This window comes from Leopardus geoffroyi, chromosome A1, assembly GCF_018350155.1.
Source record: "Leopardus geoffroyi isolate Oge1 chromosome A1, O.geoffroyi_Oge1_pat1.0, whole genome shotgun sequence".
NCBI classification, from domain to species: Eukaryota; Metazoa; Chordata; class Mammalia; order Carnivora; family Felidae; genus Leopardus; species Leopardus geoffroyi.
This window is the reverse complement of record NC_059326.1, coordinates 174212552-174316746: the sequence shown is the minus strand read 5'-3', so window position 1 is coordinate 174316746 and position 104195 is coordinate 174212552. Positions and strand designations below refer to the sequence as shown.

Sequence of the window (104195 nt, the reverse complement as noted above, 5' to 3'; positions counted from 1 at the left end):
TCTCGCTCTCCCTCTCTCTCTCTTCCACTGTCCTCCAAAACTGCTTTATTTTCATATAAATCTTCCTTTGAAGCAGTCTTGGGCTTATATTCGACCTCAGCAGAAAGGGAGTGTTTCTTTACCAGCGGTCTGCCTCTAAGACTGCCTCTAACTGGGTTTTGCTTGGCCCTCTTTAGGTTAAAGTCCACCCCTCAACCAGTCACTGTGGCCAGGGAGATACCCTATTCCCACTGGCCAGCTTGGACCATTCGCCCATGTTTAGAATGCTGGATTCCAGGTTGGCTCACCTCCACCCAGATAACAAGGACTGACTGTGGAGGAAGAAGCATCCAAAGGAAAATCCAGATGCTGTCCCAGATAAAAAGGGCAATGGATACTGCATGGATATGGCACGCCAAAACAACATCCTGAGCATGATCAACACCACAGTCACCACCGTCACAGGGTCACAGTGTCTCACCTGTGTGCTCCTGTGACCCACTCCTCCCCGCGTGGCTTCTTCCACGATCATTCTGTGCCTAGAAGACGCTTGGCACTCAGGCAGGTCCTCTGGGAGCCTGAGGCTCTTCTGCTTGCCTGCCCCCCAGAAATTGTTCAGTCCCTGCCTTCATCCTTTCTCTGCATCCTGAGATGGATCTGCCCCAGTCTTGGGCTCTGCTCTCACCCGCACCAGACCCCAGCCTTTACTCTCCTCATCTCCTCACAGCTGAGACCCCCTGACGACCACTCTATGGACCCAGTTCTGCTCCAAACGGGGACAAAATCAGGAAGTTTGAAAGAACCCCAGACCCCATCACACAGAGTACCACACTTCTGCCCCTGACATTAGGACCTGTTTTCATCGCTGGAATCTGTCCTTGGCCCTATATTCCTGAGTTCCTATCTGGCTATCTTCACTGGATGAGTATATCAGCAAACTTTTGGTCTGCAAAAACAGAGACGCTCACTCAAACTGACTTTTTAAAACCACGTAAATGTGTTGGCTGAGGGGCCAGTACAAAAAATCCAGAAGTAGCTCAAGCTTCAGGCAAAGCAAGATCTAGCAGCTCAACGACATCTCCAAGGATCTGGTTTCTTCCCCCTGTTAACTCTGTGGTCTCAATGTTGACCTCATCCCAAGGCTGTTTCCCTAGTGGTCCCAAGATAGATTCAAGTAGCTCCCAGGCTCTATGTTTCCACTTTTATAGCCAGAAGGAAAGAATAGTTCTTTGTCCCAGAATTCCTAGCATAATTCTAACAGATTAATTTTGATTGAACCAGCTTAAGTTTTGGAGTGCTTTATTATGTAGCAAAAGTAGCTGGAACACCATGCAAATGGGTGCACAGGCACTTCAAAAGAGAATAATTTTGATATCAAAGTATTAAGAGACACCCTCAGGGAAATTTTTTTTAATCCATGAATGTTTGTTCTAAAGAAACCTCTTGATAAATGTACTGCAAAAGTCAAATGGAAAATAACAAATGTTGTAATGAGCTGTCCAATTTTACTGGAAAACATACACCCTGAAAAAATGGAATACTTCATTCAATTGCTGTTTGTCCTTAAAATCAGTACATAGTTTCAATTATGACCTATGGTTTGTTAAATATAGGTTATCATCAATTTTATTTCATTTTTAAACTCTTGACAAAGTCCAAATCAAAGCTATTAACTTGCATTTATGACAAAATTATAGTCCGTCCTTGAAGTGGTTCATATTGAGTGGAATATTTTTTCTGGTCCCCAATTATTCTCAGGAAACTGAGATTCTCTTCTGTATGTCTGGACCATAACCATGTCAATGTTGTGTCCTTTCACTGCCGGACTTGCTTTTGCCCTAGCGCCAGAAGAAGGGGAATGTTCCCCAACCTTCCAGAATCTCCTTTTGTCCCATTCTGCCCATTCTGCAGTAAATTACCAGACTCTGCTTGCACCCATTGAGAAAAGGCATCAAGGGCTGCTGCGGCTTCCCATAGGCCCAACCACACCAGTGCTACCTCACCCCACCTCCCACCGTGCCTTTCCATGTGTCTCCACCTCCTTGGTTTTTGTCTCTCTTCACCCTCTTCCCTTTGCTGTCCTCTGCTCTCCTCTTCATTCCAGATGGATACTTGCATTATATCAGCCTCTTCGAGGAAATAGCCCAGACCAATGCCACTCGGTCCCCGACACCAGGTCCTAACGCCGGCATTTCTGCCAGACTCACCTCATTTATCACCAAGAGAAAGAAGCAGCAAGTAATAACCACCCATTCTCAAAGGCAACTGAGATTGACAAACGTCACACTCCTTTGGGGAGCTGGGTCTTGGGGAGGGAAGCTTGTGGATGGGACTTCCCACCAGGAAATTTCAAATGCAATCTTTTTTTCATCAAACTTTGGGGCTCAGAAGCCACGACCTAGTGGGTAGAATTCCTTGTGTCGAAGATACCCGAACATCCAACTCAAACTGGTTTAAACAATAGAAGGAATTTGTTACCTCATATACCTGAAAAGGGCAGAGGTAGGCTTAGCTTCAGGTAAGGTTTGGTCCAGACGCTCAACCGATGTCACCAAGCATCCAGTTTTATTCCGTCTCTCCTCTGCCTAGTACAACAGTATCCTCACTCTAAAGCTGGCTTCTCTCTTGGCCACAGGATAGCTGTCAGTATCTCCAAAAGTCAGTGAAGTCCACTTACCAACAGATCAACACAAGTCTCAGAAATGAGTCATTATCATTATATTAATTCAGGCTTACCAGAGAGGCCATGATCCTTCCCCCAATACTCTCTGCCCCTCTGCCCTGGCCCCGAGCATACATGCACACAAACCCTGAAAATACAGGGATGAAAATCAAAATACAAACACCTGACCCACCATTCAGATAATCCTGGCATATTAGAATGTTTTTTCAGCCTTTTAAAAACTGTCCATATATTTATATCTATATGTGCTAGATACAGAGAAAGGTTGATTATATATGATTATACATAAAACCGTTGTATGTAGTGTATGGTTTTTTAATCGAAGTATAGTTGACACACAATATTACATTAGTTTCAGGTGTATGCATACTTTATACACAACAAAATGTTTACACATTCACTTTGAACTTTTCCCTATGTTAATTAATATTCTCTTACAATACAATTTCTTTTTTTTTAATGTTTATTTATTATTGAGAGAGAGAGAGAGAGACAGACAGACAGACAGAGCACGAGCAGGGGAGGGGCAGAGAGAGGGGGAGACACAGAATCCGAAGCAAGCTCCAGGCTCTGAGCTGTCAGCACAGAGCCCGATGTGGGGCTCAAACCCACAGACCGCAAGATCATGACCTGAGCCGAAGTCAGTCACTCAACCAACTGAGCCACCCAGACGCCCCTACAATACAATTTCTAATGGTACCATCTCAGAACAATCTAACTTCAAATCAGCAATCAGCATTTATCAGAAGGCTTCCTAACCACCAGTATTCTTATTTGTAATCCCTTGCCAGTGCTTCAATCTGCTATTGACAAAAGGAAAAACAAAAACAAAAACAAAAAACCTTTTTAAAATTATTGTTAATTTAATTAGTTGTGATAATTGTATTATGGTCATATTAAAAGGAAGAAAAAGTCCTTATTGATTAAGAGGCACATACTGACAAATCAAATGTAAAGATATCTGGGGTTTGCTTTAAAATATTCCAGAAATAGGGGCACCTGGGTGACTCAGTTGGTTGGGCATCCAACTTCGGCTCAGGTCATAATCTTGCGGCTTGTGAGTTCAAGCCCCACATGGAGCCCACTTCGGATCCTCTGTCCCTTGCTCTCTGCCCCTCCCCTGCTTGTGTTCTCTGTCTCACTCAAAAAAAAAATAAGTAAGTAAACTTTAAAAATTCCAGAAATAAATAAAAGTGGGGAGCAAGGGATGGGATTGCTCAACAACAACAACAACAAAGAAGTGAGTCTAATTGGCCCTGATTGGCTGACTTGAATTATGTCATTGGCTGATCCTTCTGTAATCTCTGCGGCCAGAAAAATGAGAGATACTGTCTGGTTTAAGCTAATTGGGTCCACCCTTTGGTGTTGAAGTCAATGCCAACTAAGCCACATGGATGAGAGGCAAGCTACTCTTAGGAAGACAGAAATGGATGTTGGAAGGCTTAAAACAGACTCCAGACCACAAGTCCCACATACTTCCTGGATGGAGGGCATATTAAGGTACTTAACTGTCCCCAAGATGGCAATAACGATATGTGTCTGCACACCTTTTCACAATTTGCCAAGTTCCTTTCCATCCATTACTTCCTTCGAGCTTCACATTTTCTCTGAAAGGTAAATATTAGTAACCCTGATGTCCAAATAAGCAAACTGAGATTTAGGCCAAGGACACATAACCGGTCAGTGGCAGAACTCCTAAATTCTGTGTTTCTTCATGGTAATGCCACTGACTTCCTAGGAGATGAGTTTCTAGAAGAGCACATTCCAAGCTGCCCCCAAATGGCAAAACACGGTCCAAGCCCAAGTTCTTAACCCTCCAACTCAGTACACAAAAGGCCCACCAGGACAGCCTGTTTTATGATGTTCATGCTTCTGGAAATCCTGAATTCTCCCATCTGTGAGACAAGGGGATGACATAGCCCCCCTAAGGCCCTGTGACAGTACTAATGTTTCCCATTGGGCAGATTCTCTGGTCGTATCCCAGCCAGCACCGTCATTTCCTCTGTTCCTGCCTCTCTCATCCAATGTTAATCAAATACCTACTAAAGCCCAAAGTCCTCACCATAGCAATCAAGCTCCCCTACCTCTATTTCTCTGACCTCCCTCCAACCACTTCTCTTCACTCACTCCTCTTCCTTTGAGTTTCTGCTTAAACATCACCTTATCATGAGGTCTTCTCTGACCCTTCAGAAAAAAAAATATCAACATCCCCAGCACTTCCTAATCTCATCTCTGTTTTAATTGGTTCCATAATAATTATCACGTCAAATGTCTTACACATTTATATCTGTATTGTGTCTCCCTTTCCACGAGAAGGTGAGTACCTCAAATTCAGGGATCTTATCTGTTTTGTTCATTGATTCTAAGAGTCTGGAACTGTTCTTGGCACATAGCAAGTGTTCAATAAAGATTTGTGAAATAGTGAATGCTATCAACACAGCCAACTAGCCATACTCTCTTGCCTTTAGAGTTTTCCAGACATGGATGAATACCAAGCTAAAGGCCCCCCAGTGTCAGAAGACTCAGACAAGACTTTCCAGGGGGGTGCCCTCAGAGCCCTTCTCATTCTTAAGGTGTTCCTCTCTCTCCCCCATGACAGTGGAAGGGCGGGGTGATAACCAGAACACCAGTAACTTCAAACAAACTCTCTCTCCTCCTCTTTAACTTCAACCTTTTATGCCCTCAAGGCTGATCAAGGTTACTTCAGAACTGATTAGTATAACCTTCATGGGTAGAATGGAGCCTCACTTTGCCTAAGGGGACCTGGCACCTATATTTTATTTCTGGCTTCTGTGGCCTTAGCTGAAACTAAGATAGAAACAATCCATTTTGACACCCTATTACACATACATCATGTCACTGAATGTTCACAATGACCCTGCAACACAGATGTCTTTATCTCCATTCTGAAGATAGGGAAACTAAGGCTCAGAGAGTCCTTCCTCTCTGGCCTCTGAGATTGGATAAATGTTCACAAAGTCCTCTTCTCTCAGTTGCCCTAGAGCGATATGGGTATTGCTGTTCTCAGGATCCGGTCATCTGTTGTGTTCTCTGTAGGACTCCGCCTCTCACCCAGTTCTCTAACCCCAACCAGGCAGCACCCAGGGGAACTGCTGACCCTGATCAGCTGGACCTCTTGTCCACCGCTTCGATAAGCAGCTTGGTGGGGAGATAAATGGCTGTGATTATTAGCCTCAAATGAGGTTTAGGGATTATCTGTGGATTTTCTCTATCCCTGTGGCAGGCACAACGGAGAGGGGAGGGGCTACGATTTCAGAACCCAGAACAACCAGAACATTCATGACTTGAATTGCACCAAATCTCGAGAGTCAAATGGGTTTGCGTTTGGATCTAAGCTCTGTGACCTTGGACAAACCACTTCACCTCCCGGAACCTGTTACTTTTCTCTGTACAAGGAAATGGAGACATGCTAAGAATGTTCTTCCACATCAGAAGAGGATCACTCTCCAAAGCTCTGGTTTGAAGGACTGTGCTCACAACTGCAAAGCTCTACATCAGTTACTTCTAGCATCTTATCCCCTTTTGCGTCTCCTCAACAATGTCTTGAAGGAGCAAACTGAATTACTATATAAAACAACAACATCAATACGAGCAGCCGACATTTACTGAGCTTCTTATATGCAAGCACTTTACAGGCCTGTTACTATTTAATCCTCTCAATAAGCTTAAAAAATAGCTTCTATTTCATGCAAGTAAATTTGGTTTCATGCAGCTTGCCCAACGTCACAAAGTCGGTGAGGGGGAAGACCAGACGGAGGACCCAAGTTCTAGTCCCTAAAGCCAATATTTAAACTCTCTGCTAAATGGCTCAATGGCATATGCCATGATTTCTGTAGGATATTCTGCTGGGGGCCTCAACTGGTGTCATTAGAGTAGCCTTTCTGCAATCTGATTGAACTACTTTTTTTTTTTTTTTTTTTTTTTTTTTTTTTTTTTCAACGTTTATTTATTCTTGGGACAGAGAGAGACAGAGCATGACCGGGGGAGGGGCAGAGAGAGAGAGGGAGACACAGAATCGGAAACAGGCTCCAGGCTCTGAGCCATCAGCCCAGAGCCCGACGCGGGGCTCGAACTCCCGGACCGCGAGATCGTGACCTGGCTGAAGTCGGACGCTTAACCGACTGCGCCACCCAGGCGCCCCTGATTGAACTACTTTTATGAGCACATAACCATACTTGCCTTTCTGAGTCCCTGTTTCTTCATCTATAAACTGGAGGTGATAACACTTCCCTTCAAATGGCTGTTTTGAGGATTGAGTGAAATATCATAAAAGTTCAAGAAATATCGGTTTTCCTTCTTTTCCTCTCAAAAATTAATTTAAATTGATTTGTTGAAATAACGACAACTGGGACTTAACATCAATAAAAACGGGAAAAGAAGTCAGGCATGAAATTGACAATGTTGGAATTGTCTACCTACCTACTCAGTGTGTCACATAGTTCTGCAACTTTTGAGATGCTGTGCATTGCTCTGACATGAGAGCTAGACGATACGGAAAACAGAGTGGAGAGGTGCCATTCTCACCGAGTCAACAAACATTCATTGAGCCACTTTCCGCAGCCCTGTGGTTTCAGTGAGAAACACAATCGACACAATCCTTGTCTTCATGGCGATTACATTCTGGCGAGAGAAGCAGAACAAATAAATAAATAAATAAATAAGATGTTTTCAAAGAGGAGCAAGTATTATCAAAGACAAAGCAAGGTAATCATCTAGAGTGTAACTTGGGAAGAGAAGGGGCTATTTTAGAGAATGTGGGCAAAGAAGCCTTGTGTGACAAGACATTTGGCACAAAAGCCTGCAAGATGGGAGCTGAGGCCTCTAGCTCCGAGTGAGTGGTGTGGGTTTAAGGAATGAAAAGAAACTTTGTGGCTAGTGTGGAGTGAGTAACAGGTTAAGTAGTAGAATAATCCCATCATATAGATAGGTGGGGGCCAGACGGTGCAAAACCTTAAAGGGAGTTTGAGTTTTATTCTGAGTTCAACAGGAAAGATGCCATTAGAAGTTTAGCAGACTAACAACTTGATCTGTTTTATACTTGTATTTAGTTTATTTTATCCTTAAAATTTTTATGTATTTATTTTGAGAGAGAGAGAGAGAGAGCGAGCAAGGGCAGAGAGAGAGGGAGACAGAATCCTAAGTAGGCTCTGCACTATCAGCACAAAGCCCAATGCGGGGCCCAAACTCGCAAACCAGGAGATCATGCCCTGAGCTGAAATCAAGAGTTGGACCCTTCCTTAACTGACTGAACCGCCCAGGCACTCCTGTTTTATACTTTTAAAAGCTACATTGGACCCAAACGAATATGGACACTTAGTTTATAACAAAGCAAGCAGAACAGTTGGGGGGGAGGGGGTAGTTTTTTTTTTTTTTTCTTTCAATAAAGAGTGCTGTGTCAATAGAGTAGCCGTATGGCCAAAATATACTTAATCTTAATCCCTGTTTCATACCCACATTAAAATCAATTCTATATGGAGTGTAAATCTAAATATAAAAGGTAAAACAATAAGGATTCTACAAGATAACAAGGAGAATGTTTTTTTGACCTTGGAGAGACAAAAGTTTCTCTAAGCAGAACACAAAAAGCACTAACTGTAAAGGAAAAAAAATGATACATTGACCTATGATAAAAGTAGCAACTTCTGTTCATCAAAAGACACCAACAACAAAGGGAAAGGGTAAGCCGCAGCCTGGGGGAAGATATTTACAATCTATATGGCTTCAAGGGATTCCTACCCAGAACATACAAAGAACTCCTACAAATCGATAAAAAAGCAACATCTCAGAATAAAAGAATTGACAAAAGACAGAAGTAAGCGCTTCACAAAAGTTTTCCAAATAGTCATTAAACATGTGGAAAAGTACTTCATTAGTCATCAGATAAATTCAAATTAAAACCTCTACATACAGAGAATGACTAAAAGTAAAAATAGATTGACCATACCAAATGTTGGTGAGGATGTAGAAAAACAGAACTCTCATATCCAGCTTATGGGAGTGCAAATTGGTATTCTTCACTTCGGAGAACTGTTTGAAAGTGTCTACTAAAGCTGTATGTATGCACACTTTACCCGTTTATTCCATTCCTAGGAATACACCCAACAAAAACCCTTACCCATATGTATCAAAAGATCTATACAAAATTTGGAAACAACCCAAAAATCAATCAAAACACTGAGATACAGTCATAGAGTGGAATACTACACAGTAATAAAAAGTAAGACATTGCTGACACAGGCAACAACATGAATGAATCTCACAAATGCGGTATCAAGCAAAAGAAGCCACACACAAAAGCATACATACTCCATGATTTCGTAAATCAGTAGCATTAATCTGTAGTGTCAGAAGTCAAAACTGTGTTACCTCTGAGGAGGAGTAAGGGGGTAGCAACTGGGGTGCCATGATGAGGACTCATACTGTTCCATTTTACTATCTGGGTGCTGGTCGCACAATTGTGCTCATTTTGTGATAATTAATTACACTGTTTACAGGACTTGTGCTCTTTTCTTTATAAGATATATAGGTTAAAAATCACTTTGAGAAGCAAGAATGAAACGAGAGACCAGTTAAGAAACTTAACAGCAGTCCAGGCAGGAGATCATGATGGCATGGAAGGGAGGAATGTGGTGGAGAGGGAGAGAAGTAGACTAAGTTAGGATGTATTTTGGTGGAAGAGCTTAAATGATTTGCTGACGGATTGGATGCTGAGAGAAAGGAAGAATTCTATACTGCCCCCCTGGGTTTGTGGCCCCAGTGTCTAGGCAGATGTGGAACTACTTGTCCACATGAGGAAGACCAGGAAAGGAATCAGCACCATTGATATACTTTCATATGTTGCCTCGTTTATTTCACCCAGCAACCTTCCTTGGTACCTATTTTTTATCCCCATTTTACAGAAAAGGAAGCTGAGGCTCTCAGAAATGAAATTATTTATCCAGGCTTACACAGGTCTAGGAGGAAACAGAATGGGAAGACTGTACCCAGGAGACAGTCAGATAAAGTGTTGGAGCCTGCAGACTCAAGTCAAACAGCCAAGGTTTAAACCTGCCTCTGTCAGTATGCAACCTTCAGCAAGTCTCTTCTCTTTTCTATATCTGTAAAGTGGGGATAAGAATCATACCCTCCTCATAGGGTTAATATATGTCAAGAGCTTTAACGGAGCCTAATGCAAGTCAGCCATCTGTAAGTTAGCCATATCAGGGTCCATGTGGACTTCCCAGAGGGGTGGAGAAACAGAAGGTGGAAGCTAGTTCTTGAGCCAAGATTGAGTTTCATTAGCATGGTGATTGCCCCTTAAAACACTGAAACAAATGACGGCATATAATGTTATTGCCACATAATAGAGACCATCGGGACAAAACTCCAAGAGCCAAAAGACATAAAGTGCATACAACAGAGGAAATCCTGGCTTGGATGGGTGTTGGCCACCTGGGGGCCAATACGCTTTTCTTTATGTTGGAGAAGAAAATTGTTGCAATTATTTAGCAACCATTTTGGAGGGCTAAATTCCAGCTTCCCCAAGGTGCTCCAAGGTAGAGGGCAATAAGGTTTTACTTTCCAGAGTCAGTAGTGAAAGAATTCTGCACTCTTGGATTAAGTTATACTTCTCATCACTTCTCTCTTATTTGAATTATTTTTTTTAGTTGTTCTTTTTTTTTTTTTTTTAATTTTTTTTTCAACGTTTATTTATTTTTGGGACAGAGAGAGACAGAGCATGAACGGGGGAGGGGCAGAGAGAGAGGGAGACACAGAATAGGAAACAGGCTCCAGGCTCTGAGCCATCAGCCCAGAGCCCGACGCGGGGCTCGAACTCACAGACCGCGAGATCGTGACCTGGCTGAAGTCGGACGCTTAACCGACTGCGCCACCCAGGCGCCCCCAGTTGTTCTTTTTTTGAGAGAGTGCAGAAGGGGCAGAGAGAGAAGGGGAGAGACAGAATCCCAAGAAGGCGTTGCAGTGCCAGCGCAGAGCCCAACGTGGGACTCGAACCCATGAACCGTGACCTGAACCAAAATCAAGACTAGAACGCTCAACCAATGAGCTACCCAGGTGCCCCTCTCTTATTTGAATTATTGCAGCAGCCTCTAAACTGAACTCCTCCAATTTCTTCCTCTTCCACAAATACTTCCTTAGCACCTACATCCGTGGTCATTGCTGGGTGCTAGGGAACAATAAGAACAAACCCATAGGTATGATGCCCTCGTGGAGCTTCAGGCCCACATCACTCCAGAGTGATATTTCTGTTACTAGAAAGCACTTTACAAATTGTAAAGCACTGGTCCAATGTTGCTACTGTAGGATAATCAAGGTAATGATAGCAGCTGTTAAAACAGAGCTCTTGCCTTTCAACGTGGCTGTCTGCTGCCTGTAGGATAAAGGCATAAGCCAAATCCAAACTGGATTCCAGCCTCATTTCCTAGCCCCCATCCCTTATCTCAGTCTCATACTCCATACTCACCAAACCACTGACAGTCCCTTTATTTCCACACCCCGAGGCCCTTGAATATTCCATTTTTTTCTGTCTGAAATACTCTTCACCTGCTGTCTGCCTACAAACTCCCACTTAATCCTTCAAGATCTAGTTCCAACCTCTTGCAACTCCTCCCTCCATGCAGGTTTATCTCTCCCTCTTCTCCTTTTTGCAGCACTCTCCGTATGGTTGTTTCTCAGTAGAGGTTAAGATACAACAGAATAACCTAAGAATCACCTTCAAATCTTGTGTCAACCCTGCTCACCAGCCATCTGGATTCAGTATGTTTGGGGTGCATTAATGGCTAAGAATTCAGGGTTCAAGTCAAACAAACTCAGATTAAGCCCAAGCTTAGCTGTTTACCAGCCTCATGACCTTGCCCAGGTTACTTAACCTTCTCAAGGTTCTGTTAACTCCACAAAGTGGGAATAGAAATAGGAAGGAATGATCAGTCAAGACAAAGTATGTAAACACTTAGTACAGCACCTGACACCTGGAAAGTATACAAATTGTAATGGTTATTGAAAGAATTTTGGTTTATTCTGACCCTGGCAGCCTATCCATTTTTTCCCCACCCTACCCATCTCCAGGTTGAGAATCATTGCTGAGTATTCACCAAATTGTACTATAATCCATTGTTTATGCACCTGTGTCTCTTACTAATGTGAGCCCTGGAGGGCAGGAGGCATGTCTTAGTTCTAGATGCCCAGCACGTAGCACAGTTCTGAGAATAGCATCACCACTTGCAAGCTGTGTGATCTTGGTCAAGTCGGCCTGCCTCTTTTGGCCTCAGAGGTTTTCAGTGAATACTAAATGAGATTATGGATGTGAAAGTGTTTTGCATGTTGTGAAGTGAGTTGTCGTCGTTATGGCCATGCCATCCAGGGTGAGAAGGGGCTGTCATGTCACAGCCACGTACCTGTGGCCCTCCATTTCCTCTTCTTTTTCATCCCATAGAATATCAGTGTGACCCTTTTTCCTCAAACATTCTTACTTGGTGTATACCTAATAGTAAATCCCACAATGACCTGCATAATAGCTCCAGCCTTTCCAGGGAGAGAGGGACTATAGATGCCCTGGTGTGAGGTAAGCTCCTCTCAGGATACCAGCCACTGAGAATACTGCAGCAAGCAAGACGGACATGATCCTTGCCCCAGTAGAGTTTTAATTCTAGTTGAGGGAAAGCCAACGATAACCAAATAAATCCATAAATAAAACCATTTCAGAGAGTAGTAATTACTAAGCAAAAAGAAGTAGATAATGTTACAGAGTAATTGGGGGAGCAAATATTATATAGGGTGGCCAAAGGTCTTTTCAGGAGCTGACATTTGAGCCAAAATCCAAGAGACAAGAAGGATTTAGCCATGTAAAGACCAAGGTTAAAAGAGTCCTAAGTAGAGAAACAGGGGGAAAAAAATTAAGCAACTTGGTACAAAATGGTGGTTACGCAGATGAAATTACTAAGTCAGGAGAGAGTTGGTAGTGATGAGGCAGGAGGGTTAGACAGAGATGCTCCCACGTGAGGTTTTACAGGCTGTGATTAAAAGAGAAATGGGAGTGGGGAGAGGGAGACAGAGATGAGGTTGGGAGAAATCAAATGAACACTGAAGGAAAGGAAGTTACTTTGACCTCTGCTTCTCACGTGTGCATACATTCAGCAGACACAATTCAACATCTCTTGTATGTCAGTCATTGTGCTAGGAGCTGGAGATACAAAGAAAAATAAAATATGGAACCAGTTTTTATGAGCCTGGTAACTGAGAATATAGATGCCTAAGTAATTTAAATACAATATGATAAGAAGTCTCCTAGAGAGATGTAAAGGCTGAGGGAGATTAAGGAGGGAGTGACTGTGCCTTAGGAATCAGGGAAGTTCTCACTGAGAATGAGGACACTTTAACTTACAAATAAAGTGTAAGTAGTAAGGGGGAAAATGTTCCAGCCCCAGGGAGCAGCAGATGATAAGGCACTGGGGTGAACCTGTTCAGAATAAGTGATTTTCTGTCCTTTTGGAAACAGCTGGAAAGGCAGCCTGGGTCTTCCTGGTGAAGGACCTTCAGTACCACACCAAAGAGTTTGTATTTTTTATGAATGCACTGTACATATGGAAGGCTTGGAAAGCCCTCTCTAGGACATGGTACTACAGGTACTTCAACAGAGCAAGTACAAAACCTGCCTTTGGTTAACTGGTCACAGAAAAGGGGGGCAGGGAAGAGAGACTTCCAAGGCAGGAAGCCCTTTGTTCTCTAAGTGACAGAACCCTATGTTCCCAAACTTCAGGGCAGAACTGACTCTATGGAGAGCTCCCCCCATGTCTCCCTCTTGATTTCACTGCTGGCGCCCTCTCTGGTCCCCGTCGCCAGCCCCCGCCTCCTATCTCAGGAAGCTTGGGTCTCCCTGGGAGCGGGTCTGCCCTTGGGGGAGGCCTCTCGGCTTTGTGCCCTGCAGCTCGGCTGACACTCGGGGCGGACCGAAGAGGGGCTGGGCGCCCCCGGTGTGCACATGTGCTAGCCCAGGCAGGAGGGAGCGCCTCCGCGGAGGAGTGCAGGAAGGGGGAAGGAGACGCGCGCCAGAATCTCGGTCCCGGGCGCCCTGGTCGGCCGCGGAGGAGCTGCAGCCTCCAACAGGTTCGTAGAACGCACGCTCGCTCTCTGCTGCTGAGCCGCCACCTCCTCCGCTGGAGCAGGTTCGCCGGAGAGACCCTAGCCATAGGCCCCGCGCCGGCGAGCTCCCTGAGGGTGGCTTCCTCCGGTCCTCTTTCCTTCTCCCGGTAGCTCTCAGCCGCCACCGGCTCTTCCGGGGAGAGGCGGAGGGAGCCACGGGCCCCTTCTCGCTTCAGCACCACCTCGGGGACAGCTCCCCTCGCCCAGCTGGGTCCTCTCCTCAGGTCAGCACTGCACCTGCCTACAACGGCCATCCGCCGACTCCTCTCCTCGTTGGGTCCGGGTTCAGTGCCACGGCCTCCGAGGACAGTCCCTCGTCCCCGTGGACTCCGCTCCCCGCGTCAACACCGCGGTGGCAGACAGCTCTTACCGGCCGCCTGCTTCCTGGCGAGCCGCGAACAAAGCCGAGGGGCTGGGGCCTCCCGCGTTCCTTGCGGGTGGGTGGTTGCATCGATCGGGGGGATTTCGGCTTCCCCAGAGCAGTGTCTGGGGCGAGCTGGGGAGGGGAGCTCAGTCACAATCGCGCGTCTCTGGCTTGGGTCTGCAGTTCACCAAGGCCTGGCCGTGCAATGGCGGGTCCCAGTTGGAAGTCGGAAAGAGGGTGGAAGGAGAGACAGGCACAGAAGGGTCCAGGACTCCAGTGGGGCGGCTGGGCCTAGGCTAGAAGGGAGGAGTGCGCTGCCCCTTCTTCCCTCCAGACCCCCACTTCCACCCTAACTCAGGACCATGGACTTCCTTCAGAGAGCCTAACACAGATACCCGAGGCTGACAGCTGCAATCACTGACTCAGGCTATCCCCGGAACATCCCTAGAAAGTGTGAGGCTGAGTTTCCGTGGGGGGAGGGGGCCGAGAAACCGCGGGGAAGCCTCACGAACTGGGCAGCTACTCCGCTCCCCACCTCCGGAGTGATGCCGGAGAGGAACGAATGGGGGAAGGGAGAGACCCCAGAAGCAGCAGGTTGTGAACTAGGCTTGGCTCTGGGAGGCTGCAGGTAGTAAGAAAAGAGGTTGAAGGAACATGAAAAGCTGGGAGGTTCCCAAACAGAGAAGCCAGTTCAGTGGGAGAAAACCAAATGTGGAAGAGGAAACCTTTTCTCTGTGAGCTGAAGCGGGGAGGGCCCTTGCCTCACGTGACCCTCTCAATCCCGGGTAGTCTCAACCAGAGACCCGGGAGTCCGGTATAGGGGGCAGAGGTGATTTGCCCAAGGTCACTTAGCAATTAAGTAGAATTGGGCCTAAAGCCCGAGCTCCCAAAATCCTGGGCCTGTTGTATAACATTCATGGGGAAGTGTTTTAAAACCCCAGATGCCGGGAGAAGAGCAGAGTTGTTTCCACTCTGAGTCCAAATCTCAGCTCTGTCACTTACTAGCATGTGACCTTGGGAGAGTGACCTTCTGATAAGACAGGTTAATAGTACCCACTTGTGGTGAGGATTTAATGAAATACCTATATAATAAGCTTAGGGCAGTGCCTGGCACATAATAAGTACTCAAAAAATGAGCTATCCTTTCTGCTACTATTCCCTCTGTAAACATATGCTGAAGACTTCTTATGTGCACTGGCTGTGCACTGGGGAGACAGAGACGTGTCCTGAGGAGGACACAGAGCAGCAAAGGAAGCAGAAAACAGTTGCAATATGATGTGATAAGTGCTATACTAAGGTGAGTACACAAGGCTATATAGGACCTCAGAGGCAGGAGTGATGAGCTGTGGGGAAAAGAGAGGAAAGGTACCTCAGATACTTGCAACTGTGTGTAAAGGCCAAGAGGTGTGAGATCAGAGCCACCAGGGTGATGTCACTGCGCCAGAAAGTCCTTAAGATGGGGAGTGTGAAATGAGAATAGAGACAAAAGCTGAAGCCAGTCTCCAAAGGGCCTTCTTCTGTGATGAAATATTTCAATGATATTTTAAAAAATAGAAAGAATAGTATAATAAACCCCCACATACCCATCATCCAGCTTCAACGGTTGGCCAATTTTGTTTCATCTTTACCCACACCCACTCTCATCACACTCAGACACACACACACACACACACACACACAGAGGGAGAGAGAGACATATCTTGAAGCAAACCCAAGACATAATATCACTTAGTGCAGAAGGATTTTAACATCAACAACAACACCCTGCCATTCAAATGTTGTTCTACCTTAGAAGTCTCTACCTCAAACTCTGACTTTCATTCCTCAATCTGTTCTGAACATTCCTGTCCTTAGCAGAAAGTGTTGCGAGAGATCCACCCTAAGATGATAAGTCATGTGCATTAGAGAAACTATTTCAGAAAAAAATAGAGGGTACATCAGCCCTCAACAGATTTTTACAAAGCCAGAATTGTTTATCTCTACTGCCTACACTGTGGCTAGAGGCCAGTACTATTTGCAAGACAATAGTCAAAAGACAAATTGAGCCCATAAAGAAAAAGACAAAAGTGAGAGCTTCTCTTTCAAAGTAATCTGAACTATAAGCTTATAAGGACAGAAGGCTTGAAGTCATGGAAATCCTGGATTTGGAAATCATCAAACCCAACAGCCACTTTTTACAGATGAGGAAGACAAGGGTCAGAGATAGGAAGGAGTTTGCCCAAAGCTCCACAGTGCTGAGACCACAGCCAAGACCTTTGAACTCATAATCCAGAGTTTTTGTCAGTTCACCATTCTGCCTAGAAGATTAGGTCTTAGAGTTTCTCAGCCCCTAAAACTGGGATGCCATTTCCTTCCAGAGCTCAAAGAGGCTGGAAGGAGGAGGGAAAGTGGGGCAAGAAATGTCCTTCCTGGTTCTCAAGAGGATGACAATGTGTGGCAGTCGGTCTTTGAGATACCTTGACTCATTGCCCTTCCATATCCTTTCACAGAAAGTCTACAATGGGGGTACCTATATTCTGGCCAGTGCGTGCATCTCCTGTCTCTCCCCTTGGTTCTCATTAACACATTTCTGCAGTCAGACACCCAAACCTTATTTCTGCATTTTTGCTCATCCTGCCTGTCTTAACCAGATGAATATGAAGTCTCTCTTTTCCATTTGCCCCCAACTGAGCTGCACATTCCTCTTAGCGACAGACCGCCATTTCTCTGAGATATGAGCAGTGTTTGGCCCAAGTCCTGGCAGGACGCAGAATTCTTGTGCCTTTCTGGAGCATGAAGTCTCTCCTGTTACTGATGAAATGTGATGGATGTGACGGGTATGTGTGCTCCCATCAGGCTCTGGGCACTTCACAAGTCAGCATTTTGCTTTTCAGGGATGTCCCTGCCTGCAAAATGGGGAAGGCAGTATCTCACAAGTTTCCCTGAGTCTTAGGTGGACAATTAAGGCACATGTAAGGAGTTCTAAGCATCCCTCGTGAAGGGAAGTCAGCAGGGAATGGTCAATAAAATTGCCTTATGTCTGGGAGTATGATTGCAGGCAAGGTGATAAAGATAGTGAATTTCAGCTTATGAAATTATCCCAGCTTTTAGCCTGAGGTGAGACCAGTTCAGATATATTATATTATGTTATATTATGTTATATTATGTTATGTTATATTATATTATATCATATCATATTACATATTGCATTATATATTATATTATATTATATTATATTATATTATATTATATTATATTATATTATTATATTAATACAGGTTTTTCCACACTATCTGAAAGTTCACTTTATGTCGTATCACTTTTATGGAAGACCTATGTTAGTACCTGTTTTCACTAGCCAAAAGAAATTTGAAAAGGATTTCACTTTTACAGAAAGATAATTGCTTCTTTGCTTTACACCATTTGGGTTTTAAAAAGGTTTCATAAGAATGCTCCACTTTCAAATAGCAGGGGAAACCTGTATTATATTATCTGGGCCTAGGTGAATTTCAACAGATAAGCATTTATACTTCCTCCAACATTTACTCTTTGAGTGGCTATTCTGTGTCAGGCATGGTTACAGGTACTGAACAAGACACCTCAGATCCCTGCTTCCATGGGGCTTATAAACTTGCAGTAGACACGGTCATTAATAACAATTAAAAAGTAAGTGTGAAGACTTTTAAGCATTCAGAAGGACAGATAGGGAAGGTCTGTCTGAAATGGCAACATGAAACTAAGGCCCAAATAATAAGAAGTCAATCACGTGAGGATATGGGGCCAAACATTCCAGGCTCAGGAAATAGCTCTGGAAGAGGCCCTAAATGTGAGCCTGGACTCTTTGGGGACAGGCAGAGGGCCAGTGTAGATGAGGGTGGAGAGGGGGCAGGGACCAGTCCATCATGCAGAGTCTTCTAAGCCATGGTCAGGATTTGGGATTTTATTCTAAATTCAGTGGATTATCACTGGATGATTTTAAGCAGGAGCGTGATAAAAACTGCTTTTGCTTTAAAAAGATGCCTCTGGTTACTGCATTGAGGAATGGGTGATACGAGTATGCTGGGCTGGGCATCGAGCAGGCAGAGAAGGTGAGACACAGCTTCACCCCTTGAGATGCTCAGCATCCAGCAGAGGAGACAGGACATGAACCAGAATACAGAACCCTGCGGGAAGGGCGGCCATGGGGAGGGATGTGCAAGGCATTATGGGAACACAGAGCCAAGAAGAACTCATTCAGTCTGGGAGGCACTGGGCAGGGGTTTGTGGAAGTGGGCCATGGCTGTTGGATTGCACTTAGAAAAGGAGAGGGTAGGGCTGGTGCCCAGGACAGAGAAAGGCAACTTAACAGCAACAGAGTGCCTGAAATGGGAGCCGGACTGTCCGGGTTCAAATCCCAACCCTGCCATTCAGTAGCTGTGTGGACTCCCACAAGTTACTTACTACTCTGTGTCTCGATGTCCTCATCTTGAAAATGGAGATGATGAGAATCACAATACTAATTTCAAGGGATTTCTGTGAGGGTTAGCCAAGTTAAATTTTGGGAAGCACTTAGTGCCTGGAAAGCACCTAGAAAGTGACATATGAATAAATAAAAATGGAGCACGTCCGAGAGCAGGAGCCTCTGGTGGAAAAGGTCGAGTAGGAGCCCAGCTCTGAGGGACCTTGAAGACCAGGCCAGGCATGCTCACCTTCTCTGTATGCAACAAGGAGCCATTAAAGGACTTTAAGCAGGGGATCGTGGGGAGGAGAATAAGCTAAAGCCCAAAGGCCTTGAGAGGGAAAGGGACCTATCCACAGTCACACAGCCAGTTATAGGAGGGACACTGTCCTCGGTCTCCCTGACTGATTCAATATCATAGCAAGGGAAGGACAGTACGTATTTTGTTCCCCCATTTCATTCTCAGGGTTAGAGGGAGGCCTCGGTAACTCACAGTAAGTGTTTGTGGAGCACACGACTAAATCAAATCACGCAGGGAAAGTCAGAAGCCTTGGATTCCCAAGAAGGTCAATGCGTTTTGGACCGTGGAGAAGCTGCTCTCAAGAAAACAGACCAAACTCCTAGAGATGTTGACCTGGGGGCCTCCAGACCTCTGAACCCCAGGTCCTCCTGTGACCGAAGACACTGCCGCCCACGCTGCCCCAGACACCTACTCAAGCTACAACGAGCATTGCTGCATAGGTTCAGAAGTTAATCTTGGTGAAGTGCCTGGAAGATGAAAAGCGTTCCCCAGACATCCAGTGTGGTAATTGCCACTGCGGAGAAAATGCATCTCTACATTTGCAAGAGGCAGGCCTTTGTGTTCCACCAGAAAACAGCCATTAGAATTCCTGTCTCTGACTCGTCACGAAGCTGTGACAGCCCGGCGGGCAAGGAGGGTCTTGCAGTTCAAGCAGCAGATGGCAGGACACTCAGAGGAACTCGGATGCAGCTATCCATTCCTGAATGCCTGCCTGCTCCAGGCAGGGCGTGGGGCCCGGCGCTTCTCCAAACTGGAGAGAGCCCCAGCCCCAGCACATCCTGCCGGTGACTTTGGGCAAGTCCCATCATTTCTCTGAGCTTCAAGTTCATCATCTAAACAATGGGGATAATACCGCTGGCCCCACTGGGTCATTTTGTTCTTGATTCTGACCATGTGGGGTTCAGGTTGTAATCCCATTTCACAAATGTGGAAACTGAAGCCCAGGGTATGGCTCACCAATTCCTCAATACTCACTGAGCACCTGTGATGGGCCAGTAGCTGTTGGAGGAGCTGGAAAGACAATGAAGAATAAGACAGACAAGATAAGGTCCAGGCTGTCCCTGAGCTCACGTTCTATTCGAGAGACAGAAAAGAAGCAAGTCGACAATAAAATCATTTCACCAAGTTATATAAGTGCTAGGAAGGAAATAAGAGAGGGGTGTGTCAAGGAGGCAGGGGCTGTTGGGGCTGTTTACATAAGGCAGGCAGGGCTTGAAGGAACAGGCATCAAAGCTGACATCTGGACAAGGAGAAGCAGCTGGCTATGGACAAGTGCAAAGGTCCTGACGTAGGAAGAAGCTTGACAAAGGTGCATGACGGAAGTCGAGCCAGCGAGGGAGAGGGTGGTAGAGATAAGGGCAGAGAGGTTGACCGGGGCCAGAGCAGGCAGGGCCTTGACGACTGGGTGAAGCAGAGGGGTGGCATCATCTAAATCGTAGTTAAGAGTCTTCTCTCCGTCTCATCACCGGTACGGGGCCTGATGGGGCAAAGCCCACATCAAAGTGACCACCTGGACCCCCTTTAGGCCTACGGTTCCTGCTGCCATCTCTAGAGCAGGTCAGCCAAAGGGCAAAAAAGTGATGGGTTCCCCTGCTGGGAAATAAATGCATCGGTCGGCTGGCTGGCTGCTGGGTGGGCACCGCCCCGTGCCTTGCAGGCAGCATCCCTAATGCTATGAGACAGCGAGGGGAGGGAGAAGACATAAGGCCGCTGGACTGGGGGGTGAGGCGAGGGAGAGAGGCACCTGCCTCAGGTGCAAAATGTAGAAGCGTGCCAAAAAATGCAGCCGTCAAGATACATAACATGTTGTGCAGTATTTTTTTATAAACAAAATTGGAGCCAAAGAATCCATAATGAAGAAAATATTAAAATGTGTAAATGAGGACAGGATTCTAAAAGAGCCAGTTCGGGGGTAAGACAAATGGGGCGAATCAGACACGTGCAGGATCTAATCCTGACCCAGAGATGTTCGCTCAACTGCAGGAACACTTCCTGGGCCAGGGCCCTGTTCCCACCGGAAGCCAGCATCCAGAATGGGACAGCTCATGACAAACTGAAAGTAAGAAACAGTCCCTAGTAGGCACCTCAGAGACCACACTCCATCCTGGCTGTGGGGACAGAAACCCAAGCGGGGACCCACAGCCAGGAGGTGTCGCTTGGCAGGCAGCCCTGGAGCCACGTACCCCCAAGTGGACCTAAGTTCAAACTCACCCCTTGTATGCTCTGGGACCCTGAGTGAGGTTCAGTGCCTCTCAAGCCTCATCTGCCCCATCTGTGACCCCAGGGCTAAGAAGACCTGGTCCCCAAGAGTCAATAAGAAAAGATTTGTAGCCCTCTAGCACCTGGCTACTCCAAGTGTGGTCCCTGGACCAGCAACATCAGCGTCTCCTAGGAACTTGTTAGGAATGCGGAACCTTAGCCGCATGGCAGACCCACTGAATCAGAATTCGCATTTTAATGAGACCCCCAAGGGATTGGCAAACATGTAAAAGCCTGAGAAGCTGGCCAATTCTTGGCACTTTGAAGATGCTCAATAAATGATAGCGCTGCCCCTTTGCCCACCAAACCCCGAGTTAGATCCTGACTTCAGGCAAGAGGAAAAACCCAAGAGAGGGAGAAGAGATCCCGAGGTGGCCAACTCAGTAGATTTTAAACGGTCAAGTTGTAAAGCCAGGGAGTCTGGCTGGGCTCTTATACAAAACCATTTAGGTCCTCCATTATTTATCTGGAAAATGGGAAAAGTAATAGCAAATACCTTATACGGTTGCTGTGAAAATAAAATGAGATAATATGAGTAAAACCTCAGCACAAAACTCGGCACGTAGTAAGTGTTCAATAAATGCTTGCGATTGTTGCTGGTGGTGAGAGGGGTGGAGGGGGTTCAGTAAATGGTTACTGAGTACAGCCCATGTGATGAAATAGATAACATTGGTATTGCTCTTTGCCATTTATAAAGCACTTTCATCTATACTGTTTCAACAGACTCTTATAACTCCCTGGGTAAGATAGCATGAAATATATTCATTTTACAGAGGAAAAAAATCAAGGCTCAGAGAGGTAGTGATTTGGCTAAGCAAACCAGGATGTAAACCCCTAGGGTCTGAAACCAAAATCTGTGCCAGCAACAGAGCATCTAACAATAACCATGGGAAAAGGTTAAAAATGGAATAAGATAATATTAGACTCTAGAGATAGTGTTATTCAACCCCCTTATTTTACAGAAGGGAAACCTGAGGCCCAGGGAGAGGAAGAGACTTGTCCAAGGTCACTCAGAGCAACAGCCCTGGGTCAGAAGCCAGCTCACAAGGGTTCTGTCCAGAGTCCCGTCCTGTATCCAGACCCACCTCCTGCCTCTGAATGGCCAGGCTCCATCTGATGAAGCCAGTGGCACCGGCTGTGGGCGGCCCCGGCTGGTTCCCTGGGCGTGTCTGCTGGACAGTAGGCATCCCAGATCCGCCTTCCTTTCCAGCCTAATCAGAGGAAGGGAGTGTAGAAGCTGGTGTTGCCAAGGTGAGAGCTGTGAGGTTGCTAAGACACAATTTGGGAGCAGTCAGGTGGCAGAAGAGGGCTTTGCTGAGCCTGGGGTAAAGATGAGGACCTGTCGTCAGGACAGACGCCTCACTGGGGCCTGGAGGAGGACCTCTAACTCAGCGGGGTAGGTCAGCCAATGGGAGAGTTGAGTCTCGCAGACCTTCCACCTCTATGCAACACCCCAGCCAGGAGGCAGAGTCTACTTCTCCCTCTACCCCAGACCTCATCAAGCACAGGTCCTGCTACCTATCCCCCCAATCCAGACCCTGCCCTCAGAAGGAGCTCCCTAGGGCACAAGCTGAGCCCTGCAGTGGCTCTCCATCACCCTCTGGGTAAAGTCCATGTCCCCCTAAAGCTCCTCATAACTGACCCCGACAACCTCCCAGCTTCATCTTTGTCCCCAAGGATCTAGCCAAGCCAAATTCCTCCAAGTGGGACCATGCTCTCTCCAGACCTTTGCAGATGCTGTTCTTTCTGCCTGCAAAGCCTTTCCTGCTCCTCTGTCCTCTAAGCCTCAGCTTCAGACTCACCTTCTCAGGGAAGCCCTCCCTGAGGCCTCCGGGCAGTGAGGCACCTCTGACGAGCCTGCATTTCCGGGGATGTCACCTTGTGTGTTAACTATCCGCTTTCCTGTTTGTGTCCCCATTAGACTGTGGGCTTTTTACATCTCACTCCTAGAGCAAGACCCAGGTTCCAACTGTGCAAGATCAAGACTTCTCTGAGCCTCTGTGCCCTCCTCTGTGTGATGGGGATTGTGACCTTGGCCTTGCCAGGCTAATGGGAGTATTAGAGATCGTGGATGTGAAGGGCTTGGTACATCACAGATACAGCAAAAGTGCGGCCGTTGCCCTGTTGTTTATGTCAGTGCCGCCCATGCCCAGCCCGGCGTGCTCGCTAACACGTGCACGCTCAGTGTATCCGTCACCTGCGCCGGGAGAATAGTAACCGCTGTGCGAAAGGGCTCCGAGAACAGTGAAGCCCCGTTCAAGTGTACATCATCATCATTCTGATCGTCAGCACCCTTGATTCCCACCAGCCCCTAGACCTGAGTCATCCTGACATACTCTCTGCCCAGGCATTGAACAAACGGGTTCATTCACTGCACAAAAGAGTATCTACTCTGGGCCAGGAAATGTGCCAGCTGTTTGCAACTTAGCAGTAGGTAGACATTCAATACTTAATTGTGCCACCGTTCTCTCCTGGCCTTCTTAAAGGTCGGCCTCCCCACCTGGCGTGCCTGTGGCCCTGCCTGAGGCCAGGGAGGTCACTCTTTGCTCTAAGATGCTCCGTGGGCAGTCAGGGGGCCCACTTCCCCGCCTAGCCAGTCAGAAAACAGTAACATCTGCCCTGTTTCTAATCCAGTTGCTCGTTTTAAATTCAGCTCTGAGAGCCGGAGCATGCTTGTCCTTTTCCCTGCGGTGTCCCCAGCTTTTAGAACATGGCCTGACACAGCCATTCAGCCACTATTTACTCATTCATTCACTCACCCACCAGATATTTGTCAAGTCCCGCTAAGTGCCAGGCCCTGGGGAATCAGCAGGGCCCTGCCTCGCTGAGCTCCTAGTCTAGAGGTGGGATTGGGGGTGGAGGACATTGTGTCGGGAGGCAGCAATGCCTTGGAGCAGTGGAGGCCAAAGGGTTAGGTACTGTGGTCCCAGGGTGGTCCCAGAAGACGACCGGTCACAGGAAGGGGCTTGAGTGGGCTGATTGTTGGAGTCCCTGCTTTACCTATACTGTGTCTATCATCCAGGGCAAATCCTCAGTCCCCACCTCTGGAAACGACACAAGAATCTCCCCTTTCTTGAGTCACAGCAGGACTGTGGTTACGGGAGGAAGGGAAAACAGTCGAGGAGGTGGCACCAGGTTGTACACAGGCCCCTGAAGTTGCCGAGGCTTTGGTCCCCGGCAAGGAGAGGCCCTGACTGCAGCAGGGGGCAGAGTGGGGACTGAGGGTTCTGATCTGGCTCCACAGGCTCCCCCGGTGGGAGGTGGAGCAGAATGGCTTCCCCTCTGTGTGCCTGTGTTCTTGTCTGTAAAATGGGAGAACATCAACTTCACTAGCCCTAGGTTTGTGAGAGCAGACCTAGCAAACTTGCTGAGCACCGCTCAGTCAACAAATGTCTAATGGGTGCCCACTTTCTGTCAGGACTTGTGCAAGGCTCGGGATACAGTCATGGAATGTACCCTTAAATGCTTGGTGCCTCCTCGGAGAAAGCAGAGGCAGGGAACTAAAATTTGAGGGTCTGCAATGTAATAGGTATCTTCACAGATATTTTTAGTCAACACTGACAACAGTAATTACAACCAGCATTTATACGGCATTTAATGTAGGGGCTTGATGCAGTTAGTAGCCCCATTTTATACATAAGGAAACTGAGGCTTGGGGAGACGTAATGGATTTTCCCAAAGCCAGAATTCAAACCCAAGTATGACTGACAGTAAATCCCATCCATTGACATAGTCAGAGATCACATTTAAGCCAGAAAGCAGCGTGGTCAGTGGTACCATACAAGAGTTGCCTGAACCAGTGACCGAGATGGGCAACTGGTGTCAGGGGAGTAGGTGAGGTGGGGCCCGGGGTTGGGTCTGATGCCAGGTAGAGTCCCATCTTGCCCAGCCCCTTGATGAAACCCAGGGGATCAGTAGTGGCCTCAGGAGAAGCAAGAGTATGTCTTTAGTGGGGCCTGGGGTTCAGTGCCCATTCAGAAAGCCAACCACCCCAAAAGTCCTCTCCCTTTACCCCTCAACACCCTCTCTTCTCTTCCAGGGATCTGTGCATCTCTGGCATGCTACCTGCTCTGCTCATTGACTGAAGGCCCCTACATCTCAGCTCAGCCAAGAAGCAAAGGTAAGAGTACTGTCCAGGGTCATTCCGTGGATGGTGTTCAGGCCTCCCCACTCCTGGGGCCCCAGTGAAGGGGGTCATGATGACATTTCCCCTCTGTGATCACCAAGACCACTCCTAAGTAGAAAGGAGCTGAATCAACTGGGCAATATGGTGGAATGGTGCTAGCTTGCATTTTCAGAGTCGTTTACAACATAGAAACACTTTCTTGTGCATTATCTCCTTCCATGATGCTCCCCCCAAAAAAACCTTAGGGGGTATTATCCCCAATTTACAGATAAGGAGACAGACGCACAGAGAGGGGAAAGCACTTACAGCTGGCAGGTGGCTAAGCCTGAATTCCAACCTACATTTTCTTGTCTGTATCCCCATATGGCCTGTGCATATTGTCTGTGCTTGCTACATGCTTGATGAATGAATGAGTGAATTAATGAACTGACCAAGATCAATGGCAGGGCAGAGCAGGCTGGAATCTGGCTCTCCTGTTACCCCAGTTCCTATGTTTTTTTCTGCTAACTGTGGCTTTCTGCGTTGATGAACTCAACACTATCCCAATCCCTACACCCCCACCCCAGGATCTCAAGCATCTCATGTGTGGTGTCCACTACCCCTCCTGCTGCAGACAGAAGGATAAAGGTGGAGTGGTTGGCCTCAGCCTCTCTGTCGGGTGGCCCCCAAGCGCGGATCACACCCAGCAGCCCTTCATCCACATCGCCTCTTCCCCACCACCCACTACCAGTAATCCAATGTGCATAGTTGTAAACTTGTTTCTTTAAATAAACAGTCTTGAGTTTCATACCAAATAGTCTTTTAAGAGGAGGAACGTCTCCAGGCCACCTCGTATTTAGCATACAGTGAGCCACATATTTGCACAGAGAGAGTGTGTGTGGATATAGAGATCGCTCGATCGCTATAGATATCGTTGCTCATCCAGATGGGAGCTATTTATGATGCTGAGTCACTCGCAATGAATGCCACTGAGGGATTCCAGGCTGGGCTCTGAGCCCCAGCATCACAGACCTCATGGCTCTCTGCCTCGTCCTCACTGTTCACAAATGAGAGAGACAGAGAGAGAGAGAGTGGTCCCCCATCTCAGTGCAGGGACAGAAGGAGACATGTTGGCCACAGGAAAGAGAGACTTTCTCATAACCAAGTTCTATTTCAAATCATTGTCCTCCATCCAGAACACCACACCCTTACAGAGCATCTAGTCCAATTCCTACCTTGTATAGATAGGAGAGAAAACTGAGACCCAGAGAGGGAAGGGCCTTGCCCAGGGTCACACAGCGAGTCAGTGACAGAGCTGGTCCGAGAGCTCGAAACTTCTAATTGCTGCCTGGGGCTCTTTCCCCTTTCCCAGCCACCTTCTTCAGCTTTATCTCCAATGTCTTGGCATTTCAGCCCCTCAGGAGCTTCCTGTCTTCTGAAACCTTGGAGATGTCACTGAGCACCTCTTTCCTTGAGCTCCTCCAGGAGGGGAACTAAGTCTGGTTTGGGGGTTATCCCCAATACTTACTGCAGGAACTGCACACACTAGGCACTCAATACATGTGCATTGGGTATTATATAAGACCAAACTCAGCACCAATTCCTGGGGAACCCTAGTTCTCCATTTGAAAAAGCACCCATTTATCCCCACCCTCTCTTTCTTGTCTCTAAGCCAGTTCTCTATCCATGCAAAAATAGACTCCCTCCCACTCACCACCCACCTCTGCCCAATTCTATAATGAATCAATTTTATTAATAGGCTTTAGGATAGAAACTTGACAAAGGCTTTTTGTGAAAGTCACCCTTTATCTCCCTATATAGTTTTCTTCTCAAAGAATTCTAATAAACTGATCAGATGAGATTTTGCTTCACATAAAATATTCATTAATCCACTCCTTCCTTCCATATGGAATATGTTTGTTTAAACATTCGGTGATCTCTATTCTTTATTATGGATTTTATCCAGTTGTTCTAAGAGACCATGGAATGACATGGAAAGCGTATGGGCTTTGGAATTAGGGCTGGGTTAAATTCCAACTGACCACATACTGGCCCTGCATCCACACGGATTGCTATAAAAATTAAATGAGATAATGTCTATAAAGTGTCCAGCCCATAGTAAGGGCTCAGTGCAAGTTTGTGAATAAATGCGAAACTCAGGACCCATATGAACCATATCCTAAAGAGTAAAGGACCAACTGACTCTGCAATCTGAAATCTTAAAATCAAACAACCCCAGAAGGGTAGTTTGAGAAGTCTTGAAGAGCAGACCCCAAGAATTACACTGTTGGTTGGGATGTCTCCAGGCCAGAAAAATGAAGCTTTTTCTCCAGCTCCTTGTACAAGGAGTTCCCTCAGCTCAAAGAAAAGTCAGAGTCTGGAATCTAGGAAAACAGAAAGCTCCTTGAGAATAAGCATTGTGTGCTGTTAACTGTTGGGTTCTACCTCTCCCAAAACTAGAGCCTATCCATAGGGTAGTACAGATAGGCAAAGATGGATAGGCAGCTGTTATGTTGTATTCTACCTCTCCCAAAACTACCCTACCCATAGGGTAGTATGTATAGTCAAAGAGATACACAGTAAGTATGCATTGGGTTGAGTTGAGTTGAGTTGAGTTGAGCTAAGTTGACTTGGCTTTAATTGACTTGAGTTGTTCTGAGTTTGCTAATGGACCCAACTTTAGGACCTACCAAGGGAGAAGCTTCCTGAAACTCAAACTTAGCTTAGACTGGGACCCACAGCACAGGGGAGACCCCAAGGATGATGTCCTGGGAACATTCAGGGCCTTCCAAAGATTGAGGTATCTCAGAGATAACCAGAACCATAGATAGGACTGAGAAAAAAAGGTAGAAACCTTGGCTTGGTGGGGGGTACCACAAAGCTGAATTTCCTTTAGAAATCTTTAAAATTTATCAGAACTTGGACTGGATCTTACTTTCTCTTTAGAGTGACAGATTCTTCTCTTCATGGCAGAGAAGGGCCCTTTAGTGGTACCCACTTCAGTGGAAGATCTCTAGGTTGGGGGCATAGGCTGCCATGAAGGGAGAAAGCAGCCTGAGGCCAGGAGCCAGTCAGAGCTCCATATTGCAGATGCTGACACAATTGTAAATTGATCCTTCTATTGGAGTAAGGGTTTGGGGGTCTGATTAAGGTACGATTCAAAGTCCAGACTTACATCAGGCATCAGTTGATGAAGGGAACGGTGACCCAGCAATCATAATGGGGAATCAGACAAGACCTCTGGCACCAATGGGGTCCCTTCACTGGCCCCATCTCAGGCACTGCTCATCACAGGATGCAACCAGGTCCCGAAAGGAGCCAGGAACAGAGGCAAGAATGAGACTCAGGTCAACAGGGGCTGCTCCAATCCTTACTGCATTTGGCTGTGTCTGTCTGTCTCCTACACTGGCTTGGGAACCCATCAAGGGGACTACATCTATTCTTCTTGTGTCATCTAAAAATCTGAGTACAGGTTAGACATCAGTGTTTGATGAATGAATAATTAGGTCAGAGTAAGCCTTACAATGCCAGTGGAAGATTTCAAGAGAATAAGATGGAAAATTTTAAGATTTTAAAATGGCAAAGGTCCAAGAGAGAGATGCCCAGCCAGGAAAGATAACATAGACCTAGAAGTTGCCCCTCAGGAGTTTGGCTCACAGGGAAAATTGGACTAAATGAAGTCAAGAGACAGAGTGATGCCATGTGGGTCAAAATAACATTCCTCAGAGTCCTGGGCTTCTGAGACAGTTCTCAAGGGCCATTGTAGAATGGATTTGGTCAAGAGAAGTTTTTTTTGTTTTTTTTTTTTTGGTTTTTTTTTTTCAACGTTTATTTATTTTTGGGACAGAGAGAGACAGAGCATGAACGGGGGAGGGGCAGAGAGAGAAGGAGACACAGAATCGGAAACAGGCTCCAGGCTCTGAGCCATCAGCCCAGAGCCTGACGCGGGGCTCGAACTCACGGACCGCGAGATCGTGACCTGGCTGAAGTCGGACGCTCAACCGACTGCGCCACCCAGGCGCCCCAAGAGAAGTTTTTAAAAGGGAATCTCTGCACCCAACAATCCTATTTGAATAATTTTTAAAAGCTCCAATTTTATCTGTTTCATATATTGGATTTCCAAACACATTTTCATTTTTAACAGATTCATTGGATTCTTTAAAAATCTATTTGGAAAGGACTAGTGTTGAAAGAGCCTTGGCATTTGGAGTTAGACTGTCTGGATTAAAATCTCAGCCTCAAGCCTTTCCACCTATGGGACGTTAGGAAGGGACCCCTTTGAGCCTCCATATTCTTATCTATAAACCATCCTTCTAGAAATAGGTGAGGATTAACTAAGGAGCTACAGTATTCCCCAAGGGCTGTACATGGGTGATTGATGGTGTACACGATGATTTTAGGTAGTAGATGGATGAACATTTATTATTTTAATAGCTCACAATTGTGCATGTTAGAAAAATATAACTGACACACCAAATTCTGTGATTTATGGAAATAATATAGCATTTCCTTTTAAAAGAAAATTCAGAGCTTTTTAAAAGGCAAATCAATTTAAAGAAAACTACAAAGTAAATGAATAGTAGTGATATGGCAGAAATCACGAAGGTGGTACAGGAATGACTGAAATGTGGGGAAAACTGAGATAATCTGTGTAAAATACCTATCCGTGTCTGTCACTCAGGAAGGGCTCTAAAGAGTTAATTCTTGTATCCTTCTCTCAATTCCCTGAGATGGCTAGACCTAGAACCAAGCTCATCCACTGGGACAAGATAGGCGTCCAAGCCTAGTCAGCCCAGAATACAGTGTATGGTGGGTACGAGTGGGCAACCATGGCCAAGTCCAGGCGGGCAGCCATGGTCAAGTCCGGACGGGCAGCTAGCCACAGGATCTCGGAGCAGGCACAGGCTGAAGAGGCAATGTTTTCCACAGAGTGGGCACCAGCCGTAGTTTCTAGCAGCTTCTAGCTGAAATTAAGTAACAATGTTGTATTTTCCGCGTCCTCGTTTTTACCATTACCTTCCACTTATAGAATAGGATAGAGCTTTCTTGTTTTTGCGAATGATGTCATGTTCCTTTTAGGAATACATGTATTAAAGGTTAAGAAGTGAGTGTGTTGTTATTGTTCAGTATAAAGTGAGTAATAGTACAAGAGAATACATGCGTGGAAACAAGGTAAAGGTGATCATGACTGAGAGAAAAGCCAGTCTGGCAGAAGCATGGAAAGGGGTCCTGCAGCTCCAGGGCCCATGCTGAGCCCACAGACAAGATGTCTCCAGACTCATCCGCTGGCTTCAGGTCAAGCCTTGTCCTGGGGAGGCAAAGGTGGCCCCATCCTAAGGAGCCAGCTTGCTGGGCAGGTGACCTGGAGCCTCCAGACTGAGCTGGGAGTCCAGGGACCACGACAGTGGCCCAGCAGCAGTCATTATGGTCAGGGCTGCCCCCAGAGGGTGTGTCTGGAAGAAATCCCAGTCCGCTGGTTTCTGGCGAGGCTGGGGCTGCAAAGCATGACCCAGCAGCTCCAGAAGAAGGGGAGGAAGGAGCTGAGGGTAAGGAAAAGCCAAAGCTTTTCTCTGTAGCTGACTCTGTAGCCTGTGCAAGCTTGGCCTGGCATTCAGGGGAATCCAGTGTGAACCCAAACCGTCCACACCGGCCTATGAGAGGTGCTGTGCATCGGTGTTAGTAGCAAACAACAGAAACCAAATCTGCCCCAATCAAACAGAAGCAGGGGTTATTGAGAGGTTATCCGATAACACCCAGAAACAAAAGGAAGCCTGGCGATCAGGCTCAGGAAAGGACAGGAACCAAAGCAGACCAGGGGTCTGGTAGCAGGAATGAGGCCAGTTTCTTCAAGTCTCCCCTGTGGGACGCATCAGCCACAGTGTTTGTTCCTCCTTGCATCACTCTACGCATGATTCACAGCCCCAGGAGGGGCACTAGCTGGCATGGCTTGGGTCCTGTGTCCTCCTCTTGGCCAGCAGAGAGCATGGAGCTTGATCAGATTCCCTCCAAGACTTGAACACTGAGGAAGGGGTGATTCTCAAAAAGAAAATCAAGGGACTGTTATTAAAGGAGGAGAAATGGATTCTGGCCAGAATCCCAAACCAGCAAATGTCTACCATGAGGAGCCAAGGAAGGACCAGGTGGTGTGGTCCCCTGGGCCTGACTCTTCGGAGCCATCCCTGGGGCTTCCTTTCTCCCACACTGGTAGGGCCAGGTCACTGTCCTGACCTAGGGCCAGTAGGCAGCCATAGCCAAGACAGAAGCCCATCAGACTTCCAGTGAGGGGTTCCTGGATCTTCCAATGAGCTGAGGGAGGGAGAAAGTTGGATAAGGCTGTTCCTTGACCCCAGAGCTGAAAAGGATCTGCTGGGTTGAGGAAGTCTAATGAGAATTACTCACTCAGGGGCCACAAACTCACGGTCTGCAGGGCTGGCCAGAAATAAATACATGAAAGGAACTATGGTGATCTGGAATATGCCTGTCTACAGGGGCAGCCCCTGCTGGGTCCAGCCAACTGTTGCTATACAGACTCATGGCCCCAGTGTTGATCGATATCCTGATTTTTTTTTTAATGTTTATTTACTTATTTTGAGAGAGAGCGAGAGAGAGCACGCATGCACCTGTTCATGAGCAGGGGAGGGGTGGAGAGAGAGAGAATCTCAAGCAGGCTCTTTGCTTGCGGCTCAATCCCACAAACCATGAGATCATAGCCTGAGCTAAAATCAAGAGTCGGACGCTCAGCCAACTGAGCCACCCAGGCACCCCAATTTAAGTAAATCCCCAAATCCAGATTTTTTATGAGACTCCTCCTTTCCAAGTACTGTTAACTACCGAAAAAAAAGTTTAAATACTGTGCTGACCAGACAATGCAAACCACCAGTTTGTGACCACTGGACTAACTTCTCTTCATCCACCTCAACGCAGCTAAGAAGTCACTTCCTCCAGGAAGCCTTCTGTGACTTGCCCCTCCCTCTGCCTTGCCACCCTCTGTTTGGATTCCCACAGACCCAATATTTCCTCCTATCACAGTAATGACACTCTGCATTATACAAACTCCTTTGCTTCCATCTGCTGCCCTTTAACTGTGCTTCCCAGAGGGTGAGGGTGCCCACCAAGTCTGACATCTACGCCCAGCCTAGTGCCTGACACATTCAAGGCACAGGGCACAACTGTAGGGACTGTGGTTGTCAAGATGGCTAGGTTAAACAATGGTGACAAATTAATCCTGAGACCTCCGTGGCTTAATACAACAAAAGTGGGCGTCTCCCTCATGCAAAGTCTGCTGTGGGCCCAGCAGGTCTCTGGGTAGCCTCCTGCCAAGCGGTGACTGGGAGACCCAGGCTGCCTCCACCATTCGGTGGCAGGGGAGGAGAGCGAGCAGAGAATTCCCACACACTCCAAACCTCAGCCTACAAGTGCCTTTTGTCAGCTCCCTTCACAGAACATTGGCCAGAACTAGTCCCATGACCTGTCTCACTCCAAGAGGCACAAACCCTGGGCTGCAGGCGACAGTGCTAAGGAACCCCAGGGTCCAACAGGTAGACTCCAGCTGCTGGTGGGCAGAGGCAGCCAAGGCCCATCGTTCATGGGAAGCAGCAGGACTCCACAGGTCATGTTTAACTCAAGACATCTGGAAAATTGGGACGAGAGTGAGGAGAGAATTTCATCAGCTTGAGCTTTCCACCTCTCCTTATTTTTCCAATCAGTAAACATTAGGAAATGAAAATCAAGTTGATGGAAAAATTGAGGTCAAATGCCAATGAGCAAACCATTTAGAGTGAAATCGCCACCTGGCCCCGTGACGACCTGGGAGTGACTGCAGCTGCTCGCAGGGCCTCTCTGCTGCGATCAAAAGCCAGTGCACTCAGGGATCCTGACCCCTGCTGTCAGCCTTGCCCAGAACCTCAGCCAATGGCACCCCCAACTGCAGCCCTCTAGTTTCCATTTGCATGCTGCTGGTGACAAGAAGCTCACCACCCCACCCCCACCCCCAAATCATCCCGCTCCGCTTTCAGACCACTCCCATGGTGTTTGTGGTGACAGGATCCGATGTCCCTAGGGACTAGCGTTTGAGGAAAGTGCCTGGCCCAATTCACCCCTCTGGCTGACCAATCACTGCCTTGACCCCCAGGAGCTGTCTGGGGAACCGAGTGCAGTAAGAATGAAGGAGGTGAGGCATTCAGGGTAGGGGAATATGTGTCCATTTCTGGTTCATAGAATGAAGACAGAAATCCATTACATGGGAGATAGGATCAGAACCAGAGACATTTATCCCAGAGAAGAGAAATCTCTGAGAAACTGTCACAGGACAGTGATGGAGGTCCAGCCTGATTAAATGAGGGGGGCAACAGAGGGGCAAATAAGATCCCCAAATAAGAACGTCTTTTCCCAGGGCGCCTGGGTGGCTCATTCGGTTAAGCGGCCGACTTCGGCTCAGGTCATGATCTCGCGGTCCATGAGTTCTAGCCCCGCATCGGGCTCTGTGCTGACAGCTCAGAGCCTGGAGCCTGCTTCAGATTCTGTGTCTCCCTCTCTCTGACCCTCCCCTGTTCATGCTCTGTCTCTCCCTGTCTCAAAAATAAATTAAACGTTAAAAAAAAAAAAAAAAAAGAATGTCTTTTTCCTCATTCATTCTGCAAACATTCACAGTTTGTCTACTGTGCCAGGCCCCATGCTGAACACTGGGAACAGAGAGACTAATCAGTCACAGGTCCTGATCTTGGGTGAGTGGGCAGGCATGTGATAATAATATTAAACCCATATGGGGATGGCTGAGATAAAGTGCAGGATGGAGACTATGGGAGATCAGAGAAGGGGTACCTGGCCTACCTGGAGGTGGGGTGTTCAGGAAAGGATGAGGGGGCAGACAAAATGGGAGGAAAAGGATGGTGGGTCAAGGGCAAAGGCCCAGAGATGAGAAATAGCCTGGCATGTGGGAAGACCTACCCACTGTCCTGTTGCTTAAGGCAGGAAGTGATGACAGGGAGGCCAGAGCAGGCAGCAGAGGGCCGTGAATTGCCAGGGAGCTGGAACCCTGGCCTAGGCTAGGAGAGAGCCATAGGCAGCGGGGGGATGGGTTGCAGAAAAACATATCCTACATTCCTAACAAACCTATGTTTGTTAGTGAAATGTAACCTACATTCATAAAAGTGCTCACATCATACATTTACAGCTCAATGAACTTTCACAAAGTAAACATACCCATGTAACCAGCCCCCGGATCAAGAAACAAACTTCCCAGCTTGCCAGAAAGCCCCTTTTGCTCCTCTCTTCATTACCCCCTCCCTGAAAAAGAACCACTGTTCTCCACTATTCTAACTTCTAACCTCATCGATTAGTTGGTTTATTTTTGAACATCGCACAAATGAAATCACGCATTCTTTGGTATTTGACTTCTTTCACTCGTTATGTGTGGCATTCTCTCATGTTATTCATTCCCATGGCTAAATTATATTGCAAATATAATTATATTTGGAATTACATATATTATGTTATAATATTAATACATAACATATTTGACAACACCAAAATGCATTCATCCATTCTCGTGTTGATGGACATTTGGGTTGTGTTCAACTTGGGACCTGTGAAAAATGGTTCCATTAAGATTCTTGCTTGTGTCTTTGGATGAACATATATACACATTTCTGTGGGGGTTATGCCAAGGAGTAGAATCAGTACGTTATAGGGGATGTGGGTTCATCTTTAGCAGCTACTGTCAAATGTTTTTTCCAAAATGGTGGTCCTAATTTACACTCTGCACTGTACTGTATGAAAGGTCTAGAAGCTCCATGGCCTCACCTACATTTGACATTTTCTGTCCTTTCCATTGTAGCCATTCTGGTGAGTGCACAGTGGTGATTTGCATTTCCCTGATGACTAGTGAGGTTGACCACATTTTCATGTGCTTACTGGCCATTTGGACATTCCCTTTCCTGACATGGTTGTTCATGTCCCTGGAAGTTGAGGAACAAGGTGTACATTGTATTTTAGAAAGTCATCTCAGGCGGCCAAGTAGGGTGACTGGGATTGTAGAAGTAGATTCTCTTGAACCTCTGGCTAATACCAATGGCATCTCACTTAGGCACAGGGCTTCATCTGCTTCCTCTGCCTCTTTAAATTCTTACAGCCTCCTTGAGAGGTCAAAATTGTTACCAACAGGGGCACCTGGGTGGCTCAGTGGGTTAAGCATCTGACTTCAGCTCAAGTCATGATCTCACAGTTCATGAGGTTGAGCCCCACCACGTCGGGCTCTGTGCTGACAGCTCAGAGCCTGGAGCCTGCTTTGGATTCTGTGTCTCCCCCTCTCTTTCTCTCTTTGCCTCTCTCTCTCAAGAATAAATAAATGTTAAAACACTGTTTTAATTGTTATCAACATCTCAACACCTCAAAGATGAGGTGACTGGGAAATTACTTGTACAAAGTCTCACAATCGGAGCTAAGTGTAGAGCCCCAGCATGGGGGGCCTCAGCCCTGGGTTTCTTTCCTCGTTAATCTCAGACAGGAGCAGGAAGCCTGAGAAGGAATAGAAGAGAAAGGAACAAAAAGAAAGGTAAAGAAACAGCGCCAAGAACATCTATCGCACTCTTATATTTTATCTCACAAGAGGAGATTCTCCCTCCCTTTCCTCTCTTGCTTCCTCTTCCCTCCCCTCTCCCCACCTCTCCCCAAAAATCCTAGCAGAGGTGAACAGCCATCAGAAGCCTAGTGACCCCCAACCCCATTATTGTGTTGGATGCCCAGTGATGTGAAGGGAGGACTGGGGCCAACCTGAGTTGCCTGACCTGCTACCACTCACTCCGTGGCCCAGAACCGGTCACTTTACCTCCCTGGGTCTTCGACTCTTTGTCTGTTTCAACAGTCCCTTCCTCAGAGCCTTATGGAGAGAAGCCAATGAGCCAGCATGGGGCCTGGCACAAAGCAGCCCCTGGTTTAGTTGGTACATGCTCGTTCCCTCCCTGGCCACATCCAGGACTGGTGTGGCTCCGTGTCCTGCCTGCAGCCCTGTGCTTTGGCTCTCTCCTCCCTGAGTAGCAGGGCAGCACCCTTTTGTCTCATGCAGCGACAGCAGGCCCCTAGAGGTTTCGTCACTGCCAGAGAGCAGGTGTGGCAGGGGCAGGAAGAGCACCCCTCCCCCAGGACCTCCCTGCAGCTGCCTGCACTCTGGCCAACAGCCAGACAATTTGCCCCAGAAGGGCCTTTCTCTTCTCAAGGGCTCTCATCTCAGAGCCCAGACGCCTTCATTTTGGGAGCCTTGCTTGGTAAAGTGCTCTGTCAAAGCTACCTCCGAGCAACATCCCCACCCCCACCGCACACACACCACACACTGCCATCCTGCCTGATCTTCCATTCATTAATCTACACGGTATTTGGTGAGCATCCCAGGCACCCTGCTAAGCCCTAGGAGACCCACAAGGTCCCTGTCTTTTTGGGGCTTCCCCTGCAGGGTGTGGGGAGGTGGGTAAGAAACAAGCAGATGGATACAAGACATAGGATCACTTTGGGATGGTGCTCAGGGCTATGGATGGTGAAGTCCAAAGCTGTAATGGACCACCCTGTCCCCAAACAGAGTGGAGAAATTTACAGGCCTGCTGCTGGCAGGGGTGTGTCCTTCTCTGGTTTGGGCTCCAAAGTCAGCTCCTAGAGGGAAGGGTCACAGCATAGCTACCACTGGAGAGGAGGTTCCAGGAGGTGGCTGGAGAAGCTTCTAGCTGCCACTGACCCCCAGCTATCCCGCCCCCTCCTTTCCCTCCCTGCAGAGCCCTGCCAGATCCTTCAGATCCAGCAGCCCTCACAATTGTCTTGTCTCTCCCACCTCCTGAGGCAGCAAGAGGGGTCACAGGAGCTCTTCCTTGACTCACCAGCTACTCTCCACCCATCCCATAGGGTTTGTCCCTCCAACCCTACGGGGTTCTGACCAAGCCACGCCCTTTCCAGATGGGTCCCTTACAAAACACCAGGAGTGGGGTGCCTGGGTGGCTCAGTCGGTTGAGTATCCAACTCTTGATTTCGGCTCAGGTCATGATCCTGGGGTCATGGAATCAAGCCCCACGTCAGGCTCCTCCACTCAGTGTGAAGCCTGCTTAGGATTCTCTCTCTCTCTCTCTCTCTCTCTCCCTCTGCCCCTCTCCTTGACTCACATTCTGTCTCTCTCCCTCTCTAATACATACATACATACATACATACATACATACATACATATATACATATATACATACATAGAAAAAGAGAGGACAGAGCTCTTCTCTCCTTAAAAAAAACAAAAAACAAAAACAGGAGCGCCTGGGTGGCTCAGTCAGTTAAGCATCTAACTTTGGCGCAGGTCATGATCTCACAGTTCGTGGGTTCAAGCCCCGCATGGGGCTCTGTGCTGATAGCTCAGAGTCTATAGCCTGCTTCAGATTCTGTGCCTCCCTCTCTCTCTGCCCCTCCCCACCTTGTGCTCTCTCTCTCTCAAAAATAAATAAACATTTAAAAACAAAGAAAAAACACCAGGAGTAAGGTCATCTGAACCCTAGTCAAGGCTGGCAGACTTCCCCAGATCTCCACCCCCAGAATTTTCTCTCTGGCTCTCCTTCTCAGGCCTCCCCCATCCCTGTCTTTCACCTTCTCACTGACTCATTTTCTTTCTCTGTGCATCTCTCTCCGTCTCTGTGTCTCATCTCAATTTTCCTCCCTCTGTCTCCCTATCACTCTGATTCACATCCTAAATGCACTTCTTATCTGGACGTTAATTTACTTCAAATACTTACTTTAAAAAAATGCACTGAACCCCTACTGGGTGCCAGGTATGGGGCGAGGAGCTTGGGTCTAATCAAAGATGAGTAAAGCATAGACGTCCCTGAAAAGAAGGTGAGTCATACACGGAAAGAAGTGAAATGGAGAGGCTGAAAGTGACTGAAGCTATAAAAGAGATGATGGGGGCTCAAGAGTATCAAGGAGGGGGTTTTCTGAGGGCTTCATGGAAGAGGTGACTCTTCAGTCAGATGTTGAAACATGGTCATGCAATGGAATGTGGGCTGACTGTGCAGAGGAAGGTCCTCTGCTGTGGATGAGTTCTTCAAGTGCCCTCTCCACTCAAAGCTAAATCCTACTCTCCAGCATCCTTCTTGTTTAATCTCCAAAGTACCCTTAATAAAACATGGACTTCGGTGTCTTACAGACCTGCATGCGTCCCACAGACTCAACTCTCTGAGCTTTCGTTCCACCATCTGTAAACAGTCCTCTAGGGCTGTTGTGAAAATCAAATAAGACGAAGGATGTGAAAATGCTTTCCTACTGTTAATGAGACTCTTTACTCTTAATGAGGGCTCTTTCAACTGCAAGTGACAGAAACCTAACACAAAACGACTTCAAATAAAAAGAAAAGTCTGACATTGCTGGCATCAGGCACACCTGGATCCAGGGGTTTAAATGACTCTATGTCTCTCGATTCTGCTCTCAGGCAGACTCTCTCGCTCAGAGGAGAAACACAGCAACTACTTGTCCACAAGTTGAGCGAGTCTAGTAGAAATAGGATACTGCAACCCCAATGGTGCCAGCAAAGTTCTGGGGTTGAATTTCAGTGGACAGAGCCCTAATCCGTCCCCATAGCCAGGCCTGGGTCACACGCCCACCCTGGAGCTGGTAATAACATGGCCCTCCCACCCAATCCATTAGGGCCATGAGTAGGAAAGGGGTAGGTACTCCCAAAGAGGTGCTGTCACACTGTTACAAGAAGGAATGGGTGGGGGGGTGTCAATCACCTTGAAGACAAGGAACACACAGGGAAAGAAGGTTTACTCTTTCTTATCTCTCAGATCCAAAACAATCTGTCTTCTCCAAAAAGTCTCTGATCCCCCAAGGCTGTGTTGAGTACCCCCTTCTGTTCTCCTGCAGCAACTTATACTTCCCTTATCATCATACTCATCGCATTTATTCTCATTTTCCATTTACTCATCTGTCTCCTTCACAAGAGAGTATTGGGAGGTCAGATACAGTGCCTGTCTTGCATGTTGTTGTACCCACAATGCTGACAAATGCTAGACACCTAGGAAATGGTGGATGGATGGATGGATGGATGGATGAATGTATAGATGATTAGATGGCTAGATGGGTGAGTGAATGAATGAATGAATGAATGGGTAGATGGATGGATGGATGGGTGGATGGATGGTTGAATGGATGGATGATTGGATGGCTAGATGGGTGAATGAATGAATGAATGAATGGGTAGATGGATGGATGGATAGATAATAGATGGATGGGTGGATGAATGGTGTGGGAGAAAATTGGTAAGATCAGTTTGGGACATACCAAGCCTAGGCTCCCTGTGAACACACAAACACGGCTATCCCTCAAGCGGCTGACAGGTGGACCTGGAGTTGAGGAGAGAGGTCTGGGCTGGAACCGAGGTTTGGGAGCTATTAGCACGGAGATTATAATAGAGGCCACGGGAACGGATCAAGATCACTAGCGAGAGGGCAAAACTGTATACCCAAGGTCACACATCATGTAAGTGACACTTGAACCCAAGGCTGTGCAATGTCAAAGTCTGATCTCATTCCTTCATTCCAAGGCAACGGGGCCACTACTTGAGGTGGCAGCACACAGTTAATGTCTCTCCTTTCTCCCCACCCTCCCCCTCCTCAAAACACTCAGCCAGAAGGGAGCAGCTGCCTGGGAGGACAGAGAGACAGATTATGTAAACTGTGATTGCCACCCACAGGAGGAGGAGGAGAGTGAATAGGTATTGAAATGCACTTTCAATAATGCATGTCCTCCCCCGCAGAGGCCTGGGGCTTGGTTGCAGGGAGAAGAGCCTTAAAGGGACCGAGCCTCCTATCCCTAGTGGTGGCACCCACAGACCCCTGGCCACACAGGTCTTCTGTCCACAATTGGAGGGTTCCATGGACATCCACCACAGGGATCTCCAACCTCTCTCCATCAAGGACACCTTTTTTTCCCCCCTCCTGGCCCCAATGGATTTGAGTTTTTAAAGATTCTGTTTCCCAAACACACTGCATTTAAGTCATGATTAATTCATTTCCTCCATTTTTTATTAATCAAAGACACTTAACTGCCAGTCAGAGCTTTGATCAGCAAGAGGTAAGCCATGAGGTGATATCACTCCAACCCAAGGCTAAGGAATATGACAACACTGTTAGCCAGGCCCACCTTGCTACTTGAAAATGCCCTCTCTCCCTATCCCCATTCATTACTGTCTTTGGAAGACCCCAGGTTGGGGAACAGTGATCCTGCCCAGCACTCTCATTTCACAGAGAAGAAAACTGCGACCCAGAAAGGTGAATGGACTTGCTTGAGGTCACAGGATCAGTAGGATCTGAAGGCTGAGATCTGACCTCTCCTGTTTCAACTGACTTAGAACTTAATAACATGATAGCTCTGATAGGTCATCCACGGGATCCGAAAGTCCAGAGGACAAGAAAAAAGCCATCAGAGCCAGCACCTTCACTGCACCTTTACTATGAGCCAGATGCAGTAGATATATTCTCCCACTTTGTTCTCACACAAGGGCCATGAGAGGTGGGACTGTCATTCCCATTGAGCATATGAGGAAACTGAGCACCAGAGAGGCTTTGTGGGTTACATAATCCACTCGGCCAGAATGTGGAGGATCAGGATTCCAGCAGGCTTGCCAAGAGCACCAAACGCACACTCCTTTCCCCTCTCTGGCCTGGCTGGAATGAAGGTGAGGTGGTCATGTAGACCAGATTTGAAGTTTTGCTCACCACTTACCAGCTGTGTGAATTTCACTAATGATCTCACCTCTCAGAACCTCCAGTCCCTCACCTGGGGAATGCGGATAGCACCTTGTTCCTTGAGTGATCATGAAGGGTAAGGAGAGATGATGGGGTTCAGGCACCCAGCACAGGTTGTAGGGATGGCACCTTCTCCCTCTCGTCTCCCCTCTCCTTGTTAAAAAGACTCCAAGCTGGCAGAAGCCAGGATGAGAGATTGGATTGCTTATGTCTTTGGGGATCTCCTGGGCTGGGGATAAGGAAAACATTGCCGTGTTCTCCCTCTGTTATTAATTAAAGGGGCTGTCCTCTCCTGGTCCAGTAATTCTAAGACAAGAGCCAAGGGTTGGATGAGGCTCTCCCTCCAGCAGGGATGTGCTCCTGGTCATCACCATCTGCTTCCACATCTGGTTTTGTTGGCATTGGGACCAGGATGCCTTGAAAATTCCCACAGCCCTCCTGGAAACTCATTTCCTCAAGGCAGCCTAATGAAGGTGGTATGGAAATCTCAGCTCCCAGCAACTAGAGAAGGTGACCTCCTAGACTTGCCACAGTTGCTCCTCTGGACATGGTAGAGGTTGAATAACTGACTCTGTGGTCCCCATTTCCCCTGAAAGTGGTTTTAAATGAATAAGTACCAAAAATTAAAAAAAAAAAAAACAAAAAAAAAAAACTCAGCAAGTGAGATGGAGCATTAAGCAATTCCCTGGACACAATGAAGTGAATCAGAGGTCTGTGAGGCACCTTGTGCCAGGCACCGGCTAAGTGCCGAGGACTCCCAATGAATGGGGCCTGGCTCTGCCCTCGAGGAGCTCCCAGTGCCGAGGGTAGAAATGGACACAAAGACACAGGCTAGGACCACTGGGCAATTGGGAGACTGTGATGGAAGGATGTGGAGGGTGCTATGGGAATGCAGGGGAGGGTAGGACTGAGTGGGGAGAGAAGCATGAGGAGGCTTCACAGAAGATGCACTTTTATGCTGAAGGTGGTGAGAAAAAGCCATTTCAGATAGTGGGACAGGTGGAAAGACAGGACCCTGTGATAGCATTTTAAGGAGGGTGAATGGATTGAATTTGGTGGCTGATAGGGTGTGTGGATGAGAGAGAGGAAGGGATTTCCACATGCTTTTTGGGCCCTACCTGCCCCTCTACTCTGTGTGGGTGGGAAGACAGAATGCACTGATAAGCAGCCCCACCCAGGTTCCCAGGGAAACATGGAGAGGGAGAGCTTCCTATCAGCTCTCTCCCTCAATACTGAAGAACTTTGCCTCTTGTACTCTCCTACCTGTCAACACACTGTCAGTTGCAAGTGAAAGAAACTCAACTCTAAGCGTCTTTAGCAAGAGGGACAATTTATTGGCATAGTGATGAAAGGTTCAAGGATGATTGGTTTCCCCCACAGCTCAAATGAGGAGAGCAAACCTCAGTTTCTCTCCACGTCTTTGCTTTGCTTTCCTGTGTTGGTTTCGTGTTCAGGCAAATTCTTTTCTGACAGTGGCTCCTGAAGCTGCAGACTTAGATCCCGCTAGCTTAGCAACCTGCCACAAAAGGAGGCTTTCCCACAGCTCCAGCAGAAATTCCAGAACTGAGTCTCATTGGCCTTTCTTGGGTCACATGCGCATCCCTGAGCCAATCATATGTCCAGAGGACTGCACTGATTGGTAAAACCCTAGTCATGTGCCCTCTTGGATCCCCAGGCTGGGAGCTCAGTACACAAGCCTAAACCACATGGAAGGAGACTGGGGGAGGAGCAGTTCTCCCAAAGGAAACTGGGTGCCATTATTAAAAAAGCAAGATGGATGCTTGGAATGCAAACCCACGAGCTATCCTTTCCATCTCCTTCCCACAGTAGCCTAGGGCTGTCCAGAATGGCTGCCATTCCTTCCAGTGTTTAACATCCATACCATGGTCTTAAACCCAGGACCGCTTACCATACCTCTAAGACTCAAGAGGTGAATGAGCAGGGAGAGGCACTTGACCTTTTGTGCATTCAGAATAACAACAAACTGAACCTGTTCGTTTGTGTACTCATTCATCTCCTGTGTGTCCTAGCCAGCTCTGGCTGCTGTGAGTGATAGAAAGACCCAGACTCTGCCCCCGAGGGATTCACGGTCAGTAGAATCTATTTTAGGAATAATTCTCTGATAATTAAGTAGAGTCAGACTTACTCTCCAAAAAAAATACATTTCACTGCATATTTTTTTCTGGCACTCAGATGCTTTTATTTGCTTTTAGATTAACTGCCTCCCATGAAAATCACAAATTGAAAAGGCCTTTAAAATTTCCCTTTTACCTCTGAGTCAATTTTGTCTTCACTAATAAAAATTCCTAATTGCTATTACAGTTATTGAACATTCTCATTGAGGCAGCCTCTGGTGTTTTCATGATTTATTCTTTGGAAATCTGAATCTGAGTCCTGAGAAGGTATGGTGGTGCCTTCACCAACCAAGAGGGCGAGGGTCCAGAATCTGTTCTGTTAGAACAGGGAGCTGCGAAATTGGGAGTCCTGACAGCAGATGATTCGGGGCGTGTGATCTCTGTTGGTGAATATCTACCTGTAGAAGCGATGCATACTAATCCTGAGGGCCTAGGTTGGAGTGCTTTTGGGAGTAGGTTTTCGGTTCAATGTGAGTGGGGAATGTCCAAGGACCAGAGCTGTTACAAATTAATAAGCTGCCACAAAATATGGTAAGCTTCTTGTCCCAGCAGGTGTATAAGCACAGACTCTTAGCAGGGAGGTTAGACCAAATGATTTCAGCCTCTTCCATCCAAGAGATTCCTGAACCGTGGGTTGTAGCTCTGGCTCAGTCACAATCTTGCTGCGTGAACAAGTCACTGTCTTCTTTGGGTAAGCCCTGTCCCTCTCTGAGTCGCAGTGACCTGGATAACCCTGTAGCTCCTACTTTTTCTAAATGCCTCTCCTCAGGCATTCACGCCTGCCTCTGCACACTCAGATGATTTCTGTCCCATGCATGTTTCAAGGCTCCCATCCCTAAGTGAAGCAGCCCCAAAAACCCGCAGGTGTGAGGCATCTTCTGTTCCTAGAGACACCGTGATTCACAGCCATGGGGATGCCTCCCCCATCTGACAGGTGGAGACAGTGAGGTCTAGGGAAAGAAACCAGCCACCAAGACAAGATGCACCCACGCACACCTGGTTGGGCCCCTCGCACTGCATCATCTCCCTGCCCTGGGACTGGCCCACACCCACAGATGATCTTGGGAACTAGCCTCACCTCACCAGGTCGGGCAAAGGGCAGCAAAGGCAGATGCAGATACCAACATCAAGGAGGTAGAAAGTGTGCTTCCCACGGATCTTTCCAAGGGCGGCCTTAGGCTTCTCTCATTTGATTTTTACAACAGCCCTGCAAGGGAGGGATTACCACTCCAAGTCAGGGACCTGAAGCCCAGAGAGGCTGGTGAAGGTCTGAAGCCAGCCAGCAAGTAAATACTGAAGAGGGCACTGGGCCAGGTCCACCTGCCCACACCGGGGCCCCTCCCCATGATGCTCAGAAGCTCACCCTCCAGCAAGAGGCATCAACTCCTTCTAGGAGGGTGCCCTTTGGCCAGGACAGTTGGCTGGAGCCAGATCAGACCTTCCAGTCCCTCTGTCGGTGTTTGCCAGAGGACAGAGAGGATTGGGTGGGCCCGGAGTCCTACCTGCCCCCTGAACTCTGCTGGAGCTTTTGGAGAGACCGTACTACTTCTAGGTCTTAATCTGGGTGGGGATAATGCCTTCTGGCTGTACACAGGCTGACAGAAGCATCTTCCACCCCCGCCCTGGTCCCCTGAGACGTGATGACAGAGGTCCCATTCTAGAGTGGAAGCAACAAGAGGCTGTATCCTGTGCCCAAAAGCACACAGTCAGAAAGTCTCAGAGCCAAGGAGGAGGCCCAGATCCTTAACATCCTGGCCGTGACTGCCCAGAACTCGCACCGACTTAGCCCAGGGCCTGCGGCCACAGGCTTCACAGATGGAAGGTTCAGCCGGCAATGCGCTTGTCAGCCCTGGGCGCCACCCGCCGCCAGCTTCCCCATCCCAGAGCTATTCTGAAGCCTCATTTCTGCACCATCAAAGGTGTTAAGATAGTACCATATCACTGCCTGGTGGTCCCTATGACCCCCCCTACCACCACGATGACCATGCATGCGCACGCACACACACAGCTGCATTCTGTACTATACTCTCTGGGGTTTCCAATACAGAAATACATGATTCCTGGTTATCCAGGAGAGAGGCACTATGGGCAGAGGAGGCTAGGAAAGAAGGACAATAAGGGAGAGCAGGCCTGGGGATGCCCACGTGAGCGAGGGCCCTCCTTATTTAGGGGGCGGGGGGGGGGGGTGGGGGAGACCCACAGCCAAACAGGAGAGAGACATCTGCACCTACCTTCTGTGGCTTAATTTTCACAACTCACGAGAAAGAAAGAGGTGATTAGCCCCATTTTTCAATTGAAAACAATGATGCTCAGAGACATAAAGCAACTTGTCCCAGGTTACACAGCCAGGGAGTGGCACAGCCCACGTATAAACCACTGCCTCCAGGAGGTGCGTGATGCCCCCACCCAGGATGGCTGAGCCAGCAGCTCTCCTCTGGGAGCAGAAGGTTCCACCGGGAAGGCAATCCCCCTACCCCCGACCCACCTCAACCATGCAACCACCTTAGGTGTCTTCCTCCTTGCTGCGGGTTACATGGCACCACCAGGGAGTCTGGGAGGCGCTGGTGGTCTCCTGGGGAGACCCTTGCACACAGCTCCATGGGCAAGCAAGGAACAAGCAAAATCCAATCTCTGGAGTCCTTATTCCCCAGAGCTTTCCTGGAAGCAGCAGGAAGCTATTTTTAAAAGCGGCATCTGTGGGCAGTAACCTGGGAGATGAGTCCCCAGCCCAGTCCTCACCCCTGCAGGCCGAGGGCAAGTTCACCCTGCTCACCTCTCAGCCCCGAGGCCAAGCAGCTACTCTGCCCAGCCCAAGCCTGGGAGAGAGGCCAGAGAGACATGTCACCTGCCAGGGCAGAGATACGTGTCTACCTCAAGTCACCCCCACTGCAGCAGCTTGGATCCCCAAAGGGAACGTGTGTGCTTGTGCTCATGCACCTGCAGGTACCAGTGAGACTGCGTATCTGTGTGAGTATTAAAAAGTCAAGTCTCATGTATCTGGGGGGATGTGTGTGCACAGCAGCCCGAATGTCTCCATATCCCGTGCAAGCGTGACATTTAGGCCGTTGTGCATCTCTGGGTCTCTGAAAGTCAGTATATTGATGTGAATCTCTGTGTGTATGTGTGTGTGCGTGTATCTGGGTAGGCTGTGTCTGTTCCTGCGCGTAAATGTGTGTACACGTGAGTGTTTACGTGTGTCTATCGGTCTCTGAGAAGCCCAGGAGATAAATGAATAGAACTTTAGAAGAAAGAGGAACACCAGCTAGCTCTCGAGGACAGTCTCTTCTGTCGCCAGTCCTCTAGTCACAGAAGGAGAAGTCAAAGCCCAGAGAGGGGAAGGGACTTACCCAGGGTCGGGCAGTGGCAGAGAGAACTGGAACCCAGTGTGCTTCCTGGCTGTCAGAGCCGCCCTTCTACACAGTCGCCCCACACAAACTCCACTTCCAAGGCCAGCAGCTGCAGCCTCCGGGGCGCCATGCAAGCAAGGGCCAGCTGGGCCTGTCATCTCCACTGGGCTTTGAATTGGCTGCTGAGAAGGAGGAAGTATCCAGACACAAGTGCTTCTGTTCTGGGCTCTGAGTAGAACATTCATTAGTTCAACAGACCTTTGCTAGGGAAGAGAATGAGCTGAGCCTACTGGTTGCAGAGTCCCAGAGCCATGGAGATCCTGAGACAGGCCAGACATGGTCCCTGCCCTCAGGGAACCCACAGGCAGGCAGGAGGTCAGTCAGGTAAACCAAGAACTATGACCTGGGATTAAAAGTGCACAACAGAGGCATGAACAGAATCCTTTTTTTTTTTTTTTTTAAGTTTTTATGCATTTATTGATTCAGAGAGATAGTAAATGTGCACACACGTGTGAGCAGGGGAGGGGCAGACAGAGAGGGAGAGACAGAGTCCTAAGCAGGCTCCAGCACTGTCAGTGCAGAGCCTGACTCGGGGCTCAAACTCATGAACTGTGAGATCATGACCTGAGCTGAAACCAAGAGCCAGATGCTTAATGACTGAGCCACCCAGGCGCCCCATGTACAGAATCCCAAAGGGCATCGGCCCAGAGGGTAAAACAGAGCTAGTGAGAAGGTGGCATTTGAATTGAGATTTAAGAGACAGATAAGTATGTCAGACATGGAAGCCAAAGGGAATTGCAAGCTGGGGCACAACTCATGCAAAGGCATCTTCCCCACTTCCTGATAGTTTGTTCTAGCAAAATCTAGCTCCTTCCTGGTCTACCGTTAACACCCTGCTTAGTCTTCCTTTCATACCTGTTGTCTGTGCTCCTGTTTTCCCACCATTTGGAATTTACCCATTCCTTCAGCAAATGTGTCCTAGAGACCAAAATGGTACCTGGCCCCAAAAGTGGTATAGGAGATACAGATGGCGATCAAGCCTTGTCTCTATCTGAGAGCGGGAGATGGTAGTAGTTAATAGTCAACCACCCATGGCTCCTTATGTTCTGTGTGCCTGGCCCTGTGCTCAGTGCCATGAGAGATGAGAAGACTCTCGAGTGTCCTGCTTTGCAGGCACACATCCTCACAACACAGAAAGGTAGGTCCTGGTTGCCTCATTTCCAGGAAAGTTGAAGCTCAGAGAGATGAACTAACTTATTAAGAGTGAAGCCAGGTCTGTGGGACTCAAGTCCAGGTTCTTTCTACTGGGCTCGGCTGCCTCCCTGCACAATCAGAAACGTGGGCTTTGGAAACTGCCATTTTTACTGTTCTTTTGTGTGTTGCTGTCTTTTTACTGGGCTCCGCTTTCAGTTATGCTCCTTCTGGAAATGTCAGCTTAGCTGGAAGGCCCTAGACAGCAGGAGGCGTGTTTGCCCTTGGGCTCAAAGAAGGTAGGGTCAAACTGCCCCTCTCTGAGGAGCCAGTGTGGACCCAGCAGGTTGGAGTCTGAGTGTGGAGGGACTGGGGACACAGTCCCCATGGCTGGACCCCTCAGTCTTCCACACCTTCCAGAAAAGCACCTCTGCCCCAAACTCTTCACTGCTCAGACCAACAGAAGGAAGCGTGTGCTGAGAAGATCCAGTGAGGCCGCACACGTGAAGCCTTTAGCACTCTGCTTGCCCCAGAGGAAGCCCTCTTTAGCCTCAGCTAAGAAAAAATGATCATGCCACATTGCATGTCAGCTATAACATGAGGTTTCTGAAATCTCGCTTATGACTGAATCTCCACAATCCACCCCATGATTAGGAATTGCCACCTCCAGTTTACAGATGAGAAGCACTGCATACTACAGATGTGGATATGAGGAAGACAGTCCTTGCTCTCAAAGAAGCAGAGTCAAGAAACATGAACACACAGTGAGCCTCTAAGGCATTTAAGTCTGTGATAAAAAGAAGCATGGCGGGGAAAGTGGGACTCCTTTCCTATATAGAGAGTCAGGGAAGGCTTCCTGGAGGAGGGGGCATCTAAGCTGAGACCTGAGAACGAGTCAAAGGTAGGCAGGCAAATGGAAACCGGAAGAAATGGTAAGCCAGGGAAGAAAGCTTTGAGCCCAAAGCCCAAACCCCACTCCGTGAGCTCTTAGAAACCTTGGTTTCATACGTGCATTAGGTCAGTGTGTTGGGGAAAGCTTTGGCAGCAAGGATCTGGCGTGGGGACGGGAGGCTGGGGAGGGGATAGCTGAACCCACATCCACAGTCCGTTGGTCCCCAGACCGGAGGGAACTCTCCCTACCCACTCCTGCCATAGTCAGGCCCTGCTTTGGAAACCCCGCCCAGACCTTGGGCTGGGCCGCTGCCTGCCTTCTGCTGTCCAATCCGGTTTCCCTGCCCCCTGTCTCTTTTCCTGGGAAGCTGTGGACCCATCTAACCTGGGAGCCCTGGCTTCTGCAGGGCACGTGGCTCCAGCCCCCATCATGGCCCAACACCTCTTTCTCTCAGTGGCTACAGTTTCAGCACAAGATTTCACTTAGGGGTAAATGCTAAAACATTTTTCAAATAGCATCTCAGCATGTGACTGAGAGGAAGGGGAGTCACTGGATTTGGAGTCAGGGAGACCCACCTTGGCATGCCAGCTCTGTCACTGACACAGCTTGGCAAGTCCCTGTGCTTCTCTGGGCCTCAGTGTCCCCATAAATATATAATCGGGTGATGCCACCAACAGCACAGAATTATTGTGGAGACTCAAATGAGACAAAGCACGTGAAAACGCTTGCAAACTATTCAGAGGGGTGTGCACGTAGAGGGGTGCTTATTATCGCTATGGCTGTGGACACAAAGAGTGACAAATGTTTATTTGCTCAACAAGGGTTTATCAAGGGCCCACGTGCCAGGCTCTGTGCTCAGAGCTGGAATCTTAACAACAACCTGAGTGGATGCAGGGTCCGCCCTCAAGCACTTCGCAGTCTGGGACAGAGACAAACAGAGACAGGTTCAATATAATATGACTCGAGCTTGGGTAGGGGGGAAGCCCCGGGAGTGGGCAGAGCCAGGTGCATCACCTAGCCCAGCCCGGGAAGCCAGAAAAGTTTAGTAGAAGTGGTATCCCAATGGAGCAAACCAGGGCTGGGGCAGGGAAGAGAGCTCCAGGCAGAGCAAAGCAGGGGCAAGCCGGGAGGCAGGTGAAGGGGTGGATGGAGCTGAAAATTAAGCAGGGTATGTCAGCTTTAAGAGAAGATAAATTTTCGGGGCGCCTGGGTGGCGCAGTCGGTTAAGCGTCCGACTTCAGCCCGGTCACGATCTCGCGGTCCGTGAGTTCGAGCCCCGTGTCGGGCTCTGGGCTGATGGCTCAGAGCCTGGAGCCTGTTTCCGATTCTGTGTCTCCCTCTCTCTCTGCCCCTCCCCCGTTCATGCTCTGTCTCTCTCTGTCCCAAAAATAAAATAAACGTTAAAAAAAAAAAATTAAAAAAAAAAAAAAGAGAAGATAAATTTTAAATGCATTATGTCAATTTAAAAAAAAAACAGATGGCAAACAATTTGTTGGGTTTTTTTTTTTTTTTTAAGTAAAAACCACAAACCCATGACACATGAATTTAGATTGTATTACGTTATCAGAGGCAGGAGCAGCTGACAACAAGAATTCAGGTCACAAAATTGTTGGGGAATAGTTCAGCCAACCTCAGACAGAAACCGTGAACAAAACAGCTCCTCGTTTTTTAAGATAATTTATAGCATCACAAATCTGCATCGTGCTTCACTGGCAAATCCCACCGACCACTTAAGGAAGAAATAACACAAATTCGGCACAAAATCTTTCAGGAAGGAACCTTCCCAAGTCATTTTACAAGGTCAGCATCAGCTTGATCCCATAACCAGACAAGGCATTACGAGGTCGATATCCCTCAAGAACACAAACACAGAAATGTTCACCAAATGTTAGCAAATTAAGTCTAAATAAACACCGGCACCTTATTCCCAGAGGCTGCCATATCCCCCTTGTTGAAAAAGGTTCTGCTGGAACCAAATTATTCATTGTGGGTGAGTCAGTAAGACAAAAAGTTGCCAGTGGTTTTTGAAAGCTCCAACTGCCCTTAAGTAACAAGAAAAAGGTAAGGTGGTGGTTTGCCCAAGACGCACGCACACCTGGGTCCTGGGTCCTCATGGCGTCATCAAGAAGTTAGTTCCCTCCGCCTCTCTCAGCCCTGCCCTCCGCTGGGCTGTCCAGTGTCCTCGGGCAGGCTCTCTCCAGGGGGTGGCGAGATGTCGCCATTGGCACCATTCGTCCAACAGCTCCAAGTCACCTGCAAAGGCAGGACCTCTCTCCCGGTAGCACCCGCGAAGGTCCTAGGCTTCATTCCCATTGGTTTGGTTTAGGTCACATGGCCTCCTTCGACCAGAGGAATACAGCGATCTCGATCTCGGACCGCAGAGCTCCGGCAGTTCCCCAGCTGCTATAACAAGGGGCTGTTACCGGAAGAAGGGGGACCAAAAATAGGAAGGTGAAGATAATCCACCAAGTTAGTAGCTGCTTCCCCTTCTGCTCTCCTTTGAGAAAGCTCAAAGTCGTCCCAGGAGGCATTGTGGCTTTGGGTTCAATATTTTCTCTCATTTAATTTGATCCTTGCTATGGCCCTTTCTAGATGGGTGCTATAATTCCCATTGTACAGGTCAGAAAGCTGAGGCTTAGAGAGGTAAAGCCCTGTGCCCAGGGTCCCAGAGATAAAAAGGGGCAGATTCCAGAGATGAACCCGGGGCTGCCTGACTCCCCAGGCCCATTCTCTGCACATCGCCAGCATGCCCCGGTGGTCCCTCCGCTCCCCCGGTATTTCGGGCACGTGAGGCCTTTTTTCCCAGGTCTGCGGTGAGTTTCCCTAATTGAATGGGGGCAGGAGGAGAGGCAAGGACGGAGCCCAGAAGTGGGGCGCAGCCAGGGTGGGCTACAGGTGGATTTGTCCCCACATGCTATCTCCTCCACACTCCCCCTCCCCTCCACAGCCCAAAAGACAGACCATGGGGCAGAAAAAAGAAGGAAATAGAAGCAGTCATTCCCATGTGTACCGCCCTCTACAGTTTCCAAAGCCATCACCTCAGCTGATCTCCAGCCTGGCAGAGCGGGCACCACGGTATTGCCCATTTTGCAGATAAGGAATGTGAGGAGGTCACACAAGGGGTGGAGCCTTAGCTTGTGTTCAGATCTGCAAGATGCTGCCACCCCCAGGGTGTTTTTAATTTTTTTTAAGTTTATTTATTTTTTTGAGAGACAGAGAGCTTGAGTGAGGGAAGGGGAGAGAGAGAGAGACAGACAGAATCCGAAGCAGGCTCCAGGCTGTGAGCTGTCAGCACAGGGCCGGATGCGGGGCTTGAACCCACGAGCCATGAGATCATGTCCTGAGCCGAAGTCAGACACTTAACCAACTGAGCCACCCAGGCGCCGCAGCCCCCAGGGTGTTTTTAATTCTCAGAGAGTCTCTCCAGAGGAAAGGAGACCCAAGCTTGGGTGTCCTAAAGGAGTCCTGTTCATTGAGCGCTTACCATGGCTGGGGCACCAGGGCCAGCGCTTCCTCAGTTGGGTCTCTTGTACTCCTTGTCACAAGATATCCTTGATCTGAGACTTTGAGAGGAGCCGTGACCTGCTCAAGGTCACACAGCTAGGAAGGGGAATTCAGCCCCCAAGCTGTGCTTTCCCCTGACCTTCACTTGGCTTTTAGGAGAAAGACCTCCCCACAGCCCCACAGCACAACGCCCCGGGCTCGCGCATCAGGCAGGGGCTAATTGGAAGCCAGAGAGCTGAAAACTTCCCGCTGGTGCCCAGCGGCCCCGCCCTCCCCTTCTCCACCTGGAGCCAGGACCATCTGTTCCCTTTTGTTGGGTTGCAGGAGAAGATGAAACTAAATTTAAATACTAATAATACTTAACATTTGTCTGGAAAGTGTTTTGCACACTAATTGCTGATTAATCCTCCCCAGGCCCCAGAGAGATCCTGTCTTTGTGTCCCCATTCTGCAGACAGACTGATGGGACCTGGATGGGGAGGCTGGAGGGTAGATTCCCGGCTTACTGGGCCAGAATTTGGTCAGTCTCCATCTCTACTCAGCAGGATAGGGGTGGGTGAATAAATTCATCCAATTCATTGCTGCCGCACAGCTAACAATAAAGCCAGAAGCTGGATCCAAATTGTGGTTGGCTGTCTACCAGCTGCTTAATCATGCTCTGCCTTAACCTCTGTGAGCCTTGGTTTCCTTATCTGTGAAATGGAAATGATGTTCCCTTTTGCTCCGGTCACTCATTGACCAATGTTTGCTAAGCACCCCCCCCCCCCATGTGCCTGCCGCTGCGCTGGGCCTTGGGAGCCCACACTGGGTGTGACAGTCAAGGTTCCCATTCCCTCATGGCCCACAGTCTAGTTGGGGAGACAGATTAGACAAGATAATTGCAGCTGGTGATCGTGAAGTTGTTGGCAAACAATTTGTAAACATATTTCTTAAACCACAATACCCCTCAGAAATGCTTCTGGGTAGGGAAATGACTCTTCTCTTTCTTGCAATGTTCATTTAGAAATGAGAGATACGTTCCCAAGTGGAGGGAATGGCTGCAGCGGACAGAATCCTGGGTCCAGGAATGTTTTGGGGAAGGGGGCGCCCTCACGCATCCTGGCAAATACAGGGCACCAGCCGCGCCCCACCCTCACTGTCCAGCTACTTCTCACCCCCTCACATCCTCCTCTTGTCAGTCACCTTTGGGCTTCCCCAGGGCCTCCAGGGCTGTTCCCCGACCCAGGCCGCAGAGCGGGGCCTTTCCTGTGCAGCTGGAGCTTGGGGCTGGGGCCATGCATTTCTTGCCAAGCACGGTGAAGCCCCAAGATTCCGCAACAGTCCCCTGGGGGCTACCTCGGAGGTGAGAGGGCCCCCACCCAGGGGTTTCCAGGCCCACCACCCTCACCCCAGCCAAAGCAGCCTCATCCTAACCTTCTTAGATTCCATTTCTTTAAAAGAGGTGGAAAAAAACGGGGACGCCTGGGTGGCTCAGTCAGCTAAGCATCTGACTTCGGTTCAGGTCACGATCTCATGAGTTGGAGCCCCACATTGGGCTCCGTGCTGATAGTACGGAGTCTGCTCTGGATTGTCTCTCTCTCAGCCCCTCCCCCACTTGCTCTCTCTCTCTCTCTCTCTCTCAAAATAAATAAGCTTAAAAAAAAAAAAGAGGTGGAAAAATAGCCATCTTGGTGAAGGTGACTTGAGGTTAGAAGTCCAACACTCAAATCCGAGTCTCTTGCTTAACAGCAGGTGGCCCTGAGCAGGCTGGATGCCTAGCCTATAAAATGGGCTGCCATCTGACCAGGGGAAGTGAGCCCACACGGTGACAAACCCAGTGCAACGCTCGGCTCCATGGAGGCACTCAAGCTTTTTTTTTTTTTTTTTTTTAATTTTTTAAATGTTTATTTATATTTTAGAGAGAGACAGAGACAGAGCATGAGTGGGGGAGGGGCAGAGAGAGAAGGAGACACAGAATCTGAAGCAGGACCCAGGCTCCGCATTGTCAGCACAGAGCCTGACGCGGGACTCGGACTCAGGAACCTTAAGATCGTGACCTGAGCCGAAGTCCAAAGCTTAACCCACGGAGCCACCCAGGCGTGCTTTAAACTGAATAGAGCTGGGTTGCAATGCCCAACCTCACCACCAGGTGGGCCCTGCCTGAAAAGACCACAAGATCTGCAAAACAAACATCTTACTTTATAAAGCCTACAGCTTCAAAAATTCTGTGCATTCCATTCATTTTAAAATAGGAGATGCCTCCCTTTTTAGTTTAAGAGCTTAGTGTCTAGCCTTCCACGGAGGGTGAAAAATCAGCACAATTCATCTCAAGGCAAAGTCTAGAAAGCCCACACAAGCCATGCTGTCCCGATGCCAAGGTGTGCAGTTATTCTGAGTCATGCAGCAGGTCTGAGAGGATCTCGCCTCTTCTGCATTAGTTGGTGCCAGAGAAAAGGATAAGCATGGCCAGGAAGGAAGGAGACTGTCTTGTAATGATGTCAAGGAAATAGCCCCTGCTTACACACATGGTTTGACAAGACTTCTTTCTATAGCACGTTCAGCTCAAAGAAACTCCTGTGCACTGGGCACACAGGTGTCATCTCCGGTCGTTACAACAGTGTGACAGAGGAACCCTGGGCCCGGGAAAGTGGGTAACTCACCAGCCTCCCGCACAGCAGATGGTACAGCTAGGATCTGAGCTGAGAACTCTCTAACTACAAAGTCTGTGCCAGAAATGTTTTAAGGTAGAGACAAGGAAAGCATTGAATTTCATTACGTGAATGATTCTAGAAGCAGAGATCTTGAGGGGACAGTGAGGCTCAGTGGCTGCTGGACACCCCTGTCTCCTCTGGCAGCTTCTCACCTTACATCCCAGCCACCCCACCGCGCCCCGCGCCACAACCACACACATCCCCCCTACACTGCAAACTTGTACAAGGATACAAACACTCAGATGCACAGTCAGAACTCATGGCTGCACAGGTGCGCACTTTGTGCAAACCCCAGCAGGTGCACACGTAGGCTTACACACGTGCTCATGTGGGTACAAACACAGTGATGCACAGACGTCCACCCAGGGAGCGGGTGCACACATGGAAACGGCAGCTACACACAGGAGATGCACCCGGAACACACGCCTGAGCCTTCTAGTGGAGAAAACCTGAGCACGGAGCCACTATGGTCCTGCTTTGTGCTGCGGGCTTCTGGGGCCCAAGCTCCTGCTGCTGGCAAAAATCCTATTTCTAAGCCCTAGATTCCAGGGCCCCCAAGCCTCCTCTACCCTGCAGGCTCCAAAGGATCCAGGTCCCACCAGCAGGGACACATGGGCACCTCTACTGCAGAGGCATCCTCCAAAGTGGCTCTCAGACACCGGGAGCACCTTGGTACTCAGGCATGGGGGCCAGGGCAGTGGTCTCCCTTCTTTGCCTTAGACCAGAATGGAACAGTGACTAGAACCACAGATTGGGTGGGACTCCTGCCCAGCTGTGAGTGACCGTGAACTAGTCTCTCTTCTCTCCGAGCCTCAATCTTCTCATCAGCAAAATGGGGATATGAAACAAAGTTTTAGTGAGACATGAGACGAAGTAGGTAGAACATCTAGTAAGAACGGAATACATGTTCATTATCTTCCCTTTGGCCTTCGTCCTTCCAGTGCTCACTGCTCGGACTGGCATCATTCAGTCAGTCACAAGCATTCCTCCCAAGGTCCCTCCTTTCCAGGAACTCTGGGAATTATGGAGAAGATATGGGATATGGACTGATAATGACAGTCCAGCAGATAGTGCCGTGAAGGAGGGGGACATGGGCGCCCAGAGCAAGAAGTGGCAGAGCAGGCTGCCCAGAGCAGGGCCCACATTGCCACCAAGAACAGCAGGTGTCTTAGCGCCCTTGCTAATCACTTCCTCAACCACTCCCAGTGTTGACACTTACTGAACACCCACTGTGTGCCTAGACGCTTTACATATACGTTCCTGTCTGGTGAATCACTGCTCCCAACGACATAGCCAAGAAGCTAGTATTATCTCATCTTACAGAAAAGGAAACTAAGAGAAGGGGGTGACCTGCTCAAGGTCACCGACATCGGAATCAAGCCTGACTCCAAGCTCTGAGCTCTTTCCGCGTGTTCCCCTCTCCCAGCCACTGCAACAAACAGCCCCCCACAACCCGACGGTGCTTCCTCCCCGGTTCACGGGAAGCCACACTGTATCCTCACCACCAACATCTCTTTAGACTCTCAGTGCCTGGGGAAGGATGGCCATGGAGTCACTGCTCCCTGGCTCCCAACCTTCCTCCTCTGGCCCTGCCTGGCCCTCTGCCTCAGTGGCCCGGCTTGCCCATGTGCAACTGCAAGATGGCTCTGCGGAGGCCACAGCACAGGCTTGCACCTCCGGGTGTTGAAGCAGCCTGAGCATCTGTTGGCTCCGCCCTTCTTAAACCCTCACTATACACCCACCATGTGACAACCATTCCACAGAGGGACTAAGGCAATAAAACCAGAGGCCCCGGAGATGAGTGCCAGAGGCTCTGGGGAGGCAGTGAGTCTGAAGGCCTAAAGATCCTTCTCACTGCATCCTGGGAATCAGGAGTCATGGCTCCAAACAGCTAATAGCCCACAGGCTGAGCTAGGATTTAGGCAGGCTTTCCGGAGAACAGGCTGCTGGGAGAGATGAGTCACCCAGCCTCACAGGGTCAGCCAGCCAGTGACTGGGAGGGTCAGCCAGCCAGGCAGACATCGTCAGCCACCCAGTGTCTGGCGCGCAGCCTGAATCAGCCCAGGGGGGTCAGTTGGTCAGGCCTCAACAAGCTGGACTTGGCTCCCACCTTCCTCGAGGCCTCTCTCCCCAGTTCTGCCTCCCCGTGAGCCTTGGGGGAACACAAGAAGCTCAGAGGCATCGCTGTGATGGCCTGACCTTCCTCAACACCTACGGGAGCTCAGAGCATCAGCCAGAAAGCCCTGAGCTGTCAACAGTGAAACCGTAGCCCCTAGGAGCACACACTGTGTTCTCTCTCTGTCTCTCACACACACACATACACGCACACACATACACAAACACATGTGTACTCATGGTGTAATGTCACACATATGCACATACTCAGAGTCATGCACACACCCATCACACACACGCGCACGTATTGTGTAATATTGCACACGCACGTACTCACAGAGGGTGGTGCATGTCCACACAAGCACACATGCAGATACACACACACACAGACACACACACACGCACACACATGCACACACTTACTGCCTCCTTCCCACTCACATTTTGTCATGAAGGCACTCAGGTTTTCCCCTGTGGAGGGGGTTTCTGAGCAAGGGAACACCCTAATCCCTGCCTAGTCTGTCACCTTAGGGGACTGAGGAAGCCTTCAGGGGGAAGGGATTATTCCTCACCAGCAAGGGGTTAACGAGGGAGCAGGTAGCTGGCTCTCTGGGGCCCAAGGTCACATACTTTGGGAGCTAAGCAGTGACTCTTCAAAATTATACCGATTTTTCCTCTCATCTGGGCTCCTCTCATCAAACCAGCGATGAAGATGGTTTTCTGGGAGCACAGGACTCTGGGGAGCCCCTCACCCTCTAAGGCCTCCCCGCACCGTTCCCTGCACAGGAGTCCCTGCTTTACTGCGTGTTTTAATCTCAGGTCTTACCTGTGTAGCAGATTTGAGAGCAGAGGCCCTGTGTGCCCACCCTAGAAACGACCCTCACCACCCTCCTGACCTCAGGCACACTCAGCATCTCTCTTGACCTTGGTCTCCTCATCTATGAGATAAGGTTAATGAGCTTGTTAAGAGGAGGTATGGAGTTATATGCAATGCTGTCTAGGGAGCAATTTGCAGACTTCTCATGAAGCTACCAGCCAGGTATAGAAAAAGAACAGCCCAGGCGTAGCAAATGCAAAGGCCCTGAGGTGGGAATGAACTTGTTACACATAGAGGAAGGGAACAAAACCCCTCAGAGCCGAAAGAACACAAGTGACTTAAAAAGAGGGGAGAGTAGAGGGGCACCTGGGTGGCTCAGTCAGTTAAGCATCCGACTCTTGATTTTGGCTCAGGTCATGATCTGAGGGTTTGTGGGTTCAAGCCCCACATTGGGCTCCGTGCTGACAGCACAGAGTCTGATGGGGATTCTCTCTCTCCCTCTCTTTCTGTCCCACTTGCTTTCTCTCTCTCTCTCTCAAGTTAAATAAATAAACATTTAAAAACAAAAGAGGGGGCTAGAAAAGTGGCTTTGCAGAGGGAGAAAGGCACCAGATTACATAGGGCATTTGAAGAGAACCAATGGGATGTTTGTCAGCCGCAGGGATTAGGAAGATGGGCCTCTGTTTGGGGGCTGGATTGTCCTTTAGGGAAGCATGTTTCAATCAGCAGCCTCAGAGACAGGACCCCAGAGACAAGTCTCAGTAGGCTCCCAGCCACCCCTCTGCCTAGAGCGTCCCCTGATGAGGATCAGAGATGGGGACACCCCAGGCAGGCCTGCGCAGTGGCTCCAGGAGGCCTTCCCAGCGCCCATGACAGAATACGCCTGCAGGTTCCACAGCCAGCAGCTCACCCTCCTGTAGGTTTTCTCCCTTCATCTTCATGCCATCCTGCGTGAGAGTCCACTCCAGACCTCTTTCCTTTCCCGAACACAGAGCTTAAGCTCCAAGATGTTAAGAGGCTGCACACTTCTTGATGTCTCCACTGCCCTGTCCACACCATCACCTCTCTGGGGGAGCAGCTACACCCTTCTAGCCCATCCCCCACTTTCAGCCCTCTCCCCTAATCTGTCCTCCACGCAGCAGCCAGAGGGGTCTTGTTAAATGTCAGTCGAACCCGTTCCTCTGCTGCTTACAGCTCTGCAGAGATCCACTATTCTCAGACTAACATCCACAGTCCGCACTGGGACCCTCAAGACCCTGGGTGGCCTGGCCTCTGCAGGCCTCTGCCAGCTCATTTCCCCAACTCTGCCCCCTGTTCCCCCAGCTCCAGCCACATCAGCCTTCTCTCTACAGCTCCAAAGCACCAAGCTCATTCCTGCCCCAGGGCCTTTGCACCTGCCTCTCCCTCTCCTTGGCAGATTATACATCATGCAAATGTCACCTTCCCATGAGGGCTGCTCCCTCTAGAGTAACCCCTCCCCACATCTCCTCCCCTGACCACCTCACACTGTGTTATTTTCTTCAGCATATTTATTGACATCTGAATTATTTCGTCTTTGGTTTGCTTAAGTATCTGTTACCCATTCTAGACTGTGAGCCTCTTGAGGGTAGGGATCTCATTAATACTGCCTGGCACAGAATAAGAGCCCAGGGGATATTTATGGAAAGAATGGACGGGTGATGTGCCCAAGGTCACATGACAGGTAGACAGCAGAGCCATGATTTGCACCCTGGCCTTTGGCCTCCTAGGGCCAGAAATCTAGGGCTCTGGTAGTGCGAGGGAACCCAGGATGGTGGTGCTGGTGCCAGGGGAAAGGAGTCACTAGTGTGTTCATCCTCAGAAGTCTGACTGGTATGATGGCCTGTCTCGCCCTCTTGAAATCAGGGGGGACAGACTTCAGACAATCATGCCAGCCACGTGGTTGTCATGGCTCTTCTTTTATTTTGAGGCTCGGCTTACAGCCATTCACTACTGAGCGTGCACGCACACACCCACACCTCACCCCGGTGCCTGGCCGGTCCTCCTTGGGGGTAGGCGCGGGGCCACCAGAATCCCAGTCTGCAACTCCACTGGACAAGCACATCACACCAGTTGGCCACGCCTGTGGGTTCCCAGGAGCTCAAGGGCACATGTGGTCGGTGGGACGCAGACAGTTGGATGAGCAAGTGAGAGACACAGGCCCCAGCCCTCTCCACCTCCCTCCAGCTGTGTGACCTTGGACACAGCACTCCCCTTCTCCAAGGCTCAGTTTCCTCATCTGCAAAAGGAAATCAGGGTGGATTTAAGAATCTCTGAGGACTCTTCCAGCTCTGAAGAGAAAAAAGAAAAGAATTTTTTCGATGCTAGGCATTTATTAAACACCTGCTGTATACCACCACCATGTTTTACTCTCACAGCAAACCTATGGCTACAGCCCTGGGTGCAGAGGGACAGAGGCCTGTCCTCACGGCTGGTGGGTGGCACAGCTGGGGCTTGCACCAGTCTGCTACTTCTCTCCTCCCCAGCTGCCCGAAGTGTTGTCGCTGCCTCAGGCCCCCCTCAATGCCCGCGACCTCGTGCCTGTAAGTTGGGCCGTCTGCCTTCTCCATCTGAAAAGCTTGCTTCTGCGCTGAATCCCTCCAGGGTCGCTGGGGTGGTTTGCCGCCCACAGCTGGAGGTCCTCGGAGCCCCACCAAGGCAAGCCCCACCCTGCAGCCTCACTGAGCTCAGGGACCCCAAAGTTCAGGGGTCTCCAGGCGCAGTTAGGCCCCACCTGTATGGCCTTGGGCAAGTCGGTCAACCTCTCTGAGCGTCGTCTTCATCATACATAACACAGGAAGGATACTTCTTATCTTCGGGTGACCCTGACATGACTCACTGACAAGAATACAAGAGGGACACTCTAGACCGGATCCTGAACACATAAACAGAGCGACGTGGGGGCTGTGGAGGGCCTCGGGTGCCAGCAAAGGAGCCAGGCTCATCCCAGGCAACGTGAGGTCACCGCAGGAAGTTTCTGAGCAGGGGAGTGATATGATGTGAGGAGTATTTTAGGAAGATTCTTCTGGCAACGCAGTACAGGTTGGCTAGGAGGAGCTGTGTGGAGGAGTGTGGGCGGCGTTTATGCCTGGAAAACACTTGCAAATGAGGCCCCTCTCCCAGCCCTCCAGCATCTGAGGCGATTTGAGAAGCTGAGCGGTGTGCGTGCGTGCGGAGGTCCCTCTTACCCTCTTACCCTACCCACACTGCACTCACGACCCCAGGGCCATCAGCAGGCTCCAGAGAAACTCAAGCTTCGCTCCTCCTCTGAGCTGCGTCAGCACCTTTGCCATGATAAAGTGCTTTCCTGTGTGTCCCATTTTGTCACGCCCGTCTAGCTCAGAGTGGCAGCGAGAATGGGAAGCTGGGATTTGAACCCAGCTGTAGGATGCCAAAATCCAGTGCCCCTCCACTCAGAGTCAGAGGTGCTCTGGGAGGAAACAGGCCATCCCCGGAAAGCTGTCTGAGCCTCAGACAGGCACTGCCTGCCCCACCTCAGTCCAGGGCAGGATCGGGGGGGGGGGGGGGGGCGGGGGGCAGGGGGCAGGCTCAGCCTTGCTCAGCCCCAGCCCTCTCCCCCAGGAGGAGCCTGACTGCAGAACTTCCCAGACACAGACAGGGCCTGTTACTTGGTACCAGTCACAAAGAGTCAACCCCAGCTTCACCAGGCCCCGCGAGACAGCAGAGGGAGCTGAAAGCCACAGGCAACCACCACGGAGGAGAGGAGGCCACCGGCCCCACCCGGTCCCTGATCCGTGGTTGCCCTGAAAGGCTCAGGGCGTCTCCCTGTCGGAGAGCTTTCTGGCCCCTGGTACTGGCCATATCGCTCTAGTCCCCACCCGGCAGCTGCCTCGCAGGGCTGATCATCATGCCCCTTCCTGCAACAAATCCTCTTCCATGCTTGCTTCGCGACAGGCCCTGAACATTCAGATGTGGCCGAGCCTTCAAATAGCCCACAGGCTGGTGGTAGAGGCCAGGAGGGTACAGGGCAGGAAGGGCTGCATGAGATACAGGCAAACACAGACGATGCAGGAGACGGTGCTGGGGGGTGGGGGGGGGTGAGTTGGGGGGCGGGACTCAGCTTAGCCAGGTGCAGGGGGAGGCAAGGATGAGAACAGTGGGGATCGCTACTGACAGGGCCAACATACCTCTTGGGGTCAGGACACGCATCTGGTGCTGAGGTGAGTCTTGCCAGGGATAGAAGAGTTAGCCAGCTGACAAGAGGAGGTGAAGGTGCTCTAGGCGAAGGGAGGGCCAGATGCACAAGGGCAGAGGCAAGAAAGGACAGGGTATTTCCAGGAAATCGCAGGCGGGTCAGCATGCCTAAGGGAGAGGGTGGGAAAGCAGCTTGGAGGGAGCAGCAGAGATCCTTGTCCACTGCATTGAGGAGGTGGGGTTTGTGAGTGCTTTGTGTGCCCTTGGGTGACCTCGGGCAGGTCACTTAACCTCCTGGTGCCTCAGTTTGCTCATCTGTAAAGTGGGGATGTCATCCACCAATAAGTGGGAGGGCTGGGATCTGAACCCCAGCCATCAGCCCGAGCCTGTATTCTAAAGCACCTCCTTGTCTTCCTACTCAGAGAGCAAGTCTCCTGTGCCACCGTGGGTGTTATAGGCAGCAGGACACAGCAGTGAACAGGGCAGATGAGGTTTCTCTCCTCCTGCAGATTTTATGCTAATTGGGGAGACAAGCAATATACACATAAACATATTTAAACAAACAAAATAATTTCAGACAGTGGCGAGTGTTATAAAGGCCATTAAACAGAGTAATGAGATAGGAACTGACATCCTCGTTTAAACAGAATTTAGAGAGTAAAGGAGGGACAGTCTCTTTGAGGGGGGACATTCAAGCCCGAAAATGAATACCAAGGAGTCAGCTAAGTAAGGCTGGGGCGGGGGTGGGGGGAGACAGTGTTCTAGGTGGAGGCAATAGCAAGTGCAAAGGTCCTGAGGCAGGAACAAGGTTGGCAGCTTGAGAAAGACAGAGTGCCTGTGGCTCAAGTGGAGCAAGGAAGGGGAGAATGGTGGGCAAGGAGGGTAGAGGGAAGAGGGGGCTTAGCTCATGTGGAGCCTTGGAGACCAAGGAAATGACTTTGGACTTCATTCTAAGTGTGGTGGTTTTATTCTAAACTACTAGAGGGTTTTGAACAGAGGTGTGACATGATCTACTTTGCATTTTTTCAGGATTCCTCTGCATGCTGCAGGGAGACTGTGTTGGTGTGTGTTTTAATGCCAACTAGTATTGCTGTGTAGCTAAAATGACATCCACATTTCAACAGTTTGCTTGTTTGCATAGTGCTGACCTGTCTGTTGTCACCAACCACCTCCTGTTGGGTGTTTGTGGCTCAAAATGATGCTTAGTCATCTAACAGGAGTCACCTTTGAACGAGAAGACGATAGGACTTATCGATTCCATAGGAATGCATGATGGTAGGTTTCAAAGCACTGGACCTCAGTCTGTATCTTCCTAGGGCTATTCCCACGAAGACCTAGAATCTTCCTCGGGCCAAAAAACATCTATGCCTCACTTCAAATGCATAACCTCATGCATGCAGCCAAACTCCATACTAGATATCGGAGGTGCAAACACAAATAAGACTTGACCTTGAGGGGCTCCCATGCTGACGGGGAGGATAACTCACAAGCAGAGGCTCTGCCCAAGCAAGCACGGGAGTGCCACGCTGGATGGGGACAACGGCCCGGCACGGGAAGTCCCGCATAGAGGCGAGGTGGGCTCCTGGAGGAGAAGTCCTCTGACCTGAGTCCTGACTGGGGTCCAATAGGAGAAGCAGCTTTGGCGCTGCTCTCAGCTGAGTTCCTGCCTTGGTGTTACCAATTCCCAGCTGGGTGGGTCCCAGCAGGTCCCCCAAGCCCTCCCAGACTCCAGCTCCTCCCGGGAGCTCCTCCCCCGGCAGGGCTCCGCCCATCAGAGGACATGACGTGTGTAAAGCATCAAGTACGGTGCTCTGTTCCAAGCAGCCGCTCAGTAAACATTAGTCCCCTCCTGCAATATTAATGGAATTGTCCCTTTGGGGGGGGCAGCTGACACGGGACCAAGCATGTTCATCCATTTTAGCTTTGGGTGCTGCCCATTTGCCACGGACTCGAGGGCTCCTTGGGGAACCCTCAGTCTATGCAGCAGGACCACAGCCGCTGCATCAAGCGATGTCAGTGGTTAAGGCGCACCATGAAGGAAAGACCCGCACTGATGCTGATTAAAATCACTCAGGTTTGCAAGTGATTTTATTTTTTTTAGCAAATTAGAGTGGGTCCAAAGATTTCTGTATAATAATGTCACATTCAGTGACCTAACGCTGGCCAGACTGGGGCCCACGGGGCAAGAGGAAGGCGAGAGGTCTCCCATCCTGCCATCACTTGGGAAGGCTGGAGGAAGGGTTACATTTGGGCTGGGCCTGGAAGGAAGAGCGGCTTGGGATGGAGGGAAAGAGTGAGTCTGGCGGGAGGATGAGTGGGCGGCAGACAGAGGCAGGAAAGCAGCAGCAGGCACAGGGAGCGTCCGGAGGTTCTTTTTGCCTGGAACTTTCTGGATGCGACTGGAATGGGCAGAGCGGCAGTGGCAAAGGTGGGCTCAGCCGTTCCGTAAAGGACCTCGAGTGCCAAGGTCAGGAGTTTAGGCTCCAGCCACCAAGCCGGCATTTCCCGAAGCGCGTTTTTCAGAACACCCCTTCCCTTGATGCTCCCCATTGAAAGCTTCCATGATCAGATAAGCTCTAGAAATGCTACACTCTGTGTCACCTCTCTGAGAATCATCATCCACAAGAGCACATTAAAGACCCCAAAACCTCCTGAAGGGAAAAATCTGCTTGACTTCATTTAGCCCAGCAGTCCCCACTCACCTGAGCAAGGGCCTCCTATGCACAGAGCCCCCGTTAATACCTGCACAATCCACTTTGGAAAATGTCAGCAGAGAAAGGGGTGAGCTGCCGACTGTTTTGAGCAGGGTCAGAACTGCGTGGTCAGAGCTGGGCTCGCAAAGGATCTATGAGTCAGCCCCATGCAAGGCATGTGAATGGAGACGGGACCGCGAGAGCTCGGTGGAGGTGGGGAGACACGACTGGGAGGTTCGGTGGTGCAGGGAGGAGCCGGTAAGGCCCAAGGAACCCACGGGTAGGGGGCCCAGAGACAGGAGATGGCTTGGGGCCAGTCATCTGGACTTGGAGCTGGACATCCACACTGACCAGGGCTTTGAACCTGAGGAGCCAGGGAGGTTGCAGAGCCCCACCTGTGATAGCTCTGGTGGGTGATGAATGAGTCCGATTCAGGACGTTTTGTATGAAAGGAGCTGCGAGCAGGCGGCTGTGCCGCTCGAGAGCCATGAACCTGTTTTCTCGTCTCCCTGAAGCTGCCCTCAAGTTAGGGAGCCTGAAAGCGGTCCTATATCCTATCTTCCTGACCGAGTGCTGAATCAACCCGGGTGGTTTGAGCTGGGGTGCCCCTCGGTGAAACACTCCATCGCCATTCACTCTTTCGGTAAACATGTTTCAGGCCCACGCCGGGCAGGCGCCTGCCTGGCCCTGTGCCAAAAGGTGCTTCCGCCCCCTCTCTGACAAGCAGCTGTGCCAAGTTACTGGGCAGGCAAATGAGGGCCACCATGAAGCCTGCACAGAGTCCCAGTGAGGCAGGGACTGACTGTGCCCAGAGGAAGAGACAGGTCTCCTGGTTTGGGAACAATTCTAGGAGGAGGAAGGGCATCCTAGGCAGAGGCCACAGCAGCTCAAAGGTGCAGAGCAGGGCTTGGAGAAGAGAAAACATGTGGCTGGGGTGAGAGCTCATCCCCAGAAGCCACTCTGTGGACTGGGCCTCAGTTTTCCCACCTGTGAAATGGGTATGAGAACACCCACTGCAAATTCCACAGAGGGAGGGCTGTGGACACTCCCCCTTCCACTTGCCAGACTCTGCCGGGCCCCGTGCCAATTCGGAGGACCACAGGGACGGATGAGCCTGGAGACCAAACTGGGCTCCTTCGTGCCACTGACATACGATATCTATTTTCCGCCCTCTAGTGCTTGGAAGGTGGTTATTGTTGGAATCAAAGCCAGGGCTGTCCTCCGCTCCCAGGGGCCCGGTTCCAGATGTGCATGTCTGGCAGCCGTGCTTTGGTCCTGGCGAGAGTCTGAGGAGCCGTGGGCTGCTCCAGAAGAGGCAGATGTATTTTGACAAGGCTGCCACAGCTTCTGCAGCATCCTGAGTCAAAATAAGCCCTTCTCTTGGGCAGCCCCTGGGACGGGCTATTTCTGCACCACATTCCTTTTTTCCACATGGGGGGCTGAGCGGCAATGATTCCAGCTAAAAACAGAAGCTGCCTCAGCTGGAGCCCACAGCGTTCCCCTCCACGACAGAGACATCCGCTTGCCGCCTGTCGTGAACTCCAGAAGTCTTTTTTGTGGACTCAAACTCAGATAATTTCCCCTGAGGGTATAGGCGGTCACACCCAGGCAACACTCCCGATAACCCTCCCTCGCCAGAGGATCACAAATCAGAAAAATAAGTCCTTACGTGTGCGCAAAACGTCACCAATGACAAAGTATTTCCTTGTCCGTACAGTGACTTGCTGAGGTGGCTGTGACTGTTCCCATTTTGAAGATGAGCAGACTGAGCCTCAGAGAGGTGATCTGACCCTGGAGGGGATGAAAGAGAGAAGATCTGAGCCCAAAGCTGTCACACTCTCTAGGTGAAAAGAAAGAGCCTGCAAGAGAGGAAAGGGTATGGAGGCAGACAGCTGTGGCTGCGAACAGAATTTCTAAATTTGAGCAAGTTGGGACAAAGGGCAGGAAGGCTCGCTGCCCAGGTACCGGGTACCAGCCAGCGTGCGGAGTCACTTTGACACATAGTGTCTCATTCTAATCTTCCAAAGAGCCCTGGCAAGAGGAAGTCATTATCCGTGTTTTCTAGACGGGGAGACTGAGCCTCAGAGAGACAAAGGCCTTGCTTCCTTGGCGTCGGTGGAGCTGAGGCCGAGGAGAGCTCAGGCGGGAGGGGAAGTGAGGCCGACCCCAGGGAAAGGGGTGCGTTTTCCAGAGCACGGAAGCCTCGGTCCCTCAGCCACTGGCTCCAGGTGGCTTGGCAGGTACCGCTTTCGACAGCAAGTCAAACACGGAAACACGTGGTCCTCTTTTTCGGTTCTTTTACAACACGTCAGTTGCATCCAGGAGGAAGTCTCGGGCTGGTGCCTGGGGGATCCTTAACACCTCTCTGATATCAGCCCCCTCCCTTTCAATGACAAGGGTGCTGGCCTGACACCCAGGGCGGGTGTCAGGCCCCCAGAGCGGGGAGCTGGACGTCGGCACGCGTTTCCTTTCCGTTGCGTTTATGCGCCTGGTTACCCTCTGTTACAGCAAGTGACACTGGTTTTCTGGTGTGAAGTAGCCAGCCGAGGTCTCCTTTTAAAGTCAACGCAGTGAAGGGTTTTATTTTTGCAAGCGCGTGAAATTAGAGGGCAATGTTAAGTAAATAGCAGAGGTGGTGTGGAGACTGGCAAGGCTGCGGAGGTGTGACTTCGGTGAGCGAGGCGCCGGTGCCTTACCTCTGGGCCCCTCGCCAGCCCCCCGCACGACATCACCACGGTCCGCTGAGGGGACCCCTGAGAAACCTGGTGCCGGCACCCCTTCCCCCATCTCCTGCCGAACGGGCCGTGCCCCGGTGCCAGCACGGACCACCACAGGTTTGCAGACAAATGTCTGTCTACTGCCCCCCGAGACCTGCTCGGGGGAGAAAGGGGAGCGGTCCCTCAAAGGTAAAACCAGGAGTACAGACACTGGCCAAAGGAGGCAAGAATACAAAGTGAGCAACTGTCTCTCACTGATAACCAGGTTCCAACCCTGAGAAGGCCAGAATGGTAAGGTGGAAGTTCCGGAACCACACAGCCAGAACTCAGATCCAGCTGTCTCGTACGTGCTGAGCGACCCTGAGCAAACGGCTGCCCTGTTCTGCCCCGTCTCCGCTGCAGAATGGGATCCTCAAGGGGCCCTCTCCCAGGGGTTGTTGCGAGGATGACCCAAGTTCAGGCAGATGACGGGCCGCAGCCACCTAGGCATGTAGCCTATGCCACATACACAGTGCCCGTGACTCTTTGCCAGGCACTGACTAGGCAATTTCCAGGTGTTAAGTCAAGGCTGGCGTCAACACTGCAAAGTGGGCTCAGAGAGGTGCCAATGCCTTGCCGTGGGGTGCTAAGGCCAGAGCCTGGCCACACAGCCAGGAGGTGCTGAGGCCAGAGTAGGAGCCCAGACTCCCCAGCCAGGGCCCTTTCTCCAACACCCCTGAACTCTCCCTCAGCCTCGGCTCCCTCGCCCTGAGGGTTCCCCTCCTCCTGGATGCTTATCCGCCCCCCCCACCTTTGACCTTTGCAACAAAGACTCTCCTCCTTTCAGCAGGGCACAGCCAGGCCTTCAGCTGCTGAGTCAACCTTTTAGCTCTCCTTCAGCCTTTATGCTATCCTCACTGCCTTCCAGCCCGGCCTGGCAGGCTCCCATTAAAGTCACCGGTAAAAACAAGTTCCCTTTTGATTACACCAGGCAGACCCCTAACTCAAACGGCAGAAGCAAAAGAGCCACATAACCTTCTGAGCCTCAGTTTGCCCTTAAGTATAATGGGGTCATAACAGTACATTCGCATGAGTTGAGGTAAGGATTCAATAAGGCAATGCGTGTAAAGCCTCAGGGCTGTGCCTGGCAGATAGTAAGTGCTCCTCATTAGTATTATTCCTTGTATCATTGTTAGTATTATTACTACTCTCAGTGGATGATGGTCGGAGACGCTGCCCCAGTCTTCAAAGAACTCACTGTCTTACAGGGAGAGCCAGGATAAGGCGCGTCCAAGATCACAGGTACCCTACAATACAGCAGAGCACAAGCGAATTTTGCAGTGTCAGAATGATATAACACTGCAGTCAAACAGGTGTACAATGATCCAGGGCCCCAGTGGGAGTGAAAAACTGCACAATCCATTTGTTCGGCAAACATTTACCAGGTGCCCACCACGGGCCAGGCACTGTGCCAGGCTTCAGTGCTGCAACAATGGGCAAACAGACGTCATCTTTGCCCCTGTGGGACTCCCACCCAGCGGAAGAAATAAACCTGGAACAAATCATTATTGAAGTTCAGTCGAGCTAAGAAGAAAAGTACCTTGGGCCATAAAAATGTCTACCAGGAAACAGAGTTTAGTCTGAAGGTGTAGCCAGAGAAGACTTCCAAGGAAGCAGGGATTAAAGGGGATGAGAGTAGAAGCAGGGAGAGCAGTTGGATGTGACTTGGAGAGGGGACATTTCAAGAGGTATTTGGGGGGCGGGGGGAACCAGCCTTCCTGCCATACAGCAGGGTGATCAAGGTGCAGTCTAGAGTCAAAATGCCTGGGGTGTAATCCCAGCTGTGCCATGTACTGGCTGTGACACCTTAACCAGCAGAAGTCTCTCTGAACCTCAGTTCCCTCATCTGCATAGTGGGCACCATATCAACTACCTCGTTGGATTAAATGTAATAACATACATAGAGTAGTTAGCACGATGCCAGCCAATCCTATTATAGATGCAGGTGATAGAAAAAGCAAGCAAAATGCTTCAAGGGCAAAAAAGGGTTCTATTACTTCATGTAATTAAAAAATTCAATGGCAGATTCTGGATTTCAGGAAGAGCTTGATCCAGGAGTCATACAATATCCTCAGGGCTCAGTCTCTCTCTGTCTATCAGTTCTGTTTCTCTCTGGCTTGGCTTCTCCCTTATGCAGGCTCCTTCCACACTGTGACCTTCCAGCTCTAGGCTCACACTTTCTTAGTTCAGTAACTCGAACAGAAGAAGAATTTTCCTAACATTTCCAGAATAATTTCCATGACTGAGTCTTACTGGACCATCTCAAGTCACATGTCCAAAGCTTAATCTTAGGCCTGGGTTATGCACCAGTCTGTAGAGCTTGAACAAGGAGAATTGGAGGACTCTATCCAAACCACATGGCCAGAGAATAAGGGGAGGGTGAATCTCCAAAGGAATATTAAGGAGCTGTACAGAAGAAAGGCTACAGGGCAGACTAAGACAAACTTCGTCCACCATAGCAACTACACAGAGACCACAGGGTGACCACACGGCAGCAGGCAGTGACCCACAGAGAGTGCTCAATAATCACTTAGTGTCTCCTCACCCTCCACTCGGCTGCAGAGTGAGTCCCATCTCCCATTCAGACCTCCTGATCCCAGAAGAACAGTGAGGCGAGGGCCACACAGCCTGGATGCAAATCTTCCATGGCACCTTCTAGCTGTCTGGCCTTGACAAGATTCATGGCCTCTCTCTGCCTCTTTCCTCCTCTGTGAAATGGACATAATACTAATTACTCACTTCATAAGGTTGTTGTGCAACTTAAGCAAGGTAGTGCATACAGGGCGGATAGCACAAAGTAGCTCAGCAAAGTTAGCTCCTGCTCTTACCATCATTCCACAGGCTCTGGACGTCAGGGGTCATGTTGATTCGCCCCTCCCCATTAGTAAAGCCCCTTCCCACTTCTTCCAGAAGATCTACCAAAAGCCAGTGAAAGACCGCATTCGACTTCTCCCTTCCGCTAGGTGAAATGAAACATAAATATGAAACTTTGGTTTGGCAGGAAATCTAAGTAAGTGGCTCCTGCAATCTAGGGGAGCCTGCATCCGGCCCTGAGTTGGAGGGAGCCCTTAGAAGGCATCAGAGGCCCCTAGACAACCCAGGCCCACGTCCTCCCTGTGATGGGCCTCCCCCAGGTTACCAGCTCTGTGCAGGTCTGCTTGGGAAGCCGGCTTCTTCCCATGCCCTTTGTTAACAAGGAGCCCAGCAGTGTCCCCTCTCTGTCACGTGTCTGGTCCTACCGGCATCCGCGTGTGTGGACCCCGACCTCCCTCCAAAACATCTAGGACGCAGAACTGATTAGGTAAGGAAAAGAGGGAAAGGAGAACGAGAGAAGGGAAGAAAAGAGGAACCAGTTTCATTAAGCACGCGAGCGTGTTCCACACTCAGCCGGACACCTGTGTACAAGTCCTCATCTAATCTCATCACAGACCTTAGCTATGATCCCCCCGCACTCCCAGTGAGGACACTGAGGCTCAGAGAGGTGAAGTGACCTACCGAAGGTCACCCAGCTAGTGAACGAAGGCGCCTGCCCGCCCAGGCCTGCAGATGCGAGTTGCCGCCACGCTCCGCACTGAGCCAAGCCGGGAATCGCACAGCCCGGCAGCCCGAGTCCAAAGAGAAAGCAGGTTTCCAAGGAGAAGGAGGAGAGGTGTTGGGAACATGCAGTTATTTACAGGGTGCCGTGTGGGCTGTTGCGGGAGGAGGGAGACACGTCCTGAGGTGAGCAGGGAGTGGGAGATGCTGGGTCCTCAGTTTCCTCATCTACAGAACCGAGATGACAACAACAGCTTCCCCGGGAGAGGGAGCCCAAGAAAGGAGAGAGCGCATGCGCAGGGCCCCCGCAGGGCACCGGGAGCGCTACAGGTTCTCAGGGTGCAAGGGGGTGGATCCCGCAGGTGGATCCGGGCCTGACCCCTGGGACTGTGGGCCGCGGTTTCCCTTGAATTGAGGGCGGAACCTGCTCGGATCCTCAACAGAAGCTCGCAATTCTCCAGAAATGGCAATTTGTTAAAGAGACTGTCTGGGCAAATGAGGTCGGAGAACTGGGGACTGGAGATAGGGAGAATTCACCCAGAGACTCGCTGTGTGTTGCACCTGCTCCTTAAAACCTCCTGATGGATGGCCCTTATTCCACTTCTGTAACATCCGGGCCCCTCCCCCTGGCTGACAAGGACCCACAGGACCTGGACAGCCCACCTCTCTGACTTCCGGTACTACCACTACAGCTCTGCCCTTCACCTCCCACGCCACCACCACCCCATCCTGGGCTTCACTCTGTCCCAGGAATGGACCAAGTTCTCGCCCAGCTTGGCGGAGTGCCTTTTGGGCCAAACCTTCTGCCCCAGACCTTCACACAGGCCTCTTCCACTCTTTCAGGTCAAGCTCTAATGTCATCTCCAGGAGGCTTTCCCAGACACCCTACCCCATCTTTCTCTCTCACGTCACCCTGTTTTATTTCTCCAGAGCACTCACCAGTCCCTGAATTATCTTTCTATTTATTTGTCAATTGCCTGTCCCCTCCTTCCAGAAACACTGCACAAGGCAGAAACCTCCTCTGTCTTGTTCACTCTGTATTCCGCGCCAAGACATGCCTAGCCCAGAGCAGGTGTTCAGGGAACAGTGTTAAAAGAGTGCGTAGATGCTGATCTTTCCAAGGCATGGATGTGATGGTTAATTCTAGCTGCCATTTCCTGCAAGCCTCTGGTGTGCCAGGGCCTGTGCATGCCCTATCTAAGCCCCACAGTGCACCTGCAACATAAGTGGCAATACCCTTTCTTTGCAAGTGAGGAAACTTAGCTCAGAGAGGGAGATTGGCTTGCCCGAAGTCACACAGTGAGGACCCAGCAAAGTCAGGACAGGAACCTAAAGCTCCTTGCATTCTGCTGTGCCCTGGGAGAGGAGCTTCAAAGAGCAGTATGCCATAAGAGGTGTGGGGACTCATTTGGAAGGAACTTACTGGGATCCCAGAGTGTTCCATGCCAAGGACTGGGAGCTGTTGGCCTGTGGTGGAGGCCAGAGCACATCCACACCTGTCGTAACCCTCTCCCTGAACACAAGCAGCTCCGTGCTTCCTAGCCCCTTGCAATCAGCTGGCCCAAGGCACGAGATCTGGCCAATGAATGGTGAACATAAGTGTCAATATCAGTGAGAATCCTGGCAGGAAACACGGAACGTTCCATGTGGACCATTTGAGGAGAGCTTCATTAAGGGGCGGGCAGAACTGGCAGATTTCACAAAGGCTAGCACAGTTCTCCAGGGCCAGCATTAGTGCAGAGCCATTACCACCTCTAAGCCTAAAGGACGAGGAGGGAGTGGTTGCCAAGCCTGCAGAGGGGACATGTGTAGGAAGGACCACTGCCAGGAGCAGTGGCCTTCAGCCAAGGGACACTCTGATCTTGTTGTCCTCCTGCCTCCAAACCCTGCTGGGGCCTCCCATTGATAGAACCCAACCAGAAGCCAGAGGACAAAGGGAACCTGTTGATTGGTCCATATAGACCAGCCTCCTGGGCACAGATATGGTGGGGGGAGCAGAGCCGGAGAAGCAAACAGAAGCTAACCTGTAAGATCATCTCCCAGCCGGGGCTGTGGGGAGCTATGTGACACTCCAACTCTCTCTTCCCACCACAGTGACCCTAGAACCTACATGCTGAGATGGTGGCATCCCAAGATAGCATAGGACCTCCTCCCTCCTCCAACCACAGGCCAGCAGAGTCTGACGGTAACAGTGAGAAAGAAAACAAAACAAAGCAACAAGCTAAGGAGAGGCTGTTACAAAGAAAAAGGAATCTTTTGGAAAATCTTTAAAAACTGATGACTTAGAATCAGGAAGCCTATCTGGGGCAGTGAGGCTTTGAAATGATGCAGTCCAAAGACACCCCAAAGTCACCTTGAGATGGACTGTAGGGCCAAGAATCAGAGATTTTTCAAGTCCATCAAATGGAAAGCAGGTCAGATAAAGGACCGTTGAGATGCTTGATGATCGCAGCTCTGGGAGAGAGCTCAGAGATGAAAAAAAAAAAAGATATCTAGAACATCTGAGAGCCTCAGCCTCAGCTGTGACTGAGGAGGACCTCAGGGCAATTCCTGCTCCCAAATTGTCTTTTGGAAGTAGGGGCGCCAAAGGCACTGCTCTGGCGGGCAAATGTTCCAACTCCAGTTGACAAACAAGATGCAGACAAATTGCCAGGAATGGATGGCACCCGCCCAAGAATGCTGATGCCACTCAAGGGTGAAATTGCAGAGCTGTTGGCAAAAATATGTGCATTTTTGAGGGGATGTGGATATACGAACTGGGATCCGTGGATATGAAATTTGAGCTTTGGCAAAGCTTTGAGTATGGACCCACAGTGTGAGCCCCTTCTCTCCCTCAAATCAACACGACCATGGAATCATGCTATGCAGGTGAGGAGGTGGCTTAGAGATCAAGAACTGGGACCAGGATGATGGGTTCCTTCTTGGAACATCGAGACTATTAAATGAAGCGTCCTTCCAGAGTCAGGTCCTGCTTGATTAGAAGTTTTGTGAAGGAAGGGACACACAGCTTCAAAGTTACAGTTTCCAGCAGGTTTCTCCTAGGTGGCAGAGACAGAAACCTCATTCAAAAAAACTTAAGGAGAAAGGCAACATTTATTGATCACATAATGGAAAAGTACAGGAGAAGATGATGCTTAAAGGCACATCAGGAACTGGGCACTCAGACACTGTCATCAGAAATTTGTCTCCTATCCTCCCCTTGGCTCTGCTCTTCTCAGTGTTGGCATCACCCTCTGGCAGGCTCTCCCTGGGTGACGGCAAAACAGCCCAGCTGCTCAGGCCCACATTCTGCCAGCTCTGCAAATCCTATAGAAATAGAAAGCATCTTTCCCATTGGTTCTAGCTAAAATCCCAGAGCTGGCTCTCATTGGCTTAGCTTGTGTCACTTGCCTTCCCTGAGCCAATCACTGTGGCCACAACTAATAATGTTCTAATTGGCTGCTATAGGTCTATTGCTCACCCATGGAAGTGGGGCATGGAGTTAACTCCACTCAGACCATAAAGCCTAAGGGTACGGGAGGACAGGGACTCCAAAGAGATACCAAACAGGACAAAATTAGCTGTATATCAACACAGCTAATAACACCAAAAATATCCCAATGACAAAATGCCACAGTGATGAGGCCAAAGCATGGAAGGAAATCATGGGATTAGGTGTGTGGACTAAGAATGAAAAAAAGAAAGGGGGGGGGGGGGCGAGAACAAGTATAAGATTTGAACAAGAATGCCAGAATTATTATTGTGGTCTATACCCCAATAAGGGGACTAAGTCTGGCCCTGAGATGGGGACCTCAAGACTGATGCGGCAGGACAAGCCACTTCAATCCTAAGCAGGTGGGGCAATGTCGTGCACAGATTTTCACCTCTGGAAAGATTTGTTGAGCATTCACAGTGGAGAAGGCCTTGGGTTTGGTGCTGGAGACTCAGGGATGAGCAAGATATGATCCTTGCCCTCAAACAGCTTATGATCCTGTGGGAGAAGACATCCAAGGACGTGTAAATTAATAGAGGAATAAATGAACACCGGAGGTGTTGAGTGCTCCGCAGCAAATGAGTGCTCTGTAGGAGAGCAGTCATGGTAAACAGGCTGCAAAGGAGGCGGAAGTCAGATCAAGGGAAGCCCTTCTGGGTCTGGACTTGATGCTGTAGGCAATAGTGAGTCATCGAAAGCTTTTGAGCATGGGAGTGACACAAAACAGGATGAAGTCTCATCGTCTTAATGGTGCCAGATAAAGCCCAGAAGAGTCACAGAGCTGATCAAAGGGCTGGCAATAGGCCTGTGGAGGAGACAGATGAGTGAGGACTGGAAAGATGAAGGCTAGTGGGAGCCTTGATCAAAGTCAGGGAGAGGAGCGCATGGCTTCCTGATGCCAGACCAAGACAGGGATGGAGCCGCACCATGAAGTCAAAGAGAATGTGGCCTTTGTTCAACTCCCATCAGGAAAGGTGTGTTGTACACATAAAAAAATGTCATTTATATAACTACACCCCAAGAGGGGGTGTAGGCTGAAAATGGGAAATAAATGACTATCAAAGAGGTTCTGGTAGAGTCCTGAGTTACTGGTAGAGTCACAAAGAAAGGCTGAGGGGATGTTCCTTATTCATTCATTAAATGGTCACTTCCTGAGGCCCTGCTTGGAGCCTGGCCCTCCTTTAGGCTCCAAGCCCAGAAACATGAAGCAGGCATCCCCTTGTCTTATTATGTCACAGCCCTACCGCTTTCTGAAATGACCCAGACCCCCTGTGTTTACTCGATCGGCGTCTGCTTCCCCTGCCAGACAAGAGGGAAATTGGTACATTTGTTCACTGTTTATCCCCAGCACCTAGAGGAGCCTCTGACATGTAGTAGACGTTCAGTCCATATTTGCTGAATGGATGACTCCCTCATCCTCAATGAGTCTCCATCCTCAAAGAGTTCAAAATCTAAGGAGAAACCAGACAAGGAATCCAACCTTAAGTGTCAAGTTTAGTTTCATTGGTGCTACAGTGTAAAGGTCCACGTGGGAGCAAAGAGGAAACTTCTGCTTCAGTCCTGTTTCCCAGGAGGGATTTCTTTATGCCTTAGCTGAGCCTTGATGGTCAAAGCAGAGGCTTACCAAGAGAACAGAGCAGACGAGGCCATTCCTCAGGGGCAAACAGCATGGGCAAAGGCTCAGAAACACCAGGTGATGGCACGTCCAGGGATCAACATAGAAGGTGTCTGGAGAGAGAGGTCAGGGTCTGATCACCGAGAGCCTTAAAATCCAATTTAAAGGACTTGAACTCTCTCCTGAAGGCAACGTGAACACATCAAAGGATTTGTGTATCAGTTAAGATCCTTTTGGTTGCACATAAAGAAAAACACAACTCAAAATAGCTTTAACAAGAACAAAAGGGAAGGGTTAGTTATTGGCTCACAACAATGACAAGACCCAGGAGAGCTGCGAGCACAGCTTGATCCAAGGTATAAACAATGTCACCAGGCTAAGATTTCCCTGCTCTCCTTTTCTTGACTTTGCTGGCTCTAAGTTGATCCCCATTCTAAGGCTCCATGTGGTGGTTCCTGAGAACCTCAGTTCACATCACAGTGGAGCTCAGAGGAGAGTCCATTTCCCCTAGCTCAAGCCAGGTCCCAAAACTGAGTCTCTCTAGCCCTGACTGATCTGATTTTGGTCCTGTGCTTATTGCTGAACTGATCTGGGGGACCAGGGGAACCATATGTGCTGATTGGCTCAGCCCAGGTCATGTGATCCACCCACAGGTTCAAATGAAATACACACGTTGGCTCTTCCAAAGCTGATGCCACATAAGGGAGGAGTGGGTGCTAAGTGGCAAAATAAGCTGTGACCACCATGTGTTTTAAGGAGGGGAATGCCACAGTCCGACCCATGTTTTGGAAAGCTACGATTCTCCTACAGTTCTGGAAGCCAATTAGAAAGTCAATCTGAAGGCAGGAGCAGAGGCAGGAGCAATGGTTACATAGCTGATCTTAAGAGCTAGGCTGCAGCAAACTGAGCAGAAGTGAGCGGAGGGCTACCACAGAAGGAGATTTCTTATATAAATCCTTAGGGCATAATTCAGGGGTCCTGAGCTACAGCCCCCATCACTTTTGATCGCCTTCAGACCTGGAACACTCAGGCTCATTAAGGACCAGCCTATGGCAAGATCCCCATATAGGCGTCCTAGCAGGGTCATCCAAACTCTGGGACCAGTTGCCCCAAAACTGCAGGCCCAGGCTCAGCTTCCAGAAACCCATTTAATCTCCCTTCGGAAATATGGCCAGCTGCAGAGCTACACGAAGCTCAAATGCTGATGCCACTACTTCTTGGCTGTGTCACCCTGAACACAGTGCTTAACCTCTCTGAGTCTGAATATCCCTATATGAATATGAAGGAGAGGTAATGACACTTAAGGTAATGGAGGCATGGTGTGGAGATTAAATCAAATAAAGACTGTGAATCGCCTCCTACAGCGAGAGGCTCAGTGAATGAAAACTTCTTCCTCTTCAGCCCTTCTTTTCCCCCAGCTTCATCTTCCCAAGACCTCCCCAACATCTTGTTTGCCAAATAAAAGGTGGTTTGGTTTTATTTTGTTTTCCTGCCAGAAAGAAACAACTGGAGGTTGAGTGGCACAGAGGAGCCATTTTTTAGATTTGTGGGTGGAAAATTCCTCCCGTTCTTGGGCCTGAAGTCCAAGCCCCCTCTGGGCTTCCTTCAAGCGGTTCCCGTTTGGGAACACAATATCCCAATCCCTTGTGTGCCACAGAGGAAGGGAGGAAGCCCAAAGAAGGGGTGAACAGGTAGAAGAAACATCTCTCCTATTTTCCTCTAAACTTCCAATTCTTTTCGTTCTCATTGCAACTTAAACAAACTCGAGGAAATCATGAGGCAGAGTTTTCTGACCAAGATCACTAAAAGGTTTTGTCTAATGGTCGCATTGCCCAAAACGCCAGAGGAAATGCCTACCTTACTCAGGTGTTGGAGGGAAAGAGAATTAATGTTTGCTGAGACTACTGTGCTGCTGTTTCCTAAACAGTGCCTTTATCTGAGCCTCACAATCGCCCTAGGAGGTCGGGATCATCTCCCCACTTCACTGAGGAGGAAACTGAGTCTGAGAGAAAAGTCACACTGTCTGGTTTCGAGGGTGGTGCTGGGTGCAGAAAGCTGCTGAGCTTGAACCCATGTCCCTATGTGGCCAGAGCCCAAGATGACTTGGCCGCCCCGGAGACAGACACCCTGTCTTTTCCCCACTTCGGGCTTCCAGTCCCATCTGGCTTGCAAGCTGTGTGTATTTCATTCTGCTCCCCAGAGCTGCCTCTTCACTAGGACAGCACTTAGCATGTTGTATTATCATCAACTGTTTGCGGCCATCTCTCCCCCGCTTGCTTCTGAGTGCTTCGAATCGGAGGCTCCAATCTGAAGGGATCTTGAGCGCGTGAATTTGTCTATGTGCTATCCCTCTGTGGAATATTTGCATCTCTCGTTGTGGACTCAAGAGGGGAAAGAGAAACTCTGAAACATCCTATACATCTTTGTCTGTCTAGGAGAGTGCCTGGCATGTTTTGATGAATGAATGAGTGAAAAAAATAGCTGCTACGTAGGGTTGTCGTGCAGCTGGAAGTGCTGACATCTATAACATCCCTAAAACAATGCTTGGCACGCTGGACATGTTTTAAGAAGCGTGGAGCTGTATGCTGAGTTGTAACTCAGAAGGAGTACTTACCCAGGAGTTAGGAATTTCATTAACCAGCTGTGTGGCATTAAAAAAGCCCCTTCCCTTTGCTGGGCCTCTGTTTCCCCACTTGTAAATTGAGAACACTGGGTTAAATGACCAGAAAGTTACCCTTTCGTTGCTGATTTTTCGTGTATGTTTCAACCCCTTCCCTTCACTCCACTCCCCTCCAAACACACACACACACACACACACACACACACACACACACACACGCCCATCAATCTCCAAAATAGCATTCGGCTATCCCTCGGCGCCCTTTCTCTTTCATTTCCTTGACCAGAAGCTCCATGAGCTTAGTAACCTCTGTCGTCCATGTTCCTCAAATATGAAACAGCAATAATGTCCCCTCAGATTCATTTTATCAAAGAGCAAGATCTATTTTGTGGGCCAGGGTGTGCTGGTCCTAAATGAAAAGCAGAAGTCATTTCCAACTCACTTGCTCCATAAATGCAGGGGTTCTGCCAGCTGCCTTTGCACCAAGATGGAAAGAACATTTATCTTCACAAATGTAGGCGACACCGTGGAGGCAGCCCTGCAAGGGACAGGGGAAAAAGCCTTCCATTCCAAAAGGAGCGATGAGGCTGAAAAAGAAAATTTCCTCCTAGAACAGGAACAAAATCGCACTCCAGGGTCACTTCAAACTCTATAATTCTAGGCGTTAAGATTCATGGAATTTAAGATCCTAAAGTTGTGAGTGAATGTGTGTAATTAGTTGAATCTAAGCTTCTGTGAATCCTAAAATATTCTATGATTTCATGATTCAGTATTTTTTTTTTCTATAAGACTACGGCCCGGAATCATATGATTCTCAGATTCTAGTGGTCCAAGGCAAGGGTTTTCCAACTAGTAGGTATATCAAAACCACCTGGGGGGCTTGATACTGTTGCAAAGTCCTGGGATCCCATCTCAGAGATTTTGGTTCAGTCCACACGGGAAGATGCCCAAAAGTCTGCCATTTTTTTAGCAAGCCCTCCACCCCAGTGGCTCTGAGCAAGAGTGGGCCATACAGTGGTTAGAGAGCCTAGCATTCTAGATTCTATGCTTCTAAACGTTATCCTAAAAAGGCCTTTGGCTTATGATTCTAGTGTTCTGGAGCTCTGTTATTCTGTTTCCATGTGCCTAAGGAGAGGATTCTAAGGTGTAAAAAACTGTCTTTCTGAGCAGGGCTTCACATGGGGGGAGGGGGAAAGGGACCAAGTATCACAAGGATGGAGGGACATTCTGGAAGGGGAACCTCCTGAGGACACAGAACAAATTTTGATGCTTCACCTATTATGACTGAGCAAGTCTAGCACTAAGACTCAAATGAGGAGGCTTGGTGGGATGCATTGTCTGGCTCTGGGGTGATATGAGCATCTAGGGTCATCGGGAAGAATTTCTGATGGAAAGATTGGTCCAACCACATCCTCGAGAGTTGGAAGGGCTCAGATTGGACTAGGGGAGGCAGAAGTCCCAGTAGAAAGCTGGAAAAAGAACCAGGCAAGGGAGGAAGGATTTACCACCACAATATCCTCCCTGTGCCGGATGGTGGGGGAACCGCAGACTGGTGTGGCAGACATGAAAATGTAAGGTTTCAGGAAAGCTCAAGATGGGAGGGAGCTAACTGTGTGGGGATATCCCAGGGTACAATGCGTGGGCTGAAAAAGGACTGCTTTGACATGCTAATGAGTGCCTGGATCTGGGTGGGGATGGGATGAAGGGTGGCAGAGGACCTCCAAAGAGCTGGTAGGAGGACGCTGGGCTGGGGAGGAGCTCTGACTTGGGGGCAGGGCTCTGGGATAGAGAGGGGCTCCTCAGGGATCCCCACACACACACACTATGTGCAACACCAATGAGTCATGGTTCAGATGGGGAGGCTGGAACCCTCTTTCCGAGAAAAGTGGATAATGGAGAATCCAAAGGTTTATGCAGCTTCCTGCGTGGGGCAGGAGCTAGCAGGTTGGGCTACCAAGGGTCTCTCCTGTGGGGGAAAATGGAAGAGGAGGGATCAGTCATATTCAGTGACGCATTTCGCCTGTATGCCTGCGCAGTGGGGATAACACGCTCCTGGCTGCACAGACACACCCGTTCGGCCCCAACAACGACAGTGACACATGTGCCAGTCCATTGTGACACACTTACATTTACACTCTTCCCACCAACGATGGCACCATTTCACGTTGACAGTAACATCCTGTCACCTGTATCATCTCTCGTTGACAGTGACACCTAGACATACGTCATTACACAGAAATGGTGGCATGTCCCCAGAGCCTTCGCATCTGGCACAGTCTATGTGAATAGTGCCTTCTGTGGTTGTACACTGCACAACCTGCACAGCTATACATGGTAACGATGTCTTACAACCAAACCTTCACCCAATGCCATTACACATCCCGCTGTAACAACAACCCTCTTGGCTTTATACCCGATGATACAGTCACACCAGAGACACTCCACATCCGGAAGGATACACCACCACACGCTGTGGATCACATGGCGACAGACCTACATCTGGCCTCCTAGCACCTATGTCCCTCCACATGGATGCTGTTCACTGCCGCCTACAAGGTCCCACACTGGTGGGCACACGCACTTATGCACCACTGCACAACAACGGGTTTGCCTTCACGTTGCCACTCCATGTTGAAAGAGACAGACTGGGCCCCTGGCCTTACATCCTGACCGTGGCACCCTCGTCATTATCAGTGACAAGATGGGAGGCACTCGTCAGATGAGCAAGTTGGCCTAGAGCCCTTCCCCTGTGCGCCACCCCCACAGTTCTGTTTCTGCCTCTGGCACACAGCCACCCCCTCAAACCAAGACCAATTCTGCCCCTCCAGGCTCAAGCTAGAATGGCAGGTTGTGGAGTCAACGTCTTCAGCACTCAGAAGCCTCCCTACACCCACCAGCTCAACTCCCAGCTGAGGTCAGCCCAGCCAGCAATCTCTTCCTCACATCCCACACTGCATCCAGAGTGCCCTCTGGGCTGAGACAACTGCAGGGAAGAAATGGGCTGACTTTGGACAAACGCCGTTCTCACTGATCACTGCATTTATGGTCTGTAACAGTTGTCATTCTTCACACACTGTTCCTCGATCCTCACACAAAGTACTGACATTAGCTCTCTTGATTGGCTTCCTAGTCAACAGTCAAGGCACGTACACGTAATTTTAAAAATCTGTTCGAATCTGGCCCCCTGCCCCAGACCACAGGGCTCACAAATAGAAGTGGAGATCCAGCACAAGCCAGGGTGAGACACCTTGCAGAGCCACATCCATATTTTACCAGGTGACTCTTAGAAGCTGTCTACAGAGCAGGCTCCACAAGGCCCCCGGAGGCTGGCTGGGGGAGGGGGACTCACAGCGGGATTAGAGATGCGGGAGATGAAGAAAATGCAGACAACCCACATGACACGAAGACCCTAATCTGGGTGTGAATTCAAGGCAGTTTTTTGTGTTTTTATTTTTTTTAAGTGAGAAACTGGAGAACAGGGAGGACGATAAATGTCAATGTGAAAAAATCTGAAGAGCAAAAGTTACATTTCCATAGGCTGTGGGATGTGTCAGAAGAGAAGCAGCGGGGTGGGGTGGGGGGGGGGGGGTTAAAGGACCCCAGAGCTGAGCATCAGGCAGGCCTGGGCTAGAATCCTGGCTATGCCAAAGACCCACTGCATCTCCCAGGAGATCGACTTCCTCATCTTGGAAACAGAGGTTTGTGTGAAGTAAAGGAGAGAATGTAATTTATGCAAAGCACCAAACTAAGTGCCTGAGATATAATGGGGGCCTGATGGTTGCTATGACTAGTAGTATTATAATCATTAGAAAATGGTTATAATATTTAATGACTTTTCTACATTGACAGTGGAGTATTTAGGAACTATGTCTAGGCTGGCAAGAGTGAACAGGGAGCAAGTATTCAGCTGTCCGCCATCTTTCTTCAACAGAAAGTATCAGTAGCTAAAGTGCCCTGATTTGCCCCTAATCATTCAACAGGATGAAGCCAACAAGGCTTGACTGAGCTGTCCTTTTATCCACCAGTAAGATTTTCTGCAGCTGACATGATTCATGTCAGCTCATACAGTATTTTATAGATTCACAGAAGCTTGGGTTCAAAGGGGGCTTTAGCTGTCACCTGCCACCCAACTGTCATTTTCCAGGGAACGGAGAACTCACTACCTAACATGAGGCAGTCCACGCTATGGCTAGATAGCTCCAACTGACAGAAGATTTTTCCTCTTAGAGCTTCTGTCTGCCTCCCTTTACCTTTCCCCCATTGCCCTAATTCTGTCTTCAGGGCTTATGAAAACAATAGTACTCCATTTTGCTTGCAGTGGTCATTCATTCAACCACAAGCATTTCCTTAGCACCTACTTTGCCAGGCACCATGCTAAGTGCCAGAGTTATAAACTGAGCAAGACTTGGCCCGTCAGCATTCTCTCCTCCAGATGAAACACCCTCAAATCCTTCAACTTTCACCCATGTGACATGATTTCCAGACACCCGCCACCAAACTACCCTTTTTTTCCCTAAGCATATGCAAGCTTATTGAATCCATTTTTTAAAAAATATTTTTAATGTTTATTTTTGAGAAAGAGACAGAGACAGAGTGTAGTGGGGGAGGGGCAGAGAGAGAGAGGGGGAGACACAGAATCTGAAGCAGGCTCCAGGCTCTGAGCTGTCAGCACAGAGCCCAACATGGGGCTTGAACCCACGAACGGTGATATCATGACCTGAGCCAAAGTTGGACTGACTGAGCCACCCAGGCACCCCTAAACTATCTTAAAGTATGGTGTCCAGAGCTGAGCTCAGTATTTTTCTGAGGGCTAAGTTGGATGTTTATCCCAGCTTGGTTGATGTCTCTATTTTTTTAATGTTTTATTTATTTGAGAGAGAGAAAGAGAGAGAGAGTGGGGGAGGGATGGGAGAGAGGATCCAAAACGGGCTCTGTGCTGACAGCAGAGAGCCCGATGCAGGGCTCAAACTCACGAACTGTGAGATCATGACCTGAGCCGAATGAAGTAGGAGGCTTAACTGACTGAGCCAGCAGGGCATCCTGGTTGATGTCCATGTTAAAGACAATGCCCATTGTGGAAAAACCCCAACTGTAACTAGACGGCTGCCAGCCAGGTCCCATTCACCGAGCTTCTGCTCTGGAAGAACAGGAAGAAAGGAGGGAGAAGGAGAGAGAGGAGGAGGACTGTGAGTCTTAAAATGGCATAATATCAGATCTCCCTGCCCAGAACTCCCCTCAGGCATTAGTGGCAAGTCTAAGTCACTCTAATCAAACAGCCTCCCCACTGCCCCCCCCCCCATTAGTGTCTGCCTCAGGAAAAGGAAGAAAATTAAAAATAAGCATGCTGATGGCCCAACACAGTGTTAAACAGAACTCAGCCATAAATGAAGGGCTTTCCCTATACCAAGCCCCATAGCCTATAAGGGGAGAATAGAGATGAGCTTCAGAAGATGACTCTCCAGGTAAGAAGGGTGGTTCCGCCAATGGCCTCTGACCTGTGGAAGTCCCTCACTTTGAGGACTCTGCTGTGAACTTGTGTAAAGGAATAGTCCCCTCCTTTTGCAACAAAAATCACACAAATCACACCTCCTTCCTCTCCCAATCCTGTCCCTCTGCAGCTCTTGCTGCTTCCTCCTTGGAAGGAAGCCATCCCCTTACAGAAGCAGAAGTCATCTACACTCTGACATAACCCTGATTGATGCACAAACTCCTGCAAATCTTTCAAAGGCCTGATATAAGGCCCCTCCTCCCCTAAGTCATTTTCTTACAGATCGGTCTGGATTAAAGGAAGCATTTTAGAGCCAAAAGATGGCAGGCAGAATGGAAAGACTTATTAGGAGAGAGTAATAAAATGAGAAATGAGTGTAAGTGGGAGAGGAAAGTCTTGAGGGATATGGACAGATGTCGCCCTACCTCTTGGAGGTCCCGTTTCCTCCCTGGGCCTACAAGAGAAAGAAATAGGCTTCTAGAATAAAGTTTGCGACAGATTCCTTATTCTGCACAGGATACCAGATCTACAAGGGATTGGCAATCAGCGAATTTTGCAGCAATCTTTTCCCTCTGGGTCCACAGGAAGGACTCCTTAGCCCCTATTGGAGCCTTACCACATGATCCATCAATGTTTCTTGAGTACTCCTGTGGCAGGACATGATGCTGAGGGGCCGTAAAGATGGTCTGATGGTGGCCCTGTCCTATAGGAGCTCATAGGCAAGAGGTAAGCAAAATAGAGCAACAATTGCCTCTGAAACAGGCATGTGTCTAGGGATGGCAGAAACCCTGAGAAGAGTGGGACCAATTCTTCCTGGAGGAATCAGGAGGACTTTCCCAAGCAGGTGATCTTTGAGTTTTGCTTTAAAGAACCCTTCCTCCATCCCCTGACCCATCACTGTGCCCTCAGTGCATTGAAGCAACAAGCTTGTGGTCCTAAGAGCTTTGGCCAGGACAAGTGGCTGCAGGGGGGGGATTGGCGGGGGTGTCTTCCGGGGGCGGGGGTGGAGGGGACAGCGAAGGGTGGAGGAGGAAGGAGAGTAGAGAGAGAAAAGAGGGGAGAAGGAGGAAGAATGGGAAAGGGAGAGGAAGGGGGAGGAGGAAGAGAGGAGAGAGGGAGGAGAGAGGGGGGAGAGAGAGAGGAGAGAGTGGAGAGGAGAGAGAGAGAGAGAGAGAGAGAGAGAGAGAGAGAGAGAGAGAGGTTTGAATTTCCCATCTGGAAGGGGAGCGGTAGCACGTCAGGGCCTGGCTGAGGGGCGTGATTGGAGGGCGCCTCAGGCAGCCGCCCGCGGCAGCGGCAGCCGCGGCCCCAGCTTGCCTGGTGGAGTTGCACGAGGCGGCGGCGGGAGCTGGAATAGCAGAAGGAACCGCCTCGCTGAGTACACCCGGAGCCCTGCAGTGGCTCAGACGGTTTCGTGGACCGCCAGGTCGGTGCTGACCACGGGCCGGGAGGGCGGAGCCGGGCTGTGGGCAACAGGGTCCCGGCTCTCGCCGTGAGGCTGCAGGGCAGCCTGGGAAGCTGGGGACTACGGCTTTCGAGGGGACAGCTCCCCAAGACTGGCCAGGCGCCGGAAAGGGAGGCTGAGCGGCAGCAGCTGGGACCCTCCTGGGCGCGCTCGCCGTGGTGCTGAAAGGACAGCTCCCCGCGAGGGTGGAGCGAGCAAGCGGAGGGAAGAGAGTTAAACCGGGGCAAACTGGGAGGGAGGAGTGGGCCCCGAGTCGGAGACCTCCGGGCAGAAGCCCAAAACAGCCCTGCTCCCGGAGAGCCAGGACCGCCCCGAGGGCGGCGGGAGACTCAAGTCTGAACCTAGAGAACAACTTCGAGCTCGCGGGGGTGGGGATTGGGGGGGGGGGGGGGGGGGAGTCGATCTAAGCTACTTCAGGTTGTGGTTCACCCGGAACCCTCCAGAGCCCTCTTCGCCCCGCAGGAGGGAGCCGCCCCCGAAGGGGTTCAGGCTCCTGGAGTGAGTCAGAGGGCGTCAGGAGGGGGGCGGAGAGGCCGAAGGTGGAGGGGAGGAAAGCTTAAAACGTCAACTGAAGGTGAGGGGCCAAAGGGACTATTTGTCCTCAGAGGAGGAGGAGCCAAGGTTTGGCCAGAGCACGTTCTCTGCCTGGGGTAATTAGTTACCGTCCCTTCTAAGGCCTTCGCAGGCCCCACTCTGCCCCCTCCCCCATCAAAGTTTGATACCTGGCTGGGTCTTGGGGTTGAAGCTTTGTGTGTTGGGGGAGGGGCGCTCTCAGCGGCCAACCGAGAGCTCCAGGGCAGAGCTGCTGCCTCGTCTCCGCAGGGGAGCGGGAGAGGGACGCCTAGATTCCTGTCCTCTTCTGCCGAGGGAACGCTAAGTCCCTGCCACTTCCGCTTTTCTGAGGGAGCCGATTCCCTATCCCCTCCCATCCTCCACTGCCCCTTCCCCTCCCCCAGTGCTTCTCTTTTCCAGGGCGTAGGGGGGGAGGGTGGAGGGGGAGGTAAGGGGCATCCTCTGTCTCTGCCATCGCCATTAGCGTAGGGTCCCCTGCGAAAAGCAAATGAGTGTTGGATTGAGTTGCGGTGAATATAGGCTGGACTTGAGCCATAAGAACAGAAAAACAGCCACAAGGACAAACACTGCAGGTGCCCGAATCTGCTTGTCGGATGGCGGGGCCCAGTCCCGAAAACCGGTTGGGGCTCAGACGGCCAAGCCTGAGGAGGTGCCTCCGCTGCCTTCGGGTTGGGACAGGCTGGAGAAAGTCGAGGAGGGAAAGCTGAAGATGTGTCCTAGGTCCTGGGCGCGCTAAAGGCACGGAAACGTGCTGCGGCGGCAGCCCTCCCTCTCCCCCTTTTTGTCTCCCCTCCCCCAGCCCAGCATCACCACCACCCCCACCCCACAACCACCACCACCACCACCACCACCACCACCCTTCCCGCGCTGGGATAGACCAAGGTTTCCCGCAGAACCGCTGAGGAGCGCCTCCTGGCGGTCTGGCCAAAATCCTCAACTGCATGCAACCTGCCCGACCTCAGCACTCCTACAGGCATATGGCAAAATATCTACACACACGCCTGCACACACGCTCACGCAGGCTCACACGATGCCTAAGTTCAGAGTTAGACATGCAGGATCATACTCTGAACGCGTAGACTCTCACATACTCGCTGACACACAACATTAAATTCAACCTAGCAAACGTCATGAGGCTCTACCATGAACCAGGAGATATTGTGGACTCTGGAATAAGGGAAATGAACAAGATACAAGCCCTCCCCTAAAGGGAGCTCAGAGCGATCTGGAAAGGAAACACACACAGCTGGACAGAGCACATGAGCTGGAGGCAGGCAAGGCTGCAGTAGAAAAGTGCCCTGGGTCTCAGAAGAGGAAGACACCATCACATCTCACCCAGGAGATCGAGGATATTTCATAAAGGCAGTGATGTTTGAGAGGGCTCTTTGAAAATTAATATTGCTGCTGCTGCTGCTGATAATAGTGATGATGATAACCATGATAGTGATGATAGGTAATATGTATTAGCACCTACTATGTGCCAAACACTAGGCTGAGCACTTTATTTGCATTATCTCATTTAATGCTCACAACATGTCTTGGGGATAGGCAGTATTGTCTCCATTTCACAGATGAAAAAAGATTAAGTCATTTGCTCAAGGTCACTTAGTAAGTAGTGGAGTCAGGATTAGAACCGACAGAGATGAAGTTAAGGGGTTCCCAGGCTGTAAAATGAACAAATACCCAGTGGTTTTCCAATAGAAGCAGAGCCACATGCAAAAGATGAGAAATGAATGGCAAGGCAGGCAGGTGCTAGACTGTGCAGGATTTGAAGGTCAGCACAAGGACCCTCTGGCCAGTTTAACAAGACCATGGGGAGCCATTGCAGGGTGTGTTTGATGAGCAGGTCTGCCCTTTAGGAAGATTAATTGGACAGCCACGTGGAGGATGGGTAAGAGCTGAGGGAGGGACAGACATAGAGGTTACGCACAAATCCAGAACCTTGAAGTCCTGAGCCAAGACATTAGCAGCGTAGGAGAAGAGGGTGTGGATGCAGGAAGCACCATGAAGCTACAGTCTCTGGACTCCTCTCTAGCATCCCATCCCAATTTTAACTCACCAATTCCTTGTGTGGTCTTTTGTCCGGTGTCTACCTCCCCAGCTAACTGAATGCTGTGAGAACAAATGTGACTCCCTTGTTCCCTGCCACAGCCCCAGCACCGAGAACAGTGCCTGGCAGAGTAGATGCCCAAAGAATATTGGGAGTGAGTGAGTGAGTGAGTGAGTGAGTGAAGAAGTCACTGACTCTAGAGTTTTCAGTTGAGGCGATTGGAACAAGACATGATGGAAGAAAAGGTGGTTGGGTGAGGGAAGCGAGGATAAGATCGATCTTTGGATAGACTGAATTTGAGATTACCCATGTGGCAATATCCAGCAGAAAGTTAAATGTGTGAGTCTGGGGGCTGGGGGTGGTCTGTGACTAAAGAAGGGCATAAATCAATAGGGTTAGGTGAGATTCCCAAGGGAGACAGTGGAGGAATAAGGGACAGTAGGAGGAGAAAGAGGGAGAGCGATTGCTTGGATAACATCTACATTTTAAAGAAAAGAAGTCAGTAGAGGGGAGAAAGATTTGTCTGAGAAGTAGGATGAAGACCACAGGAGTGCCGTCCTAGAATTCAAAAGATTCAAGAAGAGGGCTGAAAAATAGAGAGATGAGGAGAGAGTAGAGTCATCACCAGTATCTGATGCTACAGAGGGATGGATGGAAGAGCTTCAGAGCAGTGAAAACACTCCAGGATCTGGCATTCTCGAGGCCTCTGGCGACTCCGACGAGGGCAATTTCGGTGGCAGTGCAGAGGCAGCAGATCTCTGATCTCACAGAGCTGCAGGGCTGACCTGGAGCTGATGAAGTGGAGACACCAAATGGACACCCCTTCATCACAAAGGTAGAGGACAGAGATTAAGGGAAAGGGGCAGGAGTTGGAGAAGGAAGTGGATAAAGAGACCTATCCAGGAGACTGAGGATGTGAGGAAGAGAGAGCACGAAAAGATCACGTAGGAGGTGTAAGGAGAGAAGATCTGCAGTACCGGTGGATAGATTAACTTCAGCAGGAAGGAGGGGGACCTCGTCCTCAGAAGCTAGGAGGGAAAGTGGCAGGATCTCATACTAGTTGGCATTAATCATTTTGAGAGTGATAGCAGTCACCATGTACTGAGCTCCCCACTGCCACCATGTGCTAAACACATTATTTCTAACCTTTCAAAGTGGCACGTAATCCTCACTGTGTGAAGAAAAGAGGCTAAGTCAATTACTTACTATCTCACAGCTAAAAAGTAGCAGGTTCAGGATCGGAGTCAGGTATGCCTGACCCAGGGCTCACAAGTCTTCCAATGCACCTGTGGAAGGAGACAGAGTAGGAGGACCCTGGGCCTTGAGAAATTGGTTGGGAGAACCTCAACAGGGTGAACAATAAATTACTTAATAGCTGAGAGAGCCACGTTGGGGGTGAGCAGCAGGACTTTGGGATGGACCCAAGAAGCTGCTAAATAATCCCAGCAGGCCTCAACAAGGGTAAGGGGGCACCTAGAATGACAGGGATGTAAGTATCCAGAAGACTCAGGCCTCAAATGAGTAGATGTACTTTGCATATTGGGGGGCCGGGAGGGATCGTAATCAATGTTTGCTGAATGAATGCTTAGAAACAGAAGAGTCTGCAGAAGGAGATGGTGTGGTGATAGAAAGATGGTATGTTAACTTTGAATGGTGCCATGGGACATCCAGAGGGAGGTGTCCAAAAGGAAGGCAAGTGCATATCTTGATTTATTTGTTGTCTATTTCCCTGTGCACAAACACACACACACACACTCACTGCCCACCCCCCCCCACACACACACTCCAGAATGTAATCTGCATGAGGGCAGGGTTTTGTTTGTTTTGTTTACTCGTATATCCCCGGTGCCTAACACGCTGCCTGGTACATAGGAGATACTCAATTAATATTTGTTGGATAAATGACTACAGGGGTCTAGAGCCCACATAAGATGTCTAGGTATCATTAAAGCCCAAGAAAGGATGAGTTGCCCTAGGGAAGCATTAGAGAGGAAAAAGAGAGGGGAGCTAAAGTGTCCGAGTCCTGGGGAACACTCTTATTGAAGAGCGGAGAAGAACAAGAGGAGGCAGCAAAGCTGGGAGGGGGAAGGGCGAGGAGCACTAGGAGAGGAAAGAGAGCAGTAGGACATGGGGGAGAGGAAAGAACTGAGTCACAGAGCCAAGACAGGAGAAGGATTTGAGGATACAGTGGGGGTGGCCAGCAGTTCAAAGGCTGCAAAACTGCTCCAACCGAACCACTGGGAAGAGGGCCCAGAAGATCATCTGGTTCAGGAGAGAGACTTGCCAGAGCAGCAAATTAGGGATGAGACTGAACCTAAAGCCCAGGTGCCCTGTGGACCAATTTGAAGCATCTCAGATTAAAGTCCCATGTCTCTACTACCACCTGCAAATTCCTTGAGCTGCGTGTAAACACAGAGGAGGAACCCAATAGTTCCTGAAAGCATTTGATTATTAAATTGTTCATTTCCTCTTCTTAGAAATGCAGTTTTTTACAATGTTTTTGAATCCAGCAAAAACATCTTAATTGACTGAGCTGAGCCGCCTTCACACTCAGAATTCTGGGTCAGGGTGGGTTCTCTTACATTTCCTGGAAACCCTGCTCCGACACGTCCTCACAAATATGCAGTCAGCAATGGCCAACATTAAGGAGCAGCTGCTACATACCCAGTCACTTGACCAGTGTCTCCTCTTCTTCAAACACCAGTACAAGGGTAGGCTTAATACTCCCTCGCTGTCCTGGAGCAAACTGACACTTCCCCAGGGTGGCCACAGCCAGGGAGTACTGGAGCCCGGACTTCTAACCAGGTGTGTCTGATGCCAAAGCCCCTGGGGATGTTTTCCTACTTCGTCATGATTTGCTTTCCTCAAAACAACCTGTCAGGTGGTATGATCATGTAGAAACCCTCAAATAAACTCTCGGGCCCCATTTGATAGAAAGATCTCAGTCTGCTGATATGTCTTCTCATTTTGAAAGAAATGAAGAAAATCATCAACAAACAGCCAGTGACCTTGAACTCAACCTGGTTGTGATATCCAGCCTGCTTCTCTGCCACCATTTCCCTTTTGTCTCCCAGCAAATCATAAAGCCCCCAAGGCTGTGTGGGCTGAAAGGCCTTGGGGAGTAGGCCTCACCCCAGGTGACCACATCACCCTTTAGATAGCTCAGGGATGTTCCCATCTACACCCAAAAAGTGATTTGCGATGGCTTTGTCTATGAAAAGCCAGTGATGAAACTGAATGGTTAAAATAAAAAGGAAATCTCTCAGAGTTACAGTATCAGGGTTCAAATTCTCAAGGATGTGGGGGGAACGAGGTAGAAGGAGGTCAAGGATGGAGGGAAGCTCCAAGCTCTCTACCCTCCCCGCCCCACTAACATTGGGATCTTGCATACTGAGATTCTCATTAAGATTTTATTTGGAGAAAATGTTCTGAGGCCAAAAAGGAAAGAATAAAAAATATAATAAAAATTGAAAGTTGGTAATTTAGAGAGAAGAGGAGGACTAACACAAGCTGAGTGCTTACAAGGCCCGTGCTCGGTACTTTAAAGGCCCTAAGCCCCAAGAAGATTATCATGTCTCCAACCCCCATGTGTAATTCAAAGTAAAAATCAATATTAAGCTATAAAACACAAAACTTACATGTTTCCTGAAATAAAAGTAACTTATTTCTCCATTTGCCTAATTTCAGAAGTCTGGATATGCTCATCCAAGCTGACTGTTCTCAGTTTTTCACTGGCCTCTGATTTGCTGGGGCCCTAATCCCCTGCTCATTCCATCTAGTGGTTGGCCCAGTGGCCCAGGCTGGAATTTTCTCCAGTCTCCACAGTAGCCCTGGGAAAAGAGGCACTGCCATTCTATCTTATGGAGGAGGAAACTGGGGCTTAAGGAGGTTCAGGAACTAGCTGAATGTCACATGGTGAATAAGGAATGAGGGTGGCATGAGAACCCAGCTCTGCCTGACTCCAAACTCCCCCTTCTTTCTAGCACTCCTGGACTCATTCCAATTAAAGCCATACGGGCATGATGAGGTTTTAAAATCGGAAGCAGAAGATATTTGGCCACACATATGTGCCTGGCACGCAGCAAGTACTCAGGAAATAGCCCCTTTCCATTGAGTGCCAGAGCACTGGGTCTTGGCCTGGGCTGATGCAGCCTGGGGCCCGAACCAGGGTGAGGCTGCTGTCTGTCTGTGCAGAGGCCTCTCCCATCTGATCCCTGACTCCACTTTTGCAGGTTGACCCATATCTCTGAGCCAGGCCTTGTCAGGAGCCCTGCATGCAACCTTGGCTGCGGGCTAAGGCACGCTAACTAGAGCCGGCGTCATGGACTTCGTCATGAAGCAGGCCCTTGGAGGTGAGTCCCGCACCCTTCACTCCCCGACCTGGGTCTCAATCCAGGTGGGAGGGGCCCGCAGAGCACCAAGTCCTTCTATCCCCAGCCCTGGTCCCCCCTGACCCCATCCTCTCCTTCCCCACCCCACCCGATTTAGGGGCCACCAAGGATATGGGGAAGATGCTGGGGGGAGAGGAGGAGAAGGACCCAGACGCGCAGAAGAAGGAGGAGGAGCGACAGGAAGCACTGCGGCAGCAGGAGGAGGAGCGTAAGGCCAAGCATGCGCGCATGGAGGCTGAGCGTGAGAAGGTCCGGCAGCAGATCCGAGACAAGGTCAGCATCACCCATCCATCCGCGTGGGACAGTAAGGAACTGAGGTCAAGCCGGTCCCCCCAAACCCCAGCCTCAGGCTGCCCTGAATCCCTGCTCTCACTAGGTTTCTTCCTCATAGGGAGTAAGGAGTGTCACAAGAACACCTCCCTCAAAGGAGGGTTATGGGGATTAAGTAAGATAATGCACACGATAAGCACTCCCGAATGTTTGCTGCTATGGTCCGCAGTCTTGTGCCCAAGACTGGAGACCAAATGTTTGCAATCCAGAATTTGGGAATTTGGGGAAAGTACGTAGTGCCCTAAGCACCTGTTATTGTTACGTGTCACTCTCAATGGGTCTGCAGCTGCCACCTGATGCCAAGCAGTTCCATACATGTCTAGTCTCACCACTGCAAAAAAAAAAAAAAAAAAAAAAAAAAAAAAAACAAGGCTATAAGTAGCCTCCCATCAGCTCAGATCAAGTTTTGTCATCGAAACCTATGGGAAGACTTTCAGATGTGAAATCTTGGGAGATGTCAGAAGGGCAGAGAAGTTATTATGGGCAGGTATTAATTTTAAAGGAAACCCTATGCACCGACTCTCTTTTCTGGAACACCTGCCGAGAACAGGCACAATCCCATAAGGAAGGCGTCCTTATCCCTATTTTATAGATGAGAGGACTAAGGCTTGGGGAGTTTCCATGAGTGGTGGCCCCGGATGAGCCAGCTTGACCTTGAGATCCAGCTCTCTCCTTGCCCCATTCATGTTCATGTCTGCCCCCCCCCCCCCTTCCCAGTACGGGCTGAAGAAGAAGGAAGAGAAGGAGGCAGAGGAGAAGGCAGCCCTGGAGCAGCCCTGCGAGGGAAGCCTCACCCGGCCCAAGAAGGCTATCCCTGCAGGCTGTGGGGATGAGGAGGAGGAAGAGGAGGAGAGCATCCTGGACACGGTGCTCAAATACCTCCCCGGGCCACTGCAGGACATGTTCAAGAAGTAACCGGCCCTCCTGCCCTGTTCCCACTCCACTTGTTACTTTTTTTTTTTTTTTGGGGGGTTCTTTCTTTTCATTCAGTTAAGTCTCAGTTCTGAAGGGGAAAACCTCAATTGACCTCTGCCCCTCTTCCCTGGCCAGGACTCCTCCCCCTCAGCACTCCCTAACACCCCCTTCATCCCAGGGTATTCAGCCCCCACCTCACTTCCCAGTTGCTTGAAAAAGGGAAGACAGCTTCCCCCAGCAGGGGGCGTTGAATCCAGTGCCAGAGGCACTGAGGGCCCCCTCCAGAAGCCTAAGGTCTATGCTAGTGTGGTAACCCCCATACATTCCTTCATGCACCCCACTGCCAGGAGGACCATTGTCCCCAGCCAGCCAAAGTAATGACACATTCCAGCCCTGCCCAGCATGCTGACCTTTGGCCTCTGACCCACAGTGGGCCTCTAGGTCAGGGTAGGGGCACTGAGTGGCCTGGTTCTAAGGAAGGGAGTCAGGGTAAGCCTGCCCTGTGAGGGCCCAGCCTGAGAGGCCCTGTTGTATTCTGGCCAGGCCTAGGTCTGGGCAGGAGGCTGGGGCTCTCCTTCTTCCCTCCCCCTGAGATGACACCACCCAGCCCAGGAGCACTCCTCTCCCAACCCCCACCTGAAGAGGCATGGCCCCTGCCAAGCCAGTCCCTCCAAATGGATCCTCTTTGGACTTTAACTCATCTGTGGAGAGGCCCCAGGGTAGAGCAGCCCCTTGTCTCCCCCCTCTCTGCTTGGGTCCTGGGGCCCCACTGCCAGGCTGGGCCCAGTTTGCCCAGCCAAGGGGCTTCCCAGGCCCCCCAGAAAACACTTGGAGCCATTGGGCAGTGATGGCCCATGCCATGGGACCTCACCATTGGTACAGCCAAGCTGCCCCCATTCCTATCCACCCCACTTCCCCAACCCATCCTGTTCATGTGCTTCCAGGGCCCCATGGTCCCCAGGAGGACCCTTCCTGGCCAAAGCCCCAAGCCTTTGGGGAGAAGCCAGTTCCCACTTGACAGAAGGCATCTGTCCATTCATCTCATTGGCCAAGAACAAACTCTCCTCTGGGATGTGTGAAAATGGCATTTGTTCCCTCCACCCCAAACTGTCAAGGCCTCCTGCTCAGTCAGTTGTGTGAGAACCAGGGGGCCTTGGAGCAAATGAGAGAGGAAAGTGTGTGTGCATGCACACATGCGTGTATGTGGCAGAGACTGCATCAGCAATTGTGCGTCCAAAGATTGTACATATGGGTGCATTGTCAGTGTGTGTGTTGAGACTGTATGTGTATGTTAATCATACCCTTGTGTTAGAGATTGTATATGTTAGGCAGCCTTGTGTATGTGTGTTTGTTTGAGGGGGTATGTATGAATTGAAATTGTGTCATATCTGTTTTCTAGCCATCTTATATGGGTGGTCAAGTTTGCATGTGTTAGCCTGTATCTGCATGTGTTTTCAAAATAGCAGGAGTGTCTGCAGCAATGGGTATGTGTTAGAAGTTGTACAGTGTGTGTCTGAGAGACTGTCAGATGTGCTGAGAGTGTTGTGTGCATGTGTGGCTCTGAATAGGCACTTGTGTGCAGAATGTGTGCTTCGGGAGAAAGAACATAGGTAACATACCCCCTTCTTGGCCTCCAAACCATTGGCCGTGGGTGGCCACATCCAACAGGAGACCTTGTCCTTGGCCTAGAGTCCTCCCGCCCTTGGAGGGTTCCTGCCTGAGGTCCTCAGAAGCCCACTGGGACTGACCCTGGCAGTGCCCCAAGAAGCCATGCTGGGCCCTTATCGGGGCCTACCCCAAAAGCAGGGCCCAGGGAGGGGGCGACTTGCCTGCCCCCGAAGCTCCTGCCTCATTGACCCCAGTTTGCATTCTGCAGGTTTTCCATTTTAGTGGATTTATGCTTTTATTTCAGAGACAGACATGTGTCTTCTCTGTCCGTTTCCAATAGTTAAAGCCATATCAGTTAGACTGCAATACTTTAAAGATGAGACAAAACAATCCATATGTTTAGGGAACTAGAAAAATCCCCTGGTCTGTCCCTTCTCTAGGGAGCAGGGCTCCAGCAGCTCTAGCTCCCTGGACTTGCCCTTCTCCCCCGCCCCCTCCCCCTCCCCTGTGCCCTTGTGTCCTGCCCCACCAAGGGGCCTGTGTCTGTGCCTGTGTCTGTGACGGGGAGCCACCTCGCACCCCTATTGTCTGCTTGTCTGTGTCTCTAATCCTGGGCAGGATGGTCATTCTCTAGAGCCCTGGGGTCCTGGGACAGAGATAGGCAGGGTGCAGTCAAGGGGCCCCAGGCTTCCCCAGACCCTGTGTGTGAGCCCCAGCCAGACACAGATGTGGATCCCAAGTGTTTGAAAACGTCTCCCCCTTGACAGGGGCCCACAGATCTCAAAGGTGGTGCCAGAGCACAGAAAATGACAGATGGGCAGCAGAGACTGAGGCCCAGGGAGCTTCAGATGAGCAGGGGAACACAGCCATGCAAGATATCCCAGGTGGACCTGAGGGACACCAGCCCCTCAGAGAATGTCCCTGGTGGTCTCCACAGCCCTTCTGCACCGCCAGTGGGCTCTGGATTTTTCCCATAGGAGAGTACCCTCCAGGCTGGCTGGATAAGTCTGGCAAACGTCCCAGACTCTTCCAGAATCCTCAGGCCTACCCCTGAGCAGAACTAGAGGTCTTCCTGGAGGCAGGAGCAGGGGAGAATTTCAGCATGGGCCATACCTGGCTCCAACCACTGCCAGGTGATCAACTTCGGGTCCAGAGAGACATGATGACTGTCATTCCCGATGCAGACCTGTGGAAAGAAGCTAGTGTGTGACCCAGTGAAGATGTTGTGTGCAACACACTCAGCTGGAGGGAGAGGGGGTACAAAATATGTGTGGGGTGTGCTCTAGCAGGGAAGAGATGTTTACGTGATGTACCTGGGGTGGGAGGTGTGTGTGACCCACTGGATGGGAGGGGGATGAGTGTGTCACACCTAAATGGGGCAATGCATGTGATACACTTAGGAGGCTGTGGTAGGGAGGGAGCAGTCCCAGAATTCAGTGCACACATGCAACATACCAGAGAGACATTCTTCAGCTAGAGAAATAAGAAGGAGCAATCATTTGTATATGGTGCAAACAATGAGATGCAAGGGAGTGGGCACCACCTGATGTGGGCATGCGTGGTTGCCAGGGAAGGCCACTGCCAGGCTTGCGTGCCTGGGAGCTCATCCTCAAGAAAGGAGGGAGAAGGCTTCTCTGGATCGCCCATGCCGGTGCTGGCAGCGAGCCAGGATTTCCACACATGGACATCCTCAGCTCCAGGTTCAGAAGCTCCAGGAAGTGGCAACACCGTGTGGGGTCTCCTCCAAAGGCAAGCAGGAAGTGAAGAGACCCTCTTAAGTATGGGTGTGTGTGTGTGTGTGTGTGTGTGTGTGTGTGTATGAGAGAGAGAGAGAGAGAGAGAGAGAGAGAGACATGGAGACAAGACAGAAAGGGAGAGAGAGAGGGAGGGAGGGCACAGAGGGAAGAGAGACAGAGAAGGGGAGAGATAGTGAACTGAAGTATTTCAGCAGCCCAGGCCCCTCTCAGATGGCCTGATGAGGAAAGAAGCTACCCCCACCAGGCTATGGCTAGAGCCCCAGTCCTGAGAGTCCTGCCCCTAGATGGCAGGGTTGCCCACGCCACCGCCCAACTGCTCCATCCTTCGAGGGCCTCACAGGCCCTTGACTGGACAGGCAGCTGGGGATCAGATGGCTCAGATAAGGGTATGCCTGAAGATATGCCTTCCCCCACATGTCCCCTACTCCCCTCCCTGCTCCTGCTGCCCACCTTCTTCACTGGGGAGAGGTTGGAAGGTGCTCCCACTGGCCCTGGGATGGGGGTGGGGGTCCTAGTGAGACCCAGGTGAGGACGACCATCCTGCTCTCGCGGGGGAATCCCTTTCCCACATCTGTGCTGTGTCCTTGTTGCTCTGCTTTCTTTAAATGTGTCAGTGCCTGGGGGGAGGGGAGGGGCACCCCCTCATGCCCCCTGAACCTGACCAAAAGCCATGGCTGTTGCTCCCCCCTTTGTATGACGCAGATGCTAAGATGTACCAAACCAACCATGACAACAAAGAAAAGACCTTGTACAGCAACTCTTAGTCTGTCTGTCCTTTTCTGTCTGTTGGCACCACCAGGGTTACATGGGGCACCAGCTAAGGCAAGGGGGGCTGACCTGCAATGTTCAAGAGGTCTCAGAAAACCTCCCATTTTACCCTGACTTCTGGCTGGGACATTGGAAACAAATGAAGGCCAGAGTCAGGGCTCGCCCCCAGAGATCAGCGCCACTCACCTCCCGCCCTTCAAGTTCAACTGTACGAAAACCCCCCAGAGCTGGTGTTCCAGCCTGGTCACAATACCCCACACCCCATCTCTGGCCATCCTTCTCTGAAAGCTCCCTGGGATATGGTGTGCCGACATGAAGCCAAGAACCGTGGGTGGGCAAAGGTCTGTTACTGGTCACCCACCAACACCGAGGGAGTTCCTACTCTCTGCCAGGCCGTGTGTGGGAGCTGGTGCCACTCAGCATTGTTCCTGGACACAGACACTTCCCAGACCTTGTTGAGTCAGGACAAGACGAGAACCTTCTTTCACCCTCGGCTGTCCCCACCATTGCCCTGCCTTAAGCTGGGCCTCACTTTGTCTCCACTTGTCTAGGCACCTCCCATTCCCCACATACTAGTCTCCCAGCTTCTGCCTCTTCCCTCTGTCCATCCTCTCCCCATCACCCCACCTTGCCCAGAAGACTCATCAAAACACAAACTTAACCATGTCACTCTCCTGCCCAGCACCCTTCAGTGGTCAGGACAACAGCAAAATCGTCAAAATGGCCCTGTAAGATATGACCCCAACCTACTAGGTTAGACCCACACCCAACTCTGAGCCAAGCGCACATGGTATGCACATGCTGAGTCTTTCCCCTCTGCCTGGAATGAATGGTACCCTTCCCCTCCCTGGTGTACTCCTGAAATTCTCAAGATCCAGCAAGATGTCACCTCCTGTGTGACACCCACCCTGACACAGCCCCCCATCCCCCTTCCCACAGCGGGGTTTGTTGCTGTGCTTACAACACACAGAGCATCACAACTATGTGCTCAGGCAGCCCTGGGTTTGCCAGAGGGTTGTCACCCAGCAGAGTGATCTTGAACAAGCCACTTAACCCCTCTGAGTGTGTGCTTGCAAGTAAAATGGGATAATAATTGTTTTGACCTCCACAGTTGTGAGGAAGAAATGGGGTCACACATGCACACTCTTAGCACTGCGTGCCAACCATTCACTGAATGGCACCTTATAAATCCTACTACAATTTATGCCGCTGCAGTGTCTGTCTCTAACTTGGGAGCTCTTCCAGGTGTCATGCTGGCTGGTGCCCCAATGCCTCCCAGCACGCACTGCAGAGTCTAGCCTGTAGTGGGTCCTTAGGAACCCCAGTGCTGACTCAGGATCCAAGCGACCAATCTCCCTCTCCTCTACTTGGTGGCCACAGTCACTTTTCCTCTAGCTCTCTGCACCTACTGGACAATAGGGGGAGGGGAGGCAGAACCTGACCCCTTTCTCTCCTATGCCCTAACATCACTCATCCTACCTTTCTCCCAGATCCTCTCATAAGTCTGGGCTAGTGCACTAAGGCTAACAGGTCTCCTCGCCTCTCAGAGTCAGGGGAGCTCAGTGTGCACTGGGAGGCTGTATTAGTTATCTACTGCTGCATAACAAATTACCACACACTTGGAGGCTTAAAGCAACATGTATTTATTATCTCACAGTTTCTCACAGGAGGCCAGGGTTCTCTGCTTCAGGGTCTCTCACCAAGCTGCAGTCAAGTGCAGGCCAGGGCTGGGGTCTCAACTGATGTCAAGGGCCACTTTCAAGGTCATGTGATTGTTGCCAAGATTTAGTTCCTGTTGGATTGAGGGCCTCAGTCCCTGGCTGGCTGTTGGCCAGAGGCTGTCCTTCATTTCTTACTATGTGGGCCCCTTCATTAGGGCAGCTCACAACATGGCAGCTTTCTTCATCCAAGTGTGCAAGCCAAGAAGGCAACAGAGAAGGCTGATAAGATGGAAGCCTCAATGTTATGTAACCTGATTGGGCAAGTATATCCCATCACTTTTACCATATTCTATTGGTTAGAAATCATAGGTCCTGCCCACACCCATAGGGAGAGGGTTACACAAGGATGTAACAGGACAGGGATCACTGGGGGGGGGGCATCTTAGGGTCTGCCCCCATGGAGCCTGATGCAACTCCCCCCTTCCCTACAAAGAAGCAGGAGTTGAGCAGGACCTCAGAGGAGCCAGAACCAAACCTCATCTACCACAGGGTCCCAAGTGGAGGAGGAAATGTGTCAGAGCAGAATAAGGGCCAATAGTTGGTTTCCCTCAGGCCTCTGCAAGACTGAGACCATTCCCAGAGTCAGTGGCTAGGCTCTGAGGGCCTTCCAAGGATGAAGATTGGAGAGAAATGGAACACAAGGTCTTTGGGCTTCCCTAGAAGTCCATCTGTGTGCTCTATCAGCACACGAGACACTGTCCTTTCAAGACTCAGGTCCCTCCTCAGTAAACAACTCAGCCCCAGACACTCAGATGCTTCTCCTCTGCCCACTTTGCCCCTCCTTGACACTCAGTGGCACCCCACAGAATCCTGTGCCCCAGTCGGGAAATGACAGCATCCTCTCACTGTTAGTCCCAAAGGTCTTCCCCTCATAGTCTTAACCCTTTCTTAAATAGCACTTACTGAGCTCCTACCACTTGCTAAGCACCAAGAACACCAATCACACACTAGACACCGAGAACACCAATCACACAGCCCTTTCTACCAGGAATCTACCTGCTAAAGGAGGAGACAGGCAGATAAATAGGCCAATTAGCCACCATAACATGTGCAGTGATAAAAGCAAACTCAGGATGCTTGGGGAAGGCTCCCGGGAGGAGGCAATATCTCAGATGAGTCTTAAATAAGAAGTCAACCTGGTAGAGAAGGAGGGTACTCCAGGCGGAAGGGCTGGCATGAGCAAAAGCAGGGAGGAGACAAAAGTAGTCTGAGCATGGGTGGTGGGTGTCAAGGAGGGAGAAGCAGGGGACATTTGCAGGAGCTTATTAAATTCTTGATGAAAAGCTGAAAGCCTGGGGACATCAACCAGGGTGCCAGGAGATGGAGCTTGGGCTCTCCCTGCAGACCACGGGGAGCCACTGAAGGGTCTTGAGCAGAGGTGTGATACGATCAGGTGGGCAGATTGAGAAAGATCATTAGGGCTGGGAGGAGAATGAACTGGGCTCCAAGAAGGAGCTAGTACAATGTCAAGGCTGGAGATGGTAAGGCCCGACCTTAGGCAACGGCAAAGGGCCTGAGAGAAACAGATAAATTGGGGGTACTACATAGGAGGGCAAATTGGCAGGACTTAAGGATTGAATGTGTAGGGCATGGAAGAGGAAGGGGTTGAGGCCAAAGCCTGTGTCTCCATCTTGGGTGGCTCCATTCTTCAAGATCTGAAAAATTTGCGGAGACAGGTTTGGGGGAAGATAATGAGTTTAGTTTGGGGCTTCTGTGTTTGAGGCACCCGGGGAGAGTCTAGTGGCCATTCTGCTGTCCATGCTGGAGAAGGACAAGAAAAGCACAAACTGCACTGTGCATGGGCTGGCCTCCAAATGGAGCAATGTCTTTACTACTTCATTTACCACAGAGATCAAAACATAGGACATCACGAATCCATCCTTCCATGCAACCCAGGAGTCCGTCTTGTGCCATCTTTGGTGGAGGGCACTCTCTGCTTGCATTCCCCACAGTGTGGGGGAGCTCATTACAGACAGATGCCTTCTTTCTCCTAAACCAAAAGTTGCCAGGAGGCAGGGGGTTAATGAAGCCTCCTCCAGCATCCCTTTAATTGACTGCAAAAGTCTGCTTCCAGACCACTCACTTAGCACTTGTAATTAATTGGGATTTCTTGCCTGATCTAAGAGATGATTCAATATCCCTCCCCACCCCCCAACGTTTTCTCAGCTGGGATCCTCCAGCTGGAGCCATCTCTACACAATGGCCTCTCCACAGGTACTGACCTAGGTTTGAATGCGTGTTCCTTCCTTCCTTCATCTCTGTGTGAGCTGGGGCAGGAACAGGGCTAGCACAAGGTAAGGGTCAGTGGGTGAGCAAGAGCTGCTAGTGCTACCATCTCCTTGGACTCCAGACCCAAGTATGCACCCCGTCCATCCTGGGGCAGGCCCATCGGTCTCATCAACTCCCTGTTGGTACTACAGTGACAGGCAATGACACGACCGTGTCTATATAAGGGCTAGGATAGCCCATTGTAAAGTACATAAGTGGGGAGGGGAGAATAGGAAGATCAAGGAAGCCTCCCACTTACTAGGCCCTCGCTCCATGCCATAATAGGGTTGTTGCTCTAAAGGCACCACCTTTGCTCATCCTGACAGGGATCTGTGAGGTCAGAATTATGCCCATGTTACATATTACAACACGGGCTCAGAAGTAGAGACGTATAATGGAAATGAGCATAGACTTTGGTTTGCAGACAAACCTGGCTTGGAATATTGATTCTTTCTGTCCGGTCTTGGGCATGTGACTCTCTGGACCTTGGTCTCCTTATCTATTTAAAATAAATGAGTATATAATGTATGTCATCTATACTGGAATTAAAATAAAAAACAAAATAATAGAATACAATAATAACTAACCCCACCACCACCACCAATTAAGGGAACTAAATTAAATAATGTCTGTGGATCCCCTAACACAGTGCCTGGTGCATAACAGTTACTTAAAAAATGACAGCCATTACTACAAAATGCTACTCTTACTATGGCAAGACTGATGAAGACAAGAAAAAAGGATAGGAAAGGAGGGATAAAAAGTAAAAAGGGATAAGGAGAAGAATTAATTTCAATAAAAATCCTCAGGTCATCCAAATAGTAAACTGGGAACCTGGATTTAAAACCAACTCTCATGTCTTTTTACTGTAATACATACAAAATAAACTGAGAGGCAGGAGTCACAAGTGAGAAAGGAGACAGGAGGGAATAAACTGCCTATTCCAGGAAGCTCTCATCAGCTCAAAAGAGACTTAGCAATATGCATGAGTTATCTGTTGTTGCATAACAAATTATCCCAAAACTTAGTAGCGTGAAACAAACATTTCTTTTTCTCTCACAGTTTCTGAGAGTCAAAAATTCTGTTGTAGCTTCATGGCTATTTATGGATTGGGATCTCTCATAAAGTTGCAATTAAGATGTCAGCTGGGGGACACCTGGGTGGTTCAATTGGTTAAGCATCCAACTTTGGCTCAGGTCATGATCTCACAGTTCATGAGTTCGAGCCCTGCATCTGACTCTCTGCTATCAGCATAGAGCCTGCTTTGGGTCTTCTGTCCCCACCTCTCTCTGCCCCTCCCCTGCTCTCTCCCTCTCTCTTTCTCTCTCTCTCAAAAATAAATAAACATAAAAAAAAAAGAGATGTCAGCTGGGGCTGAGGTCTCATCTGAAGTCTTAACTAGGGCTTGAGGATCCACCTCCAAGACGCCTCCATCACATTGCTGCCAAACTGGCACTGGCTTTCTGGCAGAAGTCTCCCTCTCCAAAGGGCTTCTGAAGTGTCCTCATGATAGGGAAGCTAGTCTCTCCCAGAGTGAGTAATCCAAGAGAGCAAGGTGGAAGATGCAATGTCTTTCATGACCTAGCCTCGAAAGTCACACCATCGCTTCTCCAGTATTCTGTTGGTCACACAGACCAGCTCTGATTCAATGTAGGAGGATACTACACAGGGCATGAACAGCAGAAGGGACGATCACTGGGGGCTGCAGGCCATCTTGGAGGCTGCCTACCTCACAACGCATACCTCATCCCACTTTCTGCCCCTACTCTTTCGTTCATCCATCCACTCAGCAAACATGTCCTCATTCCTTTCTTCCTCCAGCAAACTCCCCATGGCCAAACACTGGGATAGGAGCTGCCTTTTAAACCTGAATCTGATATGGTCATGAGAGCTCAGAGTCCAGACATGTACACGAACACACAACAGAGCATCATGAGGAAACATTTGGGTTTTTCCCAAGCAGACCTGGTTATAAACCTGACTTGTTATGTGGAAGCCATTTGATCTTAAACACATTATTTTACCTCTCAGGGACTCCATACTAAAGGATAATAATACTTGCATTGCCCAATTATGGCAACAAATGTATTAAAGTGCCCAGCACATACAAGTTCTTAATAAATGATGACTAATACTATTAATATTGCTGTCCTAAATAAATGGAGATTGCACTCCCAAAGTGGACAGCAGCCCCATCTAGGCTTCCCATGTCCCCCACGAGAAGGCTGGGTTCTTGGACCCCAAGGCTGGTCCCAGCTCCTGCCTGCCACCTCCTCTCAAAG

The 104195-nt window shown here is 49.9% G+C and overlaps 1 protein-coding gene and 1 long non-coding RNA gene across 4 annotated transcripts; one reads left to right on the top strand and one right to left on the bottom strand.

Annotated features, from left to right (window-relative positions):
- The first annotated feature begins 13541 nt into the window (after window positions 1-13541).
- On the top strand, window positions 13542-97913 carry CPLX2 (complexin 2). 3 transcript variants are annotated; one of them, XM_045500958.1, is made up of 5 exons: window positions 13542-13783; window positions 25200-25280; window positions 92388-92507; window positions 92644-92819; window positions 93594-97913. In XM_045500958.1, the coding sequence occupies exons 3-5, from the start codon at window positions 92477-92479 to the stop codon at window positions 93789-93791; spliced, it is 405 nt and encodes a 134-aa protein (XP_045356914.1). In that variant the 5' UTR covers window positions 13542-13783; window positions 25200-25280; window positions 92388-92476; the 3' UTR covers window positions 93792-97913. The 3 variants fall into 3 exon arrangements, with proteins under 3 accessions (XP_045356914.1, XP_045356915.1, XP_045356913.1); XM_045500959.1 differs by lacking the exons at window positions 13542-13783; window positions 25200-25280 and adding an exon at window positions 84698-84793; XM_045500957.1 differs by lacking the exons at window positions 13542-13783; window positions 25200-25280 and adding an exon at window positions 85216-85493.
- On the bottom strand, window positions 50053-72226 carry LOC123610234. The gene is made up of 2 exons (XR_006718121.1): window positions 66252-72226; window positions 50053-51007 (listed from the first exon to the last, which is right to left on the bottom strand). It is a non-coding gene; the product is annotated as an uncharacterized LOC123610234 (long non-coding RNA).
- Window positions 97914-104195: the final 6282 nt, after the last annotated feature.

Coding starts and splice junctions, on each gene's coding strand:
- CPLX2 (XM_045500958.1), top strand. CDS start 92,477: ATGGACTTCGTCATGAAGCAGGCCCTTGGAG. Junction 92,508..92,643: donor CATGAAGCAGGCCCTTGGAG/GTGAGTCCCGCA, acceptor CACCCGATTTAG/GGGCCACCAAGGATATGGGG. Junction 92,820..93,593: donor GGCAGCAGATCCGAGACAAG/GTCAGCATCACC, acceptor CCCCCTTCCCAG/TACGGGCTGAAGAAGAAGGA.